The 144,179-nt window shown below is 38.3% G+C and overlaps 1 protein-coding gene across 2 annotated transcripts; it reads left to right on the top strand.

Moving 5' to 3' along the window:
- The first annotated feature begins 53,193 nt into the window (after positions 1 to 53,193).
- Triqk (triple QxxK/R motif containing) lies at positions 53,194 to 117,761 on the top strand. 2 transcript variants are annotated; one of them, XM_075966941.1, is made up of 5 exons: positions 53,194 to 53,284; positions 61,334 to 61,485; positions 87,207 to 87,285; positions 106,387 to 106,472; positions 113,286 to 117,761. In XM_075966941.1, exons 3-5 carry the CDS (start codon positions 87,225 to 87,227, stop codon positions 113,397 to 113,399), a joined length of 261 nt encoding a protein of 86 aa, XP_075823056.1. In that variant the 5' UTR covers positions 53,194 to 53,284; positions 61,334 to 61,485; positions 87,207 to 87,224; the 3' UTR covers positions 113,400 to 117,761. The 2 variants fall into 2 exon arrangements, with proteins under 2 accessions (XP_075823056.1, XP_075823057.1); XM_075966942.1 differs by lacking the exon at positions 61,334 to 61,485.
- The last annotated feature ends 26,418 nt before the right edge of the window (positions 117,762 to 144,179 follow it).

Below are 144,179 nucleotides of genomic sequence, written 5' to 3'. Positions count from 1 at the left end.
GATCACTATTATGGAATCTGTATACACATTTGGCAATATTACATATGATTTTGGTTATAGCAATTCTACTTAGTGCACTTGTTCTTCATGTTCTTTTCTCCTTCCACACCAGTGGCTTCTGAAAATATGGATGCTGTACAATAATATGAGTCTTCCTGATCTTATAGAATGGGCAGGCATTGAAGCTGTAGAGCAGATTATGAGAAAAAACCTGACTAATAAAAGAATTTGGGAAATTTTGGGAAAATGCAGAAATTGTTCTTTACCTGATTATAAAACTTGACAAAAGAATTATGCTGAAACAGAAAGAAGCTTGGCTGTGATGAATAAAGTTTCTGAAGAACCTAGGACTTTAGGGTTGACTGCCTATGGCATTATAAATCAAAATTGGAATTGTGAGGAACAACAATGGGAAGGCTATGACAATGGAGTAAAACCTGCTGCACTATGCCTCTGAGGTGAAAGCCTCAGAAGTTATTTTATGATTAATTCAGCTAAGAATTAAGAATATAGTGACTGGCATGGGACTTGGGAACTGGAAAAATGTCATAATGAATGAAGATGCTCTGATTTCAAAGAATCTTTATACTTCTTGTGATCTGTTTTGCCCATGTAATGATTAACCTGTGGCTAGAAATTGTCTAAAATTTAAAAATTTACAATAGAAGACTGAAGTTTGAAGCTTAGAAGAGGAGGAGGAAGAGGAGGAAGAGGAGAAGGAGAAGGAGAAGGAGGAGGAGGAGGAGGAGAAGGAGAAGGAGAAGGAGAAGGAGAAGAAGAAGAAGAAGAAGAAGAAGAAGAAGAAGAAGAAGAAGAAGAAGAAGAAGAAGAGCAACAACAACAACGTTCCCTGCAGCTGATAACTTGCATCAGAATCTCGTGTTTGTGTACTCATTTTGCCTTCCAGACATCCCAGATTCAAGACTTCCTTCCCTGCTGAGGCTGGTCCTGGCAATCATTGCTTCCAATAATTTCTTGAAACTCTTGAAAATCATCAGATATAAGCAGTAAGTTAAACCATGCTACAATATAAACCAACATGGTAGCAAAACATACTGTTTTTTTTTTTTTTTTTTGATTTTTCGAGACAGGGTTTCTCCGTAGCTTTTTTGGTTCCTGTCCTGGAACTAGCTCTTGTAGTCCAGGAACTCACAGAGATCCGCCTGCCTCTCGAGTGCTGGGATTAAAGGCGTGCGCCACCACTGCCCGGCTAGCAAAACATACTGAAGTCTAATCCATAACAAATCTGGGTTCTCTTTGTTTACAGCTGGTCTTCAGGTCTGGCTTGAATACTGCTCTGGCTTTTGCCATTCAAGAGTCATCATTTTCCAAGAGTAATGCTTAATGCATTGTGCCTGGTAGTCCATTATTTCTCACAAGTTTCTGAGACATTCTTTCGAATCCTGTTCTATATGTCTTACCCCAGCAGCTTGTACAGAGTAGATAATCAATGAGTGTTTGTTAGGTGAATTTTGATACTCCCTGAGGTCACATTATATAGGAAACACAGCTTAGAATAAGCACACAGTCTATTTTCTTCAACAGTCACCTGAGTGCCAGAGTGAAAAGTGGCCAATCAAACTTGTGATTCTTTGTTCTGTGAGGAGCAAGCCTCCACCTGAATGCCTCAATATCCTGACCATTGTGCAGGTCCCATAGAACCCATCCCTAGGAAAGAGATGTACTCTGAGTCCTCTGTAATCAAAGACTGCACTTTTGTTTCCCAGCTGCCCAGACCTGAATAGTCACCCAGAAACTGTATTAATTGCAACATGGCTTAGTCTATTAGCTTATGCATATTTCTAGCTAGCTCTTACATCTTAAATTAACCCATTTATTTTTCTGCGAACTACCATGTAGCCATGGTGTTACCTCAATTTCCACATGTCTTGTTCCCTTGGCGGCTGACTGGCATCTGCTTGACTCCACCTACTCTCTCTAGATATCTCTTTGTTCAGATTTCCACTTGACTTTACTCCGATAAGCCATTGACCAAATCAACTTTTTTTAACAAATGATAATAAATCATATCCATAGCATACCCTTCACCAATAGAATCTAGCCAATAGAATTCATTTGTCTTGTAAAGGTTACAGGTCATGTGTTTAAATGTCTAAGGAAAGCAAACCACAAGGTCAGTCCTTCAGAGAGTGACTCATTGCTCTCAGAGATAGCATTGCCGCAGTACTGTCTTCAGTTCAAGTTTCATTTGTGTGCAGAAGGAGTGGGGTGGGGGAGGTGTGTGTGTGTGTGTGTGTGTGTGTGTGTGTGTGTGTGTGTGGTGGGAGAAGTGTCCCTGACAGCATTTCCATGGTTGATTTTAGGAAAAGCTTGTTCTTTATCTTTACTTTTTTTCCTATCCAAAAGACTAACACAGCAAGGAATTGAACAATAACGGGAAAGGATAGAAATGATCAATAAAGTGACTATGTTCACTCACTAGGATTTAATCTATTATGTCTGGACAAGTGAAAAGTGATGCTCTAGCCAATGTGAGCTGGAGGGAAGTGGTGGGAAGAACAGGGGGTATGGATTATTTGCTAATGATCAAATGTTGTTGTTTCTACTCATAGCATCTTTTGATTTCAAATACTGAGTTTGGTATTTATGTCTTTTCTTCTGCTTAAAGAAAGCCTTCAATGGCCATACTTCCTTGATCACATCCAAAAATGTCTTAAAGCAGTGGCTTGGTCTTTCCATTTGTGTGGAAATGTGTTTGTATCCTCCAACTGAGAAGTTCAGTGATGGCCAGAGACAAGCACATAGCTTTTTATGTAAGCCAATCAATGGCCACACCTGTGGCAGTGAAGATGCTAATTTCTTCTCACACAATACTGGAAAATACTTTTCCATAGCAGCTCAAAGTTCTGGTGTTTCCAAAGCTTTCCAGAAAGTCCTACAGATTTGAGAGAGTTGCCCCTTGAGTTTGTTCAGGAAGGAAGGGTTGTGATTGGCAGGAAGACTATAAGATTCCCACTTGCCTTTCAGCCGGGCCATTTATTTCTTAACTTACATTTTTATTACTTTGAAGAAAAATTTGGGGGTGTGTGTCTGAACTTTAATTGAAGCTACCCTTCTCACTGAGTGATGTAAATGTTGCAGTCTGGACAGAATAAAGTTGAAACACCATGTAGGACTATGTAGCAGAAAATTTCTGAATCTGAGTCTGAGCAAGGCTACTTGCCAAACTTCTTAGTCTCTTCTAGGCTGCAACAACAAAATATCATGAATTATGTGGTTTACAAACCTCATGCACACAGTTCTGAAGGCTGAGGAGAAACAGAGAGAGTGTGGTGTGCCAGCTCCGGAGAGGGCCGCTATCTGACTTACAGAGTCATCTTTTTGTTGTGCCCTCAGATGGCAGAGGGCAAGTCTTCCCTTGGTTACTTTTTCTGTAATGGTGCTCACCCAGGAAAGTTCACCCTTATGAGCCAATCATCCTCCAAATTCCCTACTTAAAGAGTCACATTAAATGTTAGATGTCATTATTTGAATTTGTACTATAAGCAAACGTTCAGGCCATAACCTCAGATAAGTCATACTGGAAAACCAACAAAAAAGAAAACAAAACCAATGTCTCGGGCTTCAGGTTCTTACCATGTGATGGTATTATGAAAAGATTAGACAAAGTAATTATGTACCACAGGAACTGTTATATAATTAATAAAATTATGTCATGTTTGCAATTTTTAGTAAGTAAGTGCATGTTACATGCTCACCACAGAAGTAGCATTAGCTGTTGTGGTAAATGGAATACACGACAAGCTCTACGTGGTGCAAATGTCTTCCAGCAACATGTAATCACTTGGGTGGTACGATATAAAGGCGTAACTTAGGAAAGTGCCATACCGGCATAACCAATGCTGAGGTCTTCTATTAACAAGAGCTTGTTTTTAGTCAAGGAGGGCTTGTGTTCATCTTCAATTTACATTTCGTGTCCGTGCAAACCATCAGTTCTATGCTGCACTTTGCTCCCGCAGAGCCGCAGTGTTTGCCTGAGGATTGGTGAAAATGAATCAGAACTCCTTGGAGAACTTAGATTTCAGAAAAGTAATATTGAAAGATTTAGAAACTTAAAATCTCTGCTTTGCTTTGCTCTGGACTTATGGTCTCTGCGCATTTTAATAAGTGATGCCTAATTTTTATTACTGCAGTGAATTAGCTTTGCCATTCTAGCAGAATCCTTCCACAGTTTCATCAAGGAGCATTCATTTAGCATCATCTTTCAAGATTAGCGATGCTTCAGATACCATATTGAAAAGGGAGTGTATTTAAAGAAATGACTTTGATATTTTGAATGTAATCTATATATAACATTTCATTCTCCCAAGAAGAGAAAAACGTCTACAAATTTATTGAGTTTATATACACAAGTAATAAAATTGGTATAATTAAGCTTTAATCATATAATTAAGTTTTAATTGGTATAATTAAGTCATTTTTACACAAATTTGAAAATCCTTGTGTAAGGCACCAAAAATGTTTCTAATGGTGTTGTTTTGAAAGAATTTATTGAGGGTAATATTTGACATGTAAAATGTATTAGTCTCACTAGACGTTCAAAGTAAAAAGCAAAAATGAATGACAATTTTTTTATAGGGCATATGTTTGCCTGGATTATGAATGATTAAAATTTCCAGATAGACTCAAGGCTTGTGTCAATGTTAACATTCAGTTCATGTACACCCAACAAGCTGAGGTAGGTAATATTTCTCCCACAGCATTGTTTGAAATGGACTGTGCTATTAAAGGTTGAAATGTTGAATCCGCTGAAGCAGAGAACAGAGTGGCAGGGCCAGACCAGGTGAAGAGAATCTTGGAACTAGGAGGATGTTGGTTAAAGGTAATACACGTGTAGTCAGAAGATACATAAATTCTGTAGTTCAAGACTCCCTTCAAGAGCACAGCAGCTAATAGCAATCTATTGGATGTTAAGAGGAGCATCTCAAGTGTTGTCACAAAGGCAAAAATAAAACAAATCCAGGTAAATTAGCCGTAACCATGTGGGATGGTGGGTGTGTCTGAGCTTGCTCATGACGATCATTTTGTAGTATATCTGTGTCTCAAGATAGGGTTCAGATCCATATTCGCTACCTTGCTGACTAAACACCTGAAAGAAGACACTTAGGGCAAGAAAGGTTTCAGGAAGAAGACACATGTGAGTTGGAGGTAGCAGGAAGGGCAGATGCTGCTTTCTTACACTGACCAAGGGGCAGGAGAGGCCAGGGCTTGCTCTCAAGGTCTATCTCTCAGTGATCTGTTGCTGCTGTCCAGGTCCACCTAAAGGTGCCCGATCCCTTAAAGCCCACATTGTGAGATCAATACAATAATTCAGATAGAAAGTTTAAAAATTGAAGACTCTTTCTCCTTCTCTCTCTTCCTTCAATCCAATCCTAAGGCTTATTTCTCTGAGTGTCTATGACACAAAAGCAAGTAAAGTTGCTTGAAGATCATCCCAGATATTTCCAAAATTTAAGGGAGAAAAGAGAGCTGAATTCCCACAGATTTCTTTCTTGTCTGTGTATGAGTAGTAATAAAACTATGAGCTTGGGAGGGACATTCCAAATTCAAACCATTTTAGTTTATCAACTACAAATGAATAAATCTAGAAAAAATGAACAAAAATATTAACAATTTCTAAGCCTCACAAATCCTCAGTCAGAACCATGTAAATAGCCACACACTGTATTAATTGTCGGGTTTATCTCCTGACAGAACAGGAAATGACCCTGATTCTATCACCCAATATTCTAGTCTCAATAAGAGAAAAGGGACAATATAAACATTGCCTGTAATAAGCAGAAAATGAAAAAAGTCAATGAAAAACAATACAGAACTGGTAAACTTCATTTTATAAAACCAAAATTAATTCCAGATAAAAAATTAAATTGTGTAAAAAACTTTAAAAGGATATGTAAAATATAAGTAAACATTGTTTTGATCTTTGAATATATAAAGCCTATATAAACATAAAATAAAATTTAAAATCCCCAAATAAAATTATGAACACCTTGTGCTTTATAAACATTAATAATCTCTCCAATAAAATTGATCATGTAAAAGTGCAAATGGAGATATCATGAAAATACTAAGTAAAAATAAAAATATGAAGAAAAAACATTCATAGAAAAGATTTAGTATATATGAATAACTACTAAATTACCCAAGTAACAAAGTTAACTTCCTTATAATCAAGATGAAAAGTTAAATAACTCCAGATCCAGAAAATTTTTTTTAAAAGTATCCAGTTTGACAAGACTGTCATAAGATGAACAATTTTACTTGAGTCAGAAGTGTGAGTCGAGCCTGTAAGATGGCTTAGAGGGTAGAGGGCTTTGCTGTTAGGGCTGATGATGAGACTTTGAACCCCAGGGCACATAACGTGAATCAAGAGAACCGGTTGAGCATAAATCAGACCTCAACATATGAACACACATGGTTTGTATGCATGTCTACACAGAGAACTGATTGCACATAAATCAGACCCAGACATATGCACACACATGGCTTGTATGCATGTCTACACAGATGGGGGTGGTAGTGGGGTAAGGAGTAGAAGAGGAAGAAAGAAAGCTACTTTTTAAAAGTATATAAAGAAGTAATTTGCCAGGAGTCAGTACTGTTCACATTACAAAACCTTACTGGACCTGGAGAGATGGTTCAGTGAATGAGACCACTTGTCTATTGAGCAGGAGACTGACCTTCCATATTAAAAGCAGATTACGGCCATTGGCCTGCCTAGGTTCTGTTTACCGACCATTCCCCTACACCAGGTGTAATCAGAGACTCTGCCTCAAGAGAAAAAGGCAGAGATGCAGGACAGTAAAACACCTTTTGTCCTTTGCTGGCCTCTGCATATGTCCACACCTTGTGCACCCACACACAGTCATGGGCATGCACCACACCACACAGCTGTCTGTGAAGATTCTGGAGAAGCACCATTTTCTTCTTTCCTACTAAGGCTGCTGAAGTAGTACCAATGATGCCAAGAATCACCATGGTGATATTTATCACTATTCAAACGCATTATAGCTGAGCTAGAAGATTCTTAGTTTTATTAATTACCTTATTTTATTTCATTTTAAATAATATTTTTATTTATTGTTAAAAATTTTATACATGCATACATTGTATCTTGATCTTATCCATCACCCTCCAACCCCTCCAACAACTTGGTTGTTGGTATCAACAACTCAACTTCCTCGGGAATTCATTTCATGTTTTTAAAATATAATTATAATTTCTAATATTGGTAAAAGCTCACTGAGTCCCGTTAGAGCTGACTGTGTGAAAATAAATGTAGGGGCACCTACTGGGTAACATACCTACAGCCTAACCACCTGCCTTGCCATCACCTTCCAGGAGAGCCTCAGCTAGGTTGTGTTCAGAGTGCCTTTCACTCCCTACTTGACTGCTGCTTGGCTTGATCTTATGCAGGTCCTGTGGGTCCCGGCTGTAGTTATGTAATGTGTATAGCAGCCATGCCATGTTCCATTTCTGTATTTTAAACATCTTCTGCAAAGCCTTTTGGTATCAGTAATAATGAAATATAAGATGGAAAAGGAAATAAAAACCCAGAGGAAGACCAAGAATGTAGGAGAAGGGTGTAAATAAGAAGAGAGATTTGTTTGGGAGCCTTTTCCTGTGCTTTCAAACAATCAGAGATATGGTCAGCCATTAGCAAGAAAACACTGAAGTTTCTGAGAAAAAGTGACACTGGGCCATGAACTCACAGTTAGAAAGCTGCTGAAGGGCTCAGGCATCTCAGCGCAGCCTGGGAGCTAACATCATGGATGGCTCCCCTGAGACAGTGACATCATTCAGGCCCGTTGGAAAACAGGCATGATGGAAACCTGGAGGAAATTAGCTCTCTTTTCTCCCTTAAACTTCAGAAATTTCTGGGAAGATCTTTAAGCAACTTGACTTGCTTTTGGGTTGTAGACACTCAGAGAAATCAGGCTTTGGGTGGGGTTGAAGGAAGAGAGAGAATCAGTGGGATAAACCACTTTTTTTCAATTTTTAAACTTTCTATCTGAATTATTGCATTGATCTCATCATGTGGCATCTTTTGGTACTTTACCAGATGATTTTCTGATTGGCATTTAATTCAAGCAGAGCAGCTAGACTGATTTCCTGTTTGTTTCCTCTGGGTTAAAATATGACACAGATCGAAGAGCTGTCTACCAGCTTGTTTGTCTTCCTTCTTCACACTGAAGGAAAAAAATTACTTTGTTTTGTTTTAGGATTAACAAGGATTGATCTGGTAACTATAAACACAAGGACAATCTAAATGTGCCCAAGAATAAATATAACTTTGGAATCAAATATTGGTTTGGTTTGTGTAGAGCTTAAACTATCTACAATGCCAAAGGAATAAATAAAGGCTTTAGTTTAATATACCATCTACCAAACAAAAACAAACAGTTAAAGCAACAAACTCGTGTTTTAGTCAGACACAGTGGAGTTGAGAAAAGAGAAAGACACCAGCATGGAGCCAGTGAATATAAAACGTGGGCCCTGTGGGAATTGGTAGTTACCAAGCAGCGTGGGGGCCGTGGAAAGAAAATACTAGGAGAGAACACTGCAGGAAGAACCACTCCGTTTAAAGTAAATGCAGAGGATTCTTGCTGAAGGTAGCTCTGGCACATCAGCCATGCAATGGAAATGGTCTCAGATGAGCAACCTAAAGAGGCATGATGGGATCTGGGAAGAGATGAGCTATGAGAGTCAGTGGGGCCTAGGAAGAGGTCGGGAGCCTCTCTGAACCTCAGACAACCTAAGAACTTATACCAGTGTTAAAGTATTAAAATCAAGAATTACAGCTAATTGTTTCCCAATTTAAGTAAAAGCATTGTCTTGATATTTTTAGCATACTCAAAAAATACACAATTTGTACTATTAAATAATACTATATTGATAGAAATATGTCCTGAATCACAGATTTTTAAAGTCTCTATTTGCACAGTGAAGCATTTCCAGGTCAGTGCTAGCAGTGTTTGAGGGTTCTGAGCCCGTGTTTACACATTAAACAGGATCTCTCTAGCACACAAGCCAATTCTTTGCAACCTGGCCTCGGTCCATAGTCTCAGAGAAGCTTAATGGTACCATCCACAGGACAGTATTTCTGTAGCATGCTTCCTGCAACTAGCTGAACAGCTGAGATCACTTACAATTGCCTTACTTTAGGATAAACAAAAATTGAAGAGTTTAGCTCCTGAACCCTTTTTCAATCTGTCAGAAAAAAATCAGTGAAGTATGCCATGGCTTCCTAGTGCTCTCCCCTCTGCCTCTCCAGGTCATTCACATTTCTGCCTAGGGTTTCCGCCTTCCTTAAAGCTCACAGCAGCAGCTTCTAATGTTCTGAGGAAGCATCTACTCTGTAAGGGTGGACGTTTCTCTCTGCGCACTCTCGGTACCAGAAATACCAGCAATCGGTACCCAGAGACAGTGTAAGAGCCCAGATGAAGGGGAAAGCTGTACGTAAAATCAAAACATGGTGATCTCCCAGAATCTGAGGGGAAGTCATCAGGGCTTGCAGTTAGTTAAGGAGGGAGAAAGAAATGCTGACCCTGGATACTAAAAAGTTAAGTAGAAATAAGGTCTAGAGGGTTGGGGTGAACACAGTCAAAAAGCAAGAAGAAAAAGTATTTTGAATGTTTTCATCATAAAAATGGTAATCATTTGAAGAAACATGTTTAAGCTGATTTAAACATGATACAATTATACATGCTCGGATATGAAGCACAGCAACACGTGTCGTGTTTGTTTTTATGCATCAGGTAAAGTTAATGTAAAAATATATCTGCAAGTGGGCACAGCAGTAAGGTAAGACCCTGCTGGGTGCAGGTTCGGGATCTTTCTCTACAACGAGGGAAAAGCAGATGGGAGAGAAAAAATCATCTCTTCTTCATTGCCGTTAAAGAATTTCAACTTAATTTTTAAATAGTTTTAACTGCACACATTGCATAAATTCTGTTGATGATTTTTAGGAAGTCAATAAAAAATAGACTTCAGTATAACTGTGAAAATATAGATGACTTTTTACACATTCTCTCTGGTGTATTTTAATAACAATATGATTGAATAATATATATACATATATATTTCATAATTGGTTATTTTCAAATCTAATCTCCAGCACAGTACTAAAATTCAACTAGAAAAATAAATCCTTAGGGAAGTGTGTTCAGTTTTACGAGTCCTCTTGACAACTGTTATTCCATTCCAATTACTAGTGTGAGATAGAGTCTGTGCTCACCATGACACCGAAAGCTTAATGCCTGCCTTGCAGATGTGCAGGCGAAGTCCAGGGTAAATATTCCACTAAGCGCAGTTTTCTTAGCAGGCTCCACTCAAGTTGTTCCTGGTTTAAGAGTTTATCTAAAAGACACATTCTGAGAAGCCTCTTCCTCGTGTAGGAATTTTTCTGACCTGTTTACTTAGGTATCACAGTGCAATGTTCTTGATACAGATTGGTTCTGTTGGAAAGAGCTTTGCCAAAGAAAGCAGACAGGCAACTGTTTGTACAGTGCATATTTTTTTGTGTTAAATATGGCTGCACCTGTGTAAACATAAACTTTCTTTCCAAGAAGTACCCACGCAGCTGCAGAGACTTTCAGACCTAGCTCGAGCAGTTGTTTTTATTAAACCATATAACGTATTTAATAGCTTTTGGTCAGTTGTCGTTTTCAAAAATTATATAAGAAGGCTCATTTATTTTAATATAAACTTTTATTGTATTTTCTACGATCCTAATATGGGGTTGACTTTACTTCTTATTTATGCTTCATGGTGACCTAATTATACAAGTTAGATTTAATTGGAGCCGAAATGCTCCAGTCTTGCCCAGAAAATGACACAAGAAAGAACATATTCTTTACTTATTAATGAATCCATCCATTCTTAACTTCTTTTATTTTCCCCAACGTACAGTTAATAAATGCAGTTCTTGTCTGCATAGCATGTTGGTAAACATCTATCATATTTTAAAGTTGACTTTAATGAGTATGGGTCAGGTCACTTCTTGTGTCAGCCGTGGTAGTCAGGAGACAGTCACGCAGCATGCGGGCTCTATAGAAGGTCTGCGAGAGCACCTGTGTGCAGTGAATTGTTCGTCGATACTGAATTATATTAAAGCACTAGAAAAAAACCTTTAATTTTAAAATTTTACTGTTTACTTATTTAAGCAAACTCATGTACTGCTTTCTCAATATGTAAATTATTCCCTCTTTCATAATTTTCTCTTCAATCTTATTGAGGTATAATTGACTAATAAAAATTATATGAATTTACCAGGGTGGAGGTGGTGCTGTTGCTTCCTTTAATCCCTGCACTCTGGGAGGCAGAGGCAAGCAGATCTCTGAGTTCAAGACCAGCCTGACCTAGAGAGAGTTCCAGGACTTCCAGGGATGCACAGAGTAATCCTGTCACAAAACACAACAAAAAATATATAAATTTAATATGTAAAAAACATTTTTACATACATTTAAAAATGTTTTCCTCAATGAAATGTCCATCACTTCAGGTAGTTACAGTTTGTGATAATGTGTGACTGTTTATGTTTTTATTTATGTGTGTGTGTGTTATGAGAATATTTAAGATCTTCTCCCTTAGTAACTTTCAATTAATAATATACACTACTGTTTACTAGATTCACCATGATGCAATATAAAATCTTCTGATCTAATCTTATAAATTAATGATTGTAGACTTTGGCCAACACTCTATATTTTACCTTACCCCATGAGTATAACTATAAGTATACTCTATGAATTCTACACATAAATGAAATGATGCAATAGTATAAATTTATTTTTTTATTTTCAGGGCCTGACCGATTTCAGTTAGCATTCTGTATCATTCAATAGGTACTAAAGTGCATTTTCTCATTTTAAAGATGAGTAATATTCAACTGCATATATTGTGTTTCCTTCCCACCATGCTGATGCTAATGGACAGTCAGATCCACTCATTCCTTGCCTACCATCAATAAGACTGCCTTAAATTGGAAGAACTGCTTTATCTATGAGATACTGATTTAATCTCTTTTATACATGAAGGAATTGTGGAGTCATGTGACAATTCTACATCTAATCATTTGAGGAAACTTCATATGACCGCAATGATATGCATTTCTTCCTGCAGTGTACAGAGGCTTCTTCATCTTGACATTTTATTGACAGTTGCCATCCTTCCTTATTATTATAGTCATTCTAATGGCTGGGAAGTAATGACTCTATAGTCTCTCTCTCTCTCCCCCTCTCTCTTCATCTCACTATTTTCTCTTCTTGTTACATAGCCCTAACTGACATACAGTTAACTATGTAGACAGTGCTGGATTTGTGCCACTCCGCTTGCCTCAACTTCCCTTCCCATATGCTCAGATTATAGGCTGACCGCCATGTCTGGCTCTCACCTTGCCTGTTTCCATGACTGTGATGTTGAGCACCTTCGATATGATGGACAGTTGTCTGTCCTCTCAGAAGAAACATCGACTTAAGTCTGTTGTATATATTTAAATTACATTATTCATTTTTTGTGTGTACGTATGTTAGGGTGTGTTTGTACCTGCATTTAAGGATGCATAAGAAGGACAAAAACATATAAATGCTTCCTTTTACACTTTATATTTTGAGACATTGTGTAAATTGAGAACTCACTTGTCCTCTTGAGGGACATATCAGGACCACGTGGTCTCTACTGGCCTTAAACTTGCGCTTGATCCACTGGTCTCTACTGCCTTTGTGTAAAGATGGCATGGGAAAATGAAACCGCTCCTTTCAGTGTATCTATATACAGAATTTTTTTTCTGGGACTGCTCAGTTAAATATCCAGGCTCCTAAAAATGACTTTTGCCTATGGGTGATTTTCAGAATTGATGTTCTCTTGGGAGAGGAATGGTGAGCGGTAGAAACATCTACTCAGTTATTTTGCTGACACGTCCCTTCATATTCCCATACCTCCATACACTTTTAAACTTTCCACCATATCTTCAAAGATATTAAAAATCATTTTTGGACCTGTAAGGAAATCAAAAAAAATACTTAAAACATGTTTTCAATGATTTTTATACTCGAGAAATTCAGTATATATAAGAACAACAAATAGGCAGTGGAATACCTTGTCTGCTTTAGCATCTAGAATTGATTTGGAGCGTCTATGCGTAGTCAAGGGTATGATAGTCTGCTTCTTAGAGAAATAGCCTACTCTTTCTTGTCTCAGAACAGAACTATACTTTTAATTTCACAAAGGCCTCAAGTGGAAATGACAATTCATCACTTCTCCAAGAATGGGCCTGTCACCACTGCTGAGTCTCCCAAGTTACACTATGCTTATAGTAATACAAGGATAGTATTTAATGATTTTTCAATGCAGGATAGTATAAAATCAACTATGTAGTTAAAAAAAAAGTACCTAAATCACAAAAAAGAACCAACCAAAGAGTTGCATTGTAATATGGGGAAAATATTTTATTGATATAGTTTATATTCTATACTACAATTAACTATTAAGAAAATATTCTTAGGTACAGCAAAGGAAAGCATCACCAGGGTAGAGAGACACCTTACCAAATGGGTGATGATCTATGGCAATTGTGCATCATATTGGGGATTAATATCTAGAATAGAGATGAAGAAATGCAAAAATCAAATGCAAAAGGACACCTTTCAAATCATCCATGTTGATAAACAGGCCACTGAAATGAACAAGACATACAAATGATCATCAAGTATTTGAAAGAGTGTCAGGATCTCTACCCCTAAGAAAACAAATCACAACAAATAGTGTTAAGGATGTAGAGAAAGAAGAACATATCTTTTTTTACTGTTGAAAATGTGAAGTTGAGCAGCCACTGTGGAAATCTCAAAAAGGTACACACAGAACTATCAAATGACCCAGCTCTCCCAGTGCGCTGTACATACTTGAAGGATTTTATTTGCCAGAATATCAGAGAGAGCTGCATATCCCAGCAGCTATTATGGAACCAGCTTATGTTTCTGTTTGCTGAGTGTCAGTAGAATGCTAAAGATGTACATCCAATCACACAAAATAATGCTCCTAAAATACTCCTCCTTTTTATTATCCGTGTGAAGTGAGATGTTGTTATATCCTTCAACTAAACAACAAATCATTAGCAGATCAAATGTAGGCACAAATATGTAATCCAGCTGTTTTTGACTGACCTAGATATGAGTGAGCTCAAACATTCTCAGCTGTTTCCATTTGCTTGTTTAGAAAAGTAGAGTAACCTTACCATACACGTATAATTACTTGCAATACCACAAAATTAATAAAATAGTAACAATACATAGTATTGCTTTCTAAAATTAGTAAGCAAATATTTATGAAGTTAATAACAATTACCAATAGACACACATAGCCACATGGGAAAGCAATGCTACCTATGAGAATTTTAAGAGTATTATCTTCAGAACAAGAATTTGAAAACTGCTATTATAGATCATAATTTTCTATTTCAAAAAATAGGAATATTTGAAAACCTCAAACACTGTGCTTACTTTTAGTTTTTAAAGATTTCTGTTTTACCTTATAAGTGTGGTTCTTTTGAGCATGAGTATGTATGTGCATGTGTGTGCTAACTATGGAGACTAGAAGAGGGTTCTGGGTCCCATGCGTCTGGGGTTCCTCATGGTTGTGGGCCTCCATGGGTGCTGAGAAGTGAATCTGAGGCCTCTGTGAGAGCAGCAAGTGTCCTCAATCACAGACCCTCTCTCTTATAAATAAAAGTATAAAATCTAAGAGCACATGCTAAAAGTTGAGTCGTTATAAATTATGCCATTGTTTATATACCGCAATCTCCCATTCACAATTGATTTTCATTTTATAAAATTACATGGTTATCATAACTTGCTGCTTTCATTGGGGCTTAAGTAAGCAGTGATACTGGCTAACTGTGTCACTAATATAAAAATAACTATAATATTACTGAGAGTATTACAGAAAATACCTAATACACATTGACCTTTGTTTATCTTAACATTTCATTCAGTTCAGTATCATGGATTTAAACTGTGAACCAAGGTTAGCTTGGTAAATTACTTCCTTAAGACTGGAGAGAGATTTTCGTTTTTTTGGCTCTCAAAATGACAGAGGATTTTTGGCATAAAATCTCTAGCTATGTATACCAAAATTATGATCTTTACATTATTGTTAATGTTTTAACAGAGTTTTTATATTAGCGTCTATATTTCATTGTTATCATAATCAATGAACTTGTTCTCAGGCACAGATTATAATAGGAAAACTCCCTAGAGGAAAAGTCATAGTCATTCATTAAATGATTATGGGTGGAACTGTGCTCGGCCCTCTGGATCGGGAGATGGCCCTCGCTCTAGAGCATGCATTTCCCTGTTATTTCTTGTCTTCACTAGGACACTCTCAAATAAGATTCCCCAATAGGAACGCTGTCTCAGCCTGTTTGGGGGTCAAGTAAAACCTTTCTACAATGAGAGCATCCTCCATATGTCTAAGTGTGATGCTCAACATCTTGTCTGGTGTTGCTTGCATCACTTCCTATGTTAGCCTTTTCCACATTGACTGCAGTTCACCATTGACTTATACACAGTAGCTTTTCAATACTCCCTCTGTGATTATACTGGCTCTTTGTTTCCAGATGTTCTCACATTTCTTCGGTGTTTTCCATTACTTTTCATTTCTATAAACTTGCATCTGCAGAATACATCGAGGGCATCCAGAATAGACCAAATGTGTTCCAGACCAGAACCAGAGGATGGTTCTCCAGGTACAAAACTAAAGTTCTTAGTTCTATATTATTTAGATTTATTTTTCTTCACTTTTAAAATTTTACTTTGATATGTATTGTAAAGATAATGGCACACAAACTGAGGAATACATGTGCATCAGACACTGAGAGAAACAATTAATAAATGGAATCTCCTGAAACTGAAAAGCTTCTGTAAAGCTAAAGTCACAGTCAACATGACAAAACAACAACCTGCAGAATTGAAAAAGATCTTCACTAACCCCACATCAGAGGTCTGATCTCCAAAATACACAAAGAACTCAAGAAATTGGCCATCAAAAGAACAAATAATCCAATAAAAAAAAGTAGTACAGACCTAAACAGAGAACTCTCAACAGAGGAATCTAAAATGGCTGAGACACACTTAAGGAAATGTTCAACATCCTTAGTCAAAGCTATTCCATCTTACACCTGTAAGAATGGCCAAGATCAAAAACACTGATGACAACTTATGCTGAAGAGGATGTGGGGTAAAGAAAACACTCCTGCATTGCTGGTGGGGCTACAGCTCCTTTGGATATCAGTGTGGTGATTTCTCAGAAAATTAGGAAACAACCTACCTCAAGACCCAGTAATACCACTTTTGGATATATATCCAAAGGATGCTCAATCTTACCACAAGGACATGTGCTCAACTATATTCATAGCAGCATTGTTTGTTAGAGCCAAAGCCTGGAAACAACCTAAATGCCCCTCGACCAAAGAATGGATAAGGAAAACGTGGTACATTTACACGATGAAGTACTACACAGCAGAAAAAAAAACTGACATTTTGAAATTTGCAGGCAGATGGATGTATCTAGAAAACATCATGTTGAGTGAGATAACCCAGACACAGAAAGACAATTATTGTATGTACTCACTCATAGGTGGTTTTTAAACATAAAGTAAAGAAAACCAGCCTACAAATCACATTCCCAGAGACAATGAGAACCCTAAAAGAGACATATGTGGGAAGTAGAAAAAGACAAGATCTCCTGAGTAAATTGGGAGTATGGGGACCATGGGAGAGGATTGAAAGGGAGGGGGAGAGGCAGGGGTGGGGAGCAGAGAAAAATGTAGAGCTCAATAAACATCAATAAAAAGCATGTGCATCTCTTTAAGTACGTATTGATGTATCTGAACATGTATACAATACTCAGTTACAGTGGCATGACTCTCAGAGTATTTTTAACACAGTTGATTATATTTCTTGTGTTTTCTGTAAAACCCATCTCATGTGTTTTTGCGATCCTCTCAAATTTTGTTTTATTTTTACTATATACCTGAAATCTTTGCTTCCCAGACACTAAGCACTTATTGTTGGTTCTAAGTATTTTATTAAGTGCTGGTTAAACATCTTGAAGCATTTTTTTTTACATTCAAAATGGATGATGAGAGTTTATCAACAAAGTTGGTCGAAAGCTGAAATTGGTTTATTGAAATTCAAAAGTATTAAGTCTAAAAATCGTCAGAAAGGTACAAACTCAGAAGTCAAAGCTTATTTCCCACAAATGTTATTGCTGATAATTTTGGTGTGACTTTTCTGTGGTGGCCGATAACTAATTTTTGGCTTTAGTAATGACCTGAAAATTTTTACTGCACTTCATTCTAAACCTAAAGAACCTGTCATAGATCACCACCGCTGTCCATGCTATACAGAGTCGTCAGTTGTGATCACTTATACATCCAGTATGCGTTTTCTTAGCTCTGAAAGTCTTTGTACAGGCAAAACTGACTGAAAACTTGTATTCTCAAAGAACACAAGTCTCAAGCATTTTTGAAAATATGTAGAGTTTAACTAAGCATTTTATCACAGTATTTTGACATAGGCATGATAGATTGTAAATGAAATGATGAACCAGACGGTGTTGGCGCACACCTTTAATCCCAGCACTCCGGAAGCAGAGGCAGGCAGATTTCTGTGAGTTCAAGACCAACGTGATCTACAGAGTGAGTTCTAGGACAGGCTCCAAAGCTATGAAACCCTGTCCCAAAAATACAAAACACCAAACCAAAACATAATGATAGAGTGAGATGTAACCTCAAAGGAGACATGATTCCAATTTCTGCTTTTCCAATATAGAAAACATTAATTAAAACATTAGTGAGTTATTAGAAACAGCAGGGTAATCTTAGTATTACTGAGTAGCAGGGCTAAAACTTAGAATCCCCACTTCCTAATTTATCACACTTTTGTTATGCCAGGGATGGAATTAATATTGCTTAGACAATATATTTCATTCATAATTCATTGTTGTGTTCTCTGCCTTGCTCAATTACATAGTCCTAATCTCTCCTAAAGGTTTAGAAGTTCTAAGACATCTATTTATCTTATATTGTAGACAAAGCACCATAATAAAATTGTACTGCATAATAATTTTGAAAGAATGAGCTCAAAACTCATCATAATCATGATTATTCCAAAATAGACCTAGAAAGATTAGATAGCTTTTTAATACAAGTAAGCTTGGAAACAGTGGAGAATGCAACTCTCCCCAGCTGCTGTCATTAGTCTCTCTTCCTCAGTGTGAAGTAGGAAGCAGAGTAAACGCAAGTGATGGGGATGTGTGTGCCTTGTCCAGTGTTACTCATAGACATCCCTTATCCCATAAACTGTGGTGCATTAGTAATAGGCAATAATAATTCTCTCACTGTGTAAAATAAATTTTGTTAAAATAAATGAATGAACAAATAATTTAAAATAAACGAAATTAAAAGAGTTGTTTTTTTAATAGATTCTCAATTATCTTTTAAAAGATAAAGTTATTGGAAATTCAACTCATAGGAAATGTAGTTACATTTTATTTAAATTATAAATTATAAAGGTGTATCCCTGAGCACATATTTTGGAACTTATAAATGAATCCTTATATCAAATTTATTGCTATCTAAATGCTTCAGCAATTTCAGTTTCAGGATACACTGTAGAACCTTTTTATGTTTAGAGTCGTGTAGCTAAACATCGAAGTACATTGTCCACCCATGCATGATGATTAATTTTTTATTGAACAGAGCCTTATAATATAAAGCCTTAGTTGATTATGTGTAACCAAATGATGTTAGATGTCCAGAGGCAATTACCATAAAATATTAATGCAATTTTATCTCATGAAAAAGATAAAAATATACGGCCACATTCTTTTTGATTCAGTTCCTTCATTTTTTTGCACATTAAAAATGTATATCAGAGTTTCCAACTCAATTGCTTCAAATATGAAGTTACGTTATTTTTTTTTTTGAGAAACTCTTAAGTTTGCTCAAGTGCATTTGCAATCGTAGGAGTCACCCAAAGTTCCTACGGTTAAGCTTCCTGTAAGCCAAGGCCAGCTCGTGTTCCTTCCTTTAATAATACATTTAGAATTCTTATTAGAAAATGTGCTACAGTGTCGCACTCAGAGATAAACTACATTGCAGTAGTCTCTTGAAAAGAAGATAGAAATAAGTTGCTTAATAAAGTCTAAATCATTCCTTAGGTTAGCTAATAGAAGCACCCGTGGTTATAAAATTAATCAGTCCCTGCTATTACAGCAAATTGGTGAAGATTGTATTGACACATCTTCATCTGCATGTCTCATCAGAGGTGTCCGTGCCATTTAGCTAGGAAACCCTGGAGGCTTCCTCTGCACAGAATCTTATAACACTTCAATTAAGGGACACCAAGCTGCCAGGCAGACAGCAGCACATTTATTTCGTGAAGACTCCTTAAGATGTGCCACAGGCCTATCATTAAGAGAATATTTTTCACAGCAGGTTGCAAAGATCCTCGTGCCATTAAAAGGAATTGAAAAAGCATCAATTTGTTGCTTCCACCTAACGCAGATATTTTTCATTGCTGGAACAGCCATTAAAAACAATCTGTTTTATTGCATTCTGAAAAGATCACATGAAGTACACATAATGATTTATTTTAAGGGTGACATTAGGATTAAAACCACTGTGAAAATGTAGTCTTTGAAATAAATATTTAGGAAAACAAAGTCTCAAATATGCTTTTCTTTTTTTTTTTTTTTACACCAAATTATTAGTAGTCATCTCTTGATACCTTCAATGAGAGTTTGAAGCTGCCGTGAAGAGAATAGCTTTTTGAAAGGATGGGGACACGAGAAGGCATGTCACAGAAGAATGCATACCTTCACACTGCAAATGGAAAGTCTTCGAAAATTAGCAAAGCAGATGAGAGCGCTGTGGAACTTAACAGAGCCAGTGCTTCCTTGGGACATCGATATGGGGATCTTTAGGAGGGAGGAGTTCAATGCCATTAATACATTGTAAAATTCTGATTTAAGAACTAATTTTCAGTCCCTAAGTGGCAGGAGACACTTGATTTTAGTTGTTACTGAGGCTGCTGGAGACTCTGGTACCTATTTGATGCTGTAGGAGACAGTCCACTTTCTTTTGAAGCTTCTCTTATTATCATAGTTGGCCACCTTTGTACAAAATGAGGAAAACATTGCACTATGGTGTCTTCCTACTCTTACTGTTTACAAAACTTTAGAAGCTTTTAAACAAAGTCTTTAAGGAAAAATTAAAAGAATAGTTCATTCACCCTGGTCAGGGTTAGACAGAATCTTCAGGTAATTTTCTAAACAAAGCCAATAACAAAACAGAAACAGCTTCATCAAAATATGTTTTATTCAAAACTTCCCTCTATCTAGTCTGACTTCTCTCACAACAAAACGTTGACCTCTTGAATATAGCTGCACACCACAACAAGCTTTCTACATGTAAATCTCCATGTCAAGTCATGTCCCTAAGAACAGGGTGAAGACAATCACACTACCTGCTTAAGGTAGAGGATTTGGTTTGTTATTCCTGAAAGGTTGTGCATATGAGGAGAACACACAATGATGCTTCCGTAAATGTACATGTATAAAGATACAAAGGGAAATCTATTGTAGGAAATACATTCACATCAAAAACTCCTTTGCTTCCAGAATATGTCTGTATCGTGACGTGAGGGCTGGGTAAGAGTGTGAGAGGAAACTGACTTTTTGCACAGAACTGCTCAACATAGTTACAACTGAAATCACAGATGAGACCCAGGACAGAGAAGCATTGCAACAGGGTGTTACTAACTGATGGTCTGGGATTATTGGATTTTAAGAGGGGACTCTGATTTAACATGTGCTGTGCAACTAAACATGTAATAAAGCTTACGTTCAGGGGATGGATCTATTCTCTCCTTAGGGGATTTCCTTCCTCTCCTCCCCCTTTATTGTCTTATTAACTCTTTTAGGAATAATGGAACATTATTAACTTGGCAATTTAAAGTCTCTGATCCTCAATTTTCTCATGGGTAATGAGAGGATAAGAATTTATTTCACGGGATCACTTCCATCATTTCCATTAATTCATTCATAAAAACCTGATAATCACAGCTACACCTGAGGCTGAGGCAAGAGAATCACAAGTCAAGGCCTGTTAGGACAATTTAGTAAAGGTTTTATTTCAAAGTACAAAGGAGAGGGGGGCAGACTGGGCATATATTATAGCTCAGTGATACAGCCTCATTAAGCCTTGGGTTCAATCATCTCAAGTCTCTAGAACTGTGAGAATAGAAAGAAGAACAGGAGGAGGAAGGAGGAAGGAAGGCAGAATGTATTCCTAAAGAAAAAGGGAGGGGTAGAGATGGAGGTGAGGAAGAGAAGCCAGTGAAAAGAAAACAGGACCTAGAACTTCTGCGGACACTCTGGCCTTGGAAGTCTGTACAACTAAGAAACAAAAGAAATGAATCCTCCAACAAGTTCTAAGCTGAGGAGGTAATGGATCTGACATCCAAACATGCACTCGCATTTGACTGGATGAAAATGGAATTCTAGAAAGGCAAATGGGGAAAAGCATTGGCTTCATAAAATAGCGCACGTGCTGAGTTCGTTCAGTATCTGCAGGAGCTGGTAAAGTCGGCTGCAGTTCCTTAGGCTTCTTGTGTTACACCCTTATGTCCTTAGCCTTCCTTTCTCCTCCATCTTAGTAGCCATTAGCATGTCTTAAGGAAAACCTTAGGGAATAAGATCGCAGTATTCGTAAACAAAAGACCATCATACACATTCCGCCAAGCTCCTGGGAAATTGGTGAAGTCTAGAAAGACAAAAGGAGGCTTCCACACTGTTCTGCTAGAATCTAAGGGACAGCAGAAAGGAATCCTGGTATTCATGGCAGTGTTGGAGGGGAGGAAGGAGATGTCAGGGTGTTTGGGAAAACGGAACAAGTGACTTATAGGTGGGAAGGGCAATGAGGCACGAGAGTGATGGATGAGCACCAGGGCACCAGGCTGGGAAGCGCACATGCTCGGTAAAAAGTCCTTTCTCAATAACAAATAAAAACATAAATATATAAACATTGCAAATGTGAGGATGTTGGTACATCAAATGCCTACAGATGTATGTACATACTGCAAATGCTACTTAGTATAAAATTATTACTCCAAATCAGAAATATTGTTAAAGTATTTGGTTTAAATGTTTTAAAGCAAAAGTATTAATAAAGTTACATTTGAAGAGAAATAAGACATAAGTGAAAAAATTCTTGGATGAAGTGTACAGAAGAGTCACAATCCTGATTTTTAATGAGAAGAACAAAGAACATTTTTACTTCTGGCTATTAGATTTATTAAGGTATTCTGAGCTTATTAAAAATTACCTCACTATATTTTGTTTCTTTCAGCTTTATCGGGTTACACTATTTAACGAATAGGTTAAGTGTATATTTTGATCACTCTGATATCACCGTACTCTGGGAAACACACCATCCTTTCATCACGTAATTCTCTGCCCTCCATCTGCAGCTGGTTTCTCTTCCCACCGCCATCCGCAGGTCAGCACTGACGGACTTTCTTTGGCTGTGCGTGAGTTTTCTATGAATAGAATAACACAACACAATTCCAGCTTCTTCCCTTCAGTGTAATTATCTTGAGATTCAAGATTCTATTTCATGTGCCATCAAGTACTTTTATGTTTTGCTAAACAGTATGACATGCTCTGACCACCTCACACATTGTTCAGTTCACCTGCTAACGGGCACTGGGGTCATTTCCACAGTCTCTCTCTATCACTAATAAAGCTGCTATGAATTCTGCTGTACAAGATGAATATGGATATATGCTTTAATTTCTCTGATAAACACTTGAGCATAAGATGACAGAATTAAGTTTATATTCATCATTAAATAAGTTTCCAAGATATTTCCCCAAACGATTATACCATCTTCTGTTTCTATTCGTCTTGTCCCAGGTTTCATAGATAAACATTCCACAGATTAGCCTTGTCAAGACAAAGTTAAAATCCACCTGGAATCAGAATTTCCATATTATACGGAAGGAAACCAAAGTTTAGGGATGCCAGATAAACTGCTGCTGTGTCCATGAAGCAGATGGAAGAGCTAGATGCCAAACATGGATCTTGCAGAGCCCAAGAACACTTTGGGAGACCCAGGCTGGCTCATAGGAATGGAGGGTCTTAATAACTTTCACTTTGATATGATATGATTCTTGTCTGTGCATTTGGTGGCTTTTTTTTTGCTTTGGAGAAATCAATAGAAGGGTAAATTATTTTAGTTCAATAGATGGCTCTTTGGTTTACAAGGTCAAGGTGAAACTTTCTATGGTTGACTAGAATGCAAACTGGGACTTGTCATCGATTGGGGAAGAGATATACAAGACCCTGTGATAAACTAACAGTCTCCTTAATTTAAGAGAGTATCTCTAATTCAGATGAAGTGCTACTTAAATTTGTAACCATATCCCTGGTTTCATCGGTTTAATGGCTTTTTTTCCCCCTGTTGTTGATTTTGTTTCAAGGAACAGATAAAGATTCAAGGGCCGGCAGGGGGAAAACAGCTGGAGAAGAGAGGATGAGGCACCTGGAGGAGGTTAATGGATGAAATGTTCTCTCTTTGTTTCCATTTTTAATAAGACAAACACATTATGTAAAATCTAAAATGTGAGGAGTGTGCGGAGCTGCAGGAAAAGCAGCCTCCAAGAGGCACTTGCGGTTTCTGATGCTGCTCTTGGCACTGTTTCTTCTAACAACTGACCAGCCCTTCGATGTCTACAATGATCACTCTCGATGCTTGCCGCAGCCTAAGACAGGGCAGAGGCAATGCTGGAATCACTGTGCCTGCCTAAGCATCTCAGCACTGAAGCTAAGGCAAACTGAAGACCGTTTGCTCCTCGGAGGAGAACTGGGAGGCAGGGTAGACGCTACTTTGGTCTTAGCAACTAGAGCTGCAAGGGGTCACGGACAGGATGACCACGCCTCATTCCTATTACTGCCAACAACTGCCATAGCCTTTTAATGAATTCACCAATGGAAACATGAGTAAGTGTTAAAAAACACATAAACAAATCCAAACATGTATATCGTAAGACCAGGCCATGCAATATTTAGTAGAGAATTGCAATAACTTTTTATCCACCTGTTATTGTAAGTGATTGTGCACCTTATATTTTTCTGTGGCCATGCCCTGTTTCTCTTTCCCTCTGACGTCCCTCACTGCAGTGTTAGTGAACTAAAATGTCAAAGCTTGCAGCAGTGGACACTACATTTAAAACCAACCTCCAAAGACAGACAAACTTGAGTGCTTTCTTTCCAACACAGCCCCAGTGTCCTGCATTCCCAGAAGCACAGTATCAGCTGCCAGAGTGATGATTGTAACCAGTGCTCAAAGCAGTCGTGTTGTCAGGATGGCGAGTTTTTGAGAAAGACACTGAAATAATACAAAAGCACAACACTCAACATAATCCATAATCCAATAGTTCATGACTGAGGCTCTTTTCCTCGGTATGTATTTCAGCTGCTCTATGGTATTAGTTCTAACGCAACACAGCACACTAGCCAGTGATGCGGTAGAATAATTATTATTAAATATTCATTGCTTAATATTAAGCCAAGTAGAAGACATGCAGCCTGTCTGTTATTTTCAAATGTGAATGACTAAATGCATATTTGTTAGGGTTTGGATGTTTTCTCCACTTATTTTTGTGAGTTTTGTTTAGTCCATTCTAAATTGGCACATGATTGTATATATTTATGTAGTACAGGGTAATATTTCAGAACATGTCTAAAACGTATTATGATCAAGTTAGGACAATTAGCATCTCTCTCATCTTAAGCATTTATCATGTCTTTGTGATGAGAAACTTCCAAACACTAAATGTTTACTTCGCAGTTGTTCCCAAATCAGTCCAAACAACAATGGCATTTCAATCTTCCAATCACATATCTCAAAAGTTTGCAAAATTATTATGAAGTTAATCTGAAAAGATTAAGATATTTGACTAAAGGAGAACAAAGTGGAGGCATGTTCCCTCTGTAAAATATATGTGATAGGCAACATAAATGTACCAATTTCCCCAAATTCACCTTTAAATTCAATGCAGTACCAATAGAATCACAAGTGTGTGGATGCACCTGTAAATAACTTTGTAAATGTCATGGAAAACTCACATGGCTGAGATCGGTCATGGCATTATTTTCTGTTTTAATCAGTTACATTTTGCATTTCTAGAAAATTTGAATTCACTTTCTTTTACGACACCATCCACCATTCACTATCTTTGTATCCCACCCTCTTAATGTTCAAATATCCAAGTATTTCATAAATGAAAAAGTAGTTTGATAGTCATGAAATTCAAATAAGGCTCACATATTTTAATTGGTAGATAATCCATTTCTTTTCCACCAACCATTTTGTTCCCAATATTTTTTTTTTTTATCGAAGAAACTAAGTTATCTCTCCAATAGCATTTCTCACAGTCTGGGATCTTCTAATTACACGTTATACTCTTTTCCATTGTCCTCTGCCTTTTGATTTTCATGTAAATTGCTAATTTAAATGGATTAACGTTAAGACTAAGGTAATTTTTAAATTTCTTTGGGCAAGGCAATTTTCCAGGTTCTACAATGTATACTCATGCACTGCCCCATTGTTTCCCTTTTTGATACACTAGTATCCGCGCATGAGCAGTCTGCTGTCACCTCATAGAAGAGCTTGCAGGATAGCGAGAGCTGACAGCAAACTAGCAATACCTCATCGTTAGCGGACGCTGCTCTAAAAGGCAGCGCTTCTTCATCTGCCATTTAATCGCCCATGGTGCAGTTTGTCTAGAGAAGGCAGCACGAATGCCTCATTACCTTAGCTGAAAGAAATGTGACGAACAGAAGGTTCATTCCCCTGGATGTGAGGACTCACTCTGAAATTTAGTAGCTAATGCGGTTTAGAATTGATGTAGACCCCCTGTACAAAGTCACCAAACGGAATAAAGATCCTCGCAGCAAAACCCGATCAAACTTAAATTCTAATAGAAATAGTTAACATGCCAGCGAAGAATGTAATTATTTACAGCTAAGAGACATCTTCTCTCTCCAGTCCTTCCCTGATCTTTCCCTACTTGGTGCATTTGGAGTGTCTTCTTCAATATTTGGGTTTTTAAGTTCAATGTTACATTTACAAAATCAGTGGTTATTTTTTCATACCCATTCTGGATCTTTTTGTTGTCATTTCTGCATAATAGCCCAATGTGCTAACTGCATTTCCAAGCCCGATGGCAAGATAGATAGCAGAGAATGCAATTTCTTTATCTCCTGAATTTCCATGTCTACTGTATGGTGAGTATGGTACATGGAGATGTCTGTCCATAGGGAAACTCCAGAGATGCCCATGCTGCCAGGCTTTGAAATAAATTTGGGACCATTAGTTAGTCATCAGAATACACAAAAGAGTAGAATATCGCCTTGTGACATTAAAAAAATTATCTGTGTTCAATTCCTAACCCACACAAGGCAGCTCACAATTGTCTCTAGCTCTAGACCCAGGAGTTCAGTGCCCTCTCCTGCCCTCCATGGGCACCAGGCACATACATAATACACAGATATACATGATGGCAAAGCACAATACACATAAAAATAAAATAAAATTTAAAAGCTACATGTTGAAACTGATATAAAGAGAAACAATGGTGCCTAGGAGATTTCTTCTCAATGAAAGCATAATCATTCTACTTTTTCTGCACTTTGTTCCTCAAACTTAGTCACTTGCCTTTTAAAACAGGATCTTTTAGGATTGGTACTCTGTTCTATAAATATTCAGCATTTTTTTTAACTGAGCACCTATTTCAAATATGTTATAGGTGTTATAGGCACTGACTTTCTATCCATGAAAATAGGCAATTTTCATTGCATTTCTATAAGAGTAATAGGAAGAAGACAATCACATAAAAATAATATGTCTGGTTTCCTGAGTGCATGCTTTGAAAGGCTCTGGAATGGAGTGATTGAAAGGTCCTGTTTTAGGTGGACCAGCAAAGAAGGATGAGAACAAACCAGTAGAGACCCGAGACGAGGGATGAACAAGGAACTTTGCTAGCAGGAGAAAGATCCCTGTCGGTAACATACTCAGCATGGTTAGCACTACGTCAGTTCACAAGAGTTCATGCTCTGCCAAAAGCATTTGTCACTAAAGTAGAAAAAAAAATAGGTATAGACCTTCGGGGTTCCGCACCAACCCCACCACGTCTGCTTTGTCAAGTCTTTAAGCCTTGAGTCACGGCAAAGTTGAGCTTGCTTACAGATATACTCAGTTTTATTCTTGTAATATCTCTTTCTCTAGGAAAATCAAAGGTCTGATATTTTGCCGCATGTGCAGGTCACCCATTATTTTCCCCAGAGTAAGCGCTTATGCTGTGTGCAGAGCACAGGGACCTCTCTTTGGACCTCTTTCCCTTGAAATCCCTTTCTTCTCAAGCTGAAAGCTTAACGAGTATTAGGTCTCGATGAATACTAGCAGTTATCATGCGGATTCTGCCAAAAGAGAGAGAGAGAGAGAGAAATAGAGAGAGAGAGAGAGAGAGAGAGAGAGAGAGAGAGAGAGAGAGAGAGAGAGAGAAGCCTTTAGACTGTTAGAGTAAGTGTATTTGGATTTTCATGAGGACTTGCAGTTGCAATGAATAATTTAAGGTTTGACTCTGTAAATTTCCAGGTGTCCCGGCCACCGTCTCCAGCCCCTCTGCCTCACCAGTTATGGGCACACAAGCTCACTGCATGCCCCCTGCCAAGCTACACACACTTTGTTTTGAGCCACTCTGTGTTCCCATGTCTCTAAAGGACACCACAACGACTAAAACTGAACATCTCTTACCCAACCAAATACTCAAGTGGGCACATCATAAGAAAGGACAACCAAGTCCTAATTTATGAAAATATGTCAAATATGATTAAATAAAAGGTACAGATTAGATATTTAAGGCATCTAGATTGCAAATTGAGCATCAAAAATCACCAGGAATCACTGGCTACTCACCATTTACCATCCTGATATCCATTCATTTTTTAATAAATTTTAATATTTTTTAAATTTATTAAGCATCTTCTATCTAAAGAACAGTTGCTAAGCTTCTGATATCATGATGATATCATCAAAGAATTTCTCAAAGCATAAGAAAATGTAGATAATATAAACACCTAAACTGTTGTATAATTTGATGATTGCACTGTTAATCATGTAGGCCCTTGGTTTAGGGAGTATGAGGAGGGCCAAAACTTACCCTAACTTGAGCAAGAGAAAGCATCTGAAAGAAAGCATTTTCCTTTGGCTTCAATCATAATTCTAGTGTTATGAAATTAGAGCTCTAAGCACAGAATAAGACAATTCCCTTTAATTCTGTCATTAATTTAATTCTGTCATAGGATAACTGTTGGAGTCACCACCTCTTCTGGCCATTCCCAGAAATGCTCACTTCCTCCTCCCCTTTCTTAGCTAGTGTTTTTTTTTTTCCAGGAATAAGCAATGACATAATCTTAACTGCATAGCAATAATATCAAAGTGTGAGGGCATTCCTGGAAATAGGACATTCAGAGATTGAACGACCAGAGACTGAACGGGGCAACGATTTCACTTCATGTACTTGAAAACCCCCAAATTATGTTTCAGAGGCGAGACATCATGTCAGTTGGGAACTTTGCCAGACTTCCATAGGGGAAAAATAGTCAGTGGTTTAGAAGACACTGTTGGCTTCTGCAGCAATTTCATTCAAAAGAATAGATGACCACGAACAAAGGCTCATTCATGCTGCACTTTTGGAAATCGACTCACAAGGAACTTTCATGTGATTTGTTTTACATAAAGCAGGGTCTTAAAATGCATCATTTTTCTTAGCCAGTTCATACTTGGAAAATTTATCATTAAGAATTTTTTATTCAAGGCCACACACACACACACACACACACACACACACACACTCTTAGCAATTCTTTCTCATTCTAGCAGGACCTTCCTGGTAAAGAGCTGAAGTGCTTCAAACACCCTCGTAATGGTACAGTAAATTACATTTTCTCCTTTGGAACATTGTAATAGATTTCTCTACAGAGTGATTTATCATACAACAATTAGGAACCCAGGGGAATTAGATGACCATTTTAAATTTTATCAGCTTGTTTCAATAAACTGTTAATGTGACCCTAATGTTTGGGAAGCACTTTGATATAATCAGATTTTGGTTGTTCAATCTACTGACATTAATGGCTACCTCATTAATCATGGCATTCTCCCTGAGACCTTGGAAGCTGAGCTAAGTTCAGTGGACCAATTCTTACAATAATAAAACAGGCAATGCTTAGCAGGGAAATGTTCTTATTTTAACTACACATTGTGTTTTGTTATTCCTTACCAGAGTAACTGGAATCATGAAAAGCTCATAGAACAACAATTAAGAAGCACTTAGGCTCAATTCCCAAACTAGTCAGGTCAAGATCTTTCTTAATCACTATCTATAATAATTTTTATTATTTAAAAGTATAGATCTGTACAACAAGATCTAAAATTGGCCTACTGATGGATGCATAATATGTCTGTTCCTAAGCCCTGGCAGAATCTGATGGTCTGTGCCACTCCTGTAGAGACAAAATCTGCCCTGCTGTTCAGAAACTCACAGCTAACCCTCAGTGCTCTGTCCTGAGAAGCAGGGGAGCTGTGATTTATAAGTTTTTGAAAAACCATGTGTGAAAATAGAGGCTGATTTTAGTGCTTCTGATTTGGTTTTTATTTTAATGGCATCCTCCCAATCTTTTAAATGTCAACAAAGCTGAAAGAAACAATAAATATTGTTTTTATAGAAATATCACTAAGTTTCCCACGTGGATTACTGGCAGAGAATGGTTGTGAAATATATGTCAAGGCTGTTTCTAAAGTTATGGCTTTGTTTTATTAATGTTTCTTGTTAAATTTAATAGAATAGGTACCTATTGGAAGCAGTTTAAAAAGCCTAGTGTGGTTAGTGTGGTTAACTGGAAAGGAAAAAAATCACATCTTCAAGTCAGCCTGAAATGCTCGTTGCTTTAAAAACGATTGTTTTCAGTTTCAAGGAAATCTCATCATTCCAAGTGTGGTTTGTTTTCTGGATTTATGTTATTCTCAAAGATTAAACTATAGAAAATACAGCTATGAAAGTGAAATATAAAATACATAAACATAGAAACAAGGTTCTTTTCCCCCAAAGAATATTTTAAAATGTAATATGCCTTAGTCACCGATAACATCGTAGTTTACTTTTTATTTATGATATATAATCTGAGTACACATTCTAGGCAGAGAATTTTAACAGAACTCTGATCCCATTGCAAATATTCCAGTGCAAAGAACTTCTCAAGTTGATATGGAATTTCATTGTATATAATGGTTCAGGTTCATCAATTTGTGCATTAATATCTGTGGAGTTCTTTCTGCTTATTAATGCTGTATATTCTAGAATCTGTATTATGAAAATAACTTGGTAAGCTAATTTAATAAATTTTATTATTGGAAATAAATTATATCTATTTTACTTCACGTTCTGTACTATGATTACCTGTTTCTTAAATGACTAAATGTGTCCATAGGCTAACAAATTTTACAGAATGTGAAAATATAGCCAAATATGGTCTTCAGTTGAAGACTGTTGTTTTAGGATAGAGTCTTTGTAGAGAAATATTTCTTTTGATGAAAGCAAAAGTGAAGGTCAGCTGTTTTACAGACTGATAAAAGGGCGCAGTTAGATTCATTATGTGTCAGGTTGCAACTGTTTACCACTCTCTAAAAATGCTCTTTCTGTTGAGAAAATATGGAGATCGTGGGGAAGCACTCTGCATTCTGCAGGGAGGGGCACACTTGACTGGCAGGTCCAGCCCTTGTTCCAGTCAGTGTGTAGCCGCTGCTTATCCAGAGCCACTCTCTCCCCAGGTAGATTCGGGTTATTACAAAAGTCAGGGCTCCTCTTAAGGACAATATGGGCAGAGGCCCTCCCCTCCACAGAGTATTCCAGAATTTTATTAGGCCTGTGCTACACTACGATACTCTTTCTGCCTAAGTATTGTTCTCCCCCTTCTTTCTGAGATGTTAGATGTGTCCTGGGATCTGAAGGCTGTCTTTCCAGATTCCACCCCTTCTTTGTTCCCAAGTTTCTGTCTAGTAAATTTTAACTGTGGCTTTTACAACCTAGAGGATCACAGCACAACAAACATTTCTCACTCATTTCCGCAGCCTTGTGTGTGTGTGTGTGTGTGTGTGTGTGAATACACTCCTATTGAAAAGAAAAGTCATTGCTCTCAATTTGTAACTTTTCTGCAAACATGTAGAGTAAGTCCCTTCAATCTCATACCTATTTAATTTCTATGAGGATGAGATGTTTTTAATGGATGCTACTTACCACAGTGAGAAACAGTGCTGATATCTGTCAGGCAAGCTTTAACACTGTTGTTTGGCTCAAGTTAGGGACCTGTGATATGTATGTATATTGTAGAACTATGCATATTAACCGTTTTATGGTCCTGGATTCTACCTAGATTATATAATATAAACTACAGAGGTAAAGACTTATGACTATTAAACACCTCTATCTTATATCCTGTTAATTTCTATTACAGTCTTCTAATATAACTCTTCTCTGATTATTTCTTTTGTCTAATAAATCTAGTGATATTCAAATCTTTTCTTTGATCATACATTCTCCCCTGCAAAACAAATAGTAGCCAAAAAGAGAAAATGTTAATATTTAAGTGTGTAGATGTTCAGCTACTCACCCTCTCTTTCCCACAGTGACTCCTGGAATTTTACCTTAAAGTTTGAAAGATGCCATTCAGATCACTGAAATCTTTTGGCTTTATCTCTAAATTTATACTCTACATGCTGTAGGAAGGTATTTACGGACTCTGCTCCATATGGTGTCTTTTTTCAACTGCGACAGAACCATCTATGAATGACAGTGGAAACTGAATATCTGAAGCTGCCACCAAAGTTCTTCTAGGGAGACAATTGTCTTTGTTTAGCAAAATATCTCGATAAGTCTTTTATAGAGTAGCATCTGAGACTCTCAAGTCATGGGCTTTGACATCACATTTGAAAGTGACAAGTTACATGCTCTGCCAAAGAACTGTGTAAAAACTAGGGAGTCTGACAAGTATGAGGAAGAGAGACAGGGAGAAAGAAGAGGCAGATAAGAGTCAAGTAACAGAGAGGGGCAGAAGCCTGAATTTTATTTTTAAAAACCAAAATGTGTAATATTTATCAGTATAATTGCAACCACTTACGACAATTACACAGAGCTCCCATTAGGGATGTCATCTGGATGCTACAGATCTGTATTTTACTTAATTCCTATCAACTTTGTAATCCCCTATTATCTGATATGGTCTCATTTTACTAGTAAAATGAATAAGATTGGGGCACTCCATTTATGTATTTATACTTTGAGACACCTATTAGTGGACATGTTTCTAATTAATACATTCTAATAAGTGGACTAATATATATATATAGATGAAAGGAAATGCCATTCCAACCTCATAAATTATATTTGTCTCTTTTATTCTTGTGGAAAGATTCAATTGCATATATATAATGTTTCAGAAGGAAATATGTTCTAATAAGTCATCTCTTTAAAAACAAGGCCACTGCTGAAGAAGTCAGCAATCTTGGCTTTTCTCCACGTCTCAGAATAGACTCCAGTGGGTGGATAACCTACGAGCACTGTGCACCTTCCCATGCGTGAGTGATGACTCCATGCACCTTTCGTAGCTACTCACAGCACTTGGCAAGGTGCTCTGAATTTCAAATGTCTTCTTCTGTGCTTGATGTGCCTAATTATGTCAGCACCAGCTGGAAGGAGATATTGACAAGACAGTACAACACGGCTACGCTCCCTACATAATTCAAATTCAGTGGCAGGCTTCCACCTCCATCTCCCCCTTCCACCTTCATCAGCCTGAAGTCGAGCAAACATAGTTTTCTGTATTAATGCACACACACACACACACACACACACACACACACACACCCGAAAGGGCATGCAGGCCAGCTTTGCCATATTTTTTTTTGTATCAAGGGTCTCTAGTATCAAAAGTATTACCAAAAACTAACAACTATAATAGCCACAGGAAGTGCAAGTTATGGTGGATTTCAATGCCTTTTTAATTTAGACCTCTGATGAATAATTTTGATTGCTTGCTTTCTTCTTCCTGGATTGAAACACTGAGCCATCTCATCCTCGGCTGTCACCTTTGGAGCATAAGGGTCTTCTAATCCAACAGTGGCTCAAAAAGTCCTGCTTCCTGGAAGCATTTAGTTTCTACCTTAGAATATCAATTTTAGTTTTTTAAACCGTGGTTGTGTATGCCTTCTGTGTCTTCCCTATGCGATGTAACACATATTTGTAAGATGTCCACTAGGCATATGATACTGGGGAAACAAGGCACAAGAGACACAGATTTACTCCTCTGGAATGACCAAGCTGCTGAAAGCCACTGACAAGCACATAAAGAGGTTGAAAGATATGACAACAAAAAGAGAGACAGGAATTTATATAATGTGACAGGATCATCTCAGAGAGCAACCTATTCTCACATTGGACATTCGGCTTTTCCACTTACAGGTTCTTTCGTATTTGAAAATAAAATTTTATGCTCAGACACACACAAACACACAGACAGACACACACACACACACACACATAGCACATCTATATATCAATTAGAGCATCACTATATATCACTACTGCATAGATATATCCCTTGTCTACTACACTATATATATACATACCTATTATATAGATGGTGTATATTATTAGATAGATAGCTAATGAAATAGTTAAAGAAAATAAGCAAAATCTTCAGCTGAAACTGCTTTATATAATTTGTCAATGATTTATATATTTAAGAACTGAGGAGATAAATCTCTTTTCTTATCTATAAGTCAAACCCCTTTTTAAAGGAAATTCTATAGCCTTAGATTTCTTTAATGCAAAATACCAAAATATGAGTATGCTTTTAAGATAGACCTATTATAATGAGCATGATATGACACCAGACTAGGAATTGCAAGTGGGTTTTATCCTCACATAAGTCATTAAAATGTTTATTGTTTCTGGAAATACACTCAAAAATTTTCATCAAAAGATTAGGCCCAGGAAACAAATAGTAAAAAAGAGTTCTTGTGTAGACTATGAAGGGTTTCCTAGTACTACAGAACTATTACTGGGATTTCTTTCCTTACCAAACATGGGGACACTAATATATAGTATGCATGTGTGCTTCTTATTTTGAGCCCCAAATTTAAACAATTTTGTTATTTTGGTTTAAAGATTCATCAGGCCACCTCATGAAAGCAGGACGCTAATATAGGGAGAAAATGAACCCTGTTCAGCAAGAATAGGGATGAATGAATTGCCAAGCTCTCTGATGAGTGGAACCCAGCCTTTGCCATTTCACACACCACCAAGTGGCCTCACGGCTTCCGAGGCTGCCAGAGGCCCACCCTTCCTCACTCAGCCTCCATGTCCACCTGGCTGACTTCCTTTGTGGTTTCCACTTCTGCTTCCAAGCGGGACTGAAGCACTTCTGTATGTGTGCCTACTCATTCTCACCCAGGGGGAGGCTTTGATTAGTTCACGATGTCACTGTTGCCAGAGGCAAGACTTTCACATCCTGCCACCTAAAAATTCCCTAGTTACCCTGATGTGAAGTATCCACCCAATTAAATTCCAGGGATAAAAATAGTGGGTCATGTATGGAACATGTTTATCCATGACTGGAATGTAGCTGTCTGGTGTCCTTTTTTTTTCTCAAGAGAGTTAATGAATTTACTAATTCTTGCTTCTAATCCTTGTCGCTGTATATGACAAGGAACTTTTGTCATTTTCTGATTTTCTGAAACAGTACTCTTGGTTCAAGGAAAAGGTAAGCTGTCCTCCAAGGCTTCCATTCTTCTAAGTAGCAAATAAATATACAAAATTGAAATTAAAAGCAAATATATCATCTTCTGCACCAACTCAAGTAAAAATTATTTAATACTAGCCTATTTATCATATTATTTATGAGATAAAAATGGGGTTTGAGGCTCTAGGGATTTCCATGGTTTGACTCTATCAATATGGGATGAAAAATAATCACTTTCTTCTCTGACTTAATCAAATAAAGCAAAAAAAGTTTCACTGAAATCAAATGGGTAGTTTTTTTTTTTCCATTGTTACCAATATGTTTGGTATTAACATTCTGTTTTGATTGGACATAAATATCCAAAGTCATGAGTTTCTATTATTAATTTTAAAATAAAATTTGCCAATATTTGTGGGCTTACCATGTGTGAAATATTCTCCTAAGTTATTGAGGCTGTGGTGCTGAGACTCAAACACAGGGCCCCCAGCGTTCTAGGCAAGAGCTCTACCAGTGAGCTATACCAGCAATCCCAAGTTAACTTACCTGGTGTCCCTTAGTTTATAAACGAGGAAACTATGCCGTAAGAAGGTTAAAATACTTAGATCCACACATACCTATTCAAGTGTTACAGCCTGACTGACTAAAGCCTCCCTGTAGCACAGGGCCACGCTGTAGTTAGAAAGCAATGCTTAAAGGACTGGGTCACTGTGACCTTGAGGACGTTTTTTGCTTGTCTGCGTGATTTAACTGAAGGGTGAATCTTTCTTTTCATCTCTTTAGTATCTCAAAGTTCACAAGTTTAGCAAGTAGAAAAGAAGCTAATTAAAAGCAGGAAACATTTGAGTAAGTTAATCCTGAAGCCTGATTTAGAGGAAGATTGGGTTCTTCTCCCAGTATGATTCTTTTTCCTTTTTCTTTTTTCGAGACAAGGTTCCTCTGTAGCTTTGGAGCCTGTCCTGGAACTAGCTCTATAGATCAGGCTGGTCTCGAACTCACAGAGATCCACCTGCTTCTGCCTCCTGTGTGCTGGGATTAATTCTTTCAGGTTCCCACATTCCTGCAAATGTGTTCTCCTTCCATCTTTGGTATTGCCTGGTGTCTGCTATCTTTGCTTTTAGAAACACCATCTTGTATGCACATCAACAAGCCTACCCCATGTGATTTCAGTCCTGTTGAATTCTCTCTTCAATTACTACAAATTATTAAAAGACAGTGGACTTTTAGTGAATTCGTGTTTGAGAATAGCATACATCATGGAATAATCAATTGAACTACTTCACATATTTACTTATTGTGGTGAGAATCTTAAAAACCTACTTTCTTAGTAAATTTGAAATATAGACTATTATTATTATTGTTTTATTATTAGCTTGCATGTGTATGTATGCATGGTGTATGTGAATGTTCACAAATGAGTGTTGTCACATGTGCACATGTATGTCTATTCATGCAGAGGTTCAGGCTAACTTTGGAAGTCTTCCTTTATTATCCTCCACTTTACTTATTTGAAGTCAGGGTATCAAAGACGCAACCCAAGTGTGTGAGTTTGGTTTGCATGGCCATTTGCTCTGAGCATTGGAATCACCAGCAGGCTGCAGTGAGCACCAGGCCTTTGCATGGGTGCTGGGAGGGCTAAACCCTGGTTCCATGCTTTGGGACAAGTGATTTACCCACTGAGCTAGTTCTGCAGGCCTGGGGCAGACACTATTGACTGTAAATGTCACGCTCTGCTGTTGATCTCACAAACCTGTCCTTCCTGGAAGAAAGGTTGTGCTTTCTGCCTAACGTTTCTGATGTGGGATTCCCTCTGCATGCTCTGAATATCATTGGTTAATAAAGAAACTGCTTTGGACCTATAGCAGAGCTATAGCAGAACAGAGCTTAAACTAAACAGAATGCTGGGGGAAAGAAGGACAGATTCAGAGAGAAGTCGTGTAGCCCCACCAGAGACAGATGCTGGAACTTTAGCCAGTAAGCCACAGCCACGTGGTGATACACAGATTAATAGACATGGGTTAAATTAATATGTAAGAGTTAGCCAATAAGAAGCTAGAGCTAATGGACCAAGCAATGATTTAAATAGTATAGTTTCTGTGTGGTTATTTTGGCTCTAAGCAGCCAAGCAGCCAGGAACCAACAAGAAGACTCCTTACAACACATTTCCTTATTGCTTATCTGTCCATCCTAATGTCCATATCCTGGTGGCTGCCATTCTTCTCTATATAAATTTGACCTTTTAAGATTGTATAAACAAACAAACAAACATGTGTTTACTTAGACAGACAGATCGACAGGTAGATAGCAGTGTTTGTCATTTTCTGTCTTCATTCAGAAAATGACATTGAGCAAAAAGTCCCTTAGAGTCATCTGTGTTGTTAGAAATGATAGCTTCCTTTTAAAACAATGAATAGTATTCCAATGTGTATGTAAACCACACTTGCTTTACTCATAGGAAATAAGATCTTGAAGGAATGAGATACATTGAGATCCTACTGTATGCCAGCTCCTGTTCTTGGTGCCGCAAAATCTACCAGAGAACATGACAACCCCAGTCTTTCTTCTTGGCAAATGTGTATTCTTTGGGAAAGCTTTTCAACCTTCTAGAAAAGAAATAACGACTCCTTTTCCCTGTTGCTTCCTTCTGATAGAAGTGAGTTCCATTAGCACAGCAAGGCAGTGCCTCCAGCTTCTGGCGTTTCTTTCCAGAGGAAGTCGTTTCTGTGAGGTGATCTGATGAGCAGCATCTGGATAGTCCGTTCTTCTGTCCCACTCAGTTCAGAAAGCTATGCCCTGGGAATGCAGACATTGCTCCACAGTGATGGAGTATTGAATGCAGAGGAAGCAACCATTCCCTTGCATAGGTGACCTGGATGATCCCAGAGCTGTGGGGACCCGTGTCCTGTCAATAGATAGGTTTATTCTGCCATACTCCTGCTACGCTTTCAGCTGAGATCTGATCAGAACTGTGACTAGTCCCAATATCCTGCCCCATATCTGTAGTTTGCATGTTAGACTGAAGACTAGAGACCCCTTGGGATCTCATCATGCACCTTGAATCCTGTTTCTCTCCCATTCTCTCAAAATCAGCTTCCCTGGTCTGTGTAGTTTTCACATTTGTGATTAACCATAAGACAGCATTGATCTGATTAGTATTTTAAATTTATATAAATGTGCCACATATTTATTATCCTGAAGCCAGTTCTCCATTGTGCTTTTTTTATTAAATGGTGTCCACACTAGTTTGTGAATAACATGTTTACCTTTAATTTCTGCATAATATAAGCCACAGGAAGGTGTGGCAAAGGCTTCATCAGCCCCCTTGGGGTAGACATTTCTCCAGTCTTAATCTTTCATGGCTTAGCACACTTATTCTCCTGGTCTGCTAGCGGCCAGCTCTGGGCTTTTCCACTTGCTAGCTCTGCAGGCACACTCCTCCTGCTAACCTTGTTTCACCCATATCCCCAGCGCCCACGGTCAGCCTACTCCCAGTATTTAGGTTTCATTGTTGACATTCTTCCTGCATGCATCCTTCTCTGCTCCTCATCGTGGCTTGCTTCGCACTGTATTTCAGCACAATTAAAATTCAAAACAGACATTTAGCTGGCAGATCAGTTTTGTTCATCTGATATTACCTTTTCTACATGTTACAGTGCACAACTTCTGACTAGAATAATAAATGACTACTGCCTTAAAAACGTCTTTATGAAATTGATCCTGGAGGACATGTATATCTATTGTCAATTAGCGACTTGGCATTCTTTTTAAAACTGAGGGCCATTGTTTTGCAGAATGTACTTTGTTGATTGTGATAGCTACTAGAGCTTCACGGATTGATGAAAGGGTCTTGTACTGTAGTTTATGATCATGCCGGTTAAACCTGTGCCGAGGCTCTTGTCTACGCCTACCTCTTTGCTCACAGGTAGTTAAGATCATCAGTTCTCTGCGAAGATTTTCAAATTTAGCAAAAAGTTAATAAACAGAAGCACGTATCACATGTGCTAAGTTTAATCCTGAAAAGTACAGACATCAATTATATCCCAAATTTTTGCTTTGTTTTATTATTTACATTGAGAAAAAAGGTGAGGGATTTTTGTTTCTAGTACACATGATATTTTGAGGGTAACATGCATTAGGGTTACTGGGACTGAAATAGAAAACTGGCTCTGGTTTTGTGAAACATACAGGCCACATAACGTTTCCAGGAGGGACCCTCTGAAGCCTTCATAATGCCCAGGACACGTAACGTTTCCAGGAGGGACCCTCTGAAGCCTTCATAATGTCCAGGACACGTAACGTTTCCAGGAGGGACCCTCTGAAGCCTTCATAATGCCCAGGACACATAACATTTCCAGGAGGGACCCTCTGAAGCCTTCATAAAACATTCATATCACTTGGATATGAAAAAACAAGCAAAGAAAAATCCCCTTTAATAAAACATTTGCCCCTATTACTCTACACTGCTTTAGAATTTTACTTATTCAAGCATCACATGCAGTAAATTTGAATGATATGTGCATTTTGCACAGAATGAGAGTGAACCAGGGCTTTCATTTTTGTAAAGAAAGCTTCCCACAACAGCAAGGGTGAGAATTTGGGTAGAGACTCGCCTGGTTTCCCTGTGTCCTGAATGTATGTGTATGCTTTTCCTAGTTTGGATTTAAGTTACTTTTTAAAATATATTTGCTGAAGAAGGAATAATAATAACAACAACAAGAGATTATGTCTCTATAATTTTTTGGATAAGGGTTTGTTAAGATTTGAAAATATAAAATAAATATTGACTTGATAACATTTCCTTTGATTATATTAGCACAGAGCTTGATTGAAATTGAAAGGCGTGTTAGAATTATAAAGGAATTTTAGTCCACGGAGAAGTGCATTTGAAGGTTTCTAAGGACAATACAATGTTTTAAGGCACAAAGGGATAAACATATGCATATGTATGATAATTTCACAAGTTCTAACAAAATGCGATGTTTGACCAGCTTCCAAAAAGATCGTTGACATCCTGATAGCGTTAAAAGGTTCAGCTGTGTGCAAGTCATGCTTACATATCGTGGGCGAAATACGCCAGCCTTCTAAAGGAAACGTAAAATGTCGAACATCTATGTTCACTACAAGTAAATAACACATTATATGGCTACATTATGACCAGATTATATCTAGTAGTTACTGCTGTGCGCCATGTAAATCTCTAGATTCCCCTGGGAAGTGAGGAAATCATTTCAGACTTCAATAACTAACAATCAGTTATTGCTCTGGGCAATAATAAAGCTGAATGCAATTACCTAAAGTGAAGTTAGCAGTGTAACAAATGAAATACAGAGGGCTTCCCCCCTCTCTCTTAAAATAAATGTAGCATCTCCTCATCCCAAGTTACTGTGTGTTCTAACAGGATCTTTCCAACTGTGCATCGCTTGAATGGCCGATTTGAGGTTTGAAATATATGTGATTACAATTTATGAAGTTCCTTTTTTGATATTATTGACTTAGTTGGTATTCAGAAACATCACTGACAACAAGTAATAACAGCAAAAAATAAAAACATCATACTAGCAAGGCCCACAAACTGCATACTATAAAATATTTGCTTGAAAGATTTACTCCATGGAATTGTGTTTTTATTTTTTTTAAAAAAAGCATTATTTTTCTTAATGAACATGATCATCTTTTTTTGCTAGTGTTTATTCATGTAGCGAAAGACCAGAACAAGCGGTACTGATAAAATTACCTTTCTGAGTTGGCCTAGGCTTACATATGTTTATTACCCTTTATTGTTGAACTATTTACTGAAACGAAGAGTGAAGTGGAGGCAGTGAAGAAGAAAAGCTAATTTATAAGTTTTACTCTTGGAATTACTTTTTCTGTGACACCATTTACATACCCAAAACTGATTTCTAGTTCATTATTTGCATATATTTCCTATTTGTCATAACAGAATGCAATTATCCTGAATCGGATTTCCCAGTAGAAAGTTAATCCTGCTGTTTCCCATTTTGCTTAACCATTTTTTATTTATTAATATAGTCTTGTTTTGGCATTGATGCTCACAAAAAAAGTGGCTTTTCTGGCAATTCAGCTGTTAGTATCCATTCTATGGTGAATATGGTCTTTCCTTAGCTCTGTGTTCAGATAGCTCTGCCAAAGTCTTTTCCATGGTCTTTACCCATTTCTGTTTATAATAAATCCTTGGACATTTGACGCTAACATCTGCTTTCTGAAGAAATCCTTTCCCTTCCTTTGCAAAGGCATATTCTGACTTATTACTGTCCAGTTGTTTATTAGAGTTAGGCTGATAGCAATTATTAATGCTTAAGAAAACCGAATGTTTCACAGGGGAAAGCATGTAGGAAACTGCATGAATAATATTACTAAAGGTTATGTAAAATTGGCATCCACAAACATTGAGAGCAGCTGCTTCCCTACAGATTTATATTCTGTAGTTTTATTATATGTTGAGTGATTGGAGGGAGGCTCCAACTTCACGGACCACATTGTTTGGAAATAAAATTCCTGTATGAGAGTAAAATCATTGTTGGGGTTTCTTACTTCCCTAAATATTTTATTTTAACTTCTTTTATTTTATTCTAATTGGTCTTTCTGTCTCCTTTTCCTACTTCTTGTCTGTAATTCAACTGATGATTATTGACAACATACTTTGTCTTGGGTCCACAAATCATAATTCCCATTTGCCATAATAAGTGAAAGGAGTACATGAACTGCGGAAGATGATAGTTTTTATTTGTCTGTGTGTTTATAGTGCTGGCATTAAACACAGGGCCTTATGCATCCTGGTCATTACCCTATTACTGGACTCCAGGCCAGACAATTATTTTTTATACTGAATGAGACTCAAACCAAATATTCAAAGAAAATCTCATTGAATATTTTTCTATTTATTAGCAATATTTTGAGGATGGACTATTAAGAATATTGTACATTATTATTATTTCCTCTGACTTCCACTGAGAGGTTGAACTCATTTAATGCCAGAGAAGTTTTCAGAGATTTAGCAAAGCTAGTTTGGTTCACCAGTCCTGTGTAAGATCTCGCATTTCTTACTTAAACTCTATGCACAAATACACAAGCACACATGCATGGACATGCAATCCACGCGCAGAGCAAGTACACGGGCGGCTTTCAGATTTCACATGCATCTGAATCATTAAGAAAGCATAAAATACTGAGCCTACATGTGTGCATTTCTCTGAGCAGATCTAGGAAAAATCCGCCTCTGGATTGAAGACCTACATAGTAAAACCTGCAGCGAATTGGAGCGTGTTCCATCCTCTGCTTCGTGGGCGGGGTCGATAAATCAAATCTTCTGGTACAAGCTATTAACAGCGAGCTCAAGAGGGAGCTAATTCATCTGTGTCACGTGGTATGCCGTCGCTGCTGCTCTGCTCCCGTCTTTTTGTCTGTCTCCAAATATTAGCAAGTCGCGGAATAGATCTGAATTTTGGAATAAAATTGAACATTTGAATGATAAAACAAAGTGAAAACCCAGGCCCCTTTTGTAATTTGTGTGGCCCAGGTGATATTATTCATCGGAGTGTGACCTAGTAGGGCACAGTCTGTTCGTAACTAAAAGAGAGATCTCACCTTGCCGAAACCCCTCTTTCTATGATGGCACCTACTGTCACTGTTCAGAAGATCTACCGATGAGAACAGTACATGGACAGAATTTTAGACACCCAGTCATTAACACAGACAATTCCTAGGCATTTTCCTAGGTTAAGATATTGTGTAGTACCAGAAAAAGACAGAAAGATAATTATGTTTTATATGAAAAACAAAACTGGACAGGTAAAACTGATTCAAGGCTTGTGAAAGGATAATTGATTCACTCAATTTTGAGTCCCAAATTACTTCTTGCCATCCCGCCTCTAATTTCGGTCTCATCAGCTTCTGCTCTCCCCCTTTCCACTTCTTGTCTTCATCCTCCAGCAGTAGATATTCTTCACCGTTTCCCTAGATTCATTCTCCAGGCCATGAATATTCCCCTCTCCTTCCCACTCTCCATCATCCACTTCAGCTGCTCACCCTCAGCATTTGCCTGCGCCTTGGCTTTGATAGACCTGCAGCGACAGCTCACGAAAATGGATGGGAGTCTGAATTTAGGCAGGGCTTGAGTCCCATCCCTGTGCATCAGTTGCATTGCCCAGCCTCTACTTCCTGTCTGGTTGACCCGCTTATACTTTCTGCCTGGCCAATCAGCGTTTATTTTAAACATGATTGACAGAATATAGACAATTATCCCGCACCACTCACCCCCCCCCCTTTTAAAAAAAAACAAAGGAAAATATCCATACACATGGCTTGTACAATCCTTCCATCCCTGGCTTTTACAATCCTTCTGACTCCAGGAGCTGGATGTCATTAGGATAGTCACCAATCTGCTTACATAGATGGCCAGTTCAGGAAGCCCCCCTTTATTGCTATGCTAGGTCATTCTTATGGATTCCTGTGGATTTCCTTCGCACCAGGTTTCTCCTTAACCCCCAATGCACCCATCAAGATATCTATCTCTTTCATCATTCTTCCCATCCATTTTGCCCCCACCTGCCTAATCTGCTCCCTCATGTTCCCATAGCTCCACCCCTGACCCCCACTTTACCCAGGAGATCTCTTCCATTTCTAGGGGAAAGCCATGTGATTATCTTTGGGCCCTCCTTGTTACCTAGTTTTTCTGGGGCTATGGATTGTAGCCTGGTTGTGCTTTACTGTACAGCTTATTGTAGAACCTGTCCTCTATCATTGGAAGCCCCTCCCCCTGGGAGTTGTCTTGGTCCAGACTCCACCTCCGGGAAAGCCCGCCATGCTTTTCACTTGTTTGGTTAGAATTATTCCAAGATATTTTATATTATTTTAAAGGGTGTTATTTCTCTGATTTCTTTATCAGCCCATTTATCATTTGTATAAAGGAGGGCTACTGATTTCTTTTTAGTTAATCTTATATCCAAGCACATTACTGAAGGTATTTATCAACTGTTCCCTGGAAGAATTTTTGTGGTCACTTATGTATACTTATATATATCATCTGCAAATAGCAAAAATTTGACTTCTTCCTTTCTAATTTTTATCCCTTTGATCCCCTTTTGCTGTCTTATTGCTCTACCTAGAGCTTTGAGTACTATATTGAATAGATATGAAAAGAGTGGACAGTCTTGTCTTGTTCCTGATTTTAGTGAAATTGCTTTGAGTTTCTCTCCATTTAATTTGATGTTGGCTGATGTCTTGCTATATATCATTTTTATTTTGTCTATGTATGTTCCTTGTATCCTGTTCTCTCCAAGGCCTTTATCATGAGTTGATCATGTGGTTTGTTTTCTTTCATTTTGTTACTAAGATGGATTACACTGATAGATTTTCATATATTGAACCATTCCTGCATCTCTGGAATGAAGTCTACTTGATCATGGTGGATGTTTTTTTCTTTGTGTTCTTGGATTTGGTTTGCCAGTATTTTACTGAGTATTATTTTTTCTTGGCTTTCTTTAAGGGATTTATTGATTTCCTCCAGTTTTTTATTTGTCTTTTTAAAATTTCTTTAAGGGAATTTTTTTATTTCATCTCTAAGGGTCTCATAACTTCATAAAGTTATTTTAAAAGTCATTTTCTTGTCCTTCCACTGTGCTGAAATGTTCAAGTCTTGCTGTTGTAGGATCACTGGGTTCTGGTGGTGCCATATTCATGGTTTTCCAATGTATTCTTACACCTGTGTTTATTCATCTGCTATTCCAATTTAGACACTGGTTATTCTTTGTCCTTTCTCATTGTTGTGTGTGGGGAGGATACCTTATGGGAACCCAAAAATGTGAGCCTGTCCCACCTGTCTGAAAGTCAGAGAGTTTGAGCTTATTTTGGCTCTTTCAAAGTTGTTGGCAATAGGAGTGGCTACAAAACAAGATATTGTGGCACAGGGTATGGTTACTCGGTGTTTTGGACATTAAAATGGCCCATGGAGACGGATCCACTCCAGCCTGACAAAGTAGGAAATTTGACATATAGGTAGTGGCTGCCTACAGAATACATGATGTAAGGTGTGTTCACTGACCCAAACATCAGATACTTTTTTTCAGGAATTAATTTCTTGATGTCTCAAGTATTGAAGCAAGTAACTGTTCTGTTTATCCTTTGTGTCATGTTAAACCATCGTTTGCCTTCTCCCCTCTTTTGTGTTGGGGTACAAAAGTGTAGGGAAAATAAACATGGATGAACTCAGAACTCAGAATTCAGCATTCAGTGTCTCCTGAGTTGCCCTCCCAGTACTTCCTGTTTCTCTGTGTTTCTTTCTTTTCTCTGTTCCTCCTACCTAATGTTTCTAATCCTCACACCCTACCCTGGAACATACAAATTTGCCACAGCTAAGATTGTGGGAAAAGATCCCCCCCAAAAAGTGGCTCAGGATAGTAACTTTTCATATCTTGAGTGAAACAAAATTGGCCCATTTAAGAAAAAAGAGGAAACCCATCAAACAGCTTTGAGGCTTGAGCATGGTATTCTCAGATAACTTATTATTTAATATTTGTTAATATGACTAAATGAAAAAAATCAGAATGCCATTGATAAGACTTTACAGGTCGTTGAGTTCCCTTTGAGATGGATCCAAAGATGATGTTGAAAAGTTTACACAAGGAAGTTTCTAAAAACTCTAACTGTAAAACCACAAACATTCACTAATCAGCGTCATCTTTCACAAAGCCCTGGCTGCTTTTGACTACAGGAATGAGAGGACTTGGCTTTCAGAGTGTGCTGTGCTGCTTGGGTACAGACCAAGACAAAGCCATCTCAGAGAAACGTGTCTGAACCTGAGATCTGGAGACTGAAAGTCTCCTTCCAGGAGCTCGATGAGATGATCGTCATCTTAGTCACCAGATGATCAGGGTATTTCCTGAGGATGGGTAGGAACAAAGGAAAGGGAAACGAAGGAACCAGTAGAAGGGGCCCTGCATGAGGGCGGGGTTGTATGAGCAACAGCCAGCAGGCTGTTTTGTTTTATTTTATTTAGAACTGAATATATTGCTGGAAAGACAGCAAGTCAAGCGTGTAAGAGTTTAAGAACTTCAGGAAGCTTCCAAAGTTTAGTGCAGCAAGTCCATGAAATACTGATCAATCAGAAATAACAATAATGACAAAGCTGCAAACAATGATTGACCAATCAGAATTAATAATAATGATAAAACTGCAAGCAATGGTAACCCTGAGGCAGGCCGTGGCATAGGTAGAGATGATGTGGTTCTATCCACCCCTCCCTGTGAGTCTCATAGCATGCACAGGGGTGAGCATGCTGGACCTCAACTTTAGTGAAGATGATGTGGATATTGTTCCTGATAAGGCATACTCTCAAGAATAATGGAGCAGCTTCCTGGCTCCCAGTATTCATCATTGTGCCCACCCACCCTGTTTTCCTTCTGTTGATGTCATCTGAGTTCTGTCATGTCCTTTCTGTCTAGGTCTAGCCTTTGAGAGCTGGAAGCCCTGCATCCTTAACTGATGTGAATTGGAGATGTTAAATCATGAAATTCCCTTCAAAATTCATATGTGAATAATAAAGAAAGTGCAGTCTGAGGCAAAATAGTAAGGGAACAATTTGTTCACATGAAAATATGTAAAGAACATTGTGAAAATATGTGTAAAATTTTCTATTTATTCTTTATATTCTTAGTCAATATAGAATAATGGATGCAAGAAGAATTTCAACAACTTAAAAATGTAACATGCTATAAGATATGTACTATAATTCCAGAATATGTAATAATGAGAAAATATATCTCTATTAAGTATAATTCCTTTTACTCACTATAATGAGTAGTTATGAAGTATTTATGAAATTGAAACTATAATTATAAGCTAATAGGCAAAGTGCCACATTGCACATAATGCTTTAAACAAAACTAAATGTTCTAAGAGGAAATATCACAGATTTAAAACCATTTTTATATTGATAGCATACCATAAAAGTAAAGTAACACTGAATAAATAGAAAAGCAGTAGGATGTTAAATAATATAGGATATAATAACAAATTCTAAGTTGAACTTTATTCTTTGAAAAGAAAAGGTAACTGCATGCCCCCTGAAAGTAACAATACTTATGATTTGAATATGAGCATGAAAATAATTGCAGATACAAAAACAATAAATATTTGTAATTAAAACCTTTGATATAAAACTGAAAATTTAGCAGAAGTAAATGCCTTTCTAACAAAATACATGGTATTAGTGTCAGTAGGACAGGTGAGTAGATCATAAGAGAAACTGGAAACCATAAAACCAAACAGTGAGGTACCAATGTCAAGTACAATGAAATACGGTGTGAGGTTTCTCTGTGACTCCCTTAACTTGTGAGTGCTGGTGTTTACCTGCGTTTCTTTGATTACGCCTGCTTCTACACACAGAACTTCACAGAGCTCAGTACTATGCTAGGTTTTGTATAAATGCTAGCTGCTGTTACTAGCGAAGAAGATTGACTCCTAAAGCTACCTACATAATTGGCATGGAAAAACTTAAAATATTATTAATGAAAAACACTAATTTTGATTAAATTAAGACAATATAAAATTTGATAGCACACACTGACTTTACTTACAAAAAGAAACCAGTGAAATATTAGTTAGATCAATTTCACAGAAACACCTAAAGGGTGAAACTCAATTATTGAAATTAGGAAAAATACAGGGAATCATTAGGTTATTTTTATTTTCAACTCACTGGAAACAATGCCCATGCCTTTTCATACTTTATTTTTATTATTCACACATAAAATACAAAACATCCTGTATGCGTTATTTATTTTCTAGTTGCCTGTTGGCATCAGATCCTCCAGAATGTGAATTTCAAGAGGACAGAGAGCTTTCTCTGTTCTATTCCTTGCTATATCCTCTAGGCTTTGATTAGCACTTGGAACAAGAATTACGAAGACTGAATACTTTGATCAGTTATCTTATTTACCCCATGTTACATTTGAGGTGCTAGTTAATGCAAATCATGAGAAAATAGCATTGGACTAGACAATTGTACTCAGGGATTCCTCCCTATGTCAAGAAAGCCTGAGAGTTTTAACAGATAATAAATAAAACTACTCAAATTAATGACTATTTGCTCAGGAGTTGAGTGCAAAGGGTTCGGTATCTCCACAGTGCTGCTGCAACTGGAGCTGAGCTGCGTTTAAGAGCATCCATGCATCTGCCCAGGGGCTCTGGCCCACCAGGCCCTCGGATTTCTTCTCTGTCCTAGTTTCTAGTTTTGTTCTGCTGCTGTGATAAACCCTGACCTAACACAGCTCCAGAGGAGGAAAGAGTTTACTGGCTTGTAGCTTACTGACCGTCATGGAGAGCCGCCAAGGCAGTCCATTCCAGGCAGTAACCTGGAGAAGGCACTAGAACAGAGACAACAATGGGGTGCTCTTTCCTGACTTGTTCTTCATGGCTTGCTCAGACTGGTGTGTTACATGACCCAGGACCACCTTCCCCAGGAGTCATTGACTGTGTCTATAGCTTGTGATGAACTGACACAAACTAACCAGCTAACGCTCTTTAGTGTTTCTTTTTTTAAGATTCTGTGAATTCACCAATGAACATATACATGTACACGTGTGTACAGATACAAGTTTTGCTTTGATTCAAAATTAACTTTTTGTCATTTGTTATCAACAGATCATACTTGGTAAAAGACCTAAAAAATATTTTTATTGTATTTTAAGTTAAATACCAATGATACAAATTCATCTTGGCACGTCTCATCATACAAACCATAGTGCAGACACAAACAAAAAACATAGGAAGCGAAAAAAGAGCATTGATGCAAAAATAGCATCCATATTAGTTCATAATTGACTAAATTCTTAGAGCAACAGATGTTCTGGCTAATTTAATTTTCTTATAAATTGACAAATAAGACAAGAAGCTCCCAACACTTAAGGAAAATCTTTATGAACTGTCTCACTTCACTTCGTTGTATCAGAAACCAAAGAGCACGCTGCAGTGTTTTGTTGGTGACTCCAGGTTTCTCTCTCTCCTACATCATTCTGACTAATACTGAACACAGTGACAACAGTTTTCTATTTTAAATCTATATTTTAAATTGCCTCTTGTTGAATTGCTAGTGGTTCCTAAAAATTCATTAATGTGATGGTTAATCTTGATTATCAACCTGACAGGATTTAGAATTACCTAGGAGACACACCTCTGGGTTTTGAGCCTGTTCCCAGGGAGCATTAACTGAAGAGGGAGATCATACTTTGAGCATGTGTGCATTAATTTCCTGGACGGCTACCTGAACTGAATCAAACTGGGAAGTGGAGCTGATACCAGCATTCGCTTCTCTCTACTTCCTGACTGTACATGTGACATGACCAGATGCCACAGTGAGAGATACTCTTCTTAGCATGCTTTCTCTGCCATGATGAACTATATCCTTTTATAATGGCCAGAATACACCCTTCATTAAATTACATTTGTGGGCATTTTATTTCAGCAACAACAGCAGTGATTAATACAGAAAATTGGTACTGGGAACGGGTTGTTACTTTAATAAAGTCCTAATAAACGCAGCATAGGCCTTTGATAAAGGTTGCAGCTATGAGCTAGAGAAGTTTGAGAATTCCCTAAGAAAGGCTTAATGGACCAGTCTGCTGTGAGTTTGGAAGACCAGAACACTAAGAGAGATGATAACAGTGCAGGCCTGGCTCACTCACGAAGTTCAGAATCGAGCAAGGATTCTATTAGGAGCTCTGCTAGTATTACACTCTGGCAAATAATCTGTCTTCATCATTTTCATATTCTGAAGACAAGATGGAAACTTAACTCAAACGTGAAGGATGGATTTGTTTGGCTGAGGAAATTTCAAGACAGAATAGCACTTGGGCTATGTCATGGTTATGTCTTAGTGCTCCTATCCATGCCAAGGTGAGAGGGAGCAACCCGTGAAACAGAAATTCATGAATGAGAAAATGGATGCATGACTTTGAAGTTGTAGTAAAAAGGCTGTAGAGAATGAAGCTATAGTTGTTAGAACAATTAGCACAGTTAAGGAGAACCCTGCTTTAAACTGAGACCAGACGCTGCTCACGAAAGGCTGCAGCTCATAAAAACACAAATTCCTTTGGCAGGAGAGAAACTGAACAGAGAATACAGCTTAGTGGTTCTTTGCTCAGAAGCCACCACAGTGGGTAGGGTAGTGCTTTTCCAGGTTGCCCCACTTAGGTGCAGAGAGGCTACGGTGAAAGGGAGACAGGCATCTCCAGGTGGCTACAGACCTCGGCACTGGCGTGCATGCTCTACTGGCTGCGGAAGTACACAAAGCACAAGAGCAAGGGGGCCCTGGAGGAAGAAAGCCACTGAGGACTTTGTTTGGTGTCCTTTCCTGTCTCTCCTTCTTCCCTCCAAACCCCCCCAGATACCCCAAATTTCAAGTTGGAGCTATATACATATATCCTCTTTTTCTTTGATCATTATTGTTATCTTCATATATATGTATGTAACATGCACAAATATATAAAAATATAATTTGCTAAGTCTGTTTTTGTGGCCTGTGTATATATGGATTCAGGGCTGAGCCCTCTGCATTAGATTCCCAATAAGGGGGTTCATTCCTGGGAGAGGCCGATAAGGTCAACTCTACTGTATCCTCATGCTCACCTGTGCGCTGCCATGTTCCCAGCCATGATGATAATCAGCTAAGCCTCTGAAGTGTAAGCCTGTTCCAATACTTTTTTTTTTTAAATAAGAGTTGCTATGGTCATGGTGTCTCCATGGCAACAGGACACTAACTACGACCCTGACCTAGAAACTGCAGCAATTCTTCTGCCTCAGCCTCCCAAACGCTGGGAACGTGAGTATGTACCATCACACTGTCTTTTGGTTTATTTATTGTCTGTCTCTAAAATATATTTATCTATTTATTTGGTACTTTGTCAGGTATGTTAGGTCTTCCATAGATGTGTGTTTGTGTGTTCTTTCAATATATCTTATGTCTACGCAAGAATCACAAGCGTTGGAGTAGAAATATCAAATGCAAAATAAATAAGGTCTACACAGCCTCAAATTCTTCTACTATGAATATAGGAAACATTAAGTTGGCTGGGGATGGTCCTTTTAGCTTAATTGGTTTTAAAGACTAGAGTAAGGCTACTTTGTAGTAGTTACTAAACACTGTGGCATGGCCAGTGCCAGTTCATACAGCAGTAAATGCTTACACAAAAAGGAACTTAACCAAGCCCAGCTCATAAGGATACCTAGTTAGAAATTCCAGTGGCAGAGACTTATCATTTGCTGTTCTTTGCATATGGAGCAGGGTGTTTTCTCCTGGATGTGTGACTAAATAAAAAGGTGCAGAGTTCCAGCAATCAGAATAGCTCCCTCAAACATCTGCAGCTATCCATATGCGATACATACAGCTGTGTTTATTCCAAAGATAACACATTCGCATGCACACAATACATTTACTTAAATGTATATTTTATGCCTGTGAGGAATTCAAACAAAGGCTTTTTTGTATTTTAATATGCATTTGAAAAGTGACTGAAAGTCTCCACAGTTATTTAAAGATGCTGATATTCTACAGCATATTTTTCAATACACAATCATAACTCTTTCAGGCTAAAATTCATTGCAAGATTAAAGAAACTTAAACGGTGGGGTCACACACATCAAGAAAATTTTGGGGATAGTTCAATCTTTCAGAAGACTGAAAATCCAGCATTATAAAATTATCTTTTGTAATTTATTTATTCCAACAATTTTGTCACAACATGGTAGGCATTTTATTTGAAAAAGGAAGCTGTACCTTGAGGTGTTTAGTTTCCTTTCTACTTTCACATCTGACAAGATACACATTTCTTGATTTTGATTTAATAAATGATAAATAGAAGGCTTCATCATTTTAAGCCCCTCCCTGATAAGAATAGTTACACCAGCCTGGCTAAGAACATTAATATAATCTCTTTTAATTGTACCGTTGCTTAGGTTTACAGAAACTGGATACCAGAAGACAATCTCGAAGTACAGAAAATAAAAACACCTTTAAGTTTCATTCCTCAATGTGGTATCAGGAGAAATTTCAGAGAAATCTGTATGTGTTTACATCCTTTCTGTACGGTATTTTGCCTTTTACTAAAGATGTGATGGGTTAGCCAAAGGATAGCAAACTTTAGGAACAAATATAATGGAAGGGACTTTATTTATTCATTGTTATTATTACATATTTTTCTTTTCAAATTAAAAATATATTATCCTTTCTAACAATACTTTCAAACGAGCTTCCCCCCATTCCCTCTTCCCTAGATACCCTACCCCTACATTAGCTCTTCAGAAAAGCATAGGCCAAACAGAACAAAACAAGATACAGTAAGACAAGACAAAAGCTCTCATCGAGGCTGGACAAGACAACCCAACAGGAGGAAAAGTGTCTCAAGAGCAGGGAAAGAGTCAGGTGTGCTGGCTTCCACTGATGAGTCTCACAGTAGACCAAGCTAGCAGCCATAACATATAAGCAGAGGACCTGGTGCAAACCTATCCTGCTTCAGTCTCTGGGAGCCCATGTGCGTCCTACTTAGTTGATTTGGTGGGTCATGTTATCCCGGTGTCCTCTACCCCCCCCCCTTCCTACAGTTTAGATTTTAATCAGTTTACATCAGTATAAATAAAGAGCATCACTGCTGACCCGTAGATTTGTGATGAAATAAACGTAACCACTTCTAGTCTGTCCCATACACTGTAGATAATAATATCTCTCAGGATCGCAAAAACAGCATAATTTAGAAAGCAGTCAGTTGTCGTATACATTCCAAAAGGTAAATACCTCAATATTGTTTGTTCCTATTCTACATATGTGAAAACTAAGTTCCTGGAACACGCCCACAATCATAGTCATTGGTCATGTTTCAACAACTACTTTTCCTAAATTGATTGTCCTGTTAATAGCTAAAAATTAAAATAAGAATTTCCCATCACCACACCCCCAGCCTCTTGACTCTCAGGCACACCTTCTCACTGTTGGAAAGTTTCCTAAGAATATCCCCTGACTAGATTTGGGTGTGCTTGCGTGTAAAAGGCTGGCCACTCACTAAAATAACTTTTGGTTTCGTTTTATGTTGGTTAACTCGTCCATCCTCAGCAGTCCCAAAGCTTTCTTGCTTGGAAAATAGATGGGCCTAAGGGCTCCCGCCCTCCTGCAGGCTGGCGCAGGGAAGGCCCAGCCAATCAGAGCGCAGGCTGAGCGCCGGCCCCGCCCCTTCTCCTGCGCGGCTCCTCGTCCCGCCCCCGCCTCTGAGTGACAGCAGCGTGGACTGCTGCCTGCCCGGCTGGACCCGCGGTTGGGCCGCCCCGGCTGTGCTACGCTGAGGTGTGTTTCGGCGAGGGCTGGGGGTTCGGGGTCACAGTGCGCAGGACGCGGGCCCGGGGAGGTCCCCGGCCCAGGGTTTGGGCATCGGGGGGCTCCTCCAGGAAGGCTGGGCTCCCGGCCCTGCAGGGCGGCCTCCTCCTCCAGGGGTCTCAGCCTCTGGCGCCCAGAGAGGACGGCTGGGCTGGGGCGGGTGGGCGTGGCCGCCTCGGTTGCCGAGCAACGCGGGGGTGCGTCCTGCCAGCGTGTCCCGGAGCTCCTGGTCCTGAAACTGTCAGTCCCACCCACTCCTCCCCCTCGGACTTACTCTAGGCTGGGGATTCGCTCCTGGTGCTGTCCATTAACTTTTGGAGCCTTTTCTTTGCTGCGTGTAACTCTGGTTTCTACAAACCCTGCTCGCCTAGGCCTCCCTAGTCTGTGTTTTCACTCCTATGTACTCTTTCCTCTTTCCCTTTTATAGGAACAGAACAATCTCTGAAGCCAAAACGTTTGTAGAGAAGAGTTGCTTTTTTGGTTAATGGTGGTGATGAAATGAGGTTACTTTTACTGATGCTTCGTGAATCCCTGAACCTAAAGGAGGGTGCTGTCTATGCGGATGACTGGGAAAGGGGGTTCTGGGGTATAGCGTCTTCCACTTGACCTTAACGAACTTCTGCAAGTTGCAACTCATTACAAGAAGGGCTTTCGCCTCTGATCTTCCTTGCAGTCTACCATGAAGCATATTAAACCTCTAAGCACCTACTATTGGATCCATATTTCATGTAACTACAAGATAGCTACACCGATAACTCCTGCAGGTCTCTCTTCCCCTTATCTGTTGACCCCTCGTGATTCAGCAGAACAAACATCCTGTAGGAAAACACAGAGGAGAAGGAAGTTGGCCTTTCCGGTTCTGTACCAGGTTTCCAGAGTAAATCTCTTCAGAAAGGGAGCATTGCTTGTTCTGCTGTTTTTACCCTGCCAGTAAGGCAAGATTAGTTTTCCTTAGGTGAGACTCCTCAGCCGTTATTCCCTCTGTAGAGTGCTCAATCTAGTATCTACCCTAGCAGGATTAACTGATTTAAAAATATAATTAAAATGGTGATCTGTAAAAAAATGCAAGGTGTTACTAATTACATTTTCCATTCCTTTAGCTTACTGTACTTAAAAATGCTCTTGACTTTCCTCTTATTTCTTTGGTTAGTTGAGAAATGAACATTAAGCCGATTACTCTCTCCTCTACTGGTTCGGTGTTGTTACTGCTTAGGTAGCGCCTGAAGTGTCCTGCTTGGCAGTTTCTTTGCCCTTAGCAGCCTTAATTCCCCACCTCTCAAGGATACACAGAGAAGTGGGGGTGTGGTCATGTGGGGCTCTTGGAAAGATTAGGAAATGTTAATATTAAATCTAATCATTTCCAAACTCTGATGTCACCATTTTGACCATGGAAAGCTGTGAGTAATCCTTTAGCTTACTTAGCAGAATGTGAAGATTACGTGGGAGCTGTATTGACACCAACCTGTTTTTGTTTGTTTGTTTGTTTGTTTGTTAGATTTAGGGACAAGATATTTCCTTTCTACCATGTCTGACCAAAGAAAACTTGGAGCAGAGATTTTTAAAACTCATTCTTCCAAAGAGCCTCTTAGCCCATCTACCTGTCCAAATAGGGTCATTATAGTCTGTCTCTTTTTAAATAGTAATAACAAACAGAAACAGCCAATGTTGAATAAATGTGTTGTTGTGTTAAAGAGTAAGCTGTATTTCATCCCAGATCTCATTGGTCTTGCCAATGACAGCATATTCAGATATTTAAACAAGTGAAGAAAATTTAGTGTTATATGGCAATACTAAATTGTATTTTGAGATAAATATAAAATGTGTAAAATTACTCTGCACCAGTGTTCATTTGGACAAGGAGATTGATTATGCTTAGGTCATGCAACTGTAGAATCATTGCCTGATTCTTACTTATAGCCCAAGTGAAAGGTCTGTTGTGTTTTAATTTTCATAGGCCAACACATATATCACGGCTGTCTTTACTGGTAGCTGTTTTCCTGACTTTATTTTCAAATAGAAGACTTTAGATTTTGATATTTTCTTTGCTCATATCACTCACAAAAGTGGGTACCAGTTGTAGGCACGGTTAGAGAAAGCATCAGAGTAAGAAGTTTCTATTTCTTTTGTGGTAAGTGTTGAGTGTACAAAAGAACTTGGTATTTCTTAGAACTGATCATATGAACCCTGCCCTTCTTTACTGGACTCTCAATTTTAGCAGAGAAACTGAATCCAAGAAAGATACACTAGATAGAGCATCAAGGCTTAAACATTTTAAGACCTAGTAATAGATTGCTGCTTTTTGTCTTGAGTGTGCAAACTCTATGAAAATCGTTGCTACAAGCTGACTGGGTTAGTGCTTTTGAGGGGATAGCAAAAATGGCTAGTAGTTCCTCCTAGCCTCCCTAAGCCTTTATTCCCTTTCCCAAAGACTAGACTTAATCACTGAAAAAAAATATTGAGTTTTCAGAATAAGTATGCATACTCAGACTTAGCATTTTGCATCACCCACGTTAGCTCTATCATCGAAGTGATGTCAGCTGGTGGATTTCAGTCACTGATTAGACATTGCTGTAGTAGTTACCTTGTTCCTGAAAAAATACCTGACTACAGCAAATAAAGGACGGGAGGGTTTATTCTGGATTAGTGTACCAGAGCTAGTGAATGATGGGAAAGACGTGGAGGCGGAGGCATGGGGCTGCTGGGTAATATTGTATCAACAGAAGTAAACAATAAAAGATTGTGCTAACTGACTTCTTTTTATGCAATCCAAGACTCAGCCAAGGGAATGGTGCTGCCCACTCTGAGACTGGGTCTTCCCAGTTTAACCTAGTGACAATGATCTCATAGACACGCCCAAAGGATCATCTCCTAGACGATTCTGGGTCCTATCAATTTGATAGTTGATATTAGCTATCTGTCACATTCCCTTATTTAACTGAGTGGAATCCGAGGTCAGCATCGTTAACCTACTGCTCTGGTTTCTTATAATGAGTGACATTTCTTGGTCATTGGAAGTATGTAATCACATTTTACATCATTATAATGTATTTAAGGAAGCTATTCTTGACTTTCGAGACTCTGACCTTGGGTAACATTTGAGGAATAATATTCTTTACTTACTGCAGTGCTAAGTGATCCATCTCAAAGCATCCCCCTGGGAATGTTTCTCCTTGTCAAAGCATGAAGTGAGGCAGTGTTTCTACAGACTTGGTGCATATATCCTTGTTCTGATTTCAATAACTTTGGCTCTATGAAGGTTTTAAACGTACTTTTTAAGAATATAGTATTTTTGTATTCTCTCACAACAGCCAAAATAATGCTAATAGAAAATAGTGATACATATTTACTCACATTTGATTTCCTCAGGAAATTTCTTAATTAAACAATAGGAATCATTTAGTCCAGGAGATAATTCTTTTTCAGACCTCTGAAATATACTTAATCTTTTTTTATGATAGAAATGCCAAGTGTCTAATTTGTGTGTGTATTGTAGTGAGAAAGAATTCTTTTACCTCATGCATTGAATAATTATAAAGAGATAAACATTATGTACTCAGTGCTATAACAAACCATTGCATTGAAGCACCCAGTAAGATAATTTCATAAAATAAAGTTCTTGTCAACAGCATATCTTAAGTCACGGATCCAGCAAGAACAAAATAGCTTGCTGTTCTTAGAATTTCTTATAGTTCTATAGTTGCAAAAATAGCAGTCCAGTTAAATTGTAAAATATAAAATGTTAGCTATGACAAAACAAAAATTGCTCAATCCAGAGAACACTTTGTCTTACATAAAAACGTTTTATTTAGAATAATAAATTATAAAGCTACCCATGACTAGATCCAAATTACAGATTATAGTTTATACCCTGGTTCAAGTGGGAAGCACACTGGATGAAGAGCTTTAGATTGGATTCTGGTAGCACACATATTATTTATTGGGCTCTAATACATTTCCGGTCATCAAGTTCCTTCTGTGCAGGAAGGGTTGGAGGTTTTGGTCTTTTCTCGCCCCCGTGTTAGAGCATTGCCGTGTGTTTTTCACAGTGACTCAGGGTAGCACGCGGTTTCTCTGCGCAGGTCATAGCAGATGATGTGCTTTCTGATGCTGTCCCTCCTCTGCTTCTTGGTGTCCCATTCTCGTTTCATTCATGTCCTTAAATCTGTTTTCCCTGGAACATATGGGAAACACTGGACTATAGAGAAATGTCCTATAAAGGCTTTTATGTGCTTGTCTGGAAAATATAAGATTTGACAGTGAGATCAAGTGAAACAAAACACCCCATCAAATCAACGAAGTTAATGAACAACTCAGAGGCTTGCCTTAAACCAAAGAAGATGAACTGAAGGAAATCTTAGATGCTGATGAGTTCATAACACATGGCTTCAGTGTTTAGAACTCCATTCAAAAGGAACAGGCAGTGATAAAATGATAGTAGAGAGATAGCAGCAAAGATGAAAAGATGACAAGAAATGAAACATATGAGAAACATCAAGTCTTTACTTTTGGTGCAATGATACTAGTTTGTGGTTTATAAACAAGGCAGTGTTATCATTTTATACTCCAATATTTGGGAGTTAGATATGTATTACATTGGATGGTAGTAACAAGGTTATCAGGGCTGCATTCCTTTGTGTAACCTCCCGTAGCCAATCTTGGTGCCACCCATATGTCTATGTATCTGACCCTCTTCTTTTATCTACCAAGACAGCAGTGGTGCACATGTCGCCTGGTCCTTATTCCATTATGTGGCTGTGTCTTGACTTTTCAGTCTGTGTATTACGGATGAGTTTCTCTTTGCAGCTGTCAAAATGACACTGTTCTGAAGACACATGTGCATGTTTCATACAGAGATGCTTTTATTTCTCTTGAGTGTGCACTTAGGAACAGACATGTTGGTCATATGCAATTCTATTTTTGGGTTTTTGAGAACAGTTGCAAAAGATGGATACTTAAAAGAAATCCAACACTAGCTCATAATTGAGTATAATAGAGTATTATTTATTTAGGGGTAGACTCACAGATCACAGTCCAGAGGAGAGGCCAGACATGTGCTTTACACTGGCATATATAGTATAAGAGGCCACGCCCAAGTGCGTGGGTAACTTAAAGGCTACTGGCTATAGGAATTCCTACAGCATCCCTGTTTGTTTAAATAAGAAAGTTTTAAATCTAATACAAACTTATATACAATAAGAACAAATTTCAGGTATAAAATTTAGAATTACAACAGCATAAACAATATCAAGCAAGAAACATGTGATAAATGTTTTAATAATTATCCTGTCCTAATGAATTTAAGTCTTGTATAATAAATAACTTGGCTAAGTCATGAGAGAAAGTAACTACAATTATCTAGTCTTTAACCCTATCAAAGACCTGAGAAGGGAAATAATATTACTTGAATAAGCATGAAGTACAATCAAGCAACTTCCAAAATATACAAAAATGACAGAGACAACTGGCTACTAACTTTGGCTAAGGCCTAGAGTAACTGACAGACCATTTTTAGAGGCAGGAAATTTTTTGAAACCATATTACCTTGTCTTGGCAAGATTTGACAGTTTTTTTTTTTAATCCTGCTTGTCTTGTCTGAACAGTGTGCATTTTATCAGTGGTCGATGCATGGGCAGTTCCTTGCTCAAAGCCCAGTTTTGCCAAGAAGAAAACAAGCTCCAAGCAGAGGGTCTTTGGTGCTTAACATTCTCTCAGGAATAGATCATTGCTGCCAAGAGAAGTCGTATCTCACGTCAACAGAACCCTAAGTTATTTAAATGTCATATTTTACAACTCTTTGAAGTGGTTGAAGATTACCTATCTGTGCAGACTGATTTCTAATGCATGAGCTCACCCCTTTACTTTCCTAACCAATGCATGAGGGTTCTACTCTCCCTTCACTCTCGTCCTCTTCTGCTGTCAATGTTTATCGTTTGGTATAGTCAGCTATGCTGAGGTGAAAGGGATGTGCAATTGTTCTGAATTTCTATAATAAATAATGATGTTGAAGGTTTTTTTGTGCTTGTTGACAATTTGAAAAACCTCTGGAAAAATGTCATTTCAAATATTTGATCACTGGAAGATTGGATTAATAATTTTTTGAATTGCTAAATAGCAAGAATTCTTCATATAGTCTAAGTATGAAGCTTTTATCCAATAACCGATTTGTAAATGTTTTTTGCATTATGTAGATAACCTTTGTACTGTTTTTTGAAGTATATAATATTTTAGTTATAGTTGTTTTTTGTTTACTCTGGTTTTAGTCTCTTAGAAACTATTATATAGCTCAAAATTATGAAGTTTATCTCAGATGTTTTTCAAGTATCTTCTAATACTAGCCCTTTTCTTTAGGGATATGATTTTTTTTTGTTGTTGTTGTCTTTATTCTGTGGTTTGAGATAAGCAGCAAACTTTATTCTGTAAGCACACTGTCTATTTAGAGCCATTCTGTCATGGTGTAACTCTTGGCTTGAATTTGTATCTGTATTTATAAAAGGCCTTCGGGCTGGATTGATGGCTCAGCGGGTAAGAGGGCTTGCAGACTTTGCAGAGTACTGCAGATCAGTCCTCAGCTCCCATACTGGGGTTAACTGTACCAGATTCACAGGCAGCCTCGGGCACTCTCACATGTGTGTGCTTGTCTGCATGCATACTTGTCTGTGTGTGTGCGCACACGCACACACCCACCCAGTCCTACACACACACAATTTAACAGAGTAAACTTTAAAAAATTGTAAGGTATTTATATTGATAAATGGAAGCTAAAAATTTATGTTCTCAAATATATTGTTTTTAGTTTTCAGTTAGTATTACTAGAAAGCAGTTTGGAGTCATAGAAATTTGATTCTCATGTATACAAGAGTAATTTCAGTGTAATCTAGAGAAAAACTCGGAGTTTGATGCAATATGTATGTATACATATACATTCAATGAACATGTATATAACTGAAAAATAAATTACATATATTAGCTATTTTCCATTGTTACTGTTAGTAAGTGTTTAGGAACTAATATTCAGTTTAAAGCATATGATTAAGTACTATAGTTTTATGAGTTAATGATAATCAAATTGAAATAGATAAAAGCAATATGAAATTAGTCTTTTACAGGCATGCATGGGTCTAGTGGTTCTCAACCTGTGGGCGTCTGCTTCTCTGATGGTCACACACTAGAAATCTCAAATATCAGATGCTTACATTGTGATTCGTAACAGCAGTGAAATTACAGTTATGAAGTAGCAACAAAATAATTTTACGGTTGGGGTCACCACAACATGAGGAACTGTATTAAAGTGTTGCAGCGTTAGGAAGGTTGGAAACCACTGCTCGAGAACCTCAGCAGAATATCTCCCATGGTTTCTCAGATGACCTTTGCACTATACTAGGTCTAGTAGATTCTGTGATGATTTTCTATAAGAGACTGTCTCCCAGCCATTGTTACAGGATTGTGTCTTATGAAGGTGCATTGTTTTCCAAATTCCCTGGGGAAGTTAAACCTGTTTTAAGTTGAATAGATAACAGAGAACCAGGAATCAAAGAGTGAAACAAAAAGAACCGTAGGAAACTCCAGCCGCTCTCATCTTTTCTGACACATTTTAATTTTTGAGCTCTCTTTTGGTCATGTGTGTGTGTGTGTTCACATGGTCGTCATGGTTTGTGTGTGTGAGTGCATCTGAGACCCAGGGCTAATGTCAGGTGTGTTCCTCAGTTATCTCCACATTATCTAACGAGCTAGGGTTGGGCCCTGGAGTCCGGAGCTTACCCATTTGTCTCACCCAGCTGGCCAGCTTGCTTCTGGGATGTCCCCTCTCTGCTCCCCCAGCATGGAGATTTCCGGCAGGCCCCATGCTTCCTGGCATATTCCCTATCCTGGAAACCTGAACTCTGCTCCTTACATAGGCACAGCAAGTTCTTTACCAACTGAGCTCTCTCTCCAGCCCCTTCAACTTGTCTTGTTTTTAGTCAACTATGTAACTGGAAACCGTTCACTTAATTGTCCGTATATTCTCATTTTAATTTACAGTAAGAAAAGTCAGCCGAGAGTGTAATTTTTGGTGACTGGAGTTGAATTTGCCAGGAAAGCAGTGCAGCCACAGAGGCCTTGCTTCGGGAAACATCTCTTTTCTGGCCGCTGTCCAGAGTTTAGACTTGCCAGCATCAAGGACACAGTATAAGGTGTGTTTTCTTGACTGAATGGTTGGAAAAGGTGTTTTGATTTGTGGCTTGTTTCCTTTTACTTTGTTTTTCTTGGTTTGAATTTTTGCTTCTGGCACTGAACATGGCTTATGAACATGACTTTTTGTTAGAGAGGGCAAAATTATAATGAGAAAATGTTTTACATGTTTTTATGTTGTGTAATTTAAACATATTTAAGTAAATCAAGATTCATAAGCTGTGGATTTTTATCTAACTTATTTTAAAAAATAGTACTGTACTATTGTGCACTGACTTATTACCACATTTAGCATGCAGTCTCTTGATACTTGGTACATTATTATACTTTAGCAGATTGTAATATTTTGGTAATTACTTATTGGTTTTAATCAATGTTGCAATTTATTAATTAGTGAACATAAAATTAGCTATACCACATAACGCTTACTGTTCCTTAATTCACTGACACATTGCTCCAAAGGAGGTGTAGAGAGGAAACCCAGTGTGAGTGGTCCTCTTACGCTGGCCCACACCTTTCCTTCCTCAGCCCCAAGTCAGAGGCTCTCCAGTTCTTCAGGCTGAAACCCGAGACCCTGAAATCCGCAAGTCTTTCTTTATAAAACCTGTTCCCTTGTTTCCTTTCTAATTCCATCTCTGTTCTTAGACCCATTTGTTTGCTCCAGCCCTCCCCCCCATTTCAGCAAACTTGAACTTGCTGTTCTGTTTCTTTAGCACTGATTAGAATGCCGCCATCTAATTGTATTAAAAGGTCCCTTTCTGGCTAGAAACCCTGCCATCAACCTATTGTTCTCTGTCCTGTAGTTTTAATCAGTATTTAATAAGTCCCATATTTTATACTTACCTGGCTTATTATGGTTGTCACCATCAAGAATGTAAGACATAATTGGGGTTTACTGTGAAACGTGCCACAAACCCTCCTGTGTTTGAACACTTGGTGCTTTGTGGGGAGGCTTTAGAATCTTTGGGAGTTGAGGTTTAATGGAGGAAGTAACTCAGTGGGCCATAGGGTGTGCGGGTTGGCCATGCTCCCTGCCCTGTCTATCCTTCATGATCCATCATGTTCCTGCCCTGCGGCCAGCTGCACAGTGACATGCACCTCCCACCATGTCTGCAGGGTTATGGGGGTCTGTGTCCTTAATACTGAGCCAAGATAAACCCTTCCTCCTGTAGGTCTTTTCTTGTGAGGCTATTTGGTGGCAGGAAGAAAAGTAAAGAATGCAGTATGCGATGTCTCTGTACTCAGTCTCCGTTGACTAGTGTTACTAATAACTGAATAATGAGGGAATTCATAATCATCTGTAAAGCGCATACTATGAGTTAAACACTGCTAGATCGTGATAAAACCAAATGCTGTACACAGTTCTTGTCTTGATAAATACAGTTTAATAAAGAAAACACAATTACAGCAGCTATTTTTTATTTTTTACCATGGTGTGTTATAAAGACATGCAGCAAAATGCTGTATTGACCTGAATCAGAGTATGGTGCATTCAAGAAATGCTTCCTGGATAAATGATTAACAGTTAGGGTAGCCTTGGATATTAATATATTCATATATTCATGTACACAAACCCATATGTCAGTGTCTTGAGACCCTAAAAGTTTATTTCTTACCGAGGCAGTATCCTAAAATGGGTTAGTGGGAAAGCTTAAGTACCCCAGCACCTGAGCAGACCCCCATGATTACCACAACCCCTGAGCAAACCCCCCACGATCACCACAGCAGTGAGAGAGAAGACCATCTCCATGATCACCTCAACACCTGAGCATACCCCCCACGATCACCTCAGTGAGAGAGAAGACCATCTCCATGAGAACTGAGTTTAGACTTTTACTGGTAGAAGCAAATGGTTTACTAGCCAGATGAGGCCTGCTGAACACTGCCTTCTATCAGGAGTCAGGATGGAGAGGAACTGAATCAGGTTCCTACCTTTCTGCCATTTTGTGTGTGGGGTGTGTGAATTGTGTGTCTGTGGCAGGGCAAATGTGCCACAGAAGGGCCTGGAAGTCAGCACAGTCATCTTCCATGTGTGTCCTGGGGACATGCCAGGCCGTCAGGCATAATAGCAATGTGTGTCTCCACTAAGCCACCCCACTGGCTCCTCTTTTCTCCTGTTTTGATGGGAGAACATTAGATTAGTAGGTAAAAACGTATTTAAAGACCTAAAAAGCCTATACAAGAAGGACATGAGCACAAATAATCAGTTCTGTAAGTTGATAAATTCAGAGCTACATGCAGCTCAAAATAGATGGAGCACGGTTTACATGTGCATGTGTGTGCGCGTGTGTGTGCATATATATGCGTGTGTGCATGTGTTTGTATGTGTCTATGAAAGTGTGTGTGTGTGTGTGTGTGTGTGTGTGTGTGTGTATGTGTGTGTGGACTGGTGGGAGTTTAAAAGGTAAAAGAAAAAGATTGACAAGAGAAGAAAAACCCGACTGTACTTACAGACAAAGGGAAACATTGAACTATAACACTATAACCCCAGGGATCTTGACTAAGTTTAAGCATCCAGAGCTTACTCTAGAAGTGCCACGAAGATGGATTTGAGGGAAGGGAGCCGAGTTAGGAAAACAATTAGCATATGAATTTAGTGAGCAAATGAGGTCGCAGGTTAGAGATCTGCAGCAAAGGAAGAAAGGAGGGGACAGAGGTGGAAAGACTGAGACTGTGGGGAAATCTGAGCACAGAAGATGCCTTGGTGGAGGGCAGGGTGCTCTTTGCTTTGCTACCCAAACAGAGGCACCATTGCAGACACACTGTTTCTGAGGTTGTGTCTGAACTGGCGTATGTGGGAAAGAATGACTTACGGCAAGCGTGCAACGTGAGTGATTACTACTTGGTGTTCAGTGTGTGTTCCTTTTACCAGGGGGATAAGCCCATGTGTCCAGACTAGACTGAAGGTGGCCGGGGGATTTGGAGGCACGGGAGTGGAGTAACTGTGGAGTGAAATGGAACCAACAGAATAGAGGCACGGAATTGCAGCCCAGCATTTGGCATTTATGAAACCGGATTGCATGTTGACTGCAGAATTGTCTTGAAGAGATCATTGTTCTTTACGTTGTTATGAATTCAGCAAAATTTGAAAACAGATTTCTTAAAAGAATTTAGTTTGGTTTTTGTGAGAATGACTCATGCGATAGAATCCAGCTCAAAGACAAGAATCTTGAGTAATTAATAATAAAACATCTTAGTAGAAGAATATTTTCAGAAACTTACGTAATTATCTAGTACTTTCCAGAAGAATTTTCTATGTGAGACTTTTCTTATAAGATGTCTTTGTGGTCAGTTTTAGGAATGCAACAAAGTAGAGAGAACGATACAGAGGTTGCCCACGTTTTTCCTATCCTAACACATATGCAGCCTCATCTGTGATCCCCATGGCACAGCAGAGTGGTGGAGTTCTAGCCCACGGAGTGCACAGCTCTGGCGACCTCACTGTTGGTACCGTGAATTCTATGGGTTTTAACCTCTATGTCCCTTTGTCTCTATTTGTACAGACATATATCCACCAGAATAGATTTGCTGCCGGGAAGTCTTCTGCATCCACATCTCTCCTTGGGTTTACAACTCCTAGACACCTTCTTTCCTTCTGTTGTCTCCATAATTTTGCTTTTCCTGATGAATATCATATAGCTAGAGTAGCGCAATGTGGAACACTGAAAAAAAGATGTGTATTTGCTCTTTCTGTTTCTACTTCTGAGTATTCTTTATTCTCTTCCTTAGCTCATGTATTGGCAGACAGATTGTTTTGTGTTTTTAATTTTTGGTGTTATTTGTATATTCTATATTTAAGACCTCTCTGAAGTATAGCTGGAAGGGATTTTCATTCATCCTATAGGCTGTCTGTCTGTACTGCTGCTAGTTTCTTTGCTGTACAGCTTTTTAGTTTCAAAGTAAGCCTTAGGATTATTTGCTGTATAATTGGAGTCATCTTAAAGAAAGTTTGTCCTACCTCTGTATCTTGAAATGTTTTCCTCCCGAAGTTTTAGGGCTTAGTGTCCTATATTGAGATCTTTGATCCACTGGAAATTTATTTTTTGTGCAGGATTAGAAATAAGTTATCTAATGTCTCCTGCATTTGTATATGTCCAGTTTTCCTAGTTTCATTTATTGACAAGGCTGTCTTTTGTCCTAATGTATATTTTTGACGTATTTGTCAAGAATTGCTTTGAGAGTTAGTTTCATTCCTTTTAGAATGATTATTATCAGTGAAATGACACATGCTTGTGAGGATGTGGTGTCAGAGGAATCTTATGCACTGTTGGTGTGAGTGTAAATGAGTACACACACGGTGGAAATGAATGTGACCCAGCTGTATGTATGCCTCCTGTGTACATACTCAAAGGACTGTCAGTCCTACCATAGAGACCCTTGGGCATCTGTGTTGACTGCTCACATATTTATATTAGCTAGAAGAACCAATGTATATGTCTATTAACAGATATGGCAGATCTACACAATGTGGTTTCATTCATGTATACGGAAAAAGCAAATTATGACCTTTGTAGAGAAATGGATGGAACTGGCAGTTATCATGTCCACTAAAACTAGCCAAATCCAGAGAAACAAACACAATATGTTTTCTCTCATATGTAGGAGGAAGAGATAAAGGGGAGGGAGTGGCAGAGGGAGATCAGTAAGAACATAGTACACATGCACATGTAATAGCTATGGTAAAACCCATTACTTGATGTGCTAATTAAAAATAATGAAAAGAATAATAGCTTTTTCATGCTAGTTTCTTTCACCAAGCAGTTTGTTTCTGTTCAGATGTTTGGGGCTTGGATGTATATTTTTTCTTTTGCATTTTACTCTTCTGTGAGGAAGTATCATCGTTTTAAAAATATCCTATTAATGGGTATATTGGTTGCTTCTAAGTCTTAGCAATTATGTACAGGTTTTTGTGTGAATTTAAATCTCTGGCTCCTTTTGTTACCAAATGCCACGTGTGCTGATTCAATGGTAAGTGTATGAGTAAGTTTATAAAAAATGCAGTGAACACCGCGGTGAGGGTTCCTGTTGAGTAACCAGGCAAGGACTCATCCCTGGGAGAAGCCACTCTTCCTCCTCAGCAGTCATCAGGTGCTTGTGGTTGTGGGTCGTTTTCCCCTCCCATGTCAGCACGTCTGTTGAATTACCATTGTGCAGCTCTTGTTTATGTAGCCATTTCCATAAAAACCTGTTTCCAGCAGGTTTCCTGGTGTTCTGATGGTTACACTTATCTGTGGTGTAAGAACATTGAGGATGTAATTAGGAATTATGTTGGCTAACAAAATGGCAGCATTTTATTCTCTTCTAAGGTCCATGACCTCACTAGCCCTGCAGCATTGGCTAGGTTTCTGCTCGGCCTCATTAGCCTCCTTATTCCCCAGGGAAAGGTGAGTGTGCTATCTGCCCATTCACAGCCCCATGACACAGCAGGACAATCAGATGCCATAGGGAGTCGAGTCAAAGCAGGAACTCAGTTTATTACTGTGAGCATCAGCTTATATAGGTTGTGTGACATCGTGTAATGTGGGGGTACCTCCAGCCAATGAGAGACAGCCAAGCCCTCCCTCTGGTTGGAGGGGCATCGACCTAGTTTTTGCTGTTTCGTTCTCAGTTGGTTCCCTCAAACCCAAGCCTGGCTTCTCTCTGTCCTAAGGCCTCGAGGATCAGGCCCTGAGATAATTTTGGCCCAACAGGTTTCTAGTACCAGCCATGATTTCTTCCTCTTGAGTGGGCTTTATATCCAATTAGACTACAGTTGGCTATCACCAATGTATGAGTGCCGCTTACCACATCTTTATGGCTATCAAATACATATCCGTCTTTATGGATATCTTTTCATACTGGTCATTGTTATGGTTCATAGTTGTTACAACTGTTCCCTCTTCCTTTTAGACTCTCTCTACCCACTATTCCGCAGCATTTTTAGTAAAAGAAAAAGGAAAGAAACCGCTGTGCTGAGAGACGAGGTCAGGCTTTCTGCACAGACAGAGCTAAGAGAGATGAGGAGGGGCTTTCTGCACAGACAGAACGTGTATTAAAAGAAAGTCCTGCTGTATTGATGTCTTCATTTATGTGCTGTGATAAATAACATGCAAATTTTTGAAAGAAACTTTGTTAATTTTGGAAAAAGTAGAGGTAACAAAAGGGATTCAAAATAAAAAATAAAATAAAAATTAAAGAAAAATAAATTCTAACCAGAGATTATAACTCTGACAAATATTTGAACAGTTTTGAAGGAAACTTTATTCCTTGTTGATTATGTAGTTTTTTTGTGGATAAAAGTTACTTTCACAAAATTATTCTTTGTGGTCCTAGCTACTGAAGGAAGTGGAAAGACTAGGGCTGGAAACAATCCATAGGCTTTTGCTATATTCATTTTTAAATGCTGTATTTGAAAGGAATGCCCTGCTTTACGGTTTTCGTGGTGTTCCCTGTTTAGAAAGAAGCAGATGGTATGAAAACTGGACTCCCTGATTTAAAGGGAATGTTGATATTTATAACCCAGCTTATCTCCAGCAAGATTTGTTTTTTGCAGCTGTTCCAGGTTGGAAAAAATATGATATTAAAGTTCTGGCTTGCTGTTCTTTCCACATTTAGGGGGGAAATTTTCAAAATGTGAAAAAGTGCTGTTTAATTTTAAACATGAATGTGATGTAAACTGTGAGATTTCTGTCTAAATGTGAATTTTCTGTTTGTGTGCTGGATATTACTCTTTTTGTTTCACTGGTCTTCTTCCTCCATACACCACATTCAAGGAATAATTTACTCATTTTGCACATATCATCAAAACATTCTAGGAAATCAGACGATTTTTAAGAGTTAGATTATATCATTAAACACACATTTTTTTTCCACTGGGAAATTAAGTTTTTTCTCATTATAGTTACTTAAGATGAATATATTTATCTTTATCTTTTGCTATTTGCTTCTTTTTAATTGTAAATGGTACTCTCCATTATTTGACATACCTTAGATACCTTTGTTTATAATTTGGTTGAGAATTAACTGCATTCTATACTCTAAATAATACATGGAGCTATCCCAGTGGGCACATACTGTCATTAAAGACTAACTTCATTAAAAAAATAAAATTCATTTTTTTCTTTTAAAATTTGAAACATGAAATTTTATTTAAAAGTTCCTGTTCCTTGTTTGTCACAACTGAGTTTCACTATTCATTTGGAAATCAAGCAAATTAGGATATTACTTCAATCTACAAACTGACTACTACTAGGAGTCATAGTTTCTTATTGTTTGTCTCTTATGGTTTGATGAATAAATCTTATAAACATGAGTCTTCAGCTGAGAAAGTGAAATCTCAGTCCTTATCTCTGTAGTCAGAGTACTTGTATGTATTTAGTTCACCGATGTAGACTGCTCTGTATCTTGTGTTATCCTTTCTTTGCTCTTTGCAAAAGGTCCATGGTTTCCAGTGGAAAAGGAAGATTACTAATCTTGTTGAGCGTGTTGTCTATCTTTTCTGGGGTGTTCTTATTCTAGTATGATACTGTATTACTCAGATACTGTTCTTTGCTTGTACAAGTATTTATTTTGTGAGCTTAGAAAAATTTAAATGAAATTTTCAAATTTGTGAAAACAGGTAATGATAGTTTAAGCATCTAATATTCTGTTTACTGACAGAATAGTGAATCTCATAGTTCTGTGAAAGGTACATGACTTTATAAATAAAATGTTGCAGATATTTTACTTCTAGTTTTGCTGTTTATGCTGGTTTGAAAGAAAATAACCCCTACAAGGAATGACACTATTAGAAGGTGTGACTTTTTTTTTTTGGAGAAAGTGGGGGCATGCTTTGAGGTCTCTTTTGTTCAAGCTTCCCTGTCGGTTGACTTCCTGTTGCCTGTAAGATGTAGCTCTCTCAGCTCCGTCACCATGCCAGTCTGCATGCCACAGTGCTCCTTGTCGGGATGATAACTCTGAACCTCTGAAACTGTAAGCAAGCCACCCAATTAAATGTTTCCTTTCTAAGAGTTGGTATGGTCATGATGTCTCTTCACAGCAATGAAAACCCTAACTAAGACCTGGAGTATTTGGGAATATCCATGGGACTCCTTTAGACAACAGCTCACTTGAATGTAATATAGTCCCACCACTGGAAGCCTTACCTATGAGAGATGGCCAGTTCAGACTCCATATCCCCCATTAATGGGAGTCCTTATTAAGGTCACCTTCATACATTCCAGGAAGGTTCTATGCACTAGGTCACCTCACCAACCCCCAAAATGTCTCCCAAGTCCTGCCATCTCTCCCCACACTCTCTTCCCACCACTTGTTCCCATCCAGCCCCCACCCACAACAGTCTACCTACAGAATCCCAGAGAGATGTATGCATTTACTCCATACCTCCTCTTTACCCAGCCTCTCTGGGTCTACAGATTGTAGCTTGATTATCATTAGTAAACAGCTAGTGTCTACTTGAGAGTCCATACCATGCTTGTCTTTCTGGGATTGGGTTATCCCATGTGGCTTGAGTTTTTCTAGTTCCATCCGTTTGTCTGCAGATTTTATGATGTTGTTTTTTAACAGATGAGTACTACTCCATTGTGTAGAGAACATTCTTTTAATAAATGACAGGGCTGAACAGATGCTGTGTCTCATGAAATAAATATAGAAGTATCAGCATATAAAAGATTAAAATAAAATATATTTAAAGCTATATTAATATAAATGGATTTGTAGGGAGGAACCCTTTATTACATGAGGACATTTCACTAGTGTTTCCTTATTACTAATAGTATAATGTAATTTAGTCTTTGTTATTAAAATTATTTTATAAACATCACTTGAATTTTTAATATATCAATTCTTTTAAAATTATATTATTCAATTCAGGATACATTTGAAATTCCTGTGCTTGTAGCTTCTCATTTTTGAACATTAGTAATTGTTATTCTGTTAGTTTACTGGAGCAAATAGCAAGCCACTGATAATCTCTTTTGCAAATATTCCGTAGAGCCCAACGCAGATGTTAGACATTTACCTTCCTGGTAGATTGGATCATCACTGGCCTGGCTAGCAATGTAGATTTTCTCATATTTATTTGGAATTTTAAACTTCTCTAACTGACTCTTAGATCAAGATTTAATGTGTTGATGGGACTGGATCAGTCCCGCTAGGATAACATCTCTCTTTTAGTACATTCTTCACTGTAGCTTGAGCTCCCTCATGCTATTTACACATAGCTGCAGGATTTATCCCATACAAAGTGAGGATGAGGATGCAATTGAACTACATTGCTGTGGGACAATGGTCTGTACCCTGTCAATTGTATTTTAATAAAATGCTGATTGGCCAGTAGCCAGGCAGGAAGTTTAGGCAGGGTGATCAGGTAGGAAGTAGAGGTGGGACAATGATAACAGGAGAATTCTGGGAAAGGGAAAAGACTCAGTGTGTAGTTGTCACCCAGAAGCAGAGGATGCAAGATGTGACTGCCTTGCCAAAAAAGGTACCACGCCACGTGGCTAACACAGACAAGAATAATAGGTTAATGTAAGATGTGAGAATTAATTAATAAGAAAGCTGAGCTACTAGGCCAACCAGTCTATGATTAATGTAGACCTCTGTGTTGTTGGAGCAGGGAGGGCCGCTTGTTTGTCCCGGCCATGCAGAACTGAAATAATCACACAGAAACTGTATTAATTAAAATACTGCTTGGCCAATAGCTCTAGCTTTTTATTGGCTAACTCCTACATCTTAATTTAACCCATTTCTAGTATCTGTATATCACCGCATTGCTGTGGCTTACCAGGAAAGATTCTGCATGTTTGACTGTGACAGCTCCATGGCGACTCCTGACTCTGCCCTTCTTTCTCCCAGCATTCAGTCCAGTCCTCCCCACTTACCTAAGTTCTGTCCTATCAACAGCAAAGGCAGTTTCTTTATTCATTAATGGTAATCACAGCACACAGAGGGGACTCCCTCATCACTGTATGTTTCTTTGGGACTGAAGGGCTGCAGGATTGAGCAGGACCGAAACCTCTTTCAACACCACATATGATGCAGTCCACTCATAGCAACGAGTTTTTAAGAAAATAATTATCTAACTTAAATTTTTAAAAATTTCCTACATGAATCCTGTATTTACATCATTTTCACTCTTTCCACCCTCCCTTCCACTTTTCTCCTGTCCCACAACACCTACTCAAATCCAGGACTTACTTATTAATGTTTTATATATGTGTATGTATATGTGATATAGTTATATATAATATATAGCAAACATACATTGTATATACATAATGTATATTACATGTTATATGTGACAGTATTTTTTATATCTCTATCTCTCTATATATCATGTGTTTAGGGATAACCCTTTGGGTTTCATAATCTATCGGGTGCTCTTCCCTGGATTCTCTCTCAGTGGCTGTTCATTGCCTATAGCTCTTCAACTATTAGTGGGACCTTGTAAGATTTCCCCATCCATATTGGCATGTCAACTGGTGTCATTGTGCTGGTCTTATTTAAGCAGCCTAAATGCTGAGATTTCATGGATGTAGCTCTCTTGTCATGTCTATATGATACAGTCTTGTGTCAGACTAAGGTCCTCTGGTTGTACAATCTTTCTGTCCCCTAGTCTATGATATTCTGTGAGCTTTGGATAGAGCAGAGGTCCTATAGTTGCATCAATTTGAGTTGGGTATCCTATTGCCAGTTATTCTGTACACTGTGCCCAATGTGTGGATTTCTTTGATAGACTCTGTTTGCTTTGTTTTGGGATAATAGAAATGGAAGCCAGTGTCTGCCAATGAGCTGTATCCCTGCCCTTATACAGTTTTTTTTGAGACACTATTTCTCTGATTATCACTGGATGTTCTAAAACTCACTATGTAGAGGAGGCGGGTCTCAAACTCGGAGATCCACCTGCATTTGCCTCCGGAGTACTGGGATTAAAGGCATGCACCATCACTGCCAGCGATTTTACCTTTTTATACTTAAACATAAATAAGCAAGAGTACCTGGTTTTTCTGGTTAAGTTCTATTAAACATTTAAGTAACGATAATTCCTATAAATATCCAGTAGATGTGAACTGACTAGTGGTTTGAAGCACACAGACAGGAATAGCACTTCCAAACTTACCTCTTGGGGCTGAATCAATTTTTAAATAAAATCAAAACAAACACATTATAAGAATGAACACAATCTCTTTTAAATATTTTTAATCTTTGTTGATTGTGTGAAATGGTGTTTCCTATCTTTTTATACAGCTTTTTAACTCATTGTTTTATTACCTGTGATTTGAGACTTTATACTTGTAGCATATTCTTTCTAGCTCATCATTTCTTAATCCTTTACTTTTTCTAATAGAGTTTTCCTTATGATTTTATATATGCTCATTTAAAAAGAAATTTCCCTGATATATAATATATATATATATATATATATATATATATATATATACACACACACATATATATACACACTTATGTGTATATATGAGAGAGAGAGACTAGCTTGCCTACAGCATTATAGTGTAAATATAGTAGATAAGGCATATTTTCATAAAATGAGCATTCATATAACTAAGGTCCTGATTATTTTAGCCATAGTTTTAGACATTTTACAGGTTACCATCTGCTCTCAACATGGCTGAAATTTGAAGTCATTTTGCTTTTGGATAATATATTACAAATCTATATATACCATATTTCATTAACTATAATTGTATTGTTTCTGTTTTTAAAAGTAAATGCTTCCAAGAGGTCCAGCATCACTGTCAGCCAGTTCTTTGGCTTCTCCTTCAATGAAAATGTGCTGTATCTTTGATGAAATAGAAAGGTTGGAACAATAGTTGGTGACTAGGAACCAATGATGGTACAATTTCCATTGTTCTTGTTCTTATATTATTTTGTATGCGATCAGTCCTTTTTTCTATGATATATTTTAACAATAATTTAATTATAATTTTTAATGTTTTTTCAATATTCAATACTGTAGTTATATTATTGATGTCATAGTACTTCTCCCCATTAACTTTTTCCATATTATTTTCCAAGTTTTATAAACTCAGTTCTCATTATTTCATTTCTCTAGTATAATTTGGTAGCTTTTAAATGTGTAATTTGCCTCATGGTTTGTAAATATTAAATTTAATATTCCAATATGTGTGGAAACTACCACTCTGAGAAATTCTTACATTAGTGAATTGGTAATGATGATATCACATGGGACTTCCATGTAATGAATGCCTTTAATGTAACTTCTGTCCAATTGTGTGCACACTAGTTCTTTTATACTTTTGACATCTACTTACTAATAAAGCTGTTTTTAAATAAGTCACACAAAATTACAAACTTACTAAAGGCTAAGTAACCACAAAGGACATTCTGATGGTTTCATGTGAGCTATTTGTTTCCCCTTCTACTCTTAGATTGTATTTGCTTCATATCTTTCATTTGTTTCAGAAGATGTATTTTAAAACGTTATATATTGGTTTATTAGACTTTTCCTACTTTGCAAAACATGTTTCTAGGCATTAAAATAATTATTCTCAGACTAGTACAAATTGTACAAAAGGATTTTTAAAGGAATATTTTATGAAGAAAATTTGTCAGGTCATCTATTATTTTATTGTAAAGAAATAGCTAACCTAAGGCCTTCGACCTTCTAGTTTGTGTACTTATACATTATTCCGTATTTGTTAAGAAACATATGATGTATATCTTGGAAGCTATTCAAGAACATACCTTTAAATTTGTTTCAGTTTATTCTCCCTGAAGTAGTCAGGTGTAAAAGGAAATGGGAAAGGTATTATCTAAGTAGTTGATAGCATTGATAAGAAAGGAAATGATACAGCTGCATTTCCTGTGCCGCCATTGTGGACCTGCCTAACTCCCCAAGTATAGTTCTCTGAGATTTGGACACCTGGTTATTTGAAGTAGGTGGTACATACTGAAATGACTAACAGTGAACACATGTTAATTCCATCACTAAAAATAAATCTAGGAAGCTCAGTGTAATATAGTCTCTATATTTTTTTAGTCAAAAGTATGAGAATCATGTTTTAAGATCACAGATTGTGATAGAATATATATATATATTTATAATTTTGCAATAAATATTTTGAATTTTAGCAATTTGATATATGTAATTACTTTATAATTTTACTTATATATACATAGTAGATAATTATTAAAGTCATAACTTCTTTTTTAAAATAGATTTCTATACAATATATTCTGACTGTAGTTTCCCCAACACCTCCCAGATCTGCCTCACCAACCCAAATCTACATCTTTTTTTTTGCTTTCTTTCATTACAAATCAAACAGGCATCTAAAACAAATAGGTTAAAATAAAAACAACCCTGAATAGTAAAAAACAAATAAACAAACAGAAAAAGAAAGAGCTAAAGAAATAGCAGAAGTAACACATATAGATGTATAGACCCACACTTTTCACACATAGAAATCCCCCAAGAACACAAAGTTAGAAACCATAATAGATATGCAAAAGATTTGTAGTGTAAGAAAATAAAAGGGCCCAGACAAAGCATTATGAGAGAAAACCAACCAACTTCCAAAATTACTATTGAGTTTGTTTTGTGGTGATCACCTACTTCTGGGCATGGGGCCTGGCCTTGAGTGAGACTCTGTTAGAGAAAACTAGTTTTTCATTTGCCCGTGGTAACCAGCTGGAATTAATTCTGGGTTGAGGATGGGGGTTTGTGTTCACGTTCACTGTCAGTTCCAGTACTCGGTCAGGCCCAGACCTGTGCAGACCCTGTGCGGACTGCCAGTTTCTGTGAGTTCATGTGTGTGCCGGCAAGTCCTTCTGTGCTTCAGAGGCCGTGTTTCCTTGGTCTTATCCATTCCATCTAGGTCTTACAGTCTTTCCACCTCCTCTTCTGCAGGGCTCCCTGAACCTTGTGGGGGTGGGGATTTGATGGAGACATCGCATTTAGGACTGAGTGTCCCAAGGTCTTTCACTATGTACATTGTCCGGCTGTGAATATCTGCATGTATTCCCATCAAAGGAAGCTTCTCTGATGGTAGCTGACAGCTCACTAACCTATAAATATAACAGAAAGTCGTGTTGCCATTTTCCTTCAGCATAACAGTATCATTTGGTTTTCTCCTAAGTCTCTTGACTATCTAGTCTCAGTCTCTTGGCTACCAGAATGCTGTTGGGGATTGGTTCCATCTCATGGAGGGAGTCCTAATTCAGATATTGGTTGCTTGGTCCCACATGCTTTGTGCTGCTATTGCTCTAGCACACCTTGTAGAGAATTCATCATTGTAGATCCAGGGTTTATAGCTAGGTTGGTGTTTATGTTTCTCCTTTCGTAACACACAGAATACCTTCCATATCATGAATGCGATCAGTAGGGATGAATGCTCTAGGTAGGCACCAGCCAGCTTCTCCATGCTCAGCACACAGTTCAGGTGTTTCCTTTAGCAATAAGGACTGGCCATTAATTTCTGAAGAACAACCAGTATCATTAGCAATAGCCTAAGTTGTTTGGGGGTTCCCTTGAAGATACTTTGGTCAACAACTCAGTTAAATGTAACCCATTCCCAGAACTTGAAGCTTTATTTGGTTACAAGAGATGTCAAGTTGAGGCCCGTCTCCCCTGTTATTGGTCAGTTCCATTTAGATCACTATCATATATGTGTATTTGTGTGTTCTGAAGCTTCTAATTTGTTATTCTACTGCATTAAGTTTTTGTATAGACCCTTAAAATGACCCTTAGTTTTAGCTACTCATCCTCATATAACGGGAGAAAAAATAGATAGAAGAGAATTGGGCCCTTAGGAAAGTGGCAGCAAATACAGATGTGCCATAAAAGGATCATAATTTTTCAGTAGAACATAAACCACCTTGAAGGAAGGATCTGACACTGGACGATGGGAGCATCAAAATGATGAAATGAATTCTTAAAATTAAATAAAACAGTCTTCTGTGAATGTATACTGATAAACATGTATAAATGAATAAGAGAATGTTTTGTGTTGATTGCCAACTAGTAAATGTAGTAGGATGAAATTAGAATGACATTGTTTGTCAACTGTCAGATTTTAATTGATTCAGTACCAATAGATGCCTAACAATAGCTTCAATTTGATGAGAAGCAAGATGAAAGACATGAAGTTTCAAGACTTATTGTGAATTATTATAAAATACAATAGTGAAAATTCTAGACTCACAGTGATGAGGGAATAATCTGTGTCCTTCCTGGGATGGCCCTGGCTTCCACATGACACAGTGTAATGGCATTCCCTTTCAGGTTGGATTCAGGATTGTTTAGATGGAAAATTGTGTGATTGACATTTTTATAGGTATCTGTTAAAATTATTTTACAGAACTAATAGATAAACATATCTCATAACAGTCTTTATATCTTCTTTAGTAACCAAATGCTTATTGTTTTTTAGTAATAATCCTTATAAATTAGAGCCTTAATAACTAAGCTTGCTACTTCCTGAACTTTGCATAGAACAGAATTTGCAAGATAAGTTTATATATAATTTTAAAAATCAGACAGTTAGAAATTAGGGACTGTGGTATATCCAAGCCCTTCTAGAGACTGGCAGAACACATGTTAAGACTGAGGAAGTCTTCAAGAGACTTTCAAAGTCTGCCAAGTTCTCTAAGACTGGAATTTGTTCATGTTTGCTTGAATGTATAATAAGGAAATAACATTGTTTTATCCTGCTGTGAGAACCAGCCTTCAGCAGCTGAGGAACTGAGAGGGAGCCACAGAGTTGGTGAACTAATTACTCAATTTGACTGTTTTATCTGAGGGACTAAAACTTAACTCTCTGGGGCCAGTGAATGCGGCAAAACCTAACTCTCTGGGACTGGCAAAAAGGGGAAATGCACACATACATACTTTTAGGTCTCCCTATCATCTCTCTCATCTCTCTGTTTCTTCCCTTACCTCTGTCTAGGTATTTCCCTTCTGTGCATCATTGATTTTTCCCTTACGGCTTATATACCATAGCAAACTCTTTCAAGCAGTATAAAAATTACAATGTGACTTCATTCTACTTTCAAGTGAATGATTACAATGAGTACAGGTAATAAGAATGTTTCCCATTTGCCTTAGATGATAAAACATTTTACATATCACAGGTGAAAAACAAATTATCCCCAAGAACCCACATGCATTCATGTCCAAGCAACATGTTATAGAGTAACAGAGTGTAAGCAAGCAAGGTGTTTTTCTCAGCCAGTTCTTTCTCTGTTAAGCTGCATATTGTGGTTACAAAGGAAAGATAAATTATTTTAATATTTATCTCAAAAGAAAATCTCATAAAAATCTCTAATGAATCACAAATCTAAGCTTTTATATATGGAAAACAACCAGTCAGATCTGCTTTAAATCCGTAGAATGCATACCCATTCATCAACAGTTTTTTTATATCAGGAAGCTGAGAGCAAAACTAGATGCAAGGAAGTAATCATAACCGTTGATAACCAACCCATCCTAGCAAGGAAAGTACGTCAGCCAGCCACAGCCAAGCTGCCGTTGTCTGTGTTCCCTGACCTCAATGAGTACCTTGTTCAACTACCAAAAGTTTTTCTAAACTTAAAATTGTTCCTCAAGATTTTCTACCTCAAAGCTATTAACAGAAACATCTTAACCTAGCCTCAAGTCATTTAAAGACTTGTTTTAGCTGTGATGCACATTGAAACCACATCTCCCAATATTAAGATTAAAAGAATCTGAGTTAGCTTAGCTTCTGGGACTCAGTTGTTTTCCTGAATCATTAGCCTAAGCCACAGTCTATAATGCTCTTCAATTCCCGACCAGCTGACATTTCCTTGTTCTTATTTTTTATCCTTACAGCCTGTGCTTTTTCAGGGGCAGGAGCAACACTATATCCTATATTAACCTGTATTAATTTTCCCACTAAACCAACTTCTCTATTTATTTGAAACCCTAAATCGTCAAAATTCTATTTAAACTAACAATCAGACTTAGGAAATAATCCACAGGTAAAAATGCCCAATAGAACAGGATATTTCTATGAGATAATCACTCTACATTCAAGGCAGTTGGTATCCCCCACACCCATTCACAGCATACCAGACACCCAAGAAAAATGGTAGCGGCAAACACGCAAGGGCACAGCAGAAGCAAGAGACATTCTGGAGCCGAATCCTTCGGGGCCTTGCCTAGCCAATATTCACCCATCAGTGCCTTGCATTCTGGTGGGCTGATCTCCTGAAGTCAACTGCTACCAGCTGTTTTAATTAAGAATAATTGGTTGAAAATAGTGATTCTGATAGATTTAGAATCTTTCAGAAAATTCCATCTGCATGGAAAACCTACTTAGATATTTCCTGCTAGGTGTACTTTCCTAATCTTTGTTTTAGAGAAATGTAACAAAATCTTTTTAAAAAGATTTATTATGTTTTTAATTATCAAAGGAAGTGGGAGAGGAGCTTTGTGAACTAAATGCAGTACCCAACCAGAAGAGGGCGTCAGATTTCAGGGTAACAGGCTGAGCTGCCAGACTTGAGCCCAGGGAGTTGAACTCTAGTCCTCAGCAAGAACAGAAAGTGCTTCAAACTGCTGAGTCATCTTTCCAGCCCCTATTAAACATCTAGTCCGTTACAGTTCTCGAATATTATGTTAGAGCCTAAAATGCAGAGTTCATGTAAGATTATAAGTGGATATGTCTGCTGTCTTGGGTTGTCGCTCTTTTTCTGTAGCAATGAAGTGTCCCAAGACTAGCAACTCAAGTGAGACAGGATCCACTCTGGCCCACTGTCGTAGATCACGATTCATCACAGTGGAGGAAATGAAGGATCGGTGCCTCAAACAGCTGGCTGCGTCACACCCACCATCAGGAAATGGGAATCAGTGCTGACTTAACCTGCTCACTCCTTCCACACACACGGTCCAGGTCCTCAGCAGCAGATGATCTTGATTCTGATGGTGGGGGAAGTTAGGAAGGGTGTCAGATGCTCTCAAACTGGAGTTAGAGATACTTATGAGCCACTTTGTGGTGCTAGGAACTGAATCCCAGTCAATTGGAAGAGCAGCCAGTTCTCTCAGCCTCTGAGCCATCTCCTAGTCCCCTTTAGAAACTTCTTTATTAAGGATTTCTGCCTCCTCCCCTCAACCGCCTCCCATTTCCCTCCCCCTCCCCCGGATCAAGTCACCCTCCCTCATCTGCTCTAAGAGCAATCAGGGTTCCCTGACCTGTGGGAAGCCCAAGGACCGCCCACCTCTATCCAGGTCTCCAAAGGTGAGCATCCAAACTGCCTAGGCTCCCCCAAAGCCAGTACGTGCAGTAGGATCAAAACCCCACTGCGATTGTTCTTGAGTTCTCAGTATTCCTCATTGTCCTCTATGTTCAGCTAGTTCGGATTTATCCCATGCTTTTTCAGACCCAGAAAAAACAAAAAAAATAAATAAATAAAAAGAGAAAAAAAAAACAATGAGACATTAGCTCAAATAAATAAATATGTTGTCTATAAAAATGAAAATACTATCTGAAATATGAAAAAATAAATTTTGTTAGATGAAAGTTATACTTGACTTTAATTTTAGTTACATTAGATATCAAATACAAGTCTTTCATTTTTAGCCAATAATTTAGAAAGCCTAATCTCCAGCTCATGATTTTCCATTCTTCCAATCTTCTCACTCTGGTCACTCAAAATCTTTGATCTGAGAGGACATTTCAGTCTCAGAATATTTTCCATTTCCTAGAAGAGCTACTCGGCACCCTACTTCCTTTTTAGAGCTCAGTATAAAAATCTCTGTAGCACAACATAGTAAAACATAAAATACCAAGTGGAAAAGTAAAAAAAAAAAAAAAGAAACTTCTTTAAAGGAACAATTTACATGAAAAGTAACCTTTATTTAAAGGCTAGTATAATTTGTTTGATTAAAGATTTTCTTTTCTCTTTTGTAAATGCTTGAACTATCTTTATTAGGTATGTCCACACCTTTGGAAGCATAGTTACACCGTTAGATACATACTGTGTATGAGCACAGGCGTCCTCACACATGTCGTCTTCTAGCATGTGCAGTGGATGAGTAGAGGCCACTGTCAAGGGAATTTCTCTCTCAGTTTCTTCACCTGGTTTTTGAGGTGGGGTCTCTTTCTGAGTCTGTCACTTGCAGTTTTGACGAGGATGACTGACTAGCCATCTCCAGGGATCTGTCGGTTTCTGCCTCCCATTCTTTGGTTTACAGGCATGAGTGGCCATGCCTGTTTTTTTTTTTTTTTTTTGTTGTTGTTGTTAATGTTGGAGATTAGAACTCAGAACTTCGTGCTTTCACAAGCACTGCTAGTCACTGAGCAATCGCCCTAGCACGGTTAATGACTATCATTTGATAACCACAAGTTCATATGAGTAACCCAGCCAATATGTAGTTAATAACCTATCTCCTTTGGAAATGTAGAACAAGAAATTAGAAGTTCATTCTTTGCTTTCTCTAGGAAAGCTTTATTCAGTTATAATGGTTACTTTCATGTTTGGGAAAAGGGTCACTTTTTAAAGATTGTCTCCCTTATATGGCCTACTCCTATTATATTGTTGCAAAGTTTAGAATTATAAAATTTACTCCATTGGTCCCAGGTAATGTAGCATCAACTTCCCTCATAAAGAATGTTATTAATGACACACACAGGCAGCTTTCTGTCTATTCTGGGCAGTATAAATTTAATGTGTTGTTTTCAAGTTTGTCATGTGTCCAGATGCTACAACAATCTGTGCATTAAAAGGCATCAAAAGAAAAGAAAGCAAAAATATTTGTGGATTTTTTTTTGATGGGTACTGAAAGATTTCTGATACAATTATTTTGAAATAGCCAGTTCTGTTAGGTTTGAGAAAAAACAAGTGCATTGTTTTTTTGTAGTTATACATGTTTTATCGGCTGGATTTATAACTCTCCTCCCTCTCAGCACAGATCCCATGTATGCTTCTCCTATATTACTTAATTTCTGTTGGTGGTATTACCATCTGTGTAGCACAGTATTTTGCCAAGCATGGGCTTTGACTACTTACATTTGAAATCTCTGGCAAAGAGGAGGTGTTTGTTGAAGATCCTTAGCCCCTCCCCCCAGCCCTATTGAGTATTCTCTAAGGTGAGTATGGCCTTGGACTCTGCATTTTAATGAACTATGCTCAAGGCAGAGAATCATTGCTCTTGTCAGTTGTTCTGCCTCATGGAGCCATCGAGGCTGTTTCCCGGCTCTAAGGTATCACTTTGTTTCGTGGGCTGCTCCTACAGTGGATTGCCTTTGGATTTCCTTAGCTCTGTGCTACCTCTGAAGTCTATCAGTTATCCCTCACCTCCCAGTCTATGTGATGATAGGAAACAGTATCGAATTTGCTTCTCTTACTACACAAAACCCATTGATGCTGCATCAGAAAGCCTATCAAAACTCAAAGCCTCAACCATTTAGTCATGCTGCCCAAGCAGGTTTCCATCCAACAAAGAGGCTGAAGGGCATCACAGTCCCCTGTCAGGCCTCATGCTTTCTTCCAACAGTTTTACAGATGACAGCATGTAGAAGCGTTGACCGAGAGCTTGTTAGAAAAAGCAGTGGTCGTCAGATTTCGTGGTTATACCTATACTTGGAGGTATGAGTGAACTAGCACTGGAGCCTTGTGACTCTTAGTCGCTGAGATTCTGATCCAGCAGGGCTGGCTGAGGGGCTGGGAACCTCCTTCTTAGTGGTTAATAAAGGACGGATGGACAGACATCTTGGCAGCTGCTGTCCTACCTCCTTTAGTCCCTTGTGGTTTATAATGCCCCTGCTCCTTGAGACCTGAGACTTTCTTCTGGGGTCTGACTTCTGTATAGCCAACCTTTCCCAGGGATGGATTTCCCCATTTTACCCAGCCCCAGTTAACTCGTGAAAGGTCCTAATATTCTGTGTCATCTTGAGATAAACCTAATTCAGGATCGGACACATTTGTTTACTCACTTTTCAGGATGACCTATTTGGTCATATGTCCTCCTGTGAACATTCATGTCCCATATACACTCCTGGTAGTTTATGGCACCCCCTGTATTATTTTATTGTCGAAATCTTTCCATCTGTAAACATGTCATTTCACCTGTTTTCATTTAACCAGAATCTCATCATTTTAACAAAGTCTTTTTGTTTGTTTTTTGTTTTTGACATTATTCAAGTACCCTAGCCTGACTTCAAGGCTGACCTTGAATTACTGATACTTTTGCCTCTACTTCTAAAGTTCAGGAATTAAAGGCTATTGCACCACTAAGCTCATCTGTAATTAATATGTGGATAATCATATTAATTCCATATTTATACTCCTATATCATTTTCTTTTTAATATAGATTTAAAAAAGCAAGGGTAGTCAAACAAAACTCCAGCTCATTTGTTTACAACACTTGATTCTAATTCCTTCAGCCTTCCTTTTATTATCTGTGGATATCTCCCTCCTCCCATACTCTTCTCAGTTCAGAGTCTGTCCAAGCTTACATGTATCTCCATGTCCCTTCACTTTCTACTTTCATAAGGAAAGCTTTATCCTGTCCCTCTCTTCCTTTAGTTACTTACCATTATGTTATCAGCCACGTTGGCAGTTTTGTACCAAATTTGGCTCCATCTCAATAATCAGTCACGACCATTTCCACATTCACCTTTAAAGATTTTCCACTCTTCTGCAATAAGATGGACATTCAGTTTAAGCCTTTGATTAATTTTAACGCCAAAGTTGGCTCCTTCATCTCACCAGAGCTTTACTGTCTACTGACATGTATAGCAATACATTCTGATTACCTCTGCATTCAGCCTCCTTCTATAGCTTTAGACCCCAGAGTGTGTCTCTTGGCTGCTCTTCATAGTTCATTTTGTGTGGATGACAGTGAGGGTAGATGTGTACATGTGAATGCTGGTCCCCATGAAGGTAGGAAGAGTCAGGCAGCCCTGTAGCTGGAGTTACAGACAGCTGTGATCTGTACAACATGGATACTAGAAGCCAAGCTGGGGTCCTCTGCAAGAGAGCATTTCCCTTAACTACTGAGCCTTATCTCCACCTCCATTAAACAACACAACATATGTTTAGACATACTATTACAGAAATTGCTGTTTATACAGGCCTAGTAAGCATTTGTAAACAGGAATGCCATCTTCAGTCTTAAGTATAGAGTGTAAAATTTTAATTAACTAAAATTTTAATTTTCAATTATTTTAATGTATAGTCTATGTTTTGAATAACATTAGTATTCTTTCTTTCCTAAATATGTTATCAAGTTTCAAGAATTTTAAAAAGTTTTCTGATGACTTAATCTGAAATAATTCCCACACAACAAAATACACAAATAATAAATAGTAGCTTATTAATCCATATTTTAGTTGAGCTGGGTCTCAGAACAGTTATCTCCTCAGGGAATGCAGTGTTCTTCATAAAAGAAGGTGATGAGACATAGTCCCTAAGGAATTAAATTGTGAATATGATCTTGGTTTGTACATGCTAATATAAATCTGTTATTCCCTTCCCACATCTATCACAACACATTTTAAATTGTGGCTGATCTCACATGCAAATAGCTGTCTTATTATAAATCGTGACTGTGTGTGCTAATGTCTCCCTGGATTTCTAGGAGTTTGCTATCATGTCATCAAAGCAATAGAAATGGGTGATGGTTACTGCAAGGCTTTGAAGAGGGGAGAAAAGTCAGAATATTGTAGAATATCTAGATGACTGAAGCACTGACAGTTTGTGCCATTCAGATAAACAGGCATGCTTTTAGATCATTTTAAATACAATTAGTACATTTATTAATGAAGCAAAATACTTCTCACCATTTTCTGCTTGTTTCACCTAACAAAATTTTGTCATATTCAAATGTTTTGTATGATTTTTGTTTTTATTTTTACTCATCATTTTTTTGCTGAAAGAATAGAATATTTTTCAAACACAAGAAGAAAAAATTTTGAAATTCTAATCAAGTATTATTATAAATCATTGAAATAATTAGAACCATAATTGAAAGCCAGTTTTTTTGTCTTTTGTCTAGAACTTTGAAATTGAAATTTTGCTGGTCTTTATATAAAATAAGTTCATATATATATACATATATATAAATATATATGTCTGTTTACAGCCTATAGACATTTATGACTTTAGGTTTGCTAATTTTTGGTATGATGTTATGTAAAGAACATTTGGAAATGAATAAAGTTCAATTTCCTTCGGTCACCTTCAGTCAAAAAATGGGTTTTTTTTTCCTACAAGTAATGGATCAATACAGTACTTGTCTTGTAAGTGTTACCATTGTCAAATGACCAGGAAGGGAAGGGTAGTGTGATGAATAGTCATTGGGCACACAGACTTAGCAGTTTGCTGAGGTTTGTGCATTTAACATAAGCATATTCCATAAAGAAAAAAAAGCTATATTAAAGAAAGAATATGTGTTTTATGCATGTAAACTAACTTCTCTCTTGATATGGATACATCTTCAAGCTCCACACAATTAAGATTAAAATAATGACTCCACTTACTATTAATAAATGCAAACACTATGCAGAATAGAACTGCTATATGAATACATTATATCTATTGACATTATTTATGACTTGTCTTGACAGAACTATTTTTAATGTTTTGATTAATAACAAGTAAGACTGGATAGGATTAGGTGCTATTTAGTTTCATTTAGAAAACTTTAAGTATGTGTCATCTTAGATGCAATAGCCCCATGGTTTATTGGAGACGGACTTACTTTGACTTTCTGTTGTTAGTGGGTATTTTACATTGCTAAATTTTGTTATACCGTCAATCTGAAGATTGTTATTATAAAACTAAGCTTTGAGATGATCTCATGCTTTTCTCACATGTGGGTAGAAGTTGCCTCTTTGGGAGGTCATTGTTAGCTGTCTCCATCAAGATGTGTAAAGAATGTGTTGGGCTTGAGCAGACTTCAGGTGTCCTTGGTCTTTGAGATCCCTTAGTAAAGTTCATTAGGAAAAACCCCACCAGTTTACTCAGAGCCTGAAATAGCTCTCCTTCTAGTAATCTAGTTCAAACCCGAGAAACTAGAACAGATTGCTCTGTCTCAAATTCTGTCTAGGCTAGGAGAGTTTTTTGTTACCCCTGCCTTTTCTACTATAGACAGCCTTGTTTGAGCCACACCATGACCACTTTAGAGGAACTTCCCGAGCACCTGGGATATCTCCTCCTTCGGTGTACAGCAGGCATCATACTGTCCAATTGCTCTCCATGGCACAGCCTCAGCTTACTCAGGGGATGAGGACCAGGCGTTGTTTTCATCCTCCCACCCCTTTACTTAAATAGTTTCCTCATCTTTTGCTAAGCTTCTTACCACTGATATTGAGTTCCACATGCCTATCATTTTACCACAGTTTCTTTCTTCTGTATAATTCCATATGCTTTTAGTCTATTCTTTGGAAGTCTGGGCTTCTGTGTCTCATCCACGTGTCTGTTCTGAGGGGACCTGAAATAGGAGATTCGGCACGAGAGTATTGCTCATCCTCTGCTCTCCTGTTCTCTTCACCATCTCTCTATCCTTCTCTTTTCTCTTCCCCTTCTCTCTCCCTGCCATCTCTCAGATGAGAAATATTAGCTGAACTTTGTTCTTCAAATATTTTTCTATTTTTTCCTCCTATCTGAATTTTAGAAGTTAGCTTTTCCAGCTTCTGAAACTCCAAGTTCTTAGAATTCCCGTGTCTTCATATGTTTTCTATTTATTATTTTTAATTGAGATATAATTATTTAGCCCCCCTGCTTTCTTTTCCCCTCTACCCTAAATCTCCAAACCCCAATGAATGCTTAGGGCAGGAGAGTCTGCTTCTTTCAGGGATGCTCTCCTAATTGGTATCTAGTGCAAAGTAGTCAGGCCTGAAACTATATATACTCAAGGCACACTAACCAGAAAAGACGGATTGTATTTACATATTTGTGCATATATATATGTAGCAATAATAGTAGGAGGCCTTTGTGATTTTAATCCAATGCAGACTTCTTGCTTGACCATATGTTTTTCACATAGAACCACACTAAAAGGAGTAAGGAACAACTTCTAGTAACCGATGTTTGCCTTAGTAAACATTTGAGACTTCAGGAGATATGCCTACAAATAACTAGTAATTCACAGGAGAATTTAATTCCTTTCTCAATGATGAAAAATTATTAAAAATATTTCCTCCACACCATGGATAATCAGGTTTCTACAAATGGGGCCTTCCAGATTTATATGAGGGCTCATTTATCTTCCAGTGCATTAGGGGGAAAGAAAGAGAATGCATGGACATGCTTGTGAGGTTGCACACTGGGAAAGTGGGAATGGTCGTACCTGGTGGTGCTGTCTGTTGTTATGTTACAGGGCGCAGAGCAGAGCACCCTAAACCTGCCCATCTCGGCCACATTTGGGAGGCTTTTGATGCAAAGTTCAAACCGTCCAACTCACCTACTGTAGCCTTTCTATTTTAATATAACACAGTGGATAAGTGCAAAGAGAATTTCCATTTACAGATACTATTCCCTCATATTCTGCATTGATTGAGCTTAGTTCTTGATAAAATTAATGTAGCCTAGAATAAATGTGTGAAGATTTTATCACCAGTAATTGTATATCTGATGATTTATTTGAAAGTTTTCTTGTCTTTGCAGATATCTATTAAGTTAGGTCAGCAGATTTTTGCTCATTGTTTTTTTTAAATGATCTTAATGAACTTTTGGGGGAGTTTTCAGATAGTTTTTATAAAAATGTTTCATTGTAATTATTTTCTTTCTGTTTAACAGGTATTTTGGAGATCAAAGATGGGTAGAAAAGACTCTTCCACTACGAAACTTCCTGTTGATCAGTACAGAAAGCAAATTGGTAAGCAATGAGCTTCTGTGAATATAAATACAAAAAAATTATGTATATCAATTAAGGAATACATTTTCTGTAATATATACAGCTCACAAAAATATAAGAATAAAGAACCACCTTGTAGGTTTTTAGGTCTTAGGAGGAAAAACAAATCTAACCCTGGCTCCTAGTGAAGAATACACTGCATGGTATCTGTTTTCTCTAGTGTAATTGTGAGTTTATCAGTGGAATAGAACTAATTATTATTGTTTTTAGGAATAGATGCTGTTTTACAGTATTTTTCATATCATTATTTGATAAGGTATTCCTTTATACACATTTAAAAAGATAATTCTGTTGCTTCACAATGGCAGTGATGTAATTATTTCAGAATAATACATTAAAATATTCTGAATAAAATATAAGTGCCATATGTAGAACTCAGCTGAGAAAGGAGAAGAACTTTTCAGGAGTCCTAAGTGAAGACTTAGGGAGAGAGAAAGATGGTCATGAATATCCCAAGGGGTGCTGTCCTAGTATCTAAGGATATGCTTGGGATATTCATCACCATCTTTCTCTAGAGAGAAGACGGCACAGAGAAAGGGCAAGAAGTAACCGCTCTAAATGCACACTTTCTCTCTAAGTGCTCTTGAGTGTTTGTGTACAGAATACTCATGCTCAGGGAAAATCCCGAGAGTTTAGAGAATTTGTATACTAGGGACATGTTTTTTTAAAGAAATGCAATAAAGTAGGAATCAGACATTAAACAAAATCGTCTTCTTCTCAACATGACACTCCTCTTCTCTCTACCTCTACCCAATTAAACAAAAAGTGATTGATTAATAAAACCTCTTCAAGTTATTGAAGAATAAAAAATAAATTTCAATTGAATTCAGATAAATAATTAAAAATAACTGAAACAAAAATATATACATCTATTTTATAATATCTCTAAAGCATGCACTCTGTAAATTAAAAATATTGTGAAAAAGACATATAAAGTAAAATTCATAGGTCATGAATAAATTTTTATATTTTGTATTATGTAGAGCTACATAAGATCTGCATATATATACATGCATACATGCACATATAAATACATTTGACTCTATAAAAGTCAATTAGAATATCCATTATTCCACATAATGGATAAGTTTTGCATAAGCTAAGCCCACCCAAAGTGTACCTATCAATTTTCTGTTGTGTTCAATATCACTAAAGGTAGCCTATGTTAGACCTTTAGATGTTAGGACTTGGTTCTCTTTGACTTTCCATCTCTGTCCTTCATCTTGGGTAACAACCAAAGATATCCATTACTTCTTTTTTTATTCTTTCCCTTTGAGATTATACTGTAATTACATCTATTGTGGAATATGAGATGAAGGTGTGTTAAATTTGTTTATGCTGTGGAACGTTTGTTTAATGATGCAAACTTTTTTTTTCTTTGGTTTTTCAAGACAGGCTTTCTTGGTAGCTTTGGAGCCTGTCCTGGAACTAGCTCTTGTAGTCCAGGCTGGCCTCAAACTCACAGAGTTCCGCCTTCCTTTGCCTCCTGAGTGCTGGGATTAAAGGCGTGAGCCACCACTGCCCGGCTTGCATTCTTTAATGTTGTATTTGTTTAACTCTGTGAAGCTGTGTTAATTTGCCAGTCTAAAACACCTGATTGGTCTAATGAACTGAACGGCCATTAGCAATAGCAAGACAGGAGAAAGGTAGGTGGGGCTGGCAGGCAGAGAGAATAAGTGGAAGGAGAAATCTGGGATGAGAGATGGAGGAATGAGAAGATGAGGAAGAGAGGAGGACATCAGGGGCCAGGCACTCAGCTACCCAACAAGCCATGGAGTAAGAAGCACTTCTCTCAGCATTCTGGGCTTCTGAGCTCTCCCCGAGATTATCAGTTAAGCTCTACTCCAACATGGACGGCTCTCCTTGCGTGCAGATCCAAACTCTTTCCCATTCCTCCTATAGATTAGCTCCAAAGGCCCCCAAACAAGTGAACCCCTCTCCTGCTACCAGTTTTCTGGTACTTCCTTTCATCATTGCTACGACAAAATACCTGGCAGAAGCAACTTACGGAAGGGTTTATTTCAAGTCACCATTCAAAGGATACATTCTATCATGTGGGAGAGGGCATATTGATAGGAATATGTAGTAGTAGCTGGGCGCATTGCGTGCACAGTCAGGAAGCAAAGTTGAATGAATGCTTCTCAAGTCTCGTTCTTTTATTCACTCAGAAAGCTCAGCCAATGGTGGAGGACTGCACAGTTCACTTTGGATATCCCCTCTTCAGTTAAACCTTTCCAGAAACGTCTTCACAGACACCTCAAGAGGTCTGTGTTCATAGTGATTCCAAGCTAGAAAGGTTGACAATTAAAATTAACAGTGGGATGGATACAGTTTCGTCTGTATTCATGGAATTAGTATCAACTTCAGCCTTCTACTAATTTGTAAATGATTTTAGCCACCATTTTTTTCTAAATTTGACAGTAATTTTTGTTTTGTGATGTCTTTGTTTAGATTTTGAATATAAATTAAAGTGGCTTAAAAATAAAATGTCCTCTTCTCTTTTGTGGGAGAGTTTGAGAAGGAAGCTGTTTCCTGAATGTGTGGTAGAATTCATCAGGAAAGGCATCCAGCATTGGGTGCTTTTAGTCAGGGACTTCTGATTCCTGATTCAGTATCTTTATTTCTTATCTGTCTTTTTAGGTTTTCTGTTTATATCTGATTCCTTCTCTGTACCACAAGCTACCAGCCATTTCTAGGAATATATCCATGTTTACATAAATATCCCCATTTCTTCTAGTTATTTCGTTTGTTGGCTTATAATTATCCACAGCTATGCTATGAAGTTTTATGTCTGAGTTTATTTTCTGGAATTTCTCCCCCATCTTCATTTTAATATTTGTTCACTTTCCTTGGTTTAGAAAACCCCTACTCTCTTATATTAATGTTTTTCCTACTGCATCTTAGTCTGAATTTTATGTGTTTCTTATATAGTATTTAATATTTTTTCCTATGCTTACTTAGCACTTAGTTTACTGTTTTATAAGTTTTGAGCTATTTCAAGTTGTTTGGTTAGAAAGATTCTTTTTAGTGCAAGTAGTTATTATCATAAACACTACTCTTTGCTATGTCAGTCCAGTTTTGCTGCTTTAACAAACTAGACTAAACCCAATAGTATGTAAAGCAGAAAGGTTTGGGAAGCAGTGCGCTGCTGGCAGCTTGTGTGTGCCTCCCTGATGTTTCTTAACACACCATCAGATATTGCGTGGAAACTGAGAGAAATCCTGTGTCAGCTCAGCCTGTGTTGCTGTTATTACAGCCACCAGTCTCTCTTGGCCCTGCATAACCCCGACTCTCTCCTACCTCCAAATGTTAGCAACATTTGGATTGCGAATTACATCTCAGTGTGAATTCCAAACTGTGGCACCTACTTTTGCTGCGTGTGGGTAATTTGTTCATTTTCACGTGTCACAAAATGTTTCTTTCACTCAGTGATTATTTAAGAGTCGTTTACTTTCACATCACATCTGTGGATTCTCCCATTTGGCTTGTGTAACTGATGTCTAATCTCATTGTATTCAGAAAAGATATTTTGAGGAGCTTAATTTTTTTATGTTCCTGAAGAATTGTTTTGTGCTGTAGCACATCCTGGAGAATGCTAGCATGCCCTCAAAAAATGTGTAATCTCTTACAGCTAGACTGGACACCCTGCCTTATCTAAGTCCACTATTTACATCTTGTAGATCTATCCATAAATAAAGCTGCACACTGTCAGTACTTTGTCTCCTCTTCATAGCCATCTTTCGGTTCATGATCTGTTTGTGTATCATCTATCATCTACCATCTGGCTATCTATCTGTCCATCTTTCTATCTATCATCTCTCCATATATCCTTCCAACTATCTACCTACCTCCAAACACATATATGCGCGTGTAGGTATAGATGCATATGTATGTATGTACTTCAAAGTTTAGTTCATATAAACAATTTGCCTTTCATGGGTTTCAAAGTGCATGGATTCAATTAATCTCAGAATGAAGATACAATAAAATTGTATCTGGCCTTAACAATACCAGGGTTTGTTTATCATCATCATTTTCTAACCAGTGCAGCATTTATAGGCTTTGAATTGCATTAGGAACTACACAAGACTAGAGATGTTTTGAGGTCTACATATTAGCTCTGTGTTACAGAATGCATAGGCACCATGTGAGCTCCAGGAAGTGCACATCTCCTGAAGGTCCTGGAACCACCTTCTGAAGACTAAGGAACAGCTACACACTTTTATAATAAAGACATCATTCTCTTTAATTGGCTCACTCATAATTACATTATGACTTTTTCATTGTCACAGTTTTCTTTAAGTTTATTTTTGTCTGCTGCCAGCCGAGTCCCTCTGCTTGCCCTTCGTGGCTCAGGTGCTCTCTCCCGAGCTCTCTACTGCCCCTACTCCAGTAGCCTCTGTTCTGTGATGACACCGCTTATGCATCATTAAATCTAAAGGAGTCTCATCTCGAAGGAATGTAATGTGTCTCTTAGAAGTCCACTCAGCTATTGGTTTCTTTATTGGTACACTTAATCCATTTACATGTAAAATAATTGTCAATAGAACAGAAATTACATTAGCCATTTTGGTGTTTTTTTTTTTTCATTTTTCCTCCCTTGCTGTTTCTTTGCAATTTGATAGGGTTTTTTAATGCTATAAAGTCTTTATCTTATTTTTGTATCTACTATTTATATTTGTCTCTGGTTTCCCAGAGCTTGCATGAAACATAAAAGCCTAGCTAAAACTGGTAACGACTTAAATTCCTACAGAAACTGTGAAGAGTGTTTCCTGTGTTATCAGGTTTTGATAGACGCCTTCTTCTATGTTGTCAAGTTTGGGAGCTTATATTTAGTTACAACACTACTTATGCTAATTATGGTTTTCAGATATATTTTATATGTTATATATACATATTTAAATGTGACTGTTTAAGAAAGAATTAAAATGTTCTAAAATTATGGCATTTTCTATTTTTATTTAATTTCTTTTTGTCACTTAACATTGAAAAATTAATGTTTATTCTTATTTTATTGTTTCATTTTTCTTATGACTTAGAAAAAATATTTGAAAAGTTTTTCTTCTGAGCTGTTTTGCTTTTAAGTAGTATTGGTAATTCCCTTTGAAGCTTTTTTAATTCTCATGTATGTTTTTTTATTCTTCCTTTTTACCTGGACTGTAATATTTGTTTTTCTCGTGTGTGTGTGTGTGTGAGTGTGTGTGTGTGTGTGTGTGTATCTTTATTTTGGAGAAACAAACTTATTTTACAACATTTATGGTAACCAAAAGTTCTTTATTCCTCCAGTTTCCTCTTATATTTATTTAAAGTTAAATTTTCACTAGTTTGCTCCCTATTCTAAATCTCTGAAATATTTGCATTATATTTGTTCATTCTTAAGTATTTAAAAACTTGGATTTCTTTCTTTGTTCTTGGGATTTTTCTTTATTTCCTGTTTTTTAGTATTCATCGAGTTTTGACCACATTCAGTATTGTTCTTATTTCTCATATATAATTATTTGTATATATTGCATTCTAATATTCTTGAAGGCAGATGCTCTTATTTTTTATTTGTATGTATAATGATGTTTAAGGGAGGCCCTTAATAAAGATTTGCTTATATATCTTTAAATATTTTATCTTTGAGATTATAATAAGGATATTTCTCCCTTCCTTTTCCTCCCTACGAGCCCTCCTGTTATCCCCTCCTCCCTGTCTGTTGCGGGAGGTCCTCCCACTCCTCCAGCCTATCGCCGCTGAGATACCAGCCCCTTGGGGCGTGGTCTCTCTCCCTTTAAAAAAGCGGCCACTTCCCTCTCCTCTCTCTCTTCACTTCCTGCTCCGCCGGCGACTAGACTCCTGGTTGCGTTGCGTAGAGGGCCGTTGCCTGGGACAGTGATCTGTAAGTTTTTCCCCTTTAAATAAATATCACCTTATTAATCATAATCCCAAATTAGTGTGGCATTGTTTGTGACTTACGCCTTCATTTGGCGCCCAACGTTTGGTTTTAGAACCTCTCTCGGCTCGCAGCCGCGAGTTCGGCTTGGCGGCCGGAAGTTCGGCTTGGCGGCCGCAAGTTCGGCTTGGCGGGCGCTTGTTCGGCTTGGCGGGAGCCCTTGCTTCCTCAGCTGCTGCCTGTGGATTTAAACTCCACAGGCCCGCGTAGTCTCTGCCCGCGTGATTTGCTCTTTTCTGAGTCGTTTTCAAATCTCCCTTGCAAGCACAGCTCTTAAGTGGCGCAAACCAGAGCACGCGGTTGCTGAAAGCTGCAACCCCTCAGGGTGACTCTGTCACGTGGAGGCATAAGTAGCTTCCAGATTGCTCTTCTCTACCCCTGGATTCTAGGTTTCTGGTTCCATCTCTGGAATTGATTTAATTACATTTACTTTGTTGAGCAACTTACATTTTCCAGTTTTTAACAAATACTAGGCGGACTCTGAAACAGGACCGTGTTTTCGTCGAGACTTGGCAACAGCGCCACCTGCTGGATAATAGGTAATATGGCAGTTCTCGTTTCCAACGCGAATTTTACTGTTCTGGTTACCAATACAATGGGTTATATCATGCAAGGTTTATATGACTATGGGGATAACTTAATTTACTGGTTACTAGGTTTCAGTATTCTTTTGAATATTCTATCATTTAGGAAGATCATGGCACTCCTAAGAACCATACAATCTTTACTAGAAACTCATGCAGGTCAGGAGATTCAGGATTCAAAAGAGACAATAATAAAGACAATAATAAGAAGACTTGAAATGATTGAAGAAATGATTGGAGCTGGTGAACAGAGTAATAAGGCACAAGGACAGGATACAATGCCAACACCAGCTATTAGAACTGGCTTACCAAAGGTTTTAGCAGCATACCCTATACTTAATTCTGACAAAGCGTCAACTTCTAAAGGCTCAAAGGGAGTCAGAGAAGCTAGATGGACGCCAATAGCAATGAATGATCTGAAAGAAATTAAGCAAGCTGTTGTTAATTTTGGCTTGCACAATGCATATGTAAAGGAAATGATAAAGACTTGGGCTTCTAATGCTAGAGCTATCCCCCATGATTTCCATCAGTTAGTGTCTGCAGTTTTAGATAAGGGACCTTCCTTGATGTTTGGAATTTATTTCAGAGAAGAATCCAAACATATGGAACAGCAAGGAAGAGCAAAAGGTATTGAGGTTTCCCAAGATCAAATTCTTGGTGCAGGAGAATATGCTGATCCACAGGTCCAAGCTCTTTATGATGATGAAGTACTGTGTCTATGTCACCAAGCAGCTTTAAATGCTTTGAATAGGATACAAGATCCAGCAAAAAGGGTTGAATCATATACCAGAATTAGGCAGGGACAGAGAGAACCCTTTATTGACTTTTTGCAAAGATTGATTAAGGCTCTGGACATAGGGGTAACAGACCCAGAATCTAGACGAATACTTCTTGAATCTCTAGCTTTTGAGAATGCAAACATAGAATGCAAAAAGATAATTGGGCCTTTAAAGTCTAGATCAGCACCTATGGATGAATGGATTCAGCATACGATGAATGTTGAGACGTTTAGCTATAACGATGAATCTTGGGTAGGAGAAGCGATTTCCACAGCAATGAGGAGACATCAAACTGCCAGGTGTTTTAATTGTGGTAAATTAGGACATCTGAAAAGGGATTGCAGGCACAGAATTTCTAGGAATATTATCTCCTCTGGGAATGACAAAGATAGGAGACCTAGGCCTTCAGGTATATGTAGGAGATGCGGTAAAGGCCGACATTGGTCCAATGAATGCAGGTCAACAACAGACAAACAAGGCAACCCGATACCGTCGGGAAACTCCTTGAGGGGCCTCTCGCAGGCCCCCAAGCCAACAGTGGCCCAGTCATTCCCAGTCACAGTGGAGAACGTGCCTCACCAAGAAAATTAAAAGCTCCAATTTCTGCTGTAAAAAGTAATACTGGTCTAAATGATGAAATCCATGTGGAGGATGAGTCAAAAAACCCAGTTGGACAGAGTAAACGTATATTTTGGCAGACTTCTATTAATGATCAAAGACCAAAGCTAAGAGTCTGTATAAATGGCACTTTTATTGAAGGCTTATTAGACACAGGTGCGGATGTAAGTATCATTACCCCAGAATCTTGGCATCCGAATTGGCCTCTTCAAGAGGTAGATGTTCAGTTCCTGGGAATTGGAACCCTATCTCGTGTAAAACAAAGCACAAGATGGGTTGAATGCATAGGGCCCGAAGGGCAAATAGGAAGACTAAGGCCATATATAGCCAATATTGCCATAAATTTATGGGGCCGTGACCTGCTACAGCAATGGAATACCCAGATTAACATTCCTGTAGTTCCAGGAACTCATAATTCGGGGAAGGATATGATGAGGTATTATGGAAAAAGGTCACTAGCCATTCAGGCTGTACAAGAACATACAGCAAATACCAAACCTTTAGAGGTACCAACAGCCCTACCTTTAAAATGGCTAACTGAGAAGCCAATATGGATCAAACAGTGGCCTCTAGCTGAAGATAAACTACAGGCATTGGAACAGCTGGTGCAGGAGCAACTAGATGCTCACCACATTGAAGAATCAACCAGCCCTTGGAATTCTCCTGTGTTTGTTGTAAAAAAGAAATCTGGTAAATGGAGAATGGTGACAGATCTAAGAGCTGTCAACAAAGTAATTCAACCTATGGGCTCACTACAATCTGGAATTCCTTTGCCTTCTCTGTTACCAAAAGGATGGCCTCTTATAGTTATTGATTTGAAAGATTGTTTTTTCACTATACCGTTACAAGAAAAGGATAGAGAAAAATTTGCCTTCACAGTGCCTACTTATAATAATTCTCAGCCCAATAGGAGATATCAATGGACTGTCCTCCCACAGGGTATGCTCAATAGTCCTACACTGTGCCAATATTTTGTAAGTAAGCCATTGGAAATAATTCGTAAACAATTCCCCAAGTCCATTATTTATCATTACATGGATGACATCTTGTTATCTGATCCAAATAAAGATACTTTAGAAAGGATGTTCGAAGAAGTAAAGAAAGTCTTGCCTAGGTGGGGATTACAAATTGCCCCTGAAAAGATTCAAAGAGGAAATTCTATTAATTACCTAGGTTACAGAATAGGGTTAGAGAAAATTAAAACGCAAAAGGCACAAATTAGGAGAGACCGGTTAAAGACTCTTAATGACTTCCAAAGATTGTTAGGAGACATTTCCAGTCTACGACCAGCTGTTGGGATAACACCTGATCTAATAGTTCATTTAAACAAAACCTTAGATGGTGATAAAGATTTGAATAGTCCAAGAGAACTGACAGCTGAAGCAGAAAAGGAACTGACAATGATTGAGGAAAAATTACAGGAGGCACATGTGGATAGGGTGAACCCAAATCTTAGCTGCATCCTAGTCATATTGCCTTCCAGAATTTCTCCTACAGGGATTCTAATGCAGAGGGAAGATATTATTTTAGAGTGGATATTTATACCTAATAAACCAAGTAAAAAATTAAAAACTTATGTGGAAAAAGTCTCTGAATTAATTATAAAAGGTAAGCTGAGACTTCGTCAACTAGCAGGTATAGACCCAGCAGAAATTATAGTGCCTTTTACTACTGAAGAAATAAAAAAGTTATGGGAAGACAATGAACCGTGGCAAAGAGCTTGTGCTAATTTTTTGGGAGAAATTAATAGCAACTATCCCAAAAGTGGTAGACTTAACCTCATAAAAAGAACTTCTTGGATTCTTCCTAGAATTGTACGTGATGCTCCAATAACTGGAGCCCGTACGTTCTATACTGATGCAAATAAATCAGGGAAAGCAGGTTACAAGTCAGATGAATTGAGTAAGGTGGAACAAAGCCCTTATAATTCTGTCCAGAAGGCAGAATTATATGCCATTCTTATGGTGCTAAGGGATTTTAAAGAACCTCTTAATATAGTTACAGATTCACAATATGCAGAAAGAGTTATCTTGCATATTGAAACCGCTGAATTTATACCAGATGACACAGAGTTGACTTCATTGTTTATCCAGGTACAAGACATAATCAGGAACAGGCTTTGTCCGATGTACATAACACACATCCGGTCCCATACAGGTCTGCCTGGTCCTCTAGCCCAAGGCAACGCTGAGATTGATCAATTATTGATTGGAAGTGTGTTGCAGGCCTCAGAATTTCATAAGAAGCATCATGTCAATAGTAAAGGCCTAAAGAAAGAATTTTCCATTACTTGGCAACAAGCTAAGGACATTATAAAGAGATGTCCTACTTGTTCTTTCTATAATCAAACACCGTTGCCTGCAGGGAGTAACCCAAAGGGCACTAAGAGAAATGAAATCTGGCAGATGGATGTGTTCCACTTTATAGAATTTGGTAAATTAAAATATGTACACCACACCATAGACACGTATTCAGGTTTTCAATGGGCTACTGCCCTGAGCTCAGAAAAGGCTGATTCAGTAATCACACATTTATTGGAAGTTATGGCCATCATGGGTATACCTGCGCAAATAAAGACAGATAATGGTCCAGCATATGTATCTAAGAAAATGAAACGCTTTTTTGATTATTATAATATAAAACATATTACAGGTATACCAAACAATCCTACAGGTCAGGCAGTTATAGAAAGATCAAATCGTACTATAAAGGATATGCTGAACAAACAGAAAGGGACTGAAAATACCCCCAGAAATAGATTACATAATGCTTTATTAACCTTGAATTTTCTTAACGCTAATGAGAAAGGAACGACAGCAGCAGAGAGACATTGGATAATGGAAAAGTCTGCTGAACTAAATCAACCGATTTATTTCAAAGATGTGCTGACCTCTCAATGGAAGCCAGGAGATGTGCTACGTTGGGGAAGGGGTTTTGCTCTTGTTTCCACAGGAGAAGAAAAATTGTGGATACCATCAAAATTAATAAAGTTTCGATTTGAAGAGGAGAAACCTCTTGGAAAGGAGAAATGACAACTTATCTACAATGATGATATTCATACAGATGGTAAGAAAAACATATAGAATGGGGGCAGGGTTCTGTTCTTATCTCCACAGGAAAACACTCATCTTTGAAAAATTCAAGGGACCCTGGATATTTGGATACTGACAGATGGAAAAATACCTGCCCAATAGGAAATATCAAGAAAACCGAAAGGGTTGTGTAAGTAATATTAAACCATATTTCTAAATTTATAAAGCTGGTTTTGAAGTTGGACTCTGGCTCAGTCCTTCTCCAATTCCAAGCCTGTTAGTAAGAGAAAAACCCAGAGTTTCTGGAGTTTCTGTCTCATGTCAAGAGCCATGATGTGGGACAGAAAGAAATATGAGTTTAGAAAACATCTTTGCTTTTCTTCATATCTATCATACTTTTCATTGAATATATCTATCATGTCTTTCATTGAATATATATATATATATATATGTCTATATGATTAATGCTTAAGTTTTTCATAATGAACAATGAGTTTTTCCTGAAGTGACATTTGAAGTTTCCAGGAAGAAGATGGGGCCCCATAACAACAACTCCACCTGGTTGATATGACGTCATGATACTGATAGCGCTACAACAAGACCTGCTTTGGGTACCAGCTGCACAAGACAGTTCCAACTTGGTTAGCTGAAATGGTGCACATCTTATACAACATTTTGGCCAGACCTGCACAAAATACTCAGAGACTATTGGCAATTTTAAAAGACATTGATCTTGAAATTTAACCATCATTTTACTTTCACAGGATCCCCCAGAAAGAAAGTCGCCCCTATGACAGCTGGAAGTAATTTTAGAGGACGACGTCCCCTCTCCCAGTAAAGTTTGCCCTTGGGTTTAGGGACATCATTTAGGGGTTGATTATAATTAGTATACGATTGAGGGTTGGGGGAGGAATTTTATAAGCTCAGGGATCATTTTGAAAAAAAAAAAAAAAAGAGGGATGATGGGATAATAGATTTGTAATTGTGAGTTACTGTTGTTAGACAAATATATTGATATAGATTCTTGTATATTGATACAAAGTTAAATTGTATTGACTATTGTATGCATTCATGTTTCTACCTCTGTTTAAAACATTTTTTATGTATTGACATATATTGTATTGTATATATTTACCATATTGCAGTGTACATTTCTACCTCTGATTAAGATACTTATATAATGTTCGTGTATTGGTATATATTTACCCACTGCAATGTATATTTGTACATTGTTTATATTTGGAGGTCATTGTCCTCATTTGTTTCACAGTCGTTTATTGTCTTAGTCTTTAAGTTAGATAGATATTGAGAATTATATAGACTAATAGTCATCTAAGTTTGTCATTTATAATTAGACTAATCAGGTTCTTTAGATATATAGAGATTATACTCAGTATAGATAGATAGTCTTCAACTTCTTCAAAGAGCTGTAGAAAATGGCCTTTAATCTAACTCAGAGTTTTGTGGTAGTGAGACACAATTGCTCCTGGCAACACCACTCTATTCCCGAGAGAATGTTGAGCACCAAAGACACTCCACCTGGAGCCTTTCCTTTTGGCAGAACTGGCCTTGGGGCAAAGAAATGCCCATACCTCAACCACTGACAAAGATACAGAGCGTGCATCAATGGATAAAACAGGGCTGTCTTATCCTGCCAAGACAGGGTAAGATAGTTTTGAAAAGTTGCTTGCCTTTGAAAATGGTGTGTCAGTTATGTTAGGCCTTAGCCAAAGTTGGTTGCTTCAACGCTGCTAATGTGACTTTGGGTGATTGCCTAGGTAGCTAGTTGTCTCTGTGATTTGATGCATGTTTTGGAAGTTGTTTTACTGAACTTCCTAATTACCCAGGTAACATTATTTCCCTTCTCAGATCTTTGATGGGGTTGAAGACTATATAAATGTAGTTACTTTCTCTCATGACTTGGCCAAGTTATTTATTATACAAGACCTAAGCTAGTTAGAATAGGATATTTGTACTTATTGTATATAATTTCATAGTAGGTTTAGAACTCTCTTATTTAAACAGAAGGGGGAGGTGTTGCGGGAGGTCCTCCCACTCCTCCAGCCTATCGCCGCTGAGATACCAGCCCCTTGGGGCGTGGTCTCTCTCCCTTTAAAAAAGCGGCCACTTCCCTCTCCTCTCTCTCTTCACTTCCTGCTCCGCCGGCGACTAGACTCCTGGTTGCGTTGCGTAGAGGGCCGTTGCCTGGGACAGTGATCTGTAAGTTTTTCCCCTTTAAATAAATATCACCTTATTAATCATAATCCCAAATTAGTGTGGCATTGTTTGTGACTTACGCCTTCACCTGTCTTTCCAGTTCATGATATCTTTTTTCATTGTCATTGCATGCACATATGTGTGTATGCACATACATATTTCTAAATGTTACCTGCTAAGTCTGTAGAGTGTTTATCATATGTAGGTTCATGGCTTAGCCTTGGTGCTGGGTGACCCCTGGTGCTCCCTTTCCTGGAGAGGGCGTCTTGGGAGCCTGTCTGTAGCTCTTTGTGAGGGATGGAGGCCTCGCTGTATCCTTTTTCTCTTTGGAATGTTGTTGTTGTTGTCCTTGTCTGTTTAAATATTTTTAACTTAGAAACTTGCTAAAAGATATAGTTATGTAACTCTTGAGACATTTTTGTCTTTTCCCATGCTTATGCATTTTTTATCATAAATCTTAGTGATTGTTTATATGATTTAAGTCATGTTGTGGCCTTTGCAGTGTATGGTTAGTGTCTAAAGGTTCTGTCCATCATGGGAAATCATTTGAATGACCTATAAAACATCATTAAACTGAAAGTTTGGCCTGATATTTACATGTTTCTCTAAATTAATTTACCAGATTATTTATTATAATCCAGATGTCTGTAAAATTTTGAATTCTTTTAATTTTACTATTATATTACCTTTATCTTTTAGGAAACATGTGGTATTTTATGTGACGTTCATTAACAAAAGTGATATATGATCATGGGTCAATGTTTCTAAATTTTTCTTGTTATGTAATAATATCACCAGCATGTTTATTATTTTAAGTAGATATTTTCTTATGAGTATTTGTAATTTTGTTTATTTTTAAGATGTCAAAAAATGCAAATTGTTTGCTGATGTTTATATAAATACGCTATATAAATACGCTAAGAAAGACTGTTGAGTTTTGGTTTCATAGTGAAACTTCTGCATGTGCACATAATATGTATATGTAAAATTCTACTGTGTATACAGTAAAAATTCATTTTTTAGTAATAAATTATCTTGCTCTTGTATTTAATTCTATAGTACTAGAAGAGATTTTAAAATATTTTTGACTTTTGAATAAAGGAGGAGGGATTTGAAGCAGTTGAAATTATTCTAAAAATGTTGAAGTCAAGATAAATGCCTTTACTGTTGATTAGCAAATATTATTTGTCAGTACTTTTGGCATGCTGCAAATAACTCATCTTCCAATAATTCATTTGAATAATTAAATTTAGATTGCAAATTTTTCTTTTCAATATTTTGACTGTTATCTTTCTTCTTTTCTTTTGTATCTTAATTGGTGTGATCTATATAAATGGACAATAAATTATATATCTTTGTAATAGAGATCAGACAGTGAATAGAACTTGGTATTCGTCCCAGACAGAATTATGATTGAGTGTATTTGAAAGATTAAAGCACTGAATTTTCTTTATTTCTAATTAAAGGCAATTAAAGATTTGCAGGCACAAATGAAAGACAATGAACTGAGGAGGAAGTGCAGGAGCAAGTCCATCTGCAGGTGAAATGGATGTGCCTTTGAGCAGAACCAGCTGCATTTTCATCACAAGAATAACATTTAGGAGGCTTTTCTGCGTGCGCTTGTTTGATAGCATAATGTAGTCATAAGCAGCTTAGGCTGTATTCAGAAAACAGAGCATTAATGTTTAAAGCAGCAAGGCAGAGGAAGAGCAGGCTGCCTCAGGACGATAATGAGCACGGCCAGTGTGAGGGGGAAAGAAAAACAGTTTGCTTCTAAAAAAGTGGTCACCAGATGTTCACATGGTAATGAACGAGCAAGCACCTCTACAGAGGGCACAGGTGCAGTCTTCTTCTGGCCCAGGGTAAATAACTGAATAGGATAGAGCCAAAGAAAGGTGTCTCTTTTTGTTTGTTTTGACTGAACTAAGACAATACCTACTTAAAACTATGTAATATTAAAAGAAAATGCAACTTTAATATGAAATAAAGCACATAGTTTATATTGATTTAGAGTATCATATAAATTACTGTATCCTTTCCTAAAACAATGTGATATGAGGAGTGATTATTGATAATAACTATAGTATGAAAATTTATGATTTTTATTAAAAATATTTGTTTGAGTATATATTTTTACTTATTTCTTTTAAAGGAAAGTGCTTGTTCTTAAATGTATTTCAATGTTATTGGATATATAAATGTAATTTTCAATAATACTTTATTAATTCTTTGATAATTTCATACAATATATTTTTATCATACTTACCCATTAACTTTTCTTAGATCTGATGGGGAATATCCTTCTGTATATGTGTTTTTTTATTGGTTAATAAATAAAGCTGCTTTGGCCTATATAGGGCAGAATATAGCCAGGCTAGAAGAGATAAAGAGAAAGAGTAGGTGGAGTCAGAGAGACTCCATGTAGCTTCAAAAGGAGACAGATGCCAGATGGAACCTTACCAGCAGGCCACAGCCACGTGACAACACATGGATGAATCGAAATGGGTTAATTTAAGATCTAAGAGCTAATTAGGAATATGCTAGAGTCATTGGTTAAGCACTCTTGCAATTAATATAGTTTCTGTACAGTTATTTCAGGCCCGGAGGGCCGGGAAATGAACAAGCAGCCTCTGCCTACGTGGATCTGTCTTCTTCTCACTTTCTACCCTATTTCCATTTCTCATCTGTATCCATTTCTTATTCTCTGTACATTGACCAATTGAGGCACATTCTTTATGTTAATTGTCATCTACTGCAAGAAGAAGCTTCTCTGATGAAGGTTGATAGATAAACTGATCTAGGAGTGTATCAGTAAGCCATGAAGATTGTATAAATACTTTATCCATTTAGAAGAATAATAGTATTGGCTTCTCCCCATGGGTCTATAACCTGTTTTACCACAGGTTCTTAGTTCCATTAATAGTGCAAGATATGGTTTCTATCTTAAAAAGCTGGCCTGAGATCATTCCAAATTATTGGTGACTCCCATAACATTTATGACACCATTGTACCACTGGGTGTAACTTTAAACATAAATAATGAAATTATGTCCTCTGTAGAAAAAGGATGGAGCTGAAGATTGTGATGTGAAGCCAAGTAAGTTAATGGGAAGATAATGCCAGATGTGTTGCTTGGAAATGGGCCAGTCCTGTGCTCATTTTAATAACATCCATTTTAAGTGCACCTTTAGATGTTTGTATAATAATTGAGAAGTTTTCTTTTGTAAAGACTATAGGTGGATGAAGAACAGATAAGGAAATATGCTACATTTACACAATGGAGTGCTGTGGGACAATGGTCTATACCCTGTCATTTGTAGTTTGATAAAATGCTGATTGACCAGTAGCCAGGAAGGAAGTAAAGGTGGGGCCACCAGGCAGGAAGTAGAGGCAGGGCAACCAGAAGAGGAGAATTCTGGGAAGAGGAAAGAGTCAGTCTGCGGTGGTCACCCAGACACAGAGGACACAAAATGTGACTGCCTCACTGAAAAATGTACCAAGCCATGTGGCTAACACAGAAAAGTATTATGGGCTAATGTAAGTTATGAGTTAATAAGAAACCTGAGTTAATAGGCCAATCAGTTTATAATTAATGTAGACTGCTGTATGTTTTTTGGGGGACTGAATGGGTACAGAACAGGGTGGGACAGAAACCTCAGTAGGCAATGGAGTACTACACAGCAGAAAAAAGTAACGATATCTTGAAATTTGCAGGCAAATGGATGTATCTATAAAACATCATATTAGTGAGGTAACCCAGACCCAGAAAGACAAATATCATATGTTCTCACTCATAAGTGGCTTTTAGACATAAAGCAACGAAATACAGCCTACAATTCACAACCCCAGAGAACCTAGACAACAATGAGGACCCTAAGAGAGACATCCATGGATCTAATCTACATGGGAAGTAGAGAAAGACAAGATCTGAGTAAATTGGGAGCATGGGACCTTGGAAGGGGGTAGAAGCAGGGAGAGGCAGGGAGGGGAGCATAGAAAAATGTGTACTGCAATAAAATCAAATAAAAAATTTTAAAACAAGACAACAGGTGGAACAGAGTAACTTAAGCAATGGTATTATGGTGCCACCGGTTGACTGGTAAATTCTTACTGTTACGTTGACTCTGATATCTGTCTGGTGATGTTATGATGGACCATGCCAGAAACCATGAATATCACTCATTAATCATGTTTAAAATCATCATTCACACTTTTTTCTCCACTTTACCTTAAAATTCTTATTAGACATATACTAGATGAATCGAGGAATTTCTTTCTGCTGGTATCTGTGATCTCCACATTTCTTCTAAGATTTGCATTGGAAATGTGCTTGGTGGAACGGAGAGGAGGAACGGTGTCGCCACTTTCATTGCTCCTAACTGTTTATATCGCAGCAGGACGGACACAGGAATAGCTGGACTATTGAGATGTGAAATCAGAATGAACACTTGTCAAGGGTTTTTTATCTTTTTTTCCAGCAAAATTAAATGTTACTAATTTAAAGTGAGTCACAGTCATGTTTTTCTGCTAATTATTTATTTAAATTTAGAACATTTGATATTCATCTTTTACAATTGACTCTTTTCTGCATCATTAAACCCTATCAACAAATAATACTTATTAAGCTTCAGCCGGTAGAAGCAGCGTGGCTGCTGTGCAATAGTGCAGCTCACTTTCTGGCCCCGAGAACTCGCACGCGGCCCTTCAACCGGAGAAACGCTGGGCTGTGTCTAATGAGCCCAGCTGTTGCCTTTCTCCATCACCGCTGTCCACTTACCTCCCTTCTCTGCCGTTCGTGTTTCTAAAACTCTATGTGGAAGATAAAGGCACTTTTGAATCATTAGCAGACGCATTAAGAAACAGATGTGTTTAGCATTAAATTTTTATGACATCCTTTAGATCAGCTGCTTCCAGATTTATCTGAGTGAGAATAGGATGTGGAAATTTGGGGTAAAAAGGGCAATGTGTAGGTAAGCTCCGGAAACACTCTGAGAGGAAAGGCTGAAAAGAGAAGAGCATAGGGTGAGGCTAGGAAGTATGCTGTCCTGTCTGTTAGCTGCTGCTCAGAACGCCACCTTAGAGTTTTTCTTGCAACAACTCCCACTTGTTTCCTTAAAGAGAATTTTTTAAAATACATATTTTTCTTGATAATCTTTTGTTGTGAAATCTACTATTTTCCCTGAGGCGGAGTACTGCTTCTTTTGTAGCTTGTCAGTGGGGTCACCAGATGGTACACCAACACCAGAATTTAGTGACACTAGCTCAGCTTCGCTTCTCTTTGGCTGGGAAATGCAGTAAGGAAGACTGAGTGTCATATCTAAATGTCGCTCGCCTCTGTCTGACTTAGTCATGTCTGTTCCGTCCTCTGGTGAAAGGATGAAAGTTAGACATATTTTGTTCTAATGAATTTAGGGTCTTTAAAGTCAATATCTTATGGATTCCTCTGTTAGTCTCAGGAAAAAAATGAGCAAATATTTCTTAAATTATACTCTTGTGTATTTCATGTATCCACAATGTTATTAATTTAACAGGAGTTATTTTTAATTGCTAAAGCAATTTATTTAATAGTCGATTATATATAACTGTATAATTATATATCTAGTTTTTATATGTAGTCTTATAATTTATATATTAAGTTATTAGTACTTTTATTTTAAAAGATTCACACTTACTGTGAGTATCTTATTCTCTAAAAATAAAAGATATAATTTTGTTTTGGCATTCTGTGCATCAGATCATGATGTCTGTCAGAGTCAAAAGAGATCAGTCTTGAGTGACTTATGGAATCTTACCTGTGAATGTCTACTTTGTGTAAACATCCTTTGACACTGTATAGGTGATTGTGAAATTTAAATTATCCATAAAAATAACTCATTGTCTGAAACTGTTTCTTTCTAGGCAAACAGGATTATAAAAAAACCAAACCTATTTTACGAGCAACCAAATTAAAAGCAGAAGCAAAGAAAACAGCAATAGGCATAAAGGTATACTTCTGTTTGATAAATTTATAGTTTGATGTATGTATGCCAGTTCATTTTACACAACTCAGTTGCATATGTGTTAAATTTGAATGTCTTAAACTACTTCAATCTCAATAAAGTGTTAGTAAAGTTTTTGTAAAATAATTTTCTTATTGGAAAACATCATTTCTGTCTTGAAATTTTGAGGACCCTTAAGATAAAGTTGTAATTAAAGTTTATAGTATATACCGTACATAGAAAACAGGTTTCTTCTCAAGCTATTATTCTAGCTTTTAGAAATATTGTTCAAGCACTCCAGTCATGTATATGGGTTATCAGACTCTTCCACGCAGTGAACCCCACTCTATAGCTGTTTACTTTGTCTCTAGAATCTGTGTAATGAAATTCTAGTGCTTTCCTCTAACTTGCCCTCTTGGCAAGCCAGTGCCTATCTGCTTATGGGGGAGGAGTGAAACTGAGAAGGGTGTCAGCAGATAGTAGTTTAATGTGCTTACGAAACTAAAAGTATTTTATTGTTGGTCATGTCAAGTGTTCACCAAATATTTAGCATGGAGTAAACTAGGTAGGAAAATCCATTTGGAACTAATGCTACCAAATGTGTAAATTAAAAATGACCAGTACAAATATTTTATTTAAATATTAAACTGTTAAAAGAAAATCTGGGTGTTCATCTGTCAGATAAAAAATCAATTTTTCTAAATTATAGCTCATAACAAATGCCAGGGTATTACCAGCAAGCTGTAGCAGCTGTTGCCTTGCCAGATGATGTCCTTGGTGAGCATCCAGAACTCGCTGTTCCAATGGTGGAACCCTGCTTTCCCCGCCTCTGACTGCTGACTGTGATCAGCTCTGCTGTGTGATGTGCCCTTCCCACAACAGTCTCCTCCGTTAGTGCTGTGCGGCATGTTTTGAGGAAAAAGGAGATTTTTTTTTTAACTTAAAAGATTGGTTTGTCTTTTTAGTTTTTTATAATTCACACCAAATTACATTCATGGCATTCATACAAAAGACATTCTGTGGCATCAGCTTTTAAAGAACCATGTTTAGCTTTTATTTTCTGTTTGGCCATGTAATGACTGACTCTTGTAATAGGAAGCATTTCAACAGTGTCCTCCAAGGAAAAAGTTAATATTTGCTTTTATATTTCACAGCATACTAGGAGATTATAAGGGAAATATTAGTGTAACAAAATGTATTTCTAGCATAGTTTAATGAATAGTTATATATTAGGATTATTGAAATAATGCAGTCTTCTATATATTTATAGACCACACTTGTGTGCCCACCCCTCATTTAATTTGCTTTTACACTTTTGGTTTTGCTTTGAGGAAATAGCAGTGTTCTGGTTATAGGTTAAAGTAGTGTAGAGTGCTGTTAGTTAATATGTTTTTCAGAACTATGAAGAATTACTTTTTTAGCTTTCTTTCGCCATAAAAACATACACTGAAAAGTGTCTGATATTAGAATATAGATCTATTTTAATAATCTAGCATATCATTCTGTTTGGTAAGCCTTAAGAAACAAAGACATTAACCACCATTATCTTTGCATGAAAGTGTGTATTCAAAGGCTATTGCCATGACATGAAACTTCTAAGAATCAAAACCACGAAGGTGTCTTGCGTTTCAAATCGAGCATACTAATTAGTTTGCCCAGTCAAACTTTGATCGCCTTGTCATTTTGCTGTAGGATTTTTAAATAACAGAGTTTCCTTCAGCAATTGTCTTTTAAAGCTTTTTAATTTCCCTGGTGAGCGATTTTATCCATGCTGATAATGTCAGAGAAGCAAGTGAGAGCTAATGAACATCAACCATGTTTGACTTTTACCGAGTTGATTCAAGATGACCAGAAAGTCGTATTGTGTTACTACTTTACTACTTTTGAGTGAGTTAGAGTTGCACTCTTCAAATATTATGAATCTACAGAAAATAAGAACAGGTGCATAGACTAGAAAAAAAAACCCACCAGTGACATCAAAACTGAGTGTGCCGTGAAAGGCCTGAGATCACATCCCTTGTGACCCTCACCATTGGCATGAGTGAGCTGACTAAATCTTCTTAAGCTGTGTTTGTAGTTGGAGACTGTGTCCTTCACCTCAGGGCTGAAAGTAGAGAAAGAAGATAGAGCATTGAACTTACCACATCCACGGCACCTGCAACTATTAAGTGGTTGGGAAAACCCCAAATTAGGCACGCCTCGTTTGGGTAAATACGACCCTTGAATATTTGTAAGGGCCGTCATTACTTCCCCAGTGCCTGCCTTGTGTAGCCACTGTGACACAAAGAGCTCTGGGATTTGCTGTGGAGTTGGTATTATGAGTATCAGTGCCTTAAAGCCTTTCAGCCATCACACACTTTTAATATGCTTAGTGTGCAAGCCACATCGGTATAATCGATCCAGTCTTACTTACAAATCAGTATAAGAGATGAGTAAGATGTGATTGTCTTGAAAACTGTGCATTAGACGTCACCTCCAGGTTGAATTATCATGTTAGACCAAGTGTGCTAAGCTTTGAGATGACTGGCTGAGAAGAAGGCATTTGCCCTTTACGAGTTCTGGCGCCTTATTCTAAATATACAGTTGACTAGTAGAAAATGTTTTGGAGGAACGATGAATGGTTTCAGCTTTAAAATAAAATATTTTATTTTTTCTTTTATTAAAAATAATTTTTATACAATATATTCTGATTATGGCCCCATCCCCCAACTCCTCCAAGATCCTCCACACCTCCCCTCTCATCCAAATCCACACTCTTTCTGTCTCTCGCTAGAAACCAAACAGGCTTCTAAGAAATAATAATAAAATAAGATAAAACAGAAACCAACACACACACTGAAATAGGACAAAACAAACAAGCAGAAGGAAAAGACAAAGAAAAGCATGATAAACATAGATGCCGAGACACAGTTGTTGTCCACATCGCTGAAATTCTCATAGGATGCAGATACCTGTGCTCCCCAACATGCAGGAAAAACAAATCTGCATTGGCTACCTTCAAAAGTCCTCACAAAGTCTAAGGATGGAACACTTAGCCTGTCCACGTCAGCCAGATATGCAGTGTCAGGCGGACCCTGTCAGCAACCCTTGGGAGGAACAGCTTGAAATGTTGTTTGTTCTTTTTATTATTTCTGGTTTAAATCTGGACAGCAGCCAGATCATGGAGAGGAAGGCGTCCTACAGGTGTCTAAGGTTATGGCCACAGGCTCTGGGATCCTGAATGCTTCATTTGAGATTTGATCATGGCAGATTCTTTAGAACAGTCACCCTCCATGGTGTCTGCCTCCACCAAAAGGCGTTTTGAAGGAAAGTGTTTGTGACATTGCCCTCCGTGTTTTTAAAGCCATTTGCATGTCATACACTGACCAGAGAGCATTGAACTACAGCATAATCTCTGCTTTCTACCCTTAACATCCTTCTTAATACCTCTGAATATCCCCAACAAATTTAACGAGGGCTGGCTGCTTGTCTTAACAATCGTGAGTGGGAAAGCAGTAATTAAGAGTGGCTATCAGTGAGATGAGGAACACATCCTGGAAACAAGACTACAGATTTCATTCTCTCTCTGAGCTGCTGGAGTGATGGCCGCTGTGGGTGGGTTCTGCTGTCCACTCCCCAGAGCAGATGGAGCTTGTGGTTATGCCGCTTGTTCCCTATGTCCTCTTAAAACGGGAAGCGCTGGAAGCAGATGGGCCGGGAGCACAGCTGTGGCTGGAGGACATAATGAGGCCTGCGCAGTGCTGCCCTGTGCGGTGCTGCCCTGCCCCTCGGAGGTGCCAGAGCCTTCCAGCTGACATTACATTGATATAGTAGATTTTAAATATCAGGTCCCACAAAAATTACTGACACGGTTTTCCATGCTGTAGTCTCTATCAATATTTATTTTCATAGTTTGGATATCTAAATAAATATAATCAAGAAATAGAAAATCTGTACATAATGTGTTTGTGGTTTCAGCATTCACCTGAAATTTCGTGTTGATTATATATCAAATTCATTTAAATATTTTTTAAAGTTTAATAGGTGGCACATGTTGAATTATTTATTTTGCATTCATCTTAAATGTAAAATATATTCATACGGATGCAAATGAATCGCTTCCCCATGAAACAATGCCATGTAGGGGATGCACAAGTGACAGCAGGGTGTGTAAGAGCCTTGTGGGTCTTGAAGTGTGGGCAGGGTGTGTAAGAGCCTTGTGGGCCCTGCAGTGTGAGCAGGGTGTGTAAGGGCCTTGTGGGCCCTGCAGTGTGAGCAGGGTGTGTAAGGGCCTTGTGGGTCCTGCAGTGTGGGCAGGGTGTGTAAGGGCCTTGTGGGCCCTGCAGTGTGAGCAGGGTGTGTAAGAGCCTTGTGGGCCCTGCAGTGTGAGCAGGGTGTGTAAGGGCCTTGTGGGTCCTGCAGTGTGAGCAGGGTGTGTAAGAGCCTTGTGGGCCCTGCAGTGTGAGCAGGGTGTGTAAGAGCCTTGTGGGTCCTGCACTGTGAGCAGGGTGTGTAAGAGCCTTGTGGGTCCTGCAGTGTGAGCAGGGTGTGTAAGAGCCTTGTGGGTCCTGCACTGTGAGCAGGGTGTGTAAGGGCCTTGTGGGTCCTGCACTGTGAGCAGGGTGTGTAAGAGCCTTGTGGGCCCTGCAGTGTGGGCAGGGTGTGTAAGGGCCTTGTGGGCCCTGCAGTGTGAGCAGGGTGTGTAAGAGCCTTGTGGGTCCTGCAGTGTGAGCAGGGTGTGTAAGAGCCTTGTGGGTCCTGCACTGTGAGCAGGGTGTGTAAGAGCTTTGTGGGCCCTGCAGTGTGGGCAGGGTGTGTAAGGGCCTTGTGGGCCCTGCAGTGTGAGCAGGGTGTGTAAGAGCCTTGTGGGTCCTGCAGTGTGAGCAGGGTGTGTAAGGGCCTTGTGGGTCCTGCAGTGTGAGCAGGGTGTGTAAGAGCCTTGTGGGTCCTGCAGTGTGAGCAGGGTGTGTAAGGGCCTTGTGGGTCCTGCAGTGTGAGCAGGGTGTGTAAGAGCCTTGTGGGTCCTGCAGTGTGAGCAGGGTGTGTAAGAGCCTTGTGGGTCCTGCAGTGTGAGCAGGGTGTGTAAGGGCCTTGTGGGCCCTGCAGTGTGAGCAGGGTGTGTAAGAGCCTTGTGGGTCTTGAAGTGTGGGCAGGGTGTGTAAGAGCCTTGTGGGTCTTGAAGTGTGGGCAGGGTGTGTAAGAGCCTTGTGGGTCTTGAAGTGTGGGCAGGGTGTGTAAGAGCCTTGTGGGTCCTGCAGTGTGAGCAGGGTGTGTAAGGGCCTTGTGGGCCCTGCAGTGTGAGCAGGGTGTGTAAGAGCCTTGTGGGTCCTGCAGTGTGAGCAGGGTGTGTAAGGGCCTTGTGGGTCCTGCAGTGTAGGCAGGGTGTGTAAGAGCCTTGTGGGTCTTGAAGTGTGGGCAGGGTGTGTAAGAGCCTTGTGGGTCCTGCAGTGTGAGCAGGGTGTGTAAGGGCCTTGTGGGCCCTGCAGTGTGAGCAGGGTGTGTAAGAGCCTTGTGGGTCCTGCAGTGTGAGCAGGGTGTGTAAGGGCCTTGTGGGCCCTGCAGTGTGAGCAGGGTGTGTAAGAGCCTTGTGGGTCCTGCAGTGTGAGCAGGGTATGTAAGGGCCTTGTGGGTCCTGCAGTGTGGGCAGGGTGTGTAAGAGCCTTGTGGGTCTTGAAGTGTGGGCAGGGTGTGTAAGAGCCTTATGGGTCCTGCAGTGTGAGCAGGGTGTGTAAGAGCCTTGCGGGTCCTGCAGTGTGAGCAGGGTGTGTAAGAGCCTTGTGGGTCTTGAAGTGGCCTCTGTTCTTTTTCTGTGCAGTAAAATAACTCGTTAACATTGAGAAAATTTCTTTGCACACAGACCACATGCACACAGACAAAAACACTGATATTTTTTGAAAGGAATTGTAGTTTTATCGTATGTTAAATTTTGCCCATTACTAAATATAAATGATTGATATAATCAGTATCAAAACGCTAATGGTAGTATCCAATCCCTGTCTTCAGTGCTAAGATGAACCATATTAGTTTCTACCTCATGCACTCAGAGTTCACTTTGTATCCCACTGTGTAAGTTACAAAGTTTAGAGTTCTAAAAAGCAGAATGTATAGCTAAGCATGTTGGGGCAAACCTGCAGTCCCTGGCTGGAAGCCAGTCTCACTCAGCCACACAACATGTTAGAGGTCAACTTTTCTCCAAAGAAAAAAGAAAAAGAAAAAGACAAAAAATGGAGTGGTGGGGATTGGAGGAAACAGAGAAAAGAAAAAAGAAAAAGAAACAGTTAGTGGAAAAGAAGCCATGAATTTGAAGGCGAGCAGGGAGGGGTTTATGGAAAGGTTTGGGAACAGAAAGGAGAGGGAGATAATTTGTAATTCTATTACAATCTCAATAAAATGAGTGTGAACAGTTGCGCTTCCAATGTATCTGTTTATTGGAATCAAAATCAATGGCATTTCCTTACAATAGAAAATGAGTGGTAATTTGTAAAATATCTTCTGATAATCACTAATAAGTAATACTTAAAAAATAGTTACATGTACTCAATAGAGACTAATTCAAATACAAGCACAAACTACATTGACTGACTTTAAAATTTTGATGAAAAATTAAGAAAATATATTAAAACATATTTCAATTTTGCCACCAGAAAAATCTTAATAGAAATGCTTCATCCGTTTATGAATTTGCTATTACAATATGTATTGTCTTCTGAAAAATAGATTACTTATTAATAATTATTGAGTTGACAGTATTTGTCCTACACCATGAAGTGATAATTTTATTGTATCTGATGAAGCCAATTTCTCTTCATCCGCTCAAGTTCACTGTTTTCTCTTTCCCAGGAAGTTGGTCTCATGCTTGCAGCTCTCCTGGCCCTCCTACTGGCTTTCTATGCTTTCTTTTATCTCCGACTGTCAACGAATATTGACTCTGATCTGGACCCAGATGAAGATTAGCTGAGCAGCAATCAATAAATGAAGGGAACTAATTCCAATAAGAGCATCCTTGGGGAGAAGTACTTTGACAATTTTCAAAACTGAAACATTTTGAATATTTTTTTCTTGGTACTGTCAGTTTGCAGAAATATCTTTGTACCTATGGCGTAAGGTATCTGGAGACTTTATCCAGCAATCCTGAGTCACGTATGCTACTCAATACTTTGTAAATCTTTCAGCTTTGGCAGATACCCTATTCATGATATAGCTGGATAACACAGTTTTCATATGTCTTCCAAATTTACATGTATAACTCAGCCACTTAAACATCATTAAATCTGTTTTATCCCATGTATATTGTAAGGAAAAGTTTGCATTGTTATTTGAAAACGCTTACTCAAAATCATATTCAGAACCTAAGAATGAGCAGAAAGTAATGGGAAATTTTTTGATATTTTTATTTCATTTTATTATTTTTGTTCATGTGGATACAGTTAATTAGTCATGTGTGTACACATGTATTTTGGGTGTGTTCGTGGGTACCCATGCCTGTTGGGCTCAGGGTTCAACCCTGAATGTTGTTCTTTTTTAAAAAAATCTTATTTTACATGCCCTTCCCAGTTTTTACAAAGAAGCATGCTTTCTTTCCAGACATATTTGATATCATTAGGGAGACTATCTGCACATGCATCCGCAGGAATCTTTTTCTTCCTTGCCAACTGTTAGTGCACATGTGCTGTGTCAGAGATAGCACCTGGATGACAGAAGCTCACAGAGTCACATATGCCCCTAAAGAAGAGTTCCTTTCCTCCTGGGCCGTCTGAGCTGGTGGAAACAGAAAGTTCAGCTGATCTCAGTTTTAATTAACTTATTATTGCATTAATATAAAATTGGAATTCTATATTAATTATGTTGCTCTGGTTGCCTGCAGTATCAGCTCGCCCTTCTTGTTAGGGAGCTGTGCAGCAATCTGCTTCTAATTGCACAGGGTTTCTCACGGTGCAGAATTAGCAGGAGTGCACCTACGCAAAAGCATTTTTTTGGGGTGTCTCTTAAATCTGAGCATTACAAAGCCTTGTTTTTTAAATTACATTTTGTCTCTTGAGAACTAATTCATACTCAGTAGAGAAAAATAAATGGTAGAAAAATATATGCCACATGTTACTTTCATCTGTACTTTTCTAAAAATTTTGTGAATATCATTTGTGTTGTAGCATAAATACTATTCAGTATTTGATTGGAAGTCAGAGGTTTAATAAAGTGTTAAAATACATGAACACATAAATCTTAGGAAGTTTTGTGGATATATGTGTACATATATGCATATATGTGTATGCATATACATATATATACGTATATCTATAGAATTGACATTAGCTTCTATCTACTATAAAGATGTATAGAAAATGGCTATTTTGAAATATGTGCAGAGTTTTAGAGTGTACCTTGACTTTCTGAGAAATAAATGCAATTCTAAGATCATTTCTATACTTGCGAGAGGCGGGAAACTCTGCTAGATACTCTGGAGTAAGTCTGGCTGTAGAGCATGGGTTCTAAAAGAACAGACAGTCTTTGTGACTTGTGCAAAAGCTGAGTATGTCAGTGTAGCATTTGTTCTGTGGAATTCATTTCATCAGTGTGAAACAGCCTAAGTTTCCAGTATCCTCACAGATTATTTATGCCAAACATCTGAGGGCAAAATTTAGCCAGCGTTATTTGCTGGATTCTTCCTCCTGAACCCACAGACTCAAGAAACAGAAGAAGAGTTCTTCTATACTCACCACAGAGGGCCCATCCAAGTGGCATTTTTAGGAAAGGTTGCAGCATTTTACGCCATGTGGTATGTCTGTTCGCGAAGTGAGAGGCAAGGGAATATCCAAGCTGGCATTTTGGATTTGATGGGCCTTTTACTTTCCTGAGTGACATGCCACATGTCAAGAAATACTGTTTTCTTCCAGTCTCCTCACACTGACGTGAGCAATTTCATTTAGTTATTTCCCTCCCATATGGTGCTAAACACAGGCACATCCAATGCAGCTTCTTTCTGTTTTTCAGTGGTAATTGAAGTGAGAGGATATGTAATAATCGTGTATCAGATACCTATCCAGGTTCTAGAGTAGCACAGTTAACAGCACTCGAAAGAGATGTGTGCCTCCTCGAAATGCTTGACAAGTGGCTGTTGTGAGAAAAAGCTTCACCATTCTGTTCTGTTCATGAGATTTGCTGTGGAGAGAAAATGTTGTTTCTATAATAATAAATACAAGTTGAAATGTACTGTAATAATAAGCAAGTTTCACCACCTGAATTTCTCCATGTCCTGTGTCCATTTGTGTAGCTGGTTGATTTATGACATTCCCAGAAAACAAATCCCAGACTAAAAGCTTTGATTTCAGTAAATAGCAGGTAAAGCAAGATGATAATATTTTTATATAATACTGTTTTCATAAAATGCAAATTTCATGAACTCATATTAACTGGAAACAGCCATCTCATGAATAGAAACACCAGGCTGAATGCCTAGTTTGAATATTTCAAGACAGAAAGATGTTGGCTCCCTGCTGTTTCAGAGGACCACACTTTTGAGTAGTAGGTAGCATTTGTTATAAATGTGGGGTTAGAATCAGGTGTAACGTTTAGGCATGGCTATTTCCCCATAATAACTTTCTCTGCTTAGAGTGATGGAGAACAAAATAGAAGACATTATAATGGCCTGTAACTTCGGAATCCCTTAACATATGATGTGCTGTAAATTTCCAGCCAGGGCCAGAGAGCTAACCCTTAACCAGTGGAGAGCTGCGAATGAGGTGCAAAGGTTGTGATGTCCCATGCAAGTTTAGATGAAATTAAATTTATTTGAGGAGAAAATTGTAAAACTATCACATCATTTAATATTTCTTTCTAAAAAAGAAAAGTTACTTTTAGTGAGAATATAGGGTGGTCTGCTTTGCGACTGACTGGTGACATACTCTAGCCCCAGCCCATGATGGGGAGATCTTGAGGATATGAGTCTGTTTCCTTATGTCTTATGACATACTCTAGCCCCAGCCCATGATGGGGAGATCTTGAGAATATGAGTCTGTTTCCTTATGTCTTATGACATACTCTAGCCCCAGCCCATGATGGGGAGATCTTGAGAATATGAGTCTGTTTCCTTATGTCTTTCCAGTGTGTGATCATCTACCCATGAATTTAAGTGCATGGAAGAGTTTTGTTTTAGTGTATTTTAAATGTCTCGGCGTAATTGTTTTATATAGTGGATTAATCAATTCAGAATTTAGTATTTATGGTTGTCTGGTATATTGGAAGATTTTATATATATACATATATATTTTACAAGAATTAATTATATATATAACTTGTGTATGTATAAATTATATATTAATTGTATGTATAATTAATTGTTGCAGAATCAAGCAATTGGTACAAAGTCAATAGGAACTAGGAGCGCCAGGATTTTTTTTTTTTTTTTTTAGGAAACTGAATCTTATTTATTTAAAAACATTCTTAGCAGTTCCTATCAACTTACCATACATATTCACTCCAAATGAAAATAAAATAAAATTTTATTATCATGTTTCCATGAACACTAAGGCACTCAATCTTCTAGGCTCTAAAAGTGCATAGTCAATAATATTTCATTGGATGAATTTTACATTAGATAAGCTTTATAAGTAAATGCTTAGAGATTAAACACATTTCTATTTTAATGTACTACATCTGTAACAAACTTCTGATCCAGAAATGACCAAAGCCGATTCTTTATCCTCTCTCTAGCAGCAGTGACACTTCTTTACACTTACCTGAGCCTCTCTGAGGGGAGCTGCCCACTTCTCCCCTAGCAGCCTTGCCTTCTCTGATTAGCGCTGTGGCGCCAGAGCAGCCTGGGTAGAATGATGTCAGCTATGTGTTGTCGTGCCGGCACCGTACTTAGGATCACTACACCTTCAGTAAACGTGGAATTGTAGCGGATGAAGCCGCACCTACAGAATCATCCTCACCATGGTCCTCAGCTGGAATTGCATAGAGAAGTACAAAAGAGTTGGAGAATCACGTGAAGAAGTGTGTCACTATGGAACCGTCCTAGCTGATCAGAGAATCTCTTAAAACAATTGAACTGCAGCCCTCGTCTGCATAGTAACGCCTTGTTACACAATTTCTGTATCCGTAGCAACAGATATGGGATGCTTATTTCAATAAAATAAGTTACTTTACGTGCCAGAAGATTTTTGATGACAGTACCCCCTCCTATTTTTCATTTTTTAAAACAACAACCAAATTGGTGGGGAGGCAGCCAAAATCTGAGGTACCAGTGTTTCTCGAACAGATGTCGCGCCATTATTTTTTAGCTCGTTTGGATGAATAAACATGCGAAACTGTGAAGTATTACATTTTAGATTTTTCCATTAAAAAAAGAGACAATCTGTTTACTGTCCTAATTGAGACAACAATCCTCGTGGTTGCCAGTTTTGGCAGTCATAACAATGAACTATAAATATTTGGACCAATCAAGTAAATGGTGAGCATAAAGGCTATAGCATGTGTAAAGTTCTATTTTCACGGGCACCCATCTTAGTATGACTTTTTTTTTTAAACTTCATTAAATAAAATGTTTGCGCGGAGCTAAAGTTTCATGGTACAGCTAAAAGAAGTGGATTTCGAGATCTAATTTCTTCCTGGTTTGTCATCCTCTTCCGTGTACAGGTGTTTCTCTGCCAAAGGAGGAGGGGCAGGTTCATTGTTACCCCTCCTGTGGGACGTTTCTGATCATAGCACAAAGCTCAGTTGTTTTTTTTTTTTCTTAATTTTCTTGTATTTGCAAAAATACCACACATGTTTTAAGGTAAGACAGAAAGAAAGGAAAGCACGGGCAAGTTAGTAGACCAGACAGCTAGCCACGGCAAAATGCAATCATCTGTGATCCACAGAGAGCTCTTTCAAGGGACTCTTGTTTGAGTTCCATATCCTCCGTCTCCGACTGCCCACCTTCAACCCGATTTCCTTCCTTCTCTGTTTGCATAGTCTCTAACATCCTTCGGGTTGTGTGTTGCTTGTTCTATTTGACCCCCACTCACATATAAATATTCAGTGTGAACCTGTCTTATAGGAATGCTTGTTTTTGTTTGTTCGTTTGATTATTTAATTGAGTGCATATTATCAAGGTACCGTTACTGCAGCTGATGTAATTCAAGATTCTTTCTTAGTATCATCTAATACCAAGTCAATACTCAAATGTTCCTGATTGTTTCCAAGCTATCTTCTTTAATGGACCTCGAGGGAGGTCCATGGTACTCTTGGTTACTTTTTAAAGTTCTTATATAGCAATGAGTTTTATTGTGGTTGTTTTTATATTTGTTCTGTTTTTGTGGGATTTTCTTTTTGCCATTGACTTACAGGTTCTAGTGACATCCATTATTCCTGATTTAGAGTTTGTCATTGCTATTCATTTACGATTCTATTTTGATATTTGGATATTACATCTAAGCCAAGAGTGTACATAACACATAATGAGGAATATATGTCATTATCTCACTTGGTTAACTATGATTTATCAATGGGCTCATATGCTACCACTGTGATTCCTTCTGAAATAAAGCTTTCACTTAGTATTTTAGCTGTATCTCTTAGTATACATTGAAATTGTTTATTAGGTCCCTTGTCTCTTTAAGCACTGCAAAATGCAGTTTTCTGTCATTCCTTTGTTTTTTTTTAAGTGAAATAACTTATCATTATTATTGTTACCATCATCATTATTGTAATTATTATTATTGAGACACTATATCTATATGGGCTAGAATTATTGTACTTTAATGCAAATAAACAATTTGTAGTGAACAAATTGATTTAAAAGCAGGTTTATCTCCTCGATTGTGTCTATGTATTGGTAACTTTTGTAGTCTTTATTTTTTTGAAATATAACATTACATGAGAAAATGGAATAGAGATTGTGAAAAATAGAGAGTAGGGGAACAGAAGGAAATTACATACAAAAGGCCAAAGAACAGAAGACTTAGTTCTTATTTTTGATAGCACAATAGAATACAATTCTAATTTCTGATGTAAAATTACCTTTGTTTAATTATAATTGAAATATTTATATTCTAACCTGTAGCTCATCAAAGACAGAAGAGATCAATACATAAATCTTTCCCATTGTCAGATGTCATAGCTGTGAGTTGCACTCTCTAAGGTGGCCAGTGCATGTTTATGTTGTTGTTGTCCTCGTCATCTGTTATTGTCATTGTAAGTTACAGAATTTGATGGATTTGATATATTTTAGCCTATGGCAATCATCTTTTTATTACCAAAATGAAAATTCTATCATGATTGACATTAGAAGCACTTTCATGAAAAGAATGGATTATGTTCCTCTGCATTGACATTTTCTAAAAATGAGACCCAGTGCAATAAGATTTTATGTATGTAAGCCAGTATTGTGTACACATGTATTTAAGTATGTGTACATGTATGTATGTATGTATGTATGCCAGTATGTCTGTGCACATGTATTTAAGTATGTGTATATGTATTATGCATGTATTATGTATTATGTAATCCAATATGTCTGTGCACATGTATTTAAGTATGTATGTATGTGTATGTTTTTATGTATGCTATATATTTGTTTATTTGAGATGAGCCCACGTACCCCAGGCAGGCCTTCCGTTCACTGTGTCTCTAAGAATGACCTCGAGTTTCAGATTCTACTGCCTTTGCCTCCAGAGTACAGGGTGTTCAACTTAATATTTTTAATGTAGGAAAATATTGAATGATATATATATTATATTCCTTTAGAATATAAATATATGATGATATCATCTTCAATCTAGGTTATTAAGATAATGTGAAATGTAAATTTCCTAATGTCAATTTAAATTTTGGCACATATAGCAAATTAGGAAATATGAGTCTTTACTAAAACAAGAAAAACAAACAGTCTTCAAGAGACAAAAAAAGAAATCCCCAGTCATCCTGGATGTAATGATTCAGTTGTACTAACATAAACATTATTTTAATTTGAGTACAGAGAATTTAATATGTAAACTATTATTGTTTAGCATAACATTATAGTTAAATTATAGTGTATAGTCATAGTTAGGAAAAACTAGACCAGCAGGACAAAAGATGCTTTATGTACTTTATGTACTAAACATAGATATTTATTTAATAAATAGTATATAATAATAAAAATAATCATTAAATGTCTTTTTAAAATCAAGTATCTTTTACAAATTAAAATATGTCTGTATACCAAGACTTACAACTAGATTAATTTCCAAAAATTTGCAGTCTGAAAAAAATGAAATCATGTAAATTATGAGGAGAAATCACAGACATTTTTAGAATCTTTTAGTAGAAAATTATTTCCAGACATTGATATGAGGTAGAAATCATGAAGTAAATACTCTTAGATAACCACACACTAACCCAGTCTAACACTGGAGTCTTGATCTTTAAGGATCTGAAGAAGCAGTGTCTTTCACACACTGCTTGAGAGCGAGAATTGAACATGTTTTCTGGAAGGCTCTTTTACAGAGTACCTCCAAGCTGTAAATGCCACACACACTTGATGCATTCATTACAAGATGATGATGACACCAGTGTTATGCAAAGAATAAGCAAAGCATTTTAGCCACAGCGCTGTTCATTATACTCAAAGTACTAAAGGCAATGATGGTGCCTACCTAGCACAGTACGAATGACCCATGTCAGCCCATAAAGTCAGCGTGGTATAGTCTGCACGTGATAAGTATTTAGCTTAATGATCAGAGGATGGAAAGTTGCTTGTAAAATTACATGGCACACAATTTTATTTTGCTTAAATGTGTCTATCTGCAAATCTGTATTTAAATGCATAAAAAGGGCATTTAGCGAGAAGTAAGGGATATTTATCTTTATATACAAGTTAAGATTGATTTACATCATTTTAGCAAGCTGAATCCTGTATCTCTTCAGAGACAGCTAGGAGGGAAATGTTTCATTGAGCTACTTAAGAATCCAGACCAACTAGGCATGTTTCTGTTGTTTCATTTCCTTTCCTTCTCGGTCACTTAACAGTTATGACTACCTATCTACCTATTAGGTATTAAATCTGCCATGTCCTCCTTTGCAATCCTCAGGATAAGCACGAGATCTGAAACAGCTTTGCTCTTCACAGTGACAAAGTCATCTATTGTTTATACACAAACTGTTCATTATTCATTTTCTATATTTCACTCTCTGCACTTTGCTCTTATAAGAAAATCAGTCTTCAAAAGTGAAAAGCCATACACTCATCTCATGACAAGCAATACTGACAGAAGACAATACTTTGATCAAACAGGTCATGGAAAAAATGAATAAATTGGTAAGATGATAAGAGATTGGATGAGAAAAAATCAACAAAAGGGCACAAATGTATTTTGGTGCCCAGTCCATTTCCTCAGGAATCCATCAGGAATCAGAACTCACCGTGTGACTGGTGCTGAAGGCCCGGAAGGCTGCAAATGTCCCATTGTGATCACTAGTGTTCCCTAGTTTATTCTAGAAAATTCCTGTATGTGTATCTGTAAAGACTGATCACTTCTCAGGGTTTCTGGAGTTCCCTCACCCAAAGCCAAGCAAGTGGACTCATAATGAAAACTTTCACGTGATATATTTCACGCACATTACCTGTCCTCTGCCTGCTGGTCCTTCTTACTCAAGTCCACTCTTCTAAAGGGAAAAGTAACCTGCTGTTTTATTGCTGGCTCCTAGGTGCTCAGCTCTGCCCCTAACCTTTCAGATATACAATAAATGTCTTTGACTGCCTAGCACTGCCTCCCCCCCCCATTCCTGAGAATGGGCCTTCAGTAATGGCATCTCTGATCTAAAGGAATCAGAGTGGCAGGTGAACCTTTGTGCAGATGTCTGCTCTGTGTAAAGGTGGCCTAGGTTAGTACAGTTTCCCATCTTCTTTTCCAGAACCAAAGCACGAAAAGTTGTAACAATTCCAATCCTACTGACTCCTAAGTGAATATTGGAAAGCACGGGATGGCCATTTTCAGTTCCTTTCCTTCAGGAGAGGCATTTTGTTTGAGTATGAACATGCTTAATTTTGTGTTATTCGAACTTGACTCCTGTACTAAAGATGAGGTGTGTGGGTGGTGGGACACTGAGGGTGTCATGTATAGAACATGGCTGTCCAAATTCTCAGGATATTGTAATTGTGTTGTGTTTTTGTTTTAATCTCAGATGGGGGAATAGGGAGTTTAAAATATTCATTTTGTAAATTAAATAAGCTAATGATTTCATCAAGAAATTTTAGACTTTCAAGACAAATTTGAGACCCCCCTAAAGTTTTCTTTAAATGGCTGTTATTCTGTGTAGTAATAAGGGCGGCAGGGCTGCGTCCCCAGCACCCTGGCTGCCTGTTCGGCTAGCTTTTGCCCCGAAATAATTACACACAGACTGTATTCATTTAATCACTGCTTGGCCCATTTCTATCTAGCCTCTTCTAGGCTAACTCTCGCACCTGGACTAGCCCATTTATAATATTCTATGTAGCACAGCTAGGTGCGCTTACCAGGAAGATTCTAGCCTAAGTCCATCCTGGGTCGGAGCTTCATTGCATGCATCTTCCCAGGAGTGGGGAGCATGGCGTCTCTCTGAGGCGTCTGCTCCCGAGTGGAGAGCTGTGGAGTCTGAGCTCACTTCCTCTTCCTCCCAGCGTTCTGTTCTGTTTACTCCTCCCACCTATCTTCTAACCAATGAGGGCCAAGCAGTTTCTTTTTATTTAACCAATGACCTTCCTCCATCAATTCTGCTATTCTGGGTCTGATTAGCAGAATATTGTTCACTGTGAAGACCTGCATCTCTAGCTTTAGTGGTGAGTCTCGACTGTCAACTTGGTAGCACTCAGAATCACCAGCAGAAGGGACTTCTAAACCTGTCTACAAGGGGACCCCAGGTCGGGTTAACTGTGGTGGGGGGGCACCTGCACTGACCAGGGTTGGGCCCTGGCTGAACAGAAAGGGGTAAGCCAGCTGAGCATACACATCGTGCAGTTTGTTTCCTGGCTGTAGACACAGTGTGGCCAGGCTCCTCCTCCTGACATGCTAGTCAGAGCCTTCCCCGCTAGGGTAGCACCTTCCCTGCGACTACAGGCTATATGCAGGACTGTTGAAGACAGATAATTCCTTGCTTTTGTCAGGTATTGTGTTGCAGCCATGTGGCAGGTAACTAGCAGAGAAGTCAAATGATGAATCTTAAAAACAAGCTTGATTCTTAGAGAGCCTTTTGGAGCTTCCTGTGTGAGCTTTTTATCACTAATATGCTGATTATGTCTAATATAACTTTATTTAACCTCAAATTATTGTATTTTAAAAATTCATAAATTGCATATATACCTACATGATATTGAAAGAATTATTTTAAAAATTAAACTTGTCCATATAATGAAAATATGCCAATATTTAGTATTTCCTCTTTTAGTTTTGGCTATTTGGAAATTTTTACTTTACTGGTTGGTCTTGAAGTTAAATAAGTTTTAATATGTATTTCTACTCATTTACATTTTATCTGTTCATGTTTTGTCCACTTAAAGTTTTGAGGACTGGGGAGAGAGTTCAGTAGATAAGAGCTTGTATTGCTCTTCCAGAGGACTTGAGTTCAGTTTCCAGCCCCCACATCAACAGGCTCACAATTGCCTGCGATTTCAGATCCAGAGGTTCGCATGCACCTGACTTGTGTGGGCGCCTGCACGCACGTGCACATGTCCACAAACAGACATAATTAAAATGAATAGAAATAAGTCATTTAAACATGTTGCTATTTCTAAAAATAGAATTTTTGTGATTTGTTAACATAAATTTTTATCATCCATGTGTGTGCTGGTATGTTTAAAGAATATTCTGAGGATTTATATATTACAGTCTCACTTTCTTTGAGGTGTCTGCTGATTTAAAACAGTTTAATGTGATTAAATGCAAATATTGAGATCAGAGCAAGTCTTCCTCCACAACCATGCAAGAATAGATTCTTAAAAAAAAAAAAAAAAAAAACAAACCTGGTGCAGTTTTAGGTGCCCCATCCAATTGGCTTAAATACTTCCTTTATATTTTCAGTGATGTCTGCCCTGAAGACTTCACATATTCCAAGAAGTCCTTCCTTGCCATGTTCTGACTTGCTCCCCAGCACTCCACAGTCAGCCTGTGTGTATCGTCCCAGTACTATTCCGGGATGCAGTTCCTTTCTTCCCCGGTGTCCTGTGCAGTCTGCTCCAGTGGGCATCTGACAGTCCTGGGGTTCGCCCCTGAGCCATGACCACGCAATCACCTTGAGAGCAGAGAATTTGTATGCAAATGTCTGCAGAAGTGACTGTGTGACCTGTGCTCTTTTCAATGAGTGTTCGAATTAGAAATGCTTGTTCTCTTTCTCTGATAAAATCGAATCATTTTTAATGTGATTCTGTTAAATCCATATGAGAAAAGTCTCTGCTTTAATGCAGTCCACAGAGCATTTTCATTTATTTTGTTCCTTTCATTAAAGCAGTTGTGTAAGTTGTGCCTAAGTGTTTTTGTTAGAGATATTCTTAGATGCATTTCGGTATGTATAGTGTCCTGTCCATATTAAATGAATTTATTCATTAGTGTTTTCACACATGTCTAATGCATTCCGGTCACATTCAACCACATACCTCCTTTATCCCCATCCCACACAAATGCCCAACAAACTTGCTGTCCTCCCACCAAGTCCCCATCCCATTTTCATGTGAACATTTAAAAATTATAGTTTTATTACTATGGAGAAATACAAAGAATGGTTGCTATTAATCCTATTGACATGATAGTAATAAACAATGCATTCTAATACTCTAATAAGTACTGTAAAGACTCTGGAATTTTATTTAGACATATGGCATTGTATTCAAATAAAGAGTAGCTTTGTCCACTCCAACTTCAGTGCTATTTAATTTTCCTTACCAGCTCAAGTTTGGTTAGACCCTTCAGTACTTGGCAGCACAGACTTTGACTTGTTTGTGGCAGAGCCTGCAAGGCTCCTCGCAAATGTTATCTCATGAAGCCTGGCCCAGCTAAAATCCAAATCCCATTTATATTCGGGCTTCTTAGCCGCCTTCCATTTCTGTTTCTTTGTTTTCTGTAACAGTTATTACAACCTGAAGTAGTCATGTTTTCTTACGTTAGTCTGTTACAAGTCTATCAATCACCACCATAGAATGTTCTGGATTGTTGCCTGAACTGTTGTGAAGTAATTAGATAATGAAAATTATAGATATTTATATGTATGTTACAAAACATCTTTATGGTTTTATTTAGTTTTATTGTTGATTCTGTAAAGATTTTCAAGTATGTAATCCTGTTTATTAGAGGGCATTAAGATTATCCAGTCGATGTGAAACAGAAATAATGATTTTGTTCATCCTTATTTCTCATTTTCCTTTTCTTTATTCTTCTCTCATACAATACATCCCTACTGCAGCCTCCCCTCTCTCCCCTCCTCCCAGAGCCCCTTTATACCCCCTCTCCCTGAGAGCCACTGCTCCCCCTTTTCCCATAAGGAAAGAGCAGCCCCTGCCTAGGGATGTCAGCTGAGCTTGGCATAACAAGATGCAGTAAGACTAGACATCAACCTTCATATCAAGGCTAGTTGAGGCAACTAGAAAGAGGAAGAATGTCCCACAAACACATGAAAGAATCAGAGACACCATCACTCCCTCTGTTAGGAGTCCAAGAAAAACCTCAAGCTAAACACCCACAACATGTTTGCAGAGAACCCAGTACAGACCCATGCAGGCCTTATGAGCCTTGTTTAGTCGATTCTCTGGGCCCCGTTCCCCTCACGTCCTTCACCCCTCTGGCTCCTGCAATTCTTCTTGCCCATGCAATCCTACCTCCCCCTCTTTAGTAGGGTTTCCCAAGCTCTGCCTAATGTTTGGTTGTGGGTTTCTGCCTCTGCTCCTGTCAGCTGCTGGAGGAAGCCTCTCTGACGACAACTGGTTTAGGCACTGGTCTGAGTGTAGCAGAATATCATTGGTAATTATTTCAATAACTTTCTTTCCAATTCTGCATGGTTCTACTCTATACCAACTAGCTTCTGGATCCTTGCCACCCAGGGAGTGCCAGGTGGGCACCTCCTCTGACTTACAGCAGTCATTCATTAGTTGGCCTCTCTCAGCTCTTAGCCCTAGCACATCCTTCAGGTGGAACAGGTTGTGGGTCTTAGGGTTTGGGGCTTCAATGGTATCCCAGTCCTGCCAGTCACAGAAGATAGCCTGTTCATATCCTTTGTCACCAGGAGTCCCCAGTGGAGTCACTCTCATAGGTTCCAGGAAGTTTCCACTACACTGGCTGCCCACATTGGCCTCCCAATCCACCCCCCCATTTCAGTCATCTCTTCCCCATCTCTCTCCATCTGTCCCTACCCTACCTGATTCCTCCTGTTTCCATCCCCAACCACCCGCAGTCCTACAAAATCTATTCTATTTGCTGTTTCTAGGGAGACACATGGATTTCCCCCTAAACCTAACCCCTCTGGGTCTGTGGATTGTAGCATGATTACCATTTACCTAACGGAAAATATCCCCTAATAACTGGGTGCTTATCATGTTTATTTTTCTTGGCCTGGGTTACTTCACTCAGGATGATTTTTTTCTAGTTCCACCCATTCGCCTGCAAATTTCATGATGCCGTTGTTTCTAACTGCTGAGTAATACTTCATCGTGTAACTGTACCACATTTTCTTTACCCATTCTTTTGTTAAGGGACACCTAGGTTGTTCCCAGTTTCTGACTGTTGTGCATACAGCATCTGTAAACAAAGCTGAACAAGTGTCCTATGGGTAGGATGGAGCATCTTTTGGGTGTGAGCCCAAGAATGGTGTAGCTGGATCTTGAGGTAAATGGATTCCCAGTTTTCTGAGGATCTGACATATTGACTTCCATAGTGGCTATACAAGTTTGCACTCCCACAAGCTATGGGAGTATCACACCTTGTATCACACTCTAGCCTACATGAACTGTCATTTGTATTATTAATCTTAGCTATTCTTGCAGGTGTAAGATGGAGTCATCCTTCTTTGTAACATTGCTAAATCATTCTGTTACACCATCATGAAAACGTTTTATTGAATATAAGCATGATCTATATCATCTATTATCTGTCACTTATTTTTCTCTATCTCTATCTCTTCCCTACTACAATTTGAGCACACTTCCTCCAAAATACTCAGAAACTGACCTTCTTTAATCACATCGTACCGGATGAGTCCGTCATCCAGAACGGTCTTGAGATTGTCAATTGCACTAATGTGAAATTTTTCCTGAAACAAATGAGTTAAAGCCGCTTTCGATTTGAAAATGGCTCGCATGTGAAAATGGTTAGTTTCAGGTCTTCATGTTGTTTGTTAGGAGCCTATGTCCGTTCTTGCCAAATAATGTTTCTCTGTCTGTTGATGCTTTACTATCTAGTAAGAATTTTTGAGTTCCTGCCCTGGCTTTTATCAGGCATCCCTCAATAACGGGCTGTGGTCAGGATCTATAATACAAACCAAATAAAGCCTCGCCTCCTCTACTTGCTTTTGGACAACGTTTTATCACAACAGCACAAAGATAAAAGAATGTGATATTTTATCTCACTTGTATTATCTTGATTCTTTTCTTCAAAGTTCTCCCATTGAATTTTCACTGAATTCATTAAACCTTGGTTATATTTTAACTTCCTTCTAAGATGGACTTAGCCATCTGTTTGCTTCAGTTTCTGTAGTTACATAATTTTTCTTATTCTATTATGCCTTTTATTTTACTTATGTTCTTTTGCTTACAGTTTTATTCTCATTTATGCCAACATCCATCTAACGACTTCCCTACCTTCTTATCATATATCTATATCTGTAGCTAATTTTCAAATGATTTTTGAGACATTTAAATTAATACAGTGATTATGTTTGAGACTCTTTTAGATCTTTTTCTAATTGTTTTTGTAGACAAAACACCTAAGGTATTTTCAGTGTTCTTATTCTATTACCCTTGTAAAGGGTTGTTGGTTAATTGTTTTCAAAGCTACTGACTTAAATTCTCATTTCTGCCTCCTTCCCAGTAGCCAGTGTTACGAAATATCAGACCCACATTTCCTGTTTACCACTGGAGTCTGTAGCTGAAGCAAATACTCCATCGTCTGCTTATACTTCCTGAGCTTCCTGTGCACCTACTGGCTTACAGTCCTGTCAGGAGTTTTGATGCAATGTGTCATTACATACCAGTTAATAATAAGCTCATATCTGTGGCACTTTCCTTTTTGTAGTCAAGCAACTGTTGATTCATTTCTAGTTTCACTTGTACCTTCTCATAGCTTGGGAACAGGGTCTTGCTATATAGTTCAGGCTATATAGTATAGAACTCATGACTCTTCTGCTTTTGGCTGCCAGATGCTGGGATGACATCACCTAGTTTAGTCTAGTTTCTAGTATCAGTGTGAGGCAGGAGTGTAATTTGAGATGAGATTCAGGTTCAAAGGGGCACTATTATCTTCAGTTCCAGAATTTTATTAGAAGCAGAGGTTTTCATTTATCATCTCCAAGAATAACTATATACAATAAAATTGCCTTGAAATTCCCCCCATAGGTTTGAGTTTTTAAGGTTTTCATAGATTTGAACTGTACTCAGTACTTTGAGAAAAGGTCTTGTCGTACTGACGTTCATGCTACTAGTTGGCATACGATCATGCACGTAACTTTCCCAGGAAAACACAGATGAAAACTATTACTGCTTTAGAGAATTAAAGAAATTATAACAGCATATTTGGCTCACCTATATTATGTGCCCTTTTAAAAGTTTCTTAAATAGATAAATATTTTACAGTATAATCCAATTTCTTTCAAAATCCTTTACAAGAATCTTCAAGAAAAATAATGCACAGAAGTTCATATTCTCCTGACAAAACAAGAAATAATGAAAACTAATTTCTCCAATTGATATTTTCTCAGTGCTTTTTCAGTTAATAAAATACTAATAAAAATAAAAGCCCATGCATTTTTCCTTATTGTAGTTCATATGAAAATTAAGGGAGCAAACAATAAGAAAATATGATACATTATTTTAATCTCTAGTATTTATTAATTCATTTAATTTAAATGCAAATTATATGTTTTAATAATCATACATTTCCTGGCATCGGGCTGGTCCTCCTAATGAGCAGTGTGAGAGATGGTACTTTTTGAAATTCTAATAAAGCATTCTATGGAACGTGCTTCCTTTGTGAACACCACTGCTCCTTGAAACATCCTGAAATGTGGAGCTGAGATGATTGACAGCCAGAGAAGGTGTTTAAGGTTGGAACAGGAACCACCCTGACTGCATGGCTCAATCTGAATGCTGAGTTAAGAAGCAATCTCACATCAACGTGTGGAAAGATTTCACTTGTGATCACAGGCACACAGAGGCCCTCTCGCCGGTAGGTGTCAGAGTCATGTGATTGGACACTAATGATGTCCGCTGCCTTTCATCGTCTGTCACAGACAAGTCACAGTCTTTTCCACACCAACAGTTAAGAGCATTTAATGAAACAAAACAGCGTTATCGAGCTTCGGGTTCCTTGTCTTCTTTGGTCCTAGAAACGAGGCTTCAGTTCATTAAATTGTGGCTTGTGGAGGTACACCACAATTAGAGTCTGTCCACCGAAGCAAAAATTATAATAAGATCCCAAGGCGAGTCTTTAATGTACACTGACCACCTTGTCCCTGTCTCAGAAGTTTAGAGAAATTCAGCGAAAATCACAAGTTTAGTCATGAATATATGTATATTTATCTTGCTTTAGTATGCAATAATATGTTCTTTATTTTAAAATATAAAAAAATAAATATGTCAGGCCCTATTATCCAGATAGAACCTGTGATATTATTTGATAACTTTTATTTGGTTGTGCGTCCTTCCATCCTAGAGGAAGTATTCATAGGAATACAAAACCTGCAATTGATTTGTTCCTTGTCCTCTGCCTGTTACTGTAGGAATATCCAGAGAGGTTTTTGTTGTTGCTGCTGTTATTTTGTTTTAAACCAAAAGATGCACAAATGTAGGTAGAAACTGGCTCACGATATTGCTGTCTTCATTAACTCTACACACACTGGGTTTCTGTGAGGAAGAGGGCACTTTCTCATGGCTAGGAACGGAGCAGCAAATGAAAACTGAGTCCCTCCCCCACAGAGCCTTTGGGCTGCTTGCTCCACTCTGCCTTCTCAGGTCTCTAACATGTGTTCAGTAGCACCTTCTCAACCAGCTGCACACAAACCCGATGCCTCATTCTCCTCTGAAACCCTCAAATCTCACGTCACAGTCATTTCTTCACCCCTTAACAATATCTCTTTTGAACATTATGTGTACTATGGTTATTAAGCATACTATTTCCAGGCTTCCCCACCGGAGAGTATATGGGCTGTGGTGATACCTTGTTTGCACAAATAAAGCTTGCCTGATGATCAGAGGGCAGAGCTAGCCACTGGCTAACCATAGAGGTCTGGAGGTCTGCACAGACAGAGAGGAGGTGATATGGCTGGGCGGAGAGAGGAAGTGATGATAAGACAGGAAGACTTATTTGTACAAACAAGATAGCACTACAGCGGGCTATTCCCATACTTTTATTTTTGTACTATATCATTTTTTTCTGTCTAATCAATAAAGTATATGAAGTGCTGAAACTAGCTCCTAGCATGCGTGGGTTCCACAGATATTTGTTGGAAATTTGCAATGGTCATATTGAATAGAACACTCAAAGTGTGAGGGGATGTCAGAATGGAAATAAGACTCAGGAAGTTATAAAGGGTGAAATTTTATTTCAGACAATTAGAATCAGGTCTGTGGGGAATGATAAAATGGACAGAAGCAGAGGTTGTTTGTTCCTGTCAACGGTAAATGAAAGGCAGTGAAGAAACCCCAGAGAAGAAGGCTAAGGAAAGTGTCTACACAACAAACACGAAAATCCAGTTATTATGTATGCTGTGGCCCAGTCAAAGGCAGGACTTCAACAAGGATCAGACCCCAGTGTAGACTACAGAATCTTCTCCTTTTGTGATACATTGGCTTGCAGCCTCGCATTAGGCTTTCCTACCCTTGAGACTCTAACAGAATGGTGGATTTCCTGCGAGCATCACAGCTGGCAGGGAAACTTCCCTGTGAAGAGGCAGAAAGGACAACTCAGTTCGGGCTGACTTAGTAGATGCTGGTCAATACGTGAGAGTCTGACACTAGCCAGTTTATTGTAAGCATTTTTAAGCACAGGACAATTGGGGGGGAGGGGCTTCCTGGTGTAACATAACGTCCAGTGCACAGTGAGGCTCATCACTTAAGACTCAAAGTGTGTGTGACCACAAAGATGGGTTCTGTAGCTTAGGGCCTAGGATCTGGTGTGGTCTAGGACAGAGATAGCACAGAGTTGAGCAACCTGCGAAGGGCAGGTGACATCTCCCCAAGGATAGATTCTGTGGACTGAGAGTCAGAGAAAAGGTCTGTGGAGGAAGCGTCCGGGGATCTGGGTGAGGTCACCAGGTCATTAACAACACTCGCTCCAGCTTTCTGAGAGGAAACAGGTATTTATTTCCTCCATTGAGGTGACACTGGCAGTGGTTAAAATTTCTGGTTTCCCTGGTGACCTTGGTGCTCTCAACACAAAATAACACATTGATGTTTGGTGGTAAAAATTTTATTGTTGATTTCAATCTTATTACAAAGATTATAAGGTTTTTTCAATTTTGTAAAATTATTCGTATACATTACAATGCATGAACTGTAGTGTAATCCAGTAAATGAACAAAAACTAATTTGAATACTTTAAGAAGCATAAATTTCACATTAGAAATCACTGACGTAGCTCCTCCCTCATGCTCCTATCCACCCGAAGAAATCACAGCTCTACTTAAACTGACTCACATTGATGCTCCAAGCGAGACCCTCCCCCATCTCCCTCCAGCTGCCTCCATTGTTGTCTGGCTGGACTTCATCAGCCACTAGGAGCTGTTGCCCAACATCTCCAATACCCAGGGCAGTTGCAGATGGGCCAGACCTTGAGGTAGCAGGCAAACTAGTAGGACACTGAGTAACAATAATTTTTACACTCGTTGGTTGGTGTAGGTCCAGCAGCTATTGGAATTATGTCTGCAGGTTTCTACCTCCCTGTGGCCTGGCTCCCTGTCTAACCCATCCTTTCCTATACCGCAGTGTCTATAGTCCATATGCATCTATATTCATTAGAAGTCCGATGAGCCACCATTTTACAAGGAAGCCATCTATGTTTATATTGTAAATAATACACAAATAACCCAATGGAAATACCTAATATTATGATATCAGAGTAAGTCACTGGGCAAAGACAATTTGTATCCAAAATTGTGTAGTGTACTTCCAAATTAAGGTCACAAGAATCTCAATGAGCAGTAGATACCCACCCAGATTTATAAGGAAGTATGTATCTTTCATAATCCTAAATAACTGGCTACTGAAATGCAAAAACACACTTAAAGTATTCACACATTAGTTACTGTCTTCCATTACGTTCAGCAAGCCATTTTATGTGCATTAATGCATGTTTTTGCAATGTTTTAGACATTTATTATGTATGATCTCACTGCTCTCTGACTCCATTGGCAGAGCTCACCCTGAAATAAAATTAACATTAATGATTATTAATAACATTTTAATGGAGCATTATATTAACATGTGAGATTAGGGCTTTCTCATGTGATAATTTCTCTTAACAGTTTCAAATTTATCGTGCCGTTACACTAGCCCCCTCTCCTTCAGCACCGTGTGGGCTTGCCACTTCCAAAACCACCAAATTTAATTAGCAGCGGATGATAATAGCAACAACAGCTCTCGTCCCGGAGTGCTATGCCACCCTGGGCCCATCAGTAAGCACTTTAAGTGCATTGCATTCTTGGAGGCTCGAGGATTTCCTTGATTAGTATCATCATTATTACCATTTCACATTGAGAAACTGGAGCCTAGATGTGTGAGGTAACCTTTCCAGCATCATAATCTAGAAGTTACGAGCCCAGCTTTCCAACATGGAAGTCTCTGAGTTCTGAACGAACCCTTTCCGGATGCTTCTCCAGCTTTTGTTTCTCTCTGCTTTCTGTGAATGGTAGATTGGAGATTGTCCATCGACTCTACCTATATTGTATTTAACTTCTAAAGATACGTTATAGTTGGTGTTATATAATTCTGTATAAGTCCCTGTGGTATGCCATGTTTGCTGAATTCCCATAGTATATTAATTGAGAGCAATTAACTTAAAAAGTTAACCCGGGATAGGTTTTGAGTTTATAGTGCCAGCTTCATTTGCATCAACATTCTCTCATGCACATGTGAGGGTATGTGCCTGTACAGGGGCTGTGGAGGCCAGAGGTTGATGTCAGGTTTCTTCCTCTGTAATTCTGCACATAATTTCTTTGTTTTAGACCAGGTCTATCATTTGACATAGGAGCTCATCGACTGCATGGAAATCTGGCTTGTTTGTGAACCCTTGCGATCCTCTGGTCTCCCCATCTCAGTGTTGGATCATGGATCATTGCTGTACCTGGGCACATGTGGCCTTCTGTGTGGCGGTGTGGATTTGAACCTGGGTATGCATTCTTCTTCAGCAAGACTGTTACTCACCGAGCCGTGTCCTAAGCCCCAAACACTTAAACAGGCTGATTGTGAAATATGCATGAGACCCTAAAATAAAAATTATTAAAACTAAATTATTTATTTTAATTAAATTGCCTTAATAAAATTTTCATTATCCTAATGAGGATGAAAATAGGAAAATCTCTAGCAATGGTGTTTTAATTGGATTTTGGTCCAGAAGGGTCCATGATTGAAAATTCTTGGTTTCTAGGCTTTGACATTTGGAGGGCACAAGCCAGACTCTTGCTTGGAGTCAGTGCTCTAACATGCTTTTGAATATCAGGCACATTTGCTTTCCTGTACACTTCCAAAACTAAAGATCGAAAATCTTCATGATTTTCTTAAGGATATCCAAGCAGAGCGATGCACAAAAGAAGCAAAGCTTCCATAAACTCTCAGAAAGGACTATTGGAAGTTCAAGGAGATGTCAGTACAGCTGGGATACATTAGTTCTACCCTTATGTGGATTTTTTATTCCGTTTTCTCTTATGATTATTCACCCTACATTTTCTGTCTGCAGATTATTTTGTTTATGGAGAAACCAGCAAAGTCAGGGACTTTAACCCAACAGTGGGCAAATGTGCCCTTCCCTGCCCTTCCTCTTTCTCTGGTGAGAATTAGACTCTGCAATATTTATCTTTAGCAATTTTTAGCCACTCAGTTCTCTCAGAGCCTGATGTTCTCCGATGGTCTTCTCTAGAAGTTCCTGATTTCTTGTTTAGGGGTGGTGTATGTTCTTTAACTTACACTGTACTTTGAAGTCCACTGGGAAGCTCCCTCCAGAGTTATATGGCATCAAAATGGATGATTCTGGGTTATTTTAAATTAGCAAATACCCACAAAATCTCTGGATATTCATCTGCATGGAATGATGCCTCTGAAGGCTACATCATCCAGGAGTTTACAAAGCATGAACTTTCATTCCCAGTTCTTTCTGGACCAAATTCCAATTAAAGCCCCATTGCTAGAGATATTTACATTTTCATCATCATTAGAATACTGAAATTTTTGTTGAGGTGAACTAATTCATATAAATAACTTAGTTTTAGTAAATTTTGCCTTAGGTTCTCATACATAATTCCTAACATCCTCACTGAGCAAACAGGAGACTGCTGTCCTATGGCTTAGTTATGACTACAGTTTTAAACCACAACCGTTCTTGCATTATCTGTTCATTTAGGAAATGTGCACCATTTAAAAATCTGTGCATGCCTTAAAATATGTTTATCAGAGGGTGAAAAGATTACTTGATGGTCAAGAGCACACACTGCTTTTCCAGGGGACCTGAGCTGGGTTTCCAGCACCTACTTTCAGTGATTCACAGTTGCCTGTGCCTCCAGCTCCAGAGAGTCCTCTGGCTCATGTAGCTACCTATACTGCTGTGCTCACACACGCACATGATTTTAAAAATAAATATACATATACATAAATTTTAACATATATATATATTAAAAACTACATGAAATCTGTAAGCCATAATGTTCTAACCTACTAAATATAATTAGTATTTACCATATTGTTTATTAATATGTTGTTTTTATTTTAGTTTCTAAGAAGAATTTTTATTTATTTATTTTTTATTGTTGTTATTGAGCTATATATTTTTCTTCAGTTCCCTCCCTTCCTCTCATTTTCCCCTCTACCTGCTCCCATGGTCCCCATGCTCGCAATTTACTCAGAATACCTTGTTTTATTTTTATACTTCCCACATAGATTATATCCATGCATGTCTCTTTTAGGGTTCTCTTTGTTGTCTAAGTTCTCTGGGATTGTAAATTGTAGGTGGGTTTTTCTTTGCTTTATGTCTAAAAGTCACTTATGAATTAATACATATTATATTTGTCTTTCTGAAGCTGGGTTACCTCACTCAATACGACGTTTTTTACATCCATCTGTTGCAAATTTCATGATGTCATTTCCCCCCACTGTCTAGCACTCCATTGTGTACATGTACCATATTTTCTTTATCTATTCTTTGGTCAGTGGTATATAGGGTGTGTCCAGGTTCTGGATATGAGAAATAATGCTACTATGAACACAGCTGAGCACATGCCATCCAAAGCATCTGTGCCAGGTTTGCACTCCCACAAGCAATGCAGGGGTGTTCCCTTCACCCCACATGCTCTCCAGCATAAGCTGTCATCAGTGTTTTTGATCTTGGCCATTCTGACAGGTGTAAGATGGAATCTTAGAGTTGTTTTGATTTGCATTTCTCTGATGACTTCGGATGTTGTTTCCTTACGTGTCTTTCAGCCATTTTAGATTCCTCTGTTAAGAGTTCTCTATTTAGGTCGTGCCCCATTTTCTTTATTGGATTATTTGTTCTTTTAATGACCAGTTTGGGTTATTTTACATACCGACCACAGTTTCCTCTCCCTCCTCTCTTACAATCCCCTGCCTCCTGTCTACCTTTCACCCCGTTCACTCCGCTGTCTTCTCCATTGAGAAAGGGACAGGCCTGCCATGGGAGTCAACAAAACATGGCCCAGCAAGTTGAGGCAGGACCAAGGTCTGTGGAGTATATACGCAAATGGATTTAAGGACAGCAGATTCTGCTGGAAGAAATATAAAACTGTGTTCTGTTGAATTTAGTTGGATCCGTTCATCAGAGAATCTGATTTAAGGTTACAGTTTGTACTGCTGAAAGTGCTGATAGTTCATTTAATTTGTTGGCTGAAGTATGGCTTCAAAGATAGTTTACTATGAATGAGAGGCGAGCCCAACATCCCTTGGCTTAACAGTGATAAAGAGATTTGAACATGAAAACTGGAATGCTGGGTAGATATGCCATTTGAAATCTACTCCCTTATAATGGGAGGGTCCAGAAGATCTGCCCGTCACTAAAAGCAATCATGAAGGGAATACTGTCACTTCCCATTCTCTACCCCTGCTGCCCTGGACTCCTTCATGCCTTTATCACTATGATTCACTACACTCTGTCTGATCATGATGCAAAATAAATTCTTGCTTTCTTACATGGCTTTGTGTCAGGTATTTGGTCACACATAGGGAAAAGCGACTGAGATACTAACTTAATTTAATAAAAAGGTATGTTCTGAGTACTAAAAATCCTGAGATTCATGTAATGCTTTCCCCTTTAGTCTGTTGATACTCAGCATCAATTTGCCTGACACCATTGTGCATTTTCTGTGAAGAATGCCAGGGAATGGCCACAGGTGTCTGGCACATTCCGCCTATGGCCAGGAGACCCATATCATTAGGATAATGACCACGAGTCATCCTATTTGGCTATGTGTCTGAAATCAAAACAAGAGGCAAACCCAACATAAGTGCAGTTAATTTAAGGCACTTTTGCTCTATTTATTAAGGCTAATTGCAAGTCTGGCTTACAATTAACAATTGCCTGAAGGATTAAAGTGCCCCTGGCACTTGACAGAACAGTGTCCATGGCACTGCCCCTAGATTTAATATTTCCAAGAATGGATTTCTGCCTGTGATTTTATGGCTACAAATAGCCTGCTGCATAATAAGTATCAACACTATCTTGGCAATGCCAAAGCAATTGATGATTTTTGTGATAGTCTATCCTTGGGTCTGGTAGAGAAGCAATGCAGCTGGAGGCTAATTAAGGGATGCAGGTAGGATGTTCCATCCTGTATGGGGGAGGCTGTCTGTTTTCTCACCGGCTGGTGGCTGTAGCTCCCATACTGATAGGATGTGGTTGCCAATGTTACCACCTCATTAGAAAATTAGCTTTTAATTAACTTTGGAAGCTACTGCATGTGTTTTGATGGGAGGCATACATTTGTACACATCTTGTTGCAGAATTAAAATTCCCCTTCATGTTTCTAATGGGCCTCTCCTGCCTTGCAGAAAAACAGCAGTCTAGCTGCATGTAGGCAGCTGCTCCATAGGCAGAGGTGGCCATACAGCTCCAGCCTGCTCTCAATTACAAAGACATGTCCTTTATGGCTCTCACGAGCATCTCCTTACTCCAAGGCCTCTAGAGACATAAAACAGCAACAGAGGGGACCACAATCAGGTGCTCCCCTTTCATGTTTCTCACCCCCAACCTGGCATTAATGGCACATAGTCTAAGAAGAATACGCTTTACCTCATTTTTATGTTTAAACATCTCTGCCCGAGCAGAGTGGTGATAAACCTACAGCAAGATAAATGACTAGATCATCGCCCTTCTCCCCGGGGGAAGCAGGACTGTCAATTAGGCTAAGGGGAGGGCTTGGGGACAGCTTTGGCATGCCCTAACACCAGGGAAGACTTCTGTCCTGGGTAGCTGGAAAGCCCAAAGATGGATTTGAAACGTGGCTGCAACCCTAGGGTGGCCAGCCAGCAAGGAGGGAAGTCAAGGAGCCTCGTGATTAATCATCAGACATGACAATGGAAGCGCAAAGAAGAGGCCCAGGAGAGCCGATCTTTTGAGCTTCATTATAATTAGACATTGCCTCTTTCCATTCTTCTCGGCGGCTTAAAAGGAGATACGGGTGCACTTGGTTTAAGAAGTGAGGCTCCATCATTTACCAAGCATAAGCGTTCTTTTGTTATGCTTTTGCAGAGCAGTGGCTGTGACATCGCCTTTGACCTTATTACCAGTCTCAGAGGGATGGAGGGCAGCTGGCATTTTTCTAGTTTTGCAGATGATAGAGCTGTGTGACACAGCAGAGTTAGGTAATTTCCCTGTGATCACACAGCCAGCTGCTGGTGGCACCAGCCTAGAGTCCAAATAATTCAATCTTCCAACCCCTTATTCCCAATTCTCTATTATTCCTCACCTTCCTTCCGCAGAAACTAAATTACCATCTGCTAAGTTGATACTCTTATAGTTTCCCCATTATGTTGTTATGCAAATGAGATAAATGGAAAAGGAAACATATCCTGGAAAATACAGCCTGATAAACACGAAATAATATAATATGCATTTTAGACCTGATTTCTTCCCTAAGGCTGGAGGGGGCATAGGGAGGATTTATTTTAATATCAGAAGAAAGGGATGGACTTTGCAATGTTGATATTTTTTATTTAGGGATAGATTCTGCTCAGAATGGAGTTTGAATTGTAAATAGTTTTCTCACATATTCTGTCCTGCCTACACACATCCCAGATTTCTGCCCTTGTCCAGAGACTACATTGGTTTTAGAATTTGCACTGAAAAATAATGTCACTCCAAATTTCAACCAAAATTTTAGCTTCTAACTCCATTGTCTCTCTGAAGAACCCAACATCTATCTATAACATCTATTTTTGATTATTTTCAAGAAATACCTATCAGGGGTGAGCATCGAGGGCTTTTCTAAGAGATGGTGGTGGCTCTGGTGATGATGACACAGACCAGACATCCTGCTGAATACCTCACACCTACTGCCTCTTATCCTCATCCTCAGTCCTTTGAGACAGCACTGCTCTTCCTATAGCACGAGAGGAAACTGAGGCTCATGATGAAAACACATCCTGCTCAAGAGCCAGCAGTAAGGAGGTGGCAGAGCTAGTCGTTGAACTCAGGTTTTCTGGTTTCAAAGCCTAGAATCTGAATAGCTATGACTTTTTGAGAATTACCAAAGTCTCAGCAATTGAACCCTCTAGACTGTTCTCTGAAGGGTTTCCTTCTTTTTTTTTATTTTTATTTATTTATTTATTTATTTATTTATTTATTTATTTATTTATTTATTAAGGATTTCTGCCTCCCCCCCTCATCCGCCTCCCATTTCCCTCCCCCTCCCCCGATCAAGTCACCCTCCCTCATCTGCTCGAAGAGCAATCTGGGTTCCCTGACCTGTGGGAAGCCCAAGGACCGCCCACCTCTATCCAGGTCTCCAAAGGTGAGCATCCAAACTGCCTAGGCTCCCCCAAAGCCAGTACGTGCAGTAGGATCAAAAACCCACTGCGATTGTTCCTGAGTTCTCAGTATTCCTCATTGTCCTCTATGTTCAGCTAGTCCGGATTTATCCCATGCTTTTTCAGACAATTGACCACATACTTGGAAACAAAGGAAACCTCCACAGAAACAAAAAAATATCAGTGTCCACCTGTGTCCTGTCTGATCACCACGGATTAAAGTTAGAAGGCAACAACAATGCTACCCACAGAAAGCCGACAAACTCATGGAAACTGAACAGTCAACTACTGAACCACACCTGGGTCAAGGAAGAAATTAAGAAAGAAATTAAAGTCTTCCTTGAATTTAATGAAAATAAAGAGACAACATACTCAAACCTATGGGACACAATGAAAGCAGTGCTAAGAGGAAAGTTCATAGCACTAAGTGCCCACTTAAAGAAAACGGAGAATGCATACATTGGGGACTTAACAACACACCTGAAAGCTCTAGAAAAAAAAGAAGCAGACGCGCCCAGGAGAAGTAGAAGACTGGAAATAATAAAACTGAGGGCCGAAATCAACAAAAAAGGGTTTCCTTCTTAAGAACCGTGATAGACCACAGTAAAGCCTCACTCTCCCTAGCTGATCATCAGTTTCATCTAAATGCATGCCCATAATAAAACACGTGTCTCTTGACCCTTTTTGCAAATTGCACTTAGGAGAACCTAGGAAATTATCATATGTACATACATGTTTTATTACAAGTCTATACGATGTTACTTGTATGTGTGTTTTCAGAGAAGACCATTTGGTTTTGGATGGACGATAGGTATACTCTTCCCTAGGGAAGACTATTTCATCTGCTCCAAATTCCTTAGTTGTCTGTAATTATTTGTGTCGGGTGAGGCTTCATTGGCTTTTCCCCATCGATTTTGGCATGGCTATGTGGCATGTTGGTGAGACTTTAAGAGTACAGCTTCTGTCATTACTAGGAGACACAAGTTCACAGGAAAATTCCCTGCTCTCTGGCTCTTAGCATCCTTCCATGGGCCAGAAACTCAGTATCTGTCATCTAAAGCACCAGCGCCAAACCAGTTTTAACATCAAAATAATTGGGAAAAAAATGAGAAAACTTTAAGTATGGCTAAACAGCACACAGACCTCTAAAATAGCAAACTACAACTTCCAGAAAAATTGTTTGCATAAAGTCCAGTGTAGCAATGCAAGCATGTAGCCCCACAGTCCCGGAGAAGTCAGCAGGATTCTGAGGTTTTGTGATGTCAAGACTAGCCTGCCTTATACAGAAAGATCTTGTTTCAACAGACAAACCAATCAACCAACAAATAAGCAAAGTTCAATTAGAACATTAAGGTCAACAACAAAAACAATAGAGTTAGATCATACAATCTGTGACTTGTAATGGAACATGTATGTACATACAATCGATATAGGAAAAGAGAAAGACAAGCATGGTGAAAGCATGTTAACTGCCTGCTGCAGTTCTTTCAAGGGATGCAATGCCAACTGCTCACCCCTGAAGACATCTAAGTAAAGTACATCTATCCTGAATGAAAAGATTGCTTATTTATATTTAGGAGTGAACACACACACACACACACACACACACACACACACACATTAGAAGGCCATGAATTTGAAAGACATCAAGAAAGGAGTTGTAGAGAAGAAAGGGGAAAATGGAAGCATTTTTTTCTTTTGAAAGGCAAAATTGGTGTTGGGTAAGCTAAAATATGTGCTGAGATGATGCCTAAAGAATGGGAAATTTTATAAAAGAAGACTGACAAAATTAAAGGCAACCAGTGAAATTTTGATTTTAGATAATTAATGAATATTTCTAATTTCAGGATGCCCCATGGGACAGACTAATATACTGAAAAGTGGAAAAAATAGTCATTGTGTACTTCAATTCAGAGCTAATTAGCGATTTTGTATACTAAATCTAGGAATATTAAGACTAAAGTAATGTTAGTCTAGCTATTTTAAATTCAAAAAGTCATTCACTTTAGAAAGATTTTTTTTCAATAAAGACACATAGCAGAAGCCATATAGTAACTGATACCTTGTACTTCATTAAAAATTTAAAATAATACCATAATAAAATAAGACACTACAAAGAGAAAATGCAATGCATAGGCTAAAAGAAGACATTTTAAATTTATGTAACAGGTAAAGGGTTAAAATCAATAATTAATAAATTGTTTATATAAATAGGAAGGAGAGGGAGGGGGGAATGAAGGGAAACAGGGAGAAAGAGGAAAGGAGGGAAGAAGAGAAGGAAGAGAGAGAGATTAACTCATTAGAAAATAGATCAAAGTACAGGAAGAGGCAACTCCAAATGGAAAGTCAAAAGCTCCATATTGTAAGATAACAAACTCCGTTAGTTAGGAAAATTAAGATTAAACTATCAAAGAGTTTAATTGGTCCTCTAGCTGTTAAAATCTGACCATTATTGGTCCTCTAACTGTTAAAACCTGACAAGTCAAGTGTAGGAAAGGGAAATGATAAACACTTGATCAGTGTTGGGCACTAACTCTTTAAAGCTAATCTGGCAATATTTTTTAATCTGTCTACAAAGAAGCACACAGGTATGACATGCTTGAACACGGATCCCCCTTGTGAGGTGTCCCTAGAACTATGCTGTCCAGTACAGTACATACTGATACTTAGTAGAAAATAAATAAAATAAGGATTTTGATCAGTATACTGGCCACGTCCCAGGTGCTGAGCAGTCACATGTAGGTGACGCCTATGCTGCAGGGCTGAGATTTACAATGCTCTCCCACTGTCTCTGTGGGACAATGACCTGAGCAGTTAATATAACTTCTATGAGGACATTCTTTTTTCTGACTGATTTTTTCTAACAACCTGGTAGAATTGTTTGTATCTTAAGCAGCAATCACCATTCTAAGACAGTTTGTCTCAAAGACATACTTTCTGTAATTTAGCTCAATAACACTTAGCAGCACTAGAGAAATGTCTTTCTCCTATGGAAATGGATGTAGAGACAGAGTCTGGGGAGAGGAGATGAAAATGGTCCATTTACTTAAAACACGTTACCAAATTTTATGGCATGAGCCTAAGGTGTTATTTTGCTGGGCCAATAGTTTGTTTTTTTCTTTTTAATTGAATTTGGGCACAAATTTATAGATTGTCCTCTTCAAAACAATTGTCTTGTTTCTTTAAAAAAAAAGTAGAACAGTTTGCAAAACTGAGTTTCCGTCTGCTGAGAGAAAAGCTTTGTGAGTGTTCTCTACTTGGTACTTTATATTGGTTTATCCTATGCCTCACTGTTTCCTTCCTAATAGCATCTGCCTGGACTAGAGAGGCTACACGATTTCAAGCCATGCTATCAACCTAGATAAATAATTGTGCTAATTTTAGCATAGTCAGGCACTCCAGTACCCCAGCCATGTTTTAGTTGTGTGTGGTTGACCACATGAGGCGACATGAAAATTAAACTAAGATAACATACACTTGAAAAGGCAAACACATCAATTGATTGAGTTAAGGAGTTTTAGTATGATCTTAGCATTCTCTGCACGTTCTTATTTCGGGGGTTTTATATTAATGGACATGTCTGTGTTTATGCATCTGAAAACTGTTACTTTGAGGAAATGAAGGAGGGGACGGTCCAGTCATACTTGGCTGCTAGGACTCAGTGCGATATTCTCAGATGCACTAGAAAAGGCCATCACTTTGCCATTCGGTTCACACCTGAGTGGGGTTAAAAAGCACAATGTAAGTAAAGAAGCATAATATTATATTTTCAAGAATCAGAAATGCCAAAATCAGTGCCTTATTGCCTCTTTTATGGAAAGTGAATAGCTGCTTACAATGGAGGTGCATTCCTTCTCTTAATTAATTAGGCAGCAAAAGCTGGGATAGCAGCTGCCCAGTAGAGGTTAAATAGCCATTCTTTGGGGATGCTGTAATGATGTGGGAGTGTCATATATCAATCTGTTGATTTCATTGGTTAAGCAATAAAGAAACTGCTTGGCCCTGGATAGGTTAAAACATAGGTGGGAGGAGTAAACAGAACAGAATGCTGGGAGGAAGAGGAAGTGAGCTCAGAGATGCCATCCTCCCCTCTCTGGGGCAAACAAACACGATGAAGCAAGCTGCCAGGTCAGTCATGCTAAATCTTCCCCTGTAAGACTGAAGCTACACAGATTATTAGAGATGGGTTGATCGGGATATGAGAATTAGCCTGTAAGGGCTAGAGTTAATGGGCCAAGCAGTGTTTAAAAGAATACAGTGTCCGTGTAATTATTTCAGGGTATAAGCTAGCCAGGCAGCCGGGGTGCTGGGGACGCAGCCCTGCCACTCCGATTACAACACTGTAAGAAGAATTGCTAGTT

The sequence above is a fragment of the Microtus pennsylvanicus genome, chromosome 3, assembly GCF_037038515.1.
Source record: "Microtus pennsylvanicus isolate mMicPen1 chromosome 3, mMicPen1.hap1, whole genome shotgun sequence".
Taxonomy (NCBI): Eukaryota; Metazoa; Chordata; class Mammalia; order Rodentia; family Cricetidae; genus Microtus; species Microtus pennsylvanicus.
The sequence above is the reverse complement of the archived record's forward strand: the minus strand, read 5'-3'. Positions and strand labels throughout refer to the sequence as shown.

What these genes read in the sequence shown, in the direction of transcription:
- Triqk (XM_075966942.1), top strand. Translation starts at nt 87,225, where the DNA reads ATGGGTAGAAAAGACTCTTCCACTACGAAACTTCCTGTTGATCAGTAC. An exon ending in TCAGTACAGAAAGCAAATTG is followed by an intron (nt 87,286 to 106,386) that starts GTAAGCAATGAG and finishes GTTTCTTTCTAG; the next exon opens with GCAAACAGGATTATAAAAAA. An exon ending in AAACAGCAATAGGCATAAAG is followed by an intron (nt 106,473 to 113,285) that starts GTATACTTCTGT and finishes TCTCTTTCCCAG; the next exon opens with GAAGTTGGTCTCATGCTTGC.